General features: G+C 45.3%; 2 protein-coding genes across 3 annotated transcripts; one reads left to right on the top strand and one right to left on the bottom strand.

Annotated features, from left to right (window-relative positions):
• Positions 1-50,010: 50,010 nt before the first annotated feature.
• On the bottom strand, positions 50,011-77,239 carry SMDT1 (single-pass membrane protein with aspartate rich tail 1). Its single transcript, XM_077452567.1, has 3 exons — positions 77,026-77,239; positions 62,343-62,483; positions 50,011-50,179 (listed from the first exon to the last, which is right to left on the bottom strand). Exons 1-2 carry the CDS (start codon positions 77,176-77,178, stop codon positions 62,346-62,348), a joined length of 291 nt encoding a protein of 96 aa, XP_077308693.1. The 5' UTR covers positions 77,179-77,239; the 3' UTR covers positions 50,011-50,179; positions 62,343-62,345.
• A 94-nt stretch (positions 77,240-77,333) lies between these two features.
• CEBPG (CCAAT enhancer binding protein gamma) lies at positions 77,334-124,151 on the top strand. Of its 2 annotated transcripts, XM_077452566.1 has the most exons (3): positions 77,334-77,602; positions 90,615-90,726; positions 117,741-124,151. In XM_077452566.1, exon 3 carries the CDS (start codon positions 117,794-117,796, stop codon positions 118,208-118,210), a length of 417 nt encoding a protein of 138 aa, XP_077308692.1. In that variant the 5' UTR covers positions 77,334-77,602; positions 90,615-90,726; positions 117,741-117,793; the 3' UTR covers positions 118,211-124,151. The 2 variants fall into 2 exon arrangements, with proteins under 2 accessions (XP_077308692.1, XP_077308691.1); XM_077452565.1 differs by lacking the exon at positions 90,615-90,726 and having other exon boundaries at positions 77,342-77,602.
• Positions 124,152-144,179: the final 20,028 nt, after the last annotated feature.

Here is a 144,179-nt window from a genome sequence, read left to right as displayed (position 1 = left end):
TAAAAATGAAAGCATATTTACTCCTTCACTTAAATGGCAAAAGGGAGTACTTTTCCCACTAGAATTTATTTGGATGAATTATCCAAACAAACATTCTCAAATAGCTGTTTCACCACAAAAGGAAGACTAGCCAGGAGCTTCTGCATGGTGAAAGGAAGTTTATCCTCTGCCGACGTGCGTTCCCACACTCATGTGTTTAACTGTTTGTGTTAGCAACAATGCACACAGAACTGTGCATAGCTCATGGTATTCCCAGGTGGTCTCCCATACAGGTACTAATCAGGCCTGATCCCGCTTAGCCTCTGAGATCAGACGAGATCGGCACTTTAAGTGTGATGTGGCCGTAGGCATCTAAGCAGTTGTGCATTTAGCTAGTTTATAAGCAAGCACCTGCATGAGGACCTTGTGGAGGTTCTACAATAGACTCACAAAGCAATTATTGCAAACATAAAGCTGCCAGATCCTGGGCCTGCTGAGCAGGATACCTGAACACCTGTTAAACTGGTCTCACAATGATTAAGCAATTACTGTCAGCGCAGGCTACTTAATCTGCCAGAGAAAAAAGTGTTTTGGTTTTTTTAACAGGAATTCCAACATTTTATCCATTGGATGCCTAAGCATTTGAGCATTGTCTGCCGAACAAAAGATCTTATTCACAGAGGATATAGCAGTGTTAATTGCTGGTATACTCTACTTAGTGAATTTCCTTGACCATAGGATAAAGTGTAAAAAACCTTTTTAGGAGGAAAAAAAAATGTTTATCTGGGAGTAGGGATGAGCTTCGTGTTCGAGTCGAACATATGTTCGACTCGAACATCGGCTGTTCGCCCGTTCAGCGAATTCCGAACGTTATGGGCCATTCGCACCAAATTCGTGTGGCGCTCACGGCCCACAATGCACTGCGTCATCGCAGTGCATTGCTGGCTCATGATTGGCCAAGCATACACTGTGACCCCGCATGCTTGGCCAATTCACAGCGCCAGCAGCGAAGAGAGCCATGATTGGCCACAGGCAGGATGCCTGTGGCCAATCATAGCTCAGGCTGTGTAGTACACGCCCCACACTATATAAGGCCGCCAGCGCAGCGGCCTTGTGTAGTGTGTTGGCGTCTGAAGCAGTTAGTGGGTGTTCTGTGTACCTTCAACACAGTACACACCGATCGTTATCGGCCGATTTTCGATCTTGCTCTTCTGTAATGGTTGTTGTCTGCTTGCCCTGACCGCAGTATACACCGCTATATTCACCTCACCTATATAGCTAGTGATCTATCTTTTATAATAGAGCTTGCAGTCAGTAGTGTTAGGAGCTTGTGCGTGCTGTCTGCGTGCTCTGTACCCAGTACACACCGCTATATCCACCTACATAGCTCTTCTCTATTTGAGTGCACTTGCCATCTGCAGGAGTTATTGGAAGTTGTGTGTGCCTCCAGCACAGCACAGTATACATCTGTATATACCCCTTTATCTCTGGTGTTCTATAATAAAGGCATCTGCAGGAGTTAGTGGGTTTTTTGTGACTCCAGCACAATATACACCTGTATCTACCGTTTATTGCTGTTCTCTAAAAGAGCCATCTGCAGGGCTTAGTGGGTGTTGTGTGACTCCATTACAGTATACCCCTTTATCTCTGGTGTTCTATAATAAAGGCATCTGCAGGAGTTAGTGGGTGTTGTGTGCTTCCAGCACAATATACACTACCCAACTGCTGTTTTACCCAATTCCCTTCAGGCCATTACCATGTCTGGAAGGCCAGCAAGGAGAGGCAGACAGGCGCGAGCCGATAAAAGAGGGAAAGCAGGCTCTGTGTCTAGAGACAACAGTGCTGGTCATGGACGCGGTGCATTGTCATCAGCACATGGCCATGGGACACACTTGTCCTTTTCGGCAGCTGGACATGTTGAACCGCAACATGCCAACGACTTGGTAGAGTGGATGACCAAGCCCTCTTCATCCTCCTCATCCTCTCTCACCCAGTCTCAGGGTACTAGCAAAGCAGCTGCCAACGCATCGTCTTCCCTCCTCTCAATGTCATCATCAGTGACTCCTTTCCTAGACCCACCACGTCCTCCTGAGGAGTCTCCTGAACTCTTTGAGCACAGTGTTGGGTACATGCTCCAGGAGGATGCCCAGTGTTTTGTAGGCTCTGATGATGACAATCAGCTAGAGGAAGGCAGTAGCGTGAGCGCAGAGAGAGGGGATGCTCAAGAAGGACAGCAATCTGGCAGTCATGTTCCACAAGCTGCAGCATACTGCCAGGTTTGCTACAGCGATGAAGAGGGAGGGGATGATGAGGGCACTGACTCCACGTGGGTGCCTGGTAGGAGAGAGGAGGAGGAGGAGGAGGCACATGTCCAACGAGGCAGGATGCCCTCCGGGGGCCAGCTTAGGGGCAGCACACCGACTGAATCACACCGCAGAGCTCCGCCTGTGCAAGGCGCTGCCTCTGCGCGTTATTCTAAAAGTTCTTTGGTGTGGGCCTTTTTTGAGACAAGTGCATCAGATCGCACCGCTGCTATTTGCAACATATGTCTCAAGCGTATCTCGCGTGGCCAAAACATCAGCCGCTTGGGCACCACATGCTTGACCAGACATATGTTGACCTGCCATGCAGCTCGTTGGCAAGCGTACCTCAAAGACCCACACCAAAGAACAAAGCGGACCTCTCCTTGCTCCTCATCAGCTGGCATCTCCAACCCCACTAGACCTTCAGTCCTCTCTGAAACCTGCTCTGAGAGGAATGAAGGTGTAGAATTAGGTGTGTCACAGCCAAGTGCTTCCGGGAACTCTCCTAGCGGTACACCCACGTCCGATTATAGCAGGCAAATGTCCCTGCCCCAGCTGCTGGACCGGCAAAAGATGTTCACTCCCAGCCATCCACATGCCCAGCGGTTGAATGCTAGCTTGGCTAAATTGCTAGCACTTCAACTGCTGCCTTTTCAGTTGGTAGACTCGGCCCCCTTCCGTGAGTTTGTACAATGTGCGGTTCCTCAGTGGCAGGTCCCCAAACGCCACTTTTTCTCACAGAAGGCGATTCCGGCTCTCTACCGGCATGTGGAAGGCAATGTCCTTGCCTCGCTGGACAGGGCGGTCAGCGGTAAGGTGCATATTACCGCTGACTCATGGTCCAGCAGGCATGGACAGGGACGTTACCTGTCTTTCACGGCCCATTGGGTCACTCTTCTGGCAGCTGGGAAGGATGCAGGACAAGGTGCAGTAGTGTTGGAGGTTGTTCTGCCACCACGCCTCCAAAATGCTACTATTAGTTGTGACACACCTCTCTCCTCCACCCCCTCCTCTTCTTCTTCCTCCATGGCCTCTTCCAGTGCTCTGTCCTCAGAACCAGCGGTGCTCCGTAGGCGTTCCAGGGGCTACGCAAGTACGCAGGCAAAACGATGCCATGCCGTGCTTGCGCTGGTTTGTTTGGGGGACAGGAGCCACACTGGGGCGGATGTTTTGTCAGCTCTGCAGGGGCAGGCCGAGAGGTGGTTGACGCCACGCCAGCTTAAGCCAGGAATGGTGGTTTGTGACAATGGCACCAACCTCCTCTCCGCCCTCCGACAGGGACAACTGACCCATGTGCCCTGTGTAGCTCACGTCCTTAACCTGGTGGTGCAGCGGTTCTTGGGCAGGTACCCCGGCTTACAGGATGTCCTGAAGCAGGCCAGGAAAGTCTGTGTGCATTTCTGCCGATCATTTAATGCCTGTGCTCGGCTGGCTGAGCTCCAAAAGGAGTTGAACTTGCCCAAGATCCGCCTTATATGTGGCATGCCCACCAGGTGGAACTCAACGTTGGCCATGCTGCAGTGGCTGCACATGCAGCAGAGGGCCATCAATGAGTACCTGTGCGACTACGGCACCAGAACAGGGTCAGGGGAGCTCAGTTTTTTCTCACCACGCCAGTGGGGCATGATCAGGGATGCATGCACTGTCCTGTCACCGTTTGAGGAGGCCACAAGGATGGTGAGCAGTGACAGTGCATGCATCAGTGACACTGTACCTCTTGTCCACCTCTTGGAGCATACGCTGCGTGGAATAATGGACAGGGCACTTGAGGCAGAACAGAGGCAGGAAGAGGAGGACTTCCTTGCCTCTCAAGGCCCCCTTTATCCAGACAGTGTTCCTGCTGTGCCACCCATCACACAGGAAGAGGATGAGGAGGAGGAAGAGGAGGAGGAGGATGATTGTGTCAGCATGGAGGTGGAGGCTGGCACTCAGCATCAGCAGCAGCAGTCTTATAGGGATGATTTACAGTCCCAAGAAACACGTGGACTTGTACGTGGCTGGGAGGAGGTAGCTGCGGATCATGTTGCCCTTAGTGACCCAGAGGACTCCGGACCGAATGCCTCAGCTAACCTACGCTGCATGGCCTCCCTGATCCTGCAAAGCCTGCGGAAGGATCCTCGTATTCTTCGGATCAAGGAGAGGGACCATTACTGGCTGGCCACTCTCCTTGATCCATGGTACAAGGGTAAGGTTGCCGACCTTATCTTGCCATCGCAGAGGGAGCAGAGGATGAGACATCTCCGGGAGGCCTTGCAGAAAGGTCTGTGCAACGCGTTCCCAGAGACTGGGAGGTTACAAACTCCTAGTCCTGGACAACGTGTTGCTGAGGCATCGGTCAGAAGGAGCGGTGGAGAAGGTGGCCGTCTGACTGATGCTTTCAGACAATTTTTTAGTCCGCAGCCCCAAGGTATGATCGGTTCCAGCAACCATCGCCAGCGTCTGATTTACATGGTGCAGGAATACCTAGGGGCAAGGTCAGACTTGGACACCTTTCCCACCGAAAATCCTCTGGCTTACTGGGTCTTGAGGATGGATCACTGGCCAGAGCTTGCACAGTATGCAATTGAGCTACTGGCCTGTCCTGCGTCCAGCGTTCTTTCGGAACGCACCTTCAGTGCTGCTGGTGGCTGTTACCGATCACAGGGTGTGCCTGTCCACCGAATCAGTTGATCGACTGACCTTCATCAAGATGAATCAGTCTTGGATCACGCACAGCTACCAAGCACCTGAAGCTGATGTAACCGAATATTTTTTTTTTAAATATCACATCCCTTCAAGACTGCCTATGCTGATGCTGAGTGACTGTCCTGTTATGTTGATTGTCTATCCTCTTCCTCCTCCGCTGATATGTTGGAAGAACATTTCTGGTTCTGGGTGATGCCATCAGCCCAATTTTTCTGCCCCTGTTTAACAGGGGCGTTTAATTACAATTTTTGATGCAATGCTTTGCAGCAGGGCTAATTCCTGCAATAAAACTAGAATATATGGCGAGAGATTGCAGTGTGGTGGCACCAGCACCAGTGCCTAAAGCCCAATTTTTCTGCCCCTGTTTAACAGGGGCGTTTAATTACAATTTTTGATGCAATGCTTTGCAGCAGGGCTAATTCCTGCAATAAAACTAGAGTATATGGGAGAGGTTGCAGTGTGGTGGCCCCAGCACCAGTGCCTAAAGCCCAATTTTTCTGCCCCTGTTTAACAGGGGCGTTTAATTACAATTTTTGATGCAATGCTTTGCAGCAGGGCTAATTCCTGCAATAAAACTAGAGTATATGGGAGAGGTTGCAGTGTGGTGGCACCAGCACCAATGCCTAAAGCCCAATTTTTCGGCCCCTGTTTAACAGGGGCGTTTAATTACAATTTTTGATGCAATGCTTTGCAGCAGGGATAATTCCTGCAATAAAACTAGAGTATATGGGAGAGGTTGCAGTGTGGTGGCACCAGCACCAGTGCCTAAAGCCCAATTTTTCTGCCCCTGTTTAACAGGGGCGTTTAATTACAATTTTTTGATGCAATGCTTTGCAGCAAGGCTAATTCCTGCAATAAAACTAGAGTATATGGGAGAGGTTGCAGTGTCGTGGCACCAGCACCAGTGCCTAAGGCCCAATTTTTCTGCCCCTGTTTAACAGGGACATGTAATTACAATTCTTGATATAATATTTCACAGGAGGGCCCGTTCCTGTGCCCACCCAGAGTAACTGTGAGGACTTATAGTGTGGTGGCACCAGCACCACAACCACCAAAGGTCAATTTTTCTACCAAAATCGTTCACAGCAGGGCGCTCCAGCGCCCACCAAGAGATACTTTGAGGGCTTACAATGTTGTGGCAAAACCAACACCTTGTTCTGCCATTTCTGCAGAGCATATAGGGCAGGCCCCTACTTTCAAACATCCAACTTACAAACATCTCCTATTTGCAAACGGAAGGAGACAACAGCAAGTGAGATGAAATAAGATGGACGACAAAACAAATTATACAGGGGTGATAACCCTTCCCTATGTTTTCCAAAAAGCTTAAAAATTGTTTTTTTGACTGGAGCTACACTTTAAAAATGTACCAGTTGAAAATGACAAACAGATTCAACTTAACACAACAAACCTACACAGTCCCTGTCTTGTTTACACCGCCTGTATACTGCTGTTCTGAGTATATAGGGCCTGGGGGCCACACACATTTCCTTTTTTTAATATGGGTACAGGGTTCCCCTTCATATGCGTACAAGACCCAAAGGGGCTGGTAATGGGCAGGGAGGGCTACCCATGCCATTTTTCTCAATGATTTTCAACCATATTGCAGGAACCAGATATAACATTAAAACCGCAAGCAGTTTTCAATGATGTTATTTCTGTTTAATGTCATTTTGTGCAGGGACTGTTCTAAACACGGGAAACACGTGGCACTTCACAGGCTGAAGTAACTGATCAATTCACTCAATTATTATTATTATCAGTTATGTATTACTTTGTCTAGTCCCTATAATTTAGCTATCAATCAACACGCCAAGCACATGTTATCGTTAACATCACAATATTATCACCATTGGCTATGAAATCAATACACGGTCTAAGATCAATCAAATCTCATTTATTTCCCAAGGAAATAATAAAGCGTGCATAAAATATCAATAGAAGTTACAATAATACCTAGCATGCAATCAAAGTACAATATAAGCCTTATACTTATCGACCCTTGTGACTCGACCTCCTGATGGAATAGAGAGAGAGAGAGAGCGAGAGAGAGACCGAACTCTTGTTGCAACCCTTTTTGTTAAACATACCTCAGCCATACCACACCCTACTGCCAGTCCCATTTGCTTGGACCAATCAGTGTTCACATGACAGCCCTCCTAAAATTACTGACTGTCCTGCCATACTTAGCTTCTGTGGCCAGTATTGCAGTCGATGTGCCCTGGGCCGTCTTCGTCATCAATCTCTTTGAAGCTTTGTGCATACCAGGTGGGCTGAAGATAACTCCTTTGCTATGCAGATTCTGCCACATTCCTCTACACATTCTAAACATGTGTGTCATGCAAACATCAATATGGCTGAGTTCAGTTGTACCAACAGATGTGTAGAACTTTAGATATATAACGTTACTTCTTGTTCACTTCCAACACAGGCATACTACAGACACCCCCCAGGCACCATATTTAAAGGAATATTTCACTTTTTTTTTCACTTTAATCGTCATTAAAATCAGTGCTCCCGCCAAAACGGACATTTTTAAAAACATTTTAGGCATTGACCCATGTCCCCTGGGGCAGGAGCCAGGTCCCCAAACCCTTTTTAGGACAGTATCTTGCATATTAGCCATTAAAATTAGCACTTTTAATTTCGAACGTTCGAGTCCCATAGACTTCAATGGGGTTCTAAAGTTCGTTCGAATTTGGGGTCCGTTCGAAAGTTCTGGTGCGAACCGAACCGGGGGGTGTTCGGCTCATCCCTATCTGGGAGATCTTCTCAGTTACAAAAGCTTTTCCAACAGTAAATGTACAGGAAAAGGTAAGCACAGTTTGAGGAGGCTTTAGCTAACCCACTCAGTTAAGGGAGCATAAATGTGGAGCAGACAAGAAATTGCAACATCAATCTTAAGATTGAAACCAGTTGATTCTCCCACATTTAGAACATCAGAAGTGGAGTCATCAGCCTCACCGCGGTCCCCTGAGGGGATTCGTTTTCTCCTGCCTCTAGTTCCTCAGTTTGAGGGCCCTGGGCAATGGAAGAGAACCTGTGAGATTAAAGTCACTAAACTTTTTTTTTTTAACTCATCATGGCCAAGGGACAAGGGAAAAAAAATCTTTTGGTAAAATACACAGGGGCTGCAGTGTTGAAAGCAGTTGCAAACATTTCATGGCCCCGATGATCATTCTGACCAGCCACTCCCTTCTCAGGGGAGGATGCCATTTGTAGAGATCAGTAGACTTTCCTGAGCTTGAAGGGGACCCTTTTAGCCCCCCTTCTGACCTTAGTACCTCTGCTTTGTGCATCGGGCTATCAGAAGAAATCGCATCCACTGCTTGAGCAAAAGTCCAGCCACTGCTATTAATGCTCAGCCTCTTGCAAATAGTAAATGTGTTAAACAGAAAATGCCTGTGTCACCAAAACCTCTTTCATGCTCCCTTTGCTCTCATGTGACGATATTGCAGACAGCACAAATTGAGTTTTTTTTTTTTTAAACACACTCCCGCGTTGGAGGATGCCAACGCTCCACTAAGCCTAACCCCCACCCCGCATCATGCCCACCCTCCTTTCTCTTTCAAAAAGAGTTTTCCTGCGCAAGCATGGGCCTCTGATCAGACGGGATCGGCTTGTGAGTGAGGGAGGGATTGCGTGGAGGAGACCTGGAAGCCGTCCCGCATAGGGGCGGTGAAAGAAAATGGCATTGCTGATTGTTTTCAGTTCTCCCTTATACTCAGCCTCATGAAGAGGGGAATAGTTCAGCCCAGGTGGGGGTGTCTGGAGGAAGCAAAAACCCACCAAACTTATCGGAGATCTGCCTGTTGGCTGGAGAAAAAGAGTCTGCTGCTTCTGTAACACAGCGCGATCTCTGAGCAAAGCCTTAGAAGGGTATGTGCTCCATACAGCCCCCAGTGGTGACACATAGGCATAACAACATTTACTTTAACCACTTCAGCCCCGGAAGAATTTACCCCCTGCCTGATCAGAGCACTTTTTGCGATTCGGCACTGCGTCGCTTTAACTGACAATTGCGCAGTTGCGCGACGTGCCTCCCATACAAAATGTACATCTTTTTTTCACAAACAGAGCTTTCTATTGGTGGTATTTGATCACCCCTGCGTTTTTTATTTTTTGCGCTATAAACAAAAAAAGAGCGACAATTTTGAAAAAGAACGCATTATTTTTTACATTTTGCTATAAATATCCCACAAAAATATATAAAAAAACATTTTTTCCTCAGTTTAGGCCGATATGTATTCTTCTACATATTTTTGGTAAAAAAAAAAATCAAAAAAAATCACAATAAGCGTTTATTGATTGGTTTGCACAAATGTTATAGCGTTTACAAAATAAGGGATAGTTTTATGGCATTTTTATTCATTCTTTTTTTTTTTCTTACCAGTAATGGCAGCGAGCAGTGATTTTTATCGTGACTGTGACATTATGGCGGGCACATCAGACATTTTTGGGACAATTGTCATTTATACATCAATCAGTGCTATACAAATGCCCTGATTCCTGTGTAAATGACACTGGCAGTGAAGGGGTTAACCACTACGGGGCAGTGTATGGGTTAAGTGTGCCCTGGGGAGTGTTTCTAACTGTGGGGGACATGGTTACGTGTGATCCGTCACTGATCTCTGCTCCCGATCACAGGGAGCAGAGATCAGTGACACTGTCACTAGGCAGAATGGGGAGATGCTTGTTTACATTAGCATCTCCCAGAGGCTGGCCGCCACTTCAAGGGCAACGTACAGGTGTGTTAGTTTGCCTGTACAAGCCCTTCTGCCGATGTATATCGGCGTGAGGCGGTTGGCAATCGGTTAAAGGAGACAATTCATAAGAAAATGTAAAAACTTTCTTAGAAAAACTCCCTTTCCTTACCTTTCCCGCTGCAGGGTTTTCTGTGGTAAACCAATAGACCCAATCTTCACCCTTCACGGTGGGTTCCGTTAAGCCTTCAGAAGCTGGGAATCCTCGAGGAAACCCACAATCCTGGACCTGCAATAGCCTACCGGCAGTAAACTTTATGGCATTAATACCAAAAATTACTGTATTCCGGGGTCCAGCTCTCAAAAGAGAAGCATTCACAGGCATAAACCTTGTTTCTTCGGACACAAGGCCCGGGTACCATTAAATTCAGCCAGAAAGACACCTTGAATGGATCTATCTGCATAACTAGCCCCTCAACTCAGCACATCTTTACTCCGTGACCAACACCTAGACACTAGAGAAAAAACTGAGGTACTCCCAGTAGTGGGAGGGGTTGTATAGGGAGTGCACTTTTTGTCTTAGGGCGTGCCAGTATCCATCACCTGAAGGTGGCCTATTAACCCACATAGTAACTACTATGGCTCTGTGTCCCCTGATGTATGAAAAGAAAAGTTAATTTGGCAAGCTCCTCTCCCCCACCCTCAGTCCTGAGCTGTGCTTACTCCCGGTCTCCGCTGTTCCCGGATAACAGCAGCTGGGAGGCTGGGAGGGAGAGAGAAAGAGCAGTACATAGAAGGCACGGGGGAGCCAAGGAGGAGGCTGGAGGCGAGCGGGAGGGAGAGAGAGACTGGGACATAGAAGGTGCCGTGGTGGCATGGGGGAGGCTGGGAGGAGAGACAAGGACTGGCACTTAGAAGGCAGGGGTCAGTGGTGCAGGAACCTGTTTGTGGTCTACCTGTCACCTGCAGGCGGTTGACAGGTGGACCTTGATTGTTGGGTGGCCGACCCCAGTCTAGAGGATAACATGTGTAGTGGGCTATTGTGCAATGATTGGTGAACAGAATGTACCAAGGGGCTTGTTTAACAACAAGACATGGGTGGTTTAGGGGAGAGTATTGACCTCCAATTCCTCGTTGAGGTCTCTGGGTGTCCAGGGCCTTCCAGAAGACTAGGCCAGTGTTTTTTTAATATCTGTTCCAGTTTTTTCAATTTTGCATGAAACTGTGTGGTGAATCTAATAGGTTGTGATAGGGAAATACTATGAATTTACATCCTGGACACTTTAAGGCTGAGTTCACACATGGTTTGGTTTGCAGTCTGGAGTGTTTCTGTCAGTGGCGGGACGGGCACCGCCCCCTCTCTCCAGCCACTCCCTATATGTAAAATGGATAGATTCATGCATTGCATGAATCTATCCATGGCCACAGCCACCCCCTATTACAGCGGTGGGGGTGTATTTTTGAAGCGCCTGATTAGAGCCATAGGCTCTATTAGATTGCAAAAAAGGTGGACTCGTGGAGCAGAGCATTGCGCTACAAGCCCACCCAGGTTTGTTAGCAAAGCACATGGCAATCAGGGAGCGTGGGTCTAATACCCATCACCTGTTGGGCTGAAGGCACAGACATCCCTACCCTCGGATTGCGTAAGTTCCGGTCTGATGGCGGGTTTGCGGGGGGGGGGGAGTTATGGTAGACACAGAGGCTGCATATAATGAGCACAGATGCTGCATATGATGGGCGCAATGGCTGCATATGATGGGCACAGAAGCTGCATATAGTGGGCACAGAGGCTGCATATGATGGGCACAGAGCCTGCATTTTATGGCACAGTGAGGCTGCAATTGATGGTTTTTTTTTCTGTGTTTTTCAGAACTTTGCGGTTTGTTTGCACCCCCCCCCCCCCCCCCCAAAAAAAAATTTGGAGCACCAGCCACCACTGGTTTCTGTTTACCAGTTCAGGTGCAATTTAGGTGCGAATTTTGTTTTACTTAAATTCGCACCTGAACTGGAACCAAAAGCGCACAGGACCCTTTTCAAAACTGCACCGCGGCCGCCCCGCACACGTGTGAAGCTGTTCCATTGAAAGCTGGTCACATTCACGTTATGCAAATTGGATGCGGTTAAAAAAAGCATACAATTTGCATATATGTGAACCCAGCCTTACACCCGGTGGCCTCAATGAAGAATTAGAGGTTGATACCCTCCTTTAAGCTACCCATGTCTTGTTTTTTGACAAACAAGGCCCTCGGTACATTATGTCCACCAATCATTGCACAATAGCCCACTACACATACTGTATGTTATCATTTAGACCATGTTAGAGATTACATGTACATATCAACAGAAATTTTATTTGATTTCTTATATATCTTTCACACAGTTATATGTGCAAACTCCATATGGGACCTTTAAGGTCTATACCCAGATTTCCTAATTGTATTACATCATAATATAATAATATAAAAAATGCAGCGCTATCAACCATATATGAACATGATTCAAAAAGGAATGAACATTAATAATAATAGTAAATAAAAATAAAAAAAACATAAATAGTCAAATGAAAAAAAAGTCAATATGGAAAAAAGGTATTAGAAATGAAGTCTACTGTCCCAATCAAAACCAGCAAGTGAAGAGTGGAAAATGGAAATTAGAGATGCATAAAGGATAAAGCCGGCTTCCCCAGGTCCTCTGTTTAAAATATCGCCAATAAAAAAAGATGGCAGCTTACCAGAGAAAATTGGCCTCCAAATTAATGGAAAAGCCAAACAATGCAGTGGGGAAGATCTTTTCCCAGATATGTCCGCAAAGGTACTGTAGCTCGTGGTAACCCCCACATCTCAGTCTCACACAGGTGCATAGTTATATAAATGAAAAAGATTATAGCATGATGCTGTCTAGATGATTCATTAAATGTATAAAAAAACAGAGGTGTCCCTTTATGAAGCAGTGATCAGCGGCGATCCCGAGGGTAGCCGCTGATCACAGCCCATAACGTTTATGAAACAGAGATAATCTGGGGAGAAGTGTTTGAACATGTTCTCCCGCCGATTATCTCCACACCTGGAGAATCCTCATAGACTGATACAGTAACGGCCAGTTTATGAAGCTGTGATCTCAGCACTTCACTGGCGATCTGTGTCTGAATTCACACTCCCCAATTCACCAGCTCAGAGGTGGAGAATCGGGGAGTGAAGAGAGAATCTGGGGGGGAAAGAGGAAGATATTTAACTTATGCCTGGTTCATACCCAACACTGTAACCATGTCCTCCTGTCATATTTATGTGTGTGTGTGTGTGTGTGTGTGTGTGTGTGTGTACATATATAATGTAGGGGGGCTCTTTATTTTACTAACATTAACCACGCGCCTGTCAGTGTACTGAGCGGTGATAATTTATCACTGCTTAATAAACCGACATCTCTGTGTTTCAGTGAATTTCTGATGCTGTAATCTCGTAAAGTCTCACAAGATTCCAGTATCAGGGGCTGTTCTCCAGTGTTGGAAGGGTTTGTAGATCACTTCACTCCTCAGAAGGTGAAGCGATCTACTCCGCTTCATAAACAGGCACACAGAGGAGAAAGAATAGATTTCACTGCTTCATAAATGGACACCAGAGCACACTCACATGGCCATCTGTAAAAACTAGCTTGTGATCATAAAAATGCTGCAAAGATGGCCAAAGACAGTGTAACGAGTGGTCTTTGGCCATCGCTGCAGCAGTTATATGATCACACACTCGTTTTTGTAGATGACCATGTGAGTGTACTCTAAGGTCTTCTTTCATTTATATAACTATTCAAAGGGGGAAAAAGATGGGAAAACAGAAAAAGGGGAGACCCAGAAGAGAAACCTGCAATATCATCATCTCGAACCAGGAGGTCATTGAGCAGGATACATAGAAAAATAACTCCTACAGATTTATGTTATCCCCTTCCCGCCGACCGTACGCACATATGCGGCCAAGGATTAAAGGGGATTATACCGCGATAATGCATGCATCATCCCAGTACCGTTTTTTAGATCGGGAGGTCGGCTCTTCAGGGATAACAACCGATGTGGCTAGAAGCCGCTCGGCTGTTATCTCGGAGGAGAGGGAAAGGACGTTCCCCCCTCCTGCTGCTCTTCCCATCTCACCAGGAGACCTGGGCTACGATCCAGCCATTCCACCGGCTAGAGTGAGCCTGCAAGAAAGTTGGAAACGACTTCCTTCCAGTCTCCTTTGTGTAAACACGAAAGCGACATCACAAAGTCAATTCTGATTTACGTGGCTGCCAATGGTGCCAGTTTAAAAAAAATAAAAATTAGGGCTGTGGGAATTAAAGATTAATTCCTCGATTAATTTTTTTGATCGATCAAAATTCTTTTGATCAGTACTCACCTCTCCACCGGCTTCTGGGTCTTCAGGGAGTTGCGGCAGAGATCCTGTGATGTCGCAGACATCTACGTCACTGGACTCCTCCCCCGCCTTCCCCAAGTGCCTCCGCCTGCTAACGAAGGGAAGGGGGAGGACCCGCTGCTGCCCTACGGAACTAACATGATTGTCGGCTTTACATGCTGTGTTTTTATCATCTTTATGTGAGTAGTTTGTGTTTGAACACAAAAATGTAATCTTATACTTAAGCGGTGAGCATTTAGATCTTTTCTTTCTACCCATGACCTGGTGTCCTTGCTGAGATCTAAGGAGATGTGAGAGAAGTTTATGGTCCATGTTAACCCTTTTGATACCCGCTTGCATGACCACCTGTTTGCACAGGGGTCCATGCCATAAGGTGAGAGTGATTAGTTAGACCGGAAGGGGAGGGATTGCCACGCTACTGTGGAAAAAATTACTTACGTCAGTGCTACAGTTTGAATTTAAAATGTATTTGTGATAACTGTGAAGTTAAGTCATGGATTGTGGAAACTAACTAGTGTTGGGTGATTGTATATAGTGTATACCACATTTACCACTGACTAATGCAGGGTTGCAATGCAAGGAGATCAGCTAAAAGTAGCTGGATCTGTATGTGTGTTATAATTAATCTAAATTAGTAGATTAATCGATTTAAAAAAAAATTGATTAATCAAACACGAAAATTTTAATCAGTAACAGCCCTAAAAAAAAATACGGTATTCAGAATCTCCATTTTTGGCGATCTGAATACTTTGAAGTGCAAAGGAGGATAGACCCCCGATCCCTCCATAAAGATTACCTGTCACCACCTATTACTGTCACAAGGGATGTTTACATTCCTTGTGACAGCAATAAAAGTGATACTTTTTTTTTTTTTTAAGAAATAAAATAAATAGGAAAAAAATAAAATTGAAAGAGCCCCCGTCCCCGTGAACTTGCGCAGCTAAGAAAGACGCACACGTAAGTCACACCCGCATATGTAAACAGTGTTTTCAAATCACACATGTGAGGTAACGTCGCCATCAGAGCAAGAGCAAAAAATCTAGTACTAGACCTCCTCTGTAACTCTAACCTAGTAACCGTTATTTTTTTTTTTTAAAGCATCACCTATGGATATTTTTATGATCAATAGTTTGTCGCCATTCCATGTGTACGTGCAATTTCAAAGCACGACACGTTAGGTATCTATTTACTTGGCGTAACATCATCTTTCACATTATAAAAAAAAATTGAGCTGACTTTACGGTTTAGTATTTTTTTAATTCATGAAAGTGTCTTTTTTCTAATAAATTGAGTTTGAAAACCGCTGCGCAAATACAGTGTGACATAGAATATTGCAATGATCGCCATTTTATTCTAAAGATTCTCTGCTAAAAAGAGATATATATATATATAATGTTTGGGTGTTCTAAGTAACTTTTTAGCAAAAAATACGGATTTTAACTTGTAAGCAACAAATGTCAGAAAATGCATAGGCATGAAAGGGTTCAAATAAACTAGTCCATGGTTCCCATACCTTCCTAAATGGAGGCACTGAGTCTTGCCAGGTGCTCATTGGGATTTTTTTTTTTTTTTTTGCTATTGCTTATAGAGCGATGATCACTGTATAAGCAACAGTTTAACTGTCATAAATGGGTATCCCTATTATAGTTGTGATCTGTGATTTGCTACAGCTATCCCATGATACGCTGATACGCTGTGGACCGATCGCAACAGTAAGCAGTCATGACAGGTTGTTCATATCATGATCATGTGATCTCTATGACCAATCACAGCGATTGCATGGTTACTGTCACAGAAGGAGTGCGCTGCATGCCTCAAGGGTCGCACTGTGCACTCCAAACCTGTAAGAGGCACAATCACGTATATATACACGACTGAGCCTGCAGCCCGTGGTGGGGCGGCACGTGGTTAAACAGTTACCAAAAGAGTCCTGGGTGTAAGCCATCTGGATCTCTTGATTTGTTCACATTAGTGAGGTATGTGTGTTTGTGGGAAGGAGTACAACTATACTTAAAAAATGTGAACACAGGGATAGCATCCCGTATATAGTAGCAAAGAGGGAGAATGGGTGTTGGGACTTTAGATATCCCGTGTGCATAATAACATAGAAACAAATACTAATAACATACACTAGGTCTAAAATAATTTTGTCTTTATTTTACACAATATAAAAAGTATTTGTATTGGAAGTAAAGTCACTGTAGATCCGAGGGGGACATGCAAGGAAAATCAAAAACAAAATTTTAGCTTGCACATGATTGGATGATAAAATCAGCAGAGCTTCCCCTCGTTTCAGATCTACCCCTTAGATTTAGAGAGACTGCACTTGCAGTGCAAAGTGTATTTGCCTTTCGTAAATAACCCCCATTGTGTGTTATTAGTATCTGTTTCTATGTTATTGTGCACACGGGGGTATATCTAAAGTCCGTTCAACACCCATTCTCCCTCTGTTTACGTTAGATTCTGCACCTTTTTTTTTCAGTCAACCACAGTGAAAACATCACTATTACTGTTAAGACTATCATACCCATCTTTTCACCTGTACAAACTGAAGAGAAAATATGATTTAATACATTGGCCTTTATATTTTTTCATAACCTTTTTACTATTGATATTTTTGGAAAATAATGTTGGGTTTTATTTTGCTGTAGCAATGTGTTTCTTGTATTCTTTTTTTATCCGACATGAGTGATCCCTTGTATTTCTTGTATCTGGAATGCAGTGTCCCTTGTGATATATGTGATATAATTTATCAAACTTACTTTCAGATCACTCTTCCCATAGATCCATACCCAGGGATGCCATCAGAAATTTTGGGGCCCCTTACACAGCTTTAGGCCTGGGCCCCCCGGGGCCTGACCACCAACATTCCCCAGGGCCCCCCCCCCTCTACAATGTATCCCCTGTCCACACCCAGCATCACCCATCCCTCTCCACAATGTATCTCCGTCCATGCCTAGCATCACCCATCCCTCTCCAGGATGCTGGGCGTGGGTGGGGATACATTGTGGAGACTGGAAGGATGGATGGTGCTGGGTGTGGGAGGGGATGCATTGTGGAGACTGTAGGGATGTATGGTGCTGGGCGTGGGTAGGGATATATTGTGGAGACTGTAGGGATGGATGGTGCTGGGCATGGGTGGGGATGCATTGTGGAGACTGGAGAGATGGATGGTGCTGGGCATGGGTAGGGATACATTGTGGAGACTGTAGGGATGGATGGTGCTGGGCATGGGTAGGGATACATTGTGGAGAATGGAGGGATGGATGGTCCTGGGCGTGGGTAGGGATACATTGTGGAGAATGGAGGGATGGATGGTGCTGGGCATGGGTGGAGATACATTGTGGAGACTGGAGGGATGGATGGTGCTGGGTGGGAATGAAGATTGAGTTGCATTGTAAAAATGGATTAGGAGGACTATGTGTGGGGATGAGCGTTACATTGTGAAGAGGCTTTCCACAATGTAACTTTCATCTGCACCCAGTCGTCATCATCCATTTTCACAATGCAACTCAATGCCAGCTTGTCAGCATCAACCAGGTGTCCCATCCAAGGAGGAGCTCAAATAATGTCCAAATATACAGGCAGCACACATTATCTATCTTCACGCACCTGCTAGGGCTGGGTCAATGTTCACCTTCGACGAGCTGACCATCCCCCGCCCGGGTCCCGGCCAATCATATTACAAGGCAACCTAGCAGCAGCCAGCAGGCTCCGCCCCAGCAGGGAATTGAGAGGCACGAGTGATGGCCGTGTTCACCTGCTGCGGGGGATGCTCTGGCTTTTTTAATGACATGCTAATGACGCTAATGATGCTTTCTGCCTCTTGTATGCAGCCAGTGTGGCGGAGGGGGGTGTTTGTGATCCTCAAATTTCTCCTTCCAGCCAGCAGGGCGGGGGAGGGGAGGGGGTGCTACTGAAACTTTCTCCTCTCCTCCTCTATAGCGGCCGGGCACCACGCAGGCTATCACAGGTGAAAAGTTCATTTCAGGTGCTGATATAGGGGGAGCACCCCCTGGTTTGTCGGGCCCCTGGGGACGCTCGGGCCTCTTACATCAGTACTGCCTGTACCCCCCTGATGGCATCCCTGTCCATACCCCTCCACCACTTCGGACAATTTTATGCCTCTGAAATAGAGCGTATCCTCTTGATATCTACAGCCCAGTCCTGTGAGCTGTGAGCTGTCCAAACAGGTTTCTGATAATCCCACAAAGTCAGTGCTCTTCGACTAACAGAAGTTATAATTCATCTATTTTGGTTGCCAGGCTTCTTGAATCTGTGAACATACCTTTAAATTTAGTATTAGTTTTAAATATTTCATTACTACTCATTTTTGAGCAATAATTTAATTCCTCTACTCTTTTTGTATTGGACGCAGGTGATGCAGTTTCTCTGGCATCTAATTTGAGCCACTCTCCCAGCATCCCTCCACCCCCTCTATATCCTGGCACATTATAAAAGCATACAATGGGTTGTGGCTTTGCCCTCCACAAACTGATTGACTGGTTAACTATAAATCAAAGACAGACCTGGCTCTCAGCATTCTCCTTTGTGTCCTCACCTAATTAGAATTGTCACACAGTATCCCCTACCGTTTCTCGCACCAGCCAGGTTACTTCTCTCCTGGGTGAAAGTCCTTCCTGTACAGTCTCTAAATGAGCTATATGGTTGGAGCCCCATTCTGGTGGCCTGGGGGGAAGGGTTCAGCCTCCCCTGGGTGGCGCTGAGATTGGGATATGAGCATGCTTGGGCGCTGATATCATCACTGATGGCCAGGGATGCCAGTTTTAAATGGTGTTAAGGCATACCGTATATACTCGAGTATAAGCCGAGATTTTCAGCCTCTTTTTTGAGGCTGAAAGTGCCCCCCTCGGCTTATACTCGAGTCATCGCTGTCTGTCTGCCCGATCAGCGTGTCGAGCAGACAGACAGCGGCCATTCTAGGATTCAAAGGCCGCGCCTCCGTCTCCGCCTTCGCCTGTGATAGGCGGAACACTGAATTTCCCAGCAGTCTGTGTTCCGCCTATCACGGACGTCCTCTCATCCTCGTCCGTAGTATGAGGATGAGCGGACGTCCATGATAGGCGGACCACTGACTGCTGGGAAATTGAGTGTTCCGCCTATCACGGACATCCGATAGGCGGAACACTCAATTTCCCAGCAGTCAGTGGGAAATTGAGTGTTCCGCCTATCACCGACGGAGGCGCGGCTTTTGAATCCTAGAATGGCCACCGACGAAGAGCTGCGGGACGGGCCGGGACGCAGGCCGGGACGGGACGCAGGCCGGGACGGGACGCAGGCCGGGACGGACACAGGCTGGACGGACACAGGCTGGACGGACACAGGCAGGCTGGACACAGGTAGGCTGCACGGACACACACACACACACACACACACACACACACACACACACACACGGATGCATGCACACACAGGGATGGATGGACACACACGGATGCATGGACACACACACACACACACACACACACACACACACACACGGATGCATGCACACACACAGGGATGGATGGACACACACACACACGGATGCATGGACACACACACACACACACGGATGCATGGACACACACACACACACACGGATGCATGGACACACACACACACGGATGCATGGACACACACAGGGATGGACGACACACAGGGATGGACAGGCATGTCTCACCCTCGGCTTATACACGAGTCAATAATTTTTTCCAGTTTTTTGGGGGTAAATTGGGGACCTCGGCTTATATTCGGGTCGGCCTATACTCGAGTATATACGGTATTTGGGCAACATATGGTGGGGTTCTCTTCTCATGCGTGCTGGATGCTTATGCAGTTATTGTCTGCAGGTATAATTTCCTTTTTATGGCATTCACCTATGCCCTTCCAATCTCCTTTTCAAAGTTTGCTTTGGGGTCACTATGTCATGCTGTTTTTCATTTCAGGCTGCTGCTTCACTCTGTCTCTACAGGGTAATGCTGCCCAGTCAGACCACCCATTGCCTATAAGGTAAAGGGATTAGGTAAGTGGTGAAGATATGGAGAAAAAGAGAGCATCTAGTCCCAATACTATCATATTATCTACAGCTCTGTAAATACATCAAGACAAAGGGAGCCCACTTAATGTCAAGACAAGTCACCGTCTAAGAGCAGACATCCAGGCAATGTTCATCAAGATCATAATCTCACCTCTCAATCTCATTGCTCCCCATCTGCAAACATCACAGGTTACCAGCGCCAATAGTTACTGCCTTTGTAATGGAAAGGGATTGCCTGACAAGCTAGTATATCAAGTCTGCTGGAACAAGTGGCATACAGTCCTGCAAGGACCACAAGATGGAGGGAGGCCTCTAAAGTCCATGACAAGTCACCATTTAGGCACAGACAACCAGGAAATGTTGATCAAGGTCATCATCTCACCTCTCAGTATTGTTTCCAAACTACAGCCACCACAGGTTACCAGACCCAATTGGTCTTGCTGCGTTTGTGGTGGAAAGTCATTGCCTGACAAGCTAGTATGTCAAGTCCACTTGGAAGAAGCGGCGACCACTTGCTTACTGGGCACTTAAACACCCCTCCTACCCAGACCAATTTTCAGTTTTCGGTGCTCTCAGATTTTGAATGACAATTATTCAGTCATGCAGCACTGTACCCAAATGACATTTTTGTCCTTTTTTTTCCCACAAATAGAGCTTTCTTTGAGTGGTATTTGATCACCTCTGGGTTTTTTATTTTTTGCGCTATAAAAAAAGACCGAAAATGTAAAAAAAAAAAAAATACATTTTTCTTTGTTTCTGTGATAAAAAATTTCAAATTATTAATTTTTCTTCATAAATTTTGGCCACTATTTATACTACTACATATCTTTGGTAAAAATAACCCAAACTAGTGGATATTATTTGGTCTTTGTGAAAGTTAGAGAGTCTACAAGCTCTGGTGCGAATCACACAAAATTGATCACATCTGATGTACTGGTGATCTCATTTCTTGTGACCCGAACAAGCCAGGAAAGTAAAAATACCCCCCAAATGACACCTTTTTTTGAAAGTAGACATTCCAAGGTATTTAGTAAGAGGCATGTTGAGCTTTTTGATGTTGTCATTTTTTCCCACAATTCTTTGCAAAATGAAGATTTTTTATTTTATTTTAATTTCTTCCACAAAATTGTCATTGTAATAGGTTATTTCTCTCACGTGGCATGTGTATACCACAAATAATGCCCCAAAATAAATTCTGCTACTCCTCCTAAGTATTACGATGCCACATGTGTGGGACTTTTCCACAGCCTGGCCACATAGAGAGACCCAACATGCAGGGAGCGCCGTCACGTGTTCTAGGAGCATAAATTACACATCTAACTTGTCGACTACCTATTACACTTTTGAAGGCCCTGGAGCACCAGGACAATGACACGTGACACTGACGTGGCACTGATGACAGATGCACTGATATATGGCACTGATGACACGTGACACTGACAGATGGCACTAATATGTGGCACTGATGACAGATGGCACTTATACGTGGCAATAATACGTGGCACTGATGACAGATGGCACTAATACATGGCACTGATGACACATGACACTGATGACAGATGGCACTGATACCTGGCATTGATGACACATGACACTGATAACAGATCGCACGTGACACTGACAGGTGGCACTGATGACAGATGTCACTAATATGTGGCACTGGTGACACGTGGCACTGGGGACAGGTGGCACTGGGGACAGATGACACTGGGGACAGATGGCACTGATGACAGATGGCACTGATGACAGGTGACAGTGGGGGCAGATGGCACTGACAGGTGGCAGTGGGGACAGATAGGCACTTTATTTTCCTTTTTTATTTATTTTTTTTTTTACACTAACCGCTGTGAGATCTCACAACGGTTCATCTCTCCCTCCTCACACGCTGTCTGTGTGAGGAGGGAGAGCGGCGATGAGAGATGATCTCATGTTTACATACGAGATCATCTCTCATTGGGCAGGCTGTAAACGGCCGCTGTGATTGGCTGTTTACAGCGATCTGTGACTGGCTGTGTCTGGGGGACACGGCCAGCACAGAACTTCCCCGATGCGCGCCCGCGGCGGCGGGCAGAGGGGAAGTAAACAGGAGGACTCCAGGGACGGCCTCCCGGCAGATAGCGTCCGCACTGTAGCCGTCTTTTGGCTTTAGCGCAGGCGCGAAGCGGTTAATAAAGAATTGGCCAAAGATTGGATACATGAAGCCTCCATTTCACAGTCTTGTGGCTGAATTGCCTAGCACTTCCAACCAGAGCTAGCAGGTGGCGTCTAAATTGGAGAGCGTGTAGGACAACGAAGACATTAAAGGTGCCAAAGACTTTGACTTTTGCCCAATAGAGCCTTTAGCAAAGGCAGTTAAGGAGGCAATTGCCTGGGGTGAAGTGGAGGAAACTCTCCACAAGGTTAAAAAGTATGAGGGGGGTCGTCAAAAAGTTTCTGCACTTTTATATATTTAAGAAGTTAAAAAAAAAGTTAAAAAAATAATAAAAAATGCTGAAACTTTTTAAAGAACCCTCATACTTCCCAAGTATATCCAGTCTCATTTCACTTCATTGAAGGACTGGAGGAGTTAGTCCAGGTAGAATGGCAGGGGCCAGAGAAAAAGGCCTGTATAAACAAGTTTGTCAAAACTCTATTCCCTTAACCGGTTCCGGGCCATCACCGCAGTTTTACTGTGGCAGGTTGGCTCCCCTGGGCGAACAGCTGTAACTGTACGTCGGCCCTTTAAGACGCTGTAGGAGGCATGTGTCTGGAGCCGATGCGAGTACCTGGCGGGCGTGATAACCGCCGGGTAGCCGCAATTGCTCGTGACAGAGTGAGAACTGGCATCTGTGTGTTTGTCTGTGTGTGTATCCACACAAATTCCGGTTCTCTCAGGGGAGAGGAGAGACATTGTGTGTTCATACAAATTATGAACACCGATCTCTCTCCTTCCCTAGTCAGTCCTATCCCCCCCTACAGTTAGAACACACCTAGAGAACACAGTTAATACCTTGATCATCCCCTAGTGTTAACCCCTTCCCTGCCAGTGACATTTATAGTTGTAATCAGTGCATTTTTATAGCACTGATCGCTGTATAATTGTCAATGGTCTCAAAAATTTGTCAATCATGTCCAATTTGTCCACCACAATATCGCAGTCCCTATTAAAAAAAAAAAAAAAAAAAAATCGCAGTACTAGTACTAGTACAAAAAAAAATAATAAAAATGCCATAAATCTATCCCCCATTTGTAGACGCTATAACTTTTACGCAAACCAATCAATATTCGCTTATTGCGATTTTTGTTTACCAAAAATACGTAGAATACATATAGGCCTAAACTAAGGAAAACATTTTTTTTTTTTTAAATTAGGATATTATAGCAACAAAGTAAAAAAAGATATTGTATTTTTTTCAAAATTGTTACTCTTGTTTACAGTGCAAAAAATAAAAACCGCAGAGGTGATCAAATACCATCAAAAGAAAGCTCTATTTGAGGAAAAAAAAGGACATCAATTTTGTTTGAGTACATTCTCGCATGACCGTGCAATTGTCAGTTAAAGCGATGCAGTGCCATATCGCAAAAATGGCCTGGTCATTGAGCAGCCAAATCTTCTGGAGCTGAAGTGGTTAAAGAGCCATGGGTTAATCTGCTGTTGTTACCTCCGATGGGGTATGTATGAATAATGCGACAGGCAAGATATGTCACCTTGCAGTTACGTTCAAGAACACTTTAGTCCGAAAATTAGAGCTAGATCTGAAATGCTCTTATGTAGCATCTGCAGGTGTCTGCAGGTCAGCAATAACATTTGCAGCAGTAGGAAGAGCAATATCAAGGTGGACAGCTAATATTAAAGAATCCCTTCTGGAGAAAGTGGAGAGAGACAAGGTGATAACCGCTTTGTAAGAGCTGAAGTTGGTGGGAGACTCTGTGCCGGAGGCACAATCTCACCTTAACATCAAACTGGTGCCAGGTACTAGACAATGGCTCAATCTATTTGGGAGAAGCGTGTATACAGCCATCTCAAGAGTGATGAGTGGCAGGTCAGGGCTGGTATCATCTAACAAAAAACAGAAAAAATAATCTTTCCCACCTGTCTTGAGAGAACAGCAGAAGTCTTTATGGGTGCGCTCAACCGGGTGGTGCCTGTGGGAGCCACATTAAAGGTCTGCGTACACACCTGAATGGAAAATATTCAGGATCAGTGGGCCATAATGGCTATATTAATGTGACATTGGTGGAAGTTTAAGGGATGTCCATCTTCTGATCACTTCCAGCCAGCCAGACTACCGGATTTGATGGAAAACAAATTCTTGTCCAGTTTGTAGCCAATAAAAATAAAAAAAACAAGCAATCATAAAGGTTTCAAATGCCCAGAGGAGATGAGGATTCTGTTCACCTCTGTTCCTAATAAAACTAAAAATAAAATCTCAATCAGGCGATCTGTGGTCTGTGCTAAACTTTAAAAAAAAATCAACAAGCACATAAAGTTGGCGTTATTCAATCTAGAGAATCTCCAATCAATTCTATTATTGATAAATCTGGGAGACTGGATGCTCTCTGTAGGCCTACTTGTAGTATATGTTTGGAATGAAAGTATGGACTTTAGAGGTACCAATAGTAAAAATAAAAAGTTTTTATTAGTAACAATTCACATGTAATGATATAAAAAGACAAACTAAATCATTACTGCAGCATCCTACAGTTTGACGTTGACATCTCCAACTCTAGTCACTGACACAGGGTCATGGAATCTGGCAACCCTGACAGCATGGCTGGAATAGAATATTTTAATACTAGGTAAGCTCAACATTTTTCACGATAAACGCTTCTTGAGGAGCTTATTTACATTTTTCTGAATAAAGAAACAGCAATGAATATAAACATACAGCATGTGCATTTCATTTTCATTAGTTGTAAGCGATATATTATACTAAAGCTGTATCCAGAATCCAAAAAGAAGGATGTGCATGCAATGATAGGCCGGGGACAGATGTGGGGACACACCAGGTATCTTAAAGTGGAAGTAAACCCTTCTATCTTCAGTCAAGGAAGCTGCCATCTTGGCCTCTAATGATTTCTTCAACTGCCATTATGCTGCACATGTGATCAGTTATGAAACCAAGGAAAAAAGACTAATATTGGGTGGACTTTATATTCACATGAGTATTCAATCTAAAAAGTATTAGAAATATTTTATTATGCATGTGCCATATAAAGTCCACCCAATATTAGTCTTTTTTTCCTTATGTAACCCATATCGGAATGTTGGCACATTAATACTGGTGTGTTGGTAGTGTCACCCTACAATACATACTATCTCCTCTAGACACTTCCTCATTCTCAGTTATGAAACCAGTCATTGGATGGTTTGAAAGTTTGGTTGAGAGCACAACCAATGTGAAAGTTAGCATTTCCAGCATGCCGGGAATGTAAGTGTTTTTTTAAACTGGGTTTACTCCCGTGTTAACGGTACAAAAGATAATAAAATTCCACACCAAGGGCGATTTTCCTAAAAATATGTAGGATAGGACAGAGACTACCACCAAACATATTACTGCTAAATGCTGCCCCTTGAACATGCTTCCCAAGAGTGCACCAATAGTTGCAGAAGTAAACTTACCTATGACCAATGTCATTGGATATAATGCAAATGGTAGCTTCTCAGGATAAATGCATATACAGTGCCTTGAAAAAGTATTCATACCTCTTGAAATTTTCCACTTTGTCATGTTAAAACCAAAAACAAACGTATTTTATTGGTGTTTTATGTGATAGAGAGATAGACCAACAAAGTGGCACATAATTGTGACATTTAAGGAAAATGATAAATGGCATTTGTGTGTAGTGATGGCCGAACGGTTCGCCCGGCGGTCGTTTCGCGGCGAATTTCCGACATTCGCGGTCCGCACGTTCGAACGCCTTTTTCCGTCGTTCGCCGCGGCGGACTTACGTGTTTAATGTATACAAGAACTTTAACCTTTGGTGACACGTTTATCATGTGATACAGGACAGCCAATTGAGACATGACAGCACATGGACACTTGTACATTCCCCCTAACCTATAAATACACCCGATCCGGTGGCCATTTTACATTCTTTCTTCTGTTAAGATAGGGACAGGTTCCTGTGTGGAGTAGGGAGAGATAAACCACTAGCTATTTGGTACACAAAAGTTCTTTTCAGGACTGGTATAGGTGTTAGGTGTTGATAGGTTTGCTGTGCTGCTGATTCTTGCAGCAGCCTGAGTGTCTTTTGTTAGTTTAGAGAAAGGGAAAGGACGGTGTATGCTACAGGGACAGCCAGATTAGTCTTTCATCATCATCATCATCATCATCATCATTAGCTGTTACTATCAAGGTCCACAAAAGAGCTGTTCCAGTAACCACTAATCGTTCTCTTTTTTTGCCAATTTGTATAGGGACAGGAAGGAAGCAGTGTTGTCAGGCAGTGAGGGTAATTTTAAAGACTTGCTGTTATTATTAGTTCCACAAAGGTTCTTTTCAGGACTGGTATCAGTGGTACAGTAATAGGCTTGTACATGTATAATATTCTTTCTTCCAAATATAGAAAGGATATTATACTTGACTGCTGCCCTTCTGCTGCAGTCTGCTAAACATTCACAACTCACTTGTTCCACAAAAGTTCTTATAAGGACTGGTAACTTGGTATAGGGTGCTACGGTACATAGGCTTGAGTGCGGTACAGTCTGCTGTTCTGTAAGGACCGCTATCGGTCCACAATAGATAGGGTTGACGTGCACCACTGCTGACCGCTGCCCTATACTGCAGCAGTCCTTCAGCGGTATAGGGACTGACGTACAGTCTGCTAATCACTAACACACAACCTGCTTGTTCCACAAAAGTTCTTATAAGGACTGGTAACTTGGTATAGGGTGCTACGGTACATAGGCTTGAGTGCGGTACAGTCTGCTGTTCTGTAAGGACCGCTATCGGTCCACAATAGATAGGGTTGACGTGCACCACTGCTGACCGCTGCCCTATACTGCAGCAGTCCTTCAGCGGTATAGGGACTGACGTACAGTCTGCTAAACACTAATACACAACCTGCTTGGTCCACAAAAGTTCTTATAAGGACTGGTAACTTGGTATAGGGTGCTACGGTACATAGGCTTGAGTGCGGTACAGTCTGCTGTTCTGTAAGGACCGCTATCGGTCCACAATAGATAGGGTTGACGTGCACCACTGCTGACCGCTGCCCTATACTGCAGCAGTCCTTCAGCGGTATAGGGACTGACGTACAGTCTGCTAAACACTAATACACAACCTGCTTGGTCCACAAAAGTTCTTATAAGGACTGGTAACTTGGTATAGGGTGCTACGGTACATAGGCTTGAGTGCGGTACAGTCTGCTGTTCTGTAAGGACCGCTATCGGTCCACAATAGATAGGGTTGACGTGCACCACTGCTGACCGCTCACCTATACTGCAGCAGTCCTTCAGCGGTATAGGGACTGACGTACAGTCTGCTAATCACTAACACACAACCTGCTTGTTCCACAAAAGTTCTTATAAGGACTGGTAACTTGGTATAGGGTGCTACGGTACATAGGCTTGAGTGCGGTACAGTCTGCTGTTCTGTAAGGACCGCTATCGGTCCACAATAGATAGGGTTGACGTGCACCACTGCTGACCGCTGCCCTATACTGCAGCAGTCCTTCAGCGGTATAGGGACTGACGTACAGTCTGCTAAACACTAACACACAACCTGCTTGGTCCACAAAAGTTCTTATAAGGACTGGTAACTTGGTATAGGGTGCTACGGTACATAGGCTTGAGTGCGGTACAGTCTGCTGTTCTGTAAGGACCGCTATCGGTCCACAATAGATAGGGTTGACGTGCACCACTGCTGACCGCTGCCCTATACTGCAGCAGTCCTTCAGCGGTATAGGGACTGACGTACAGTCTGCTAAACACTAATACACAACCTGCTTGGTCCACAAAAGTTCTTATAAGGACTGGTAACTTGGTATAGGGTGCTACGGTACATAGGCTTGAGTGCGGTACAGTCTGCTGTTCTGTAAGGACCGCTATCGGTCCACAATAGATAGGGTTGACGTGCACCACTGCTGACCGCTCACCTATACTGCAGCAGTCCTTCAGCGGTATAGGGACTGACGTACAGTCTGCTAATCACTAACACACAACCTGCTTGTTCCACAAAAGTTCTTATAAGGACTGGTAACTTGGTATAGGGTGCTACGGTACATAGGCTTGAGTGCGGTACAGTCTGCTGTTCTGTAAGGACCGCTATCGGTCCACAATAGATAGGGTTGACGTGCACCACTGCTGACCGCTGCCCTATACTGCAGCAGTCCTTCAGCGGTATAGGGACTGACGTACAGTCTGCTAAACACTAATACACAACCTGCTTGGTCCACAAAAGTTCTTATAAGGACTGGTAACTTGGTATAGGGTGCTACGGTACATAGGCTTGAGTGCGGTACAGTCTGCTGTTCTGTAAGGACCGCTATCGGTCCACAATAGATAGGGTTGACGTGCACCACTGCTGACCGCTCACCTATACTGCAGCAGTCCTTCAGCGGTATAGGGACTGACGTACAGTCTGCTAATCACTAACACACAACCTGCTTGTTCCACAAAAGTTCTTATAAGGACTGGTAACTTGGTATAGGGTGCTACGGTACATAGGCTTGAGTGCGGTACAGTCTGCTGTTCTGTAAGGACCGCTATCGGTCCACAATAGATAGGGTTGACGTGCACCACTGCTGACCGCTGCCCTATACTGCAGCAGTCCTTCAGCGGTATAGGGACTGACGTACAGTCTGCTAAACACTAATACACAACCTGCTTGGTCCACAAAAGTTCTTATAAGGACTGGTAACTTGGTATAGGGTGCTACGGTACATAGGCTTGAGTGCGGTACAGTCTGCTGTTCTGTAAGGACCGCTATCGGTCCACAATAGATAGGGTTGACGTGCACCACTGCTGACCGCTGCCCTATACTGCAGCAGTCCTTCAGCGGTATAGGGACTGACGTACAGTCTGCTAAACACTAATACACAACCTGCTTGGTCCACAAAAGTTCTTATAAGGACTGGTAACTTGGTATAGGGTGCTACGGTACATAGGCTTGAGTGCGGTACAGTCTGCTGTTCTGTAAGGACCGCTATCGGTCCACAATAGATAGGGTTGACGTGCACCACTGCTGACCGCTGCCCTATACTGCAGCAGTCCTTCAGCGGTATAGGGACTGACGTACAGTCTGCTAAACACTAATACACAACCTGCTTGGTCCACAAAAGTTCTTATAAGGACTGGTAACTTGGTATAGGGTGCTACGGTACATAGGCTTGAGTGCGGTACAGTCTGCTGTTCTGTAAGGACCGCTATCGGTCCACAATAGATAGGGTTGACGTGCACCACTGCTGACCGCTCACCTATACTGCAGCAGTCCTTCAGCGGTATAGGGACTGACGTACAGTCTGCTAATCACTAACACACAACCTGCTTGTTCCACAAAAGTTCTTATAAGGACTGGTAACTTGGTATAGGGTGCTACGGTACATAGGCTTGAGTGCGGTACAGTCTGCTGTTCTGTAAGGACCGCTATCGGTCCACAATAGATAGGGTTGACGTGCACCACTGCTGACCGCTGCCCTATACTGCAGCAGTCCTTCAGCGGTATAGGGACTGACGTACAGTCTGCTAAACACTAATACACAACCTGCTTGGTCCACAAAAGTTCTTATAAGGACTGGTAACTTGGTATAGGGTGCTACGGTACATAGGCTTGAGTGCGGTACAGTCTGCTGTTCTGTAAGGACCGCTATCGGTCCACAATAGATAGGGTTGACGTGCACCACTGCTGACCGCTGCCCTATACTGCAGCAGTCCTTCAGCGGTATAGGGACTGACGTACAGTCTGCTAAACACTAATACACAACCTGCTTGGTCCACAAAAGTTCTTATAAGGACTGGTAACTTGGTATAGGGTGCTACGGTACATAGGCTTGAGTGCGGTACAGTCTGCTGTTCTGTAAGGACCGCTATCGGTCCACAATAGATAGGGTTGACGTGCACCACTGCTGACCGCTGCCCTATACTGCAGCAGTCCTTCAGCGGTATAGGGACTGACGTACAGTCTGCTAAACACTAATACACAACCTGCTTGGTCCACAAAAGTTCTTATAAGGACTGGTAACTTGGTATAGGGTGCTACGGTACATAGGCTTGAGTGCGGTACAGTCTGCTGTTCTGTAAGGACCGCTATCGGTCCACAATAGATAGGGTTGACGTGCACCACTGCTGACCGCTCACCTATACTGCAGCAGTCCTTCAGCGGTATAGGGACTGACGTACAGTCTGCTAATCACTAACACACAACCTGCTTGTTCCACAAAAGTTCTTATAAGGACTGGTAACTTGGTATAGGGTGCTACGGTACATAGGCTTGAGTGCGGTACAGTCTGCTGTTCTGTAAGGACCGCTATCGGTCCACAATAGATAGGGTTGACGTGCACCACTGCTGACCGCTGCCCTATACTGCAGCAGTCCTTCAGCGGTATAGGGACTGACGTACAGTCTGCTAAACACTAATACACAACCTGCTTGGTCCACAAAAGTTCTTATAAGGACTGGTAACTTGGTATAGGGTGCTACGGTACATAGGCTTGAGTGCGGTACAGTCTGCTGTTCTGTAAGGACCGCTATCGGTCCACAATAGATAGGGTTGACGTGCACCACTGCTGACCGCTGCCCTATACTGCAGCAGTCCTTCAGCGGTATAGGGACTGACGTACAGTCTGCTAAACACTAATACACAACCTGCTTGGTCCACAAAAGTTCTTATAAGGACTGGTAACTTGGTATAGGGTGCTACGGTACATAGGCTTGAGTGCGGTACAGTCTGCTGTTCTGTAAGGACCGCTATAGGTCCACAATAGATAGGGTTGACGTGCACCACTGCTGACCGCTCACCTATACTGCAGCAGTCCTTCAGCGGTATAGGGACTAAGAGTTTTGTCACAGGGTCATTTAAAAAATGACATGCAGAGGAAGAGGCAGGCCCTTCCGCAGGGGTGGTAGGGGTAGGGCAGGAGCAACAGGCTTGAGCCAAAGTGGGAAGTTGCAGAAGGTGCGTTCAATTACTTTAAAGGATGCACCAGACTTGGTTGAGTGGCTCGCTCAGCCTTACTCTTCTGCACCCTCCTCATCCTCTCGATCTGCACCCTCTTCTTCACTCTCTGCTATGTGCACCCCCAAAGACACTACCACCAACAACACGACCACCACCACCACCACCACATACCTTCCGCTTGAGTCACTGGAATTATTTTCCGATCCATATCAAGAGGACATTTCTGATGCGCAGCCACTCTTGGTATTGGATCAGGAAGAGGAGGTAGCAACAAGCGCTACTCAGCAGTCTGACGCCAGTACCCAGATCAGCCCAAGGAGGAGGTTGGTCCCCGGTGTTGCTGCCTACTCTACTTATAGCGGTGGGGAAGGTGACGTTGATGATGACGTGTCTAGTGATGTCACGTGGGTGCCCACAAGAGAGGAAGAGGAGGGGAGTTCAGAGGGAGATATGGACCAGCAGATAGGGAGGAGAAGCAGCAATGACTTACATTGCACAGCAGGGACAAAGCAGACTGCAAATGTATCAGGAGCGAGTCATCGACCATGTACGGTCACATCTGGCGCTCCCAGGACACCGGCACATGGCTCCGCAGTGTGGGCTTTTTTTAACGTGTCCGCTGCTGACAATAGCGTTGCCATCTGCAATCTTTGCAGTCAACGCGTTAGTCGCGGTAAGCCCAATACTCACCTAGGGACGACCGCCTTAAGAAGGCACATGAGCAGCCATCACCGAGCCCAGTGGGAGCAACGGAACACACAAAGCCACACTGCAGGCTCTCACCGTCCAGCCTCGTCTTCTACTTCTCCTTCTCCTCTCTCCTCACAATTGTCCTCCACTCCACCTTCCATCACGCCAAGCTCACATTTTTCTGCAAAAAGGCAGGCTTCCGTGGGCCTAATGTTTGAGCGTAAAAAAATGATGACGCCGGATAACCCTCTTGCCCAACGGTTGGCGGCTGGCTTGTCAGAACTCATAGCCCGCCAACTACTGCCATATAAACTGGTGGACTCGGAGGCCTTTCGCAAATTTGTGGCCATTGGAACACCACAATGGAAGGTCCCAGGAAGGAAGTATTTCTCAGAGAAGGGCATCCCAGAGCTATATGGCCATGTTCAGCGGCAAGTGAATGTATCTCTGGCACACAGTGTCGGTGCCAAGATACATCTGACCACAGACACGTGGTCTAGCAAACACGGGCAGGGAAGGTATATCAGTTTTACTGCCCACTGGGTGAACCTTCTGACGGCCGTCAAGCATGTAACCCGTGGCACCCGTGTAGATTTGGTTTTACCGCCACGGATTGCATGCAGGCCTGACTCTTCTTCTCCTCCTCCTACTCCATCCTCCTCCCTCTCCTCCTCAGCTGCCTCCTCCTTTTCCGCTGCTAGCGTCTCTTCCACTGCACCGCCCAAGCTCCCCAGAACCTATTCCACATGCCAGGTGAGACGTTGCCATGCCGTGCTGCGTCTGTTGTGCCTGGAAGCAAAGAGCCACACTGGCCCGGCACTCCTTTCAGCTTTGCGTTCACAGGCAGATGAGTGGCTAACACCGCTCAATTTGACAGTTGGTAAAGTGGTGTGTGACAACGGTGCCAATCTGCTTAGCGCATTGAAACAGGGCAAAATCACGCACGTGCCGTGCATGGCACACGTCTTAAACTTGGTCGTGCAGCGATTCCTTGTCAAATACCCTGGGGTCCAGGACATCTTGCGGCAGGCAAGGAAAATCTCGGCCCATTTCAGAAGATCTTACACGGCCATGGCTCGCCTTGCTGACATTCAGCGGCGACACCATCTGCCGGTCAGACGTCTTATTTGCGATTGCCCGACGCGATGGAACTCAACCTTCTATATGCTTGATAGGCTGCTCCAGCAGAAACGTGCAGTTAACGTCTACCTGTATGAACTCTGCGAAAGAAACGGTTCTGGGGAGCTGGGTTTTTTTTCACCGCGCCAGTGGCTGCTCATGCGCGACACATGCAGACTTCTGCGGCCATTTGAGGAGATCACCAAACTGGTCAGTCGCAGCCATGGCGCCATCAGTGACATGGTACCTTATGCCTTCTTTCTGGAGCGTGCATTGCGTCGTGTCATTGATCAGGCTGTGGAGGAGCAGGAGCGGGAAGATGAGGAAGTCGCAATGCTGGATGAATTCCCAGGGGGGGCTACTCTATCTGAGACAAGTCAACAACAGGAGTCTGATGAGGAGTCAGAGGAGGATGGTGCCGGGGCGGATGAGCAGGAGCAAGAAGAGCATGCTTTAAACCTTTCTGGGATCCCTGTTGTGCGAGGATGGGGAGAGGAGAATGAAGAGGACGACATTATCCTGGATGATGAGCAGGAGCCAGGCCACCACACCGCTTCCACTTTAGTGCAAATGGGGGCCTTCATGCTCCAGTGTTTTAATAGGGACCCCCGTATAAAAAGCATGAGGGTCAAGGACCAGTACTGGGTGGCAACGTACTTAGACCCCCGGTACAAACACAAAATGGCGGAAATGTTACCGCCGTCGCAGAGGGCTGTCAGAATGCAGCACTTCCAGGCCTTGCTTCGAGAAATGCTGCATTCTGCTTTTGCGTGCGCTGGCAGAGGAGCAATTCCCACTCCCAGAGAAGGATTTGCGGGTACCAATCCAACAGCGCCTGCAAGAAGAGGCCGGTTTGAAGATGTGTTGGTGACTTCGGATATGAGGTCATTCTTTCAGCCGACCCATCGACAGGTGTCATCCGGATCCAGCATCAGGGAACGCCTAGACCGTCAGGTGTCCGACTACATTGGGTTAACGGCCGATGTGGACGCTCTGAGGAGTGATGAACCCCTAGACTACTGGGTGGGCAGGCTTGACCTCTGGCCAGAGCTTGCCCAATTTGCAATCGAACTGTTGGCTTGCCCCTCATCCAGTGTCCTGTCCGAAAGGACGTTCAGCGCAGCAGGGGGGATTGTGACCGATAAGCGTACTCGCCTAGCTCACCACAGTGTTAACTACCTCACATTTCTAAAAATGAATGAGGCATGGATCTCGGAGGAATTCAACACATGTGATCAGTAGACCATGTATATGTCTATAAACAATTTTTGGAATCAAGCACACAGACCTTCTTAATTCATTTGGCTCACTTCCCTGACCCAAAAAAGCACACCGTACTATATGCCCCTACCCTCCTCTTTGAAGAGGTTGAGCGGTGTCATATTTCTACTGGGGCTGCTTATTATGAGGGGTTCCCACCATCCCTGTGCTGTGCTGACTTCCTCCTGGGTGTTCTTATTATGAGGGGCTCCCACCATCCCTGTGCTGTGCTGACTTCCTCCTGGGGGTTCTTATTATGAGGGGATCACACCATCCCTGTGCTGTGCTGACTTCCTCCTGGGGCTGCTTACGGTGCTGCTGTCAGCGCTGTATGTCACGGAGCTGCTGTCAGCGCTGTATGTCACGGAGCTGCTGTCAGCGCTGTATGTCACGGAGCTGCTGTCAGCGCTGTATGTCACGGAGCTGCTGTCAGCGCTGTATGTCACGGAGCTGCTGTCAGCGCTGTATGTCACGGAGCTGCTGTCAGCGCTGTATGTCACGGAGCTGCTGTCAGCGCTGTATGTCACGGAGCTGCTGTCAGCGCTGTATGTCACGGAGCTGCTGTCAGCGCTGTATGTCACGGTGCTGCTGTCAGCGCTGTATGTCACGGAGCTGCTGTCAGCGCTGTATGTCACGGAGCTGCTGTCAGTGCTGTATGTCACGGAGCTGCTGTCAGCGCTGTATGTCACGGAGCTGCTGTCAGCGCTGTATGTCACGGAGCTGCTGTCAGCGCTGTATGTCACGGTGCTGCTGTCAGCGCTGTATGTCACGGAGCTGCTGTCAGCGCTGTATGTCACGGAGCTGCTGTCAGCGCTGTATGTCACGGAGCTGCTGTCAGCGCTGTATGTCACGGAGCTGCTGTCAGCGCTGTATGTCACGGAGCTGCTGTCAGCGCTGTATGTCACGGTGCTGATGTCAGTGCTCTGTATTACGGTGCTGCTGTCAGTGCTCTGTATCTCCTGCACCCTCTTGTTTGCCTACCCTGGTCCCTGACCTTCCCTCTCCTCCATTGCCTTCATTAGCTCCATAGTCCTGAATTGTCAGAACAATTTCCCAAATAAAAAAAAAATGCTTGTAGTTATCGATCCCAAATTCACCTCATACATGTATTATGCTATTGTCCAGGTGGTGGGACTACGTGCTACCCCCTAATAATTACCCCGTGGCCGCAAATTCGACCTAAAGGTTTGCGAAATTCGCCTCCCATTGAAGTCAATGGAGCCCGCGGCGAACGGTCGTTTTCGCGAACGTTTGTGTCCGTTCGCGTTTCGCGTTCGCGAAACGTCCCGTCGGAAGTTCGTCCATCACTATTTGTGTGCATTTGTATTCAGCCCACCAAGTCAATACTTTGTAGACCTACCTTTTGCTGCAATTACAGCTGCAAGTTATTCTGGGTATGTCTTTACCAGCTTTGCACATCCAGAGAGTGACATTTTTGCCCATTCTTCTTTGCAAAATAGCTCAAGCTCTGTCAGATTGGATGGACAGAGTTTGTGAACAGCAATTTTCAAGTCTTGCCACAAAGTCTCAATTGGATATAGGTCTGGACTTTGACTGGGCCATTCTAACACATGAATATGCTTTGATCTAAACCAGGGATATCCAATTAGCTGACCTCCAACTGTTGCAGAACTACAAGTCCCTATGAGGCATAGCAAGACCGACAGCCACAAGCATGACACCCAGAGGCAGAGCCACGATGGGACTTGTAGTTTTAGAACAGCTGGAGGTTCGCTAATTGCATATCCCGGAATTCTAAACCATTCCATTGTAGCTCTGGCTGTATGTTGAGGATCATTGTCCTGCTGGAAGGTGAACCTCCATCCCAGTCTCAAGTATTTTGCAAACTAACTAGTTTTCTTCTAAGATTGCACTATATTTGGCTCCATCAATCTGTCCATAAATTCTGACCAACTTCCCTGCCCCTGCTGAAGAAAAGCATCCCCACAACATGATGCTGCCACCACCATGTTTCACAGCGGGGATGGTGTGTGATGTGATGTGCAGTGTTCATTTTCTGCCACACATAGCGTTTTGCTTTTAGGCAAAAAAGTGAAATTTTGGTCTCACCTGACAAGAGCACCTTCTTCCACACGTTTGCTGTGTCCCCCACATGGCTTCTCGCAAACTGCAAACAGGACTTCTTATGGTTTTCTTTCAACAATGGCTTTTTTCTTGACACTCTTCCATAAAGGCCAGATTTGTGGAGCGCACGACTAAATAGTTGTCCTATGAACAGATTCTCACACCTGAGCTGTGGATCTCTGCAGCTCCTCCCGAGTTAATATGGGCCTCTTGACTGCTTCTCCAATTATTGCTCTCCTTGCCTGGCTTGTCAGTTTAGGTGGACAGCCATGTCTTGGTAGGTTTGCAGTTGTGCTATACTCCATTTTTGGATGATAGATTGAACATTGCTCCGTGAGATGTTTACAGCTTGAGATTTTTGATTTTTTTTTTCACTTAACCCTGCTTTAAAACTTCTCCATAACTTTATCCCTGACCTGTCTGGGTGTGTTTATTGGCCTGTCTGATGCTGTTTGTTCACTATGGTTCTCTAACAAACCTCTGAGGGCTTCACAGATCAGCTGTATTTACAGTGGTGTGAAAAAGTGTTTGCCCCCTTCCTCATTTCCTGTTCCTTTGCATGTTTGTCACACTTAAGTGTTTCGGAACATCAAACCAATTTAAACAATAGTCAAGGACAACACAAGTAAACACAAAATGCAATTTGTAAATGAAGGTGTTTATTATTAAAGGTGAAAAAAAATCCAAACCATCATGGCCCTGTGTGAAAAAGTGATTGCCCCCTAAACCTAATAACTGGTTGGGCCACCCTTAGCAGCAACAACTGCAACCAAGCGTTTGCGATAACGTGCAATGAGGCTTTTACAGCGTCCTGGAGGAATTTTGGCCCACTCATCTTTGCAGAATTGTCCTAATTCAGTTACATTAGAGGGTTTTCGAGCATGAACGGCCTTTTTAAGGTCATACCACAACATCTCAATAGGATTCAGGTCAGGACTTTGGCTAGGCCACTCCAAAGTCTTCATTTTGTTTTTCTTCAGCCATTCGGTGGTGGACTTGCTGGTGTGTTTAGGATCATTGTCCTGCTGCAGAACCCAAGTTCGTTTCAGCTTGAGTACACGAACAGATGGTCGGACATTCTCCTTCAGGATCTCTTGGTAGACAGCAGAATTCATAGCTCCTTTTATCACGGCAAGTCTTCCAGGTCCTGAAGCAGCAAAACAGCCCCAGACCATCACACTACCACCACCATATTTTACTGTTGGTATAATGTTCTTTTTATGAAATGCAGTGTTCCTTCTACGCCAGATATACTTGGACACACACCTTCCAAAGAGTTCCACTTTTGTCTCATCGGTCCACAGAATGTTGTCCCAAAAGTCTTGGGGATCATCAAGATGTGTTGTGGAGAAATTGAGATGAGCTTTGATGTTCTTTTTGCTCAGCAGTGGTTTTCTCCTTGGAACTTTGCCATGCAGGCCATTTTTGTCCAGTCTTTTCCTGATGGTGGAGGCATGAACGCTGACCTTAACTGAGGCAAGTGAGGCCTGCAGTTCCTTGGACGTTGTTGTGGGGTCTTTTGTGACCTCTTGGATGAGTCGTCGCTGTGCTCATGGGGTAATTTTGGGCGGCCGGCCACTCCTGGGAAGGTTCACCACTGTTCCATGTCTTCGCCATTTGTGGATAATGGCTCTCCCTGTGGTTCGCTGGATTCCCAAAGCTTTGGAAATGGCTTTATAACCCTTTCCAGACTGATAGATCTCAATTACTTTCTTTCTCAATTGTTCCTGAATTTCTTTGGGTCTCGGCATGATGTGTAGCTTTTAAGGATCTTCTGGTGGACCTTACTGTGTCAAGCAGCTCCTATTTAAGTGATGCCTTGATTGTGAACAGGTGTGGCAATAATCAGGCCTGGGTGTGGCTAGAGAAATTGAACTCAGGTGTGGACAACCACAGTTATAGTATGTTTTAACAAGGGGGACAATCACTTTTTCACACAGGGCCATGATGGTTTAGATTTTTTTTCACCTTTAATAATAAACACCTTCATTTACAAATTGCATTTTGTGTTTACTTGTGTTGTCCTTGACTATTGTTTAAATTGGTTTGATGTTCCGAAACACTTAAGTGTGACAAACATGCAAAGGAACAGGAAATGAGGAAGGGGGCAAACACTTTTTCACACCACTGTATACTGAGATTAAATTACACACAGGTGGACCCTATTTACTAATTAGGGGACTTCTGAAGGCAATTGGTTCCACTAGATTTTAGTTTACATATCAGAATAAAAGGGGCTGAATACAAATGACCGCCACACTTTTCTGATATTTATTTGTAAAAAATTTGGAGAACCATTTCCAAATTTTCCTTCCACTTCACAATACCACTTTGTGTTTGTCTATCACATAAAATCACAATAAAACAAAATTTACGTTTTTGGTTGTAACATGACAAAATATGGAAAATTTCAAGGTGTACAAATACCTTTTCAAGGCACTGAAGATAAAAATTTAAAAAAAAGGGGGGGGGGTGTGCAAGGGGCTTATTGGTCAGCAGGATCATCGGGTTGGATATGCAGCTACAAGAGTATAAAATATACCAATATATGTATGAAACAATTGTCATATGAACATTCACCAGTAGTCAGTCTCATGCAATAACACAAGGGAGAGGGGGACTTTAATCTCACCGCTCTTGGTAGGGTTGAATTATATTAGAGCTGCAACTAACGATTAATTTGTCTGTCGACTAATCTATCGATTATTTCTTCGATTAGTCAACGACTATCCGATTATTTTTTTTATTTTTTAATGAATCTAGTTTTTTTTTTTTGATTAGCTAATTCATCCTTTGGATAACCTTGAGAGTATTGTATGGCAGAGTATTGTATGGCAGAGTATTGGCGGGCATTGCAGGGCAGAGTATTGGCGGGCATTGCATTGCAGGGCAGAGTATTGGCGGGCATTGCAGGGCAGAGTATTGGCGGGCATGGCATTGCAGGGCAGGGCAGAGTATAGTATAGCATAGTATTGCAGGGCAGGGCAGAGTATAGTATAGCATAGTATTGCAGGGCAGGGCAGAGTATAGTATAGCATAGTATTGCAGGGCAGGGCAGAGTATAGTATAGCATAGTATTGCAGGGCAGAGTATAGCAGGGTATAGCAGAGCAGGGCAGAGTATAGCAGGGCATAGCAGGGCAGGGCATGGCAGAGCAGGGCAGAGCAGAGCAGAGCAGAGCATGGCAGGGCAGAGCAGAGTATGGCAGGGCAGGGCAGGGTAGGGTATGGCAGGGCAGAGTATGGCATGGCATGGCAGAGTATGGCATGGCATAGTATAGCATGGCATGGCAGAGTATAGCATGGCATGGTAGGGAAGGGCAGAGTAGAGCATGGCATGGTAGGGAAGGGCAGAGTAGAGCATGGCATGGTAGGGAAGGGCAGAGTATTGCATTGGCAGGGTATGGAGGGATGGCTGCATCCATCCGACCTCTCCCCTCCACTGCACATATCAGTACAGAGAGGGGAGAGAGAAACCGGCGTCATGTCATGACGCCGGTTTGTTTACAAGTGATCGCTCCATCGGAGCGATCACATTGTAAACACCTGGGTGTAGAAAGATGGCCGCCGCTTCGGAGCTAGGCCGAAGCCGCGGCCTCTCCTAAGGCCGAGACCGCGGAGCGCTCCGCGGATCGCGGCATGTGCGCACGGATCGGTGATGATCCGTTGCACCCCTAGGGACGGCGGCACGGAGGGGGAGAAGAGAGGGGGACGGCGGCACAGAAGGGGAGAAGAGATGGGGACGGCGAAGAGCGGTAAATGCTAAGCACTGCCCCCACTGTGACGCATCGACGCCCTGCACGCACGTCGACGTATTTTCTTAGTCGACGTAGTCGATTACGTCGACGCGTCGTGGCAGCTCTAAATTATATAGTTAAGTACAATGGTGTTGATGGAAGATTGGTCAATCATGAAACAACATCTGTACCAAAGTTATAACGAATCACCAGGATATCCCAAAACCTTTACCAAGACAGATCCAATAGACAAGTTCTCAATTAAGCAGTCTACAAATGAAATAGGAGAAAGCGGAAATCACATAAAAGCATCTCCTACATAATCCAATAGGCCAGTGACGGCAAACCTTGGCACCCCAGATGTTTTGGAACTACATTTCCCAAGATGCTCATACACTCTTAAGTGTAGTTGAGCATCATGGGAAATGTAGTTCAAAAACATCTGGGGTGCCAAGGTTCGCCGTCACTGCAATAGGCATTCTAAACCTGTGGTACATATCTCCATAGGCTGTTATTAGATCTTTACAAGCACTTTACATACACTCGTGCTCCCCAATTGCCGTTACACTTACTAGATTCAAATTCCCACACAGGGTGTGACCTGTATTCACAGCTCCACAGGCTGTTAGTAGATCTTTACAATCCAGATGTCTCCATACGCCTCAGCTCATGCCTCGCTCCCCAACCAAGGGAGACACACCTCCCCATTGCTCTCAGTGGTTGGGGAGTGAGGCATGAGCTGAGGCATATGGAGACATCTGGATTGTAAAGATCTACTAACAGCCTGTGGAGCTGTGAATACAGGTCACACCCTGTGTGGGAATTTGAATCTAGTAAGTGTAACGGCAATTGGGGAGCACGAGTGTATATCAGCACCGCTCAATTGTGTGAGGTTTAAAGCTAGTTTCACCCACTGAATGTACTGCGGCAGCTGGCACTTGTCACTATTGGATGTTTTTCCACTGTACTTTATTTATGGATAAGAGTATTCACATTTTGAATTGTCACTTAATTTGCGAAAAATGTACCTATATATGCCTGCCTTTACATGCACATGTATTTTAATGGTGTCTTAGTCCATAGGGTCCAATATTGAGTTGGCCCACCCTTTGCCACTATAAAACTCTTCTGGGAAGGCTGTCCACAAGGTTTAGGAGTGTGTCTATGGGAATGTTTAACCATTCTTCCAGAATCGCATTTGTGGGGTCAGGCATGGATGTTGGATGAGAAGGTGCAAATCCAGCCTAAAAATGTTTGTCTGTTAACTCATTTAATTTGTAGTTTTGCAGCTGAAGTATAAAGCACAGTAACCTTGACTGTTAATTGTCATGATCTATGTTTAAAAACGCTGTCCTGTGTACATCTCGCAAAATGTATGCCCTTCAGAAAAACAGTTTAATGGGAAATGCTGTTGTGTGGAGGTATTATTTATTTGAAAGCCCAGATCCTGAGCAACAAGCCATATGTAGACACTAGTGAAGAAGTAGGAGGAGGTGAGCAAGAACAGGATTTAGAGATTGGTAGATTTACAGCCAGAAGAATAGGGAGGGAGACAAAGATGTAGGAAGCTACATGTATAAAACTAAAAATTTCCCTAGCTGGTTTAGCTCACACACTTTCAAACCAGAGATCCACTTCTATGCTTCACAGTAGGAATGGTGTAAAATTTCTCTTCATCAGCCTTGTTGACTGCTCTCCAAATAGTATTTATCTTTCTGACCCTAACATTCAGTTTTGGCTATATCAGGGCAAAGGATTTTGTTCCAGAAATTTTGAGGCATGTCTTTTGCTGTTTACTGTAAGCAGGCTTCTATCATGGGCATATTAACTTTTTGCAAATGCTAAAGAACAAAGCAGGCTAAAAAATAAAAAAGTAATTTAAATTATTTGCCTATACAGGTCAGTGTGAATTCCCAGCACACTTCAGCTGTGCCGTAATGACTGACTCCCTAATGCACGCATGGGACAATATCACCTTCCACTGGCAAATTAAAAGGTTGAAAACCTAGCACAAAAGGGACATTAACAGTGGGTGGTAAGGTACGTAACAATTGCAACACTGTAAAGGTGGGGGGAGTATATTCAGCAGTTTATTTCTGCTTTAAAGCAAACAAAGCTCAATCACTTAAAATGCAAGCATTTTTATAGAATGCCTTGTTACTGGTAATTTGTTTTATTGTGTGTACTCTTAACTATGCATATCACTTGTTTCATAACTATACTGTATCAACAACATGTATACATAGTATAATGAATTAAAAAAAAGGGGGAACAAAAATGCAATAAATAAACCTAACAAGTGAAAAAAAAAAAAAAAAAAAAAAAAAAAGCCCCATACAGACATAGACAAAAGAAAAAAAAAAAAAATATAGGATTTTTAAAAACAGCTTACCTGTAAAATCCTTTTCTTTGATGTACATCAGGGGACACAGAGCCATAGTAATAACTATGTGGGTTATATCGGGGTATCAGGTGCTGGACACTTCCCCCATATAACCCCTCCCATTAGTGGGAGTCCTCAGTTTTGTAGCAAAGCAATCAGAGTGTATAAGAAGGAAGGGACATGTGTCCCCTGCTGTACATCAGAGAAAAGGATTTTACAGGTAAGCAGTTTAAAAAAAAAAAAAAATCCTATTTTTTCTTTTCTTACATCAGGGGACACAGAGCCATAGTAATAACTATGTGGGATGTCCCATAGCAATGGCAACGGAAGGGGGAGACAGACCCCAAAAAAAATAAATAAAAAAAAATAAAAATAAATAAAAAACACCAGGGAGGCCAGAGGACTCGTACTGCAACCTGCAGGTGTATGCTGTGCCCAAGGGCAATATCCTCATGACCTTTAATATCACAAAAAAAAAAAAAAAAAAAAAAAAAATAACCAGATAAACGTCTGAACCGAAGACCAAGTTGCAGTCTTACAGATCTGAGCCATAGAGGCCTGATGATGTACCACCAAGAGGCACTAATCTCCCTGGATGAGTGTGCTCTTAATCTGAGAAGGAAGAATTTTCTTCTTTAAAAAGGTGAAGCTTGAACAATCACTTGACAAATCCATTTGGAAAATAGTGGATCTTGACGCTGCCTGTCCACATCTTGGACCCTCTGGCAGTACAACAAAACCTGTGTTTTGCGAACCTGAGCAGTCACCTTTAGATTCTGATCGCTCTTACTACATCAAGAGACTGTAGCGTTTTCTCTTCTCCAGATTAAGGCTTCTGGGGAGAAAGAAGGAAGAATAATATCTTGGTTTAAATGAAAACCTGTTACCACTTCTGGTAAGAATTCAGGATGAGGACATAGAAGCACCTCATCTTTATGCATGATGAAAATATGGCTCTTAAAAGACAGAGGCGCTAGTTCCAATACTCTTCTAGTAGAAGAAATGGCAAGCAAAAAAGATTCTGTCAAAGAACCAAGAGAATTTCTCGCAAGGTTCAAATGGCTGATTTAACAGAGCCGATAAGACCAATCTTAAATCCTAAGGATTTAGAGGGGCCGTGATAGGGGGAATAAACTGCGTTACCCCCTGAATAAGCTACGCACCAAGAGTGGGAAGCAACAGGCCATAGGAAAAGACATTGACATGGCCTGGATCTGGCTCTTGATAAAAGTCAAGGCCAGTTTCATTTCAGATCCCATATGCAGGAATCAGGAATCCTGCCTATTGACATACTTTCTGGGGGTGCCAACCCCTGGATCCATACCAAGAAATCTATGCCTTCCAGATTCTATAGTAAGTGATTCTGGAAGCTGGATTCCTGGGCTTAGTCAAAGTAGACACTACTGAAAGATCACCCACGATTTTTATAGAGTGGGAGTCGACAGTCAAACCTGTTAAACTCCTTGTCTGTAAAGTAGGATGAAATACCGGACCTTGTGCAAGAAGTTCTGGCTATAATGGCAGAGTCCAAAGGACTCCTACTGCCATTTTTATGAGCTCAATAAATTAAGATCTTCTGGGACCCGGCTGGGGCCACCAGAATCACCTCCCTCTGTTCCTGCTTAATCCTGCGGCGAAGTCGCAGAAGTAGCAGAGCTGGAGGAAATGCATAGATCAGTGAAAACTGATCCCCTGGGAAGACGAATGAGTCTGTTCCACCTGCTAGCGGACCCCTTGTTTGACATAAAGTTGTCGGTCTTATTAATTAATCTGGACGCAAATAGGTCCATGTCCGGAGTACCCCATCTGACATACTGCTAGATGTTGAGGTGAAGAGATCATTCTCCCGGAAATAATTGTTGGCATCTCAAGTAGTATGCCTGATATATTAAAATTGCCGATAGCCAAGGAGCGTTGTGTTCCACCAAAGCTAGAACATTATTCACCTAATTTTTGGGCTGCACGACTTCTCGTGCCTCCCCTGGTGATCAATGTAAGCCACCGCCATGGCTCTGTTAGACTGAATCCTGTCAGGACAGTCCCGTAATCTGACCGCCAAGATTCTATGGGCAGATGTACTGCCTGAAACGTCCAACAAAGTTGATAGGCAAGGTCCTCTAACCTGGACCATCCCCCCCCAAATAGAAACTTCTTCCAGGGCTGCTGCCCAGCCTAGAATGCTGGCATCTGTTAACACCTTACAGGATAAAGATTTTCCCTCCTGCTGGATAACCACCAATTTAGGCTCTGACCTATGTCGGGAGCCAAGCGTATTGGAAACAAACAAGGCCCGAATCCTCTTTATTCAAGACCGACAGGATGGTGTCTTGAAGCAGTCTGAATAAAACTGCGCATAAGGGAAAGTCCCCTGAAGGAGGCCACCATTTCCCCTAAAAATCTCCTGCAGCCAAATGAAGGAATTTTCCCTTTATCCTGATAAGTTTAATTAGTCCTACAATGGAACCGATTCACATCTGGGGTAAGAATACCTTCTTCTATATGGTATCTATAATCAGCTCCCAAGTACCGTAACCTCCTTGATTGTTTTAAAGGAGAATCTTCCTAGGCTGAGAATCCAACCTAGAGATTTCAGATATCTACAGCTGAGATCAGACTCTGTTTTTAGACCTGAGACTGAAAGATCTATTAAAAGTAGATCCTTTTAATAGGCTAGGACCGTTATTGCCTTGAGCCCTTAACCTGGCTAAAGAAAGTGCCAAAATCTTTCAGAACACTCGTAGTGCTATGGCTAAGGAAGATGGCAGTGCCACGATTGAAATTTTTTTTTTATATTTTAAACCGCAGAAATTTCTGTTAAGCAGGAAACTTTGGCACATGGAGATATGCAGCTCCCCTCCTTGCAGGACGGACACAGCTGATCGAATTATTAAAGGATCGGATGTTCAAGTGCCGATTCAAATCTGAGATCTAGAATGGGTCTTACCTCTCTGTTTGGCTTTGGGATCTTAAAAGGTTTGAGCCAAAAAAACCCTGTTCCACTAAGGGAATCTCTGATATCACCGGCTGAGATAACAGCTGGATCCAGAGGCCAGTAAGAGAGACTTCTCTTCTTTCCCTTTCTTTTTTTTTTTCTGGAACCTTAGGAGCATTCTTTGAGGGGACAGACACTCTTGCATAAAGACTGCCGCATCAGCAGCCCCAAGGACTTCACAGGCAGCACCCAAACAGGACCTGAACCCCGGACCCTCAGATTGAAAGCAGACTGGGCCATCCGGGCTTTTGAAACTCTAGATGTAACCTAGAGAAGAAAGAGAAAAAAAAATCAAAAAAAAAAAAAAAAAAAAAAAAACGACAAACACCTGACTTGTGCGCTACTCCCTCCCTGTTAGGATCCTCTGAAGAGGAAAAATAAGTATCTTCCAATATTCGGGAAGATCTACCTGATCCCCAGCCTCCTGCACCTCAACAAAAGGGCCCTGAGGACTAGATGGGAATCTGCTATGTTTAGTCCTACTATGGAGAGACATCATAGCAATAATCTTTTAAATGGTAGAAGAAAAAACCTGTTTGTATGAAATACAGAGACAGAAGTGTTCTAACCTTGACGGCTTATCTGACTTGCCGTATTTTTTTTTTTACCTCTCAGGTGAGGAAGACATTCTTGGTCCCTTTGTCACTCATAGCTTACAGTATAAAGCAGAGGCAGTACAAGCAAAATAATTTTACACTTGCTAAGCTACAGTACAAACGCTATTAGTCCTAGCTATACAGTACAATGTTAACAAAAGGGAGATGCCTGTGTCACCAAACCTGACCAGCAACCACTCTGCTCGGTCCCTCCACCGCCAGACTGCAGCTTTTCCTGTATAGCTTAAATTACTTCCTCCACGTGTGGCCGGTATCTGACGTTGTTTAGCCATGCCCCCCCATGCGAAAGCACCCCCCCTCCTCTTTCAACAGTGAAGTGCGTGAGCCCAGCATCATGGCGTCCAGCGACGGGGGGGGTAAAAAGGCTGCGACTTGCCCCAAAATTTTTTGGGGAAAAAAAAAAAAAAAAGGCGGCAGCTGGCTGGCATTCAAGGAGTCAAAAACTGCCAATCTGGGGGGCCCAGGAAGTGATCAGAACCCCCCTTCATACCAGAGGGTCTGAGCTGGCTTGAACGGAGAGGAGAGTGAAAGCTTCTGTTGTTTCCAGCATCAGAATGGTGAGTACTCAATACAGCCTCCAGTGGTGACACAGACATGACATCACATGGAAGGAGAGATTCCTTGCAGAAAATCTCCCCGTACCTTTCCTCGCAGCAGGGTTTTATCAGGTAGGCTCCAAGACCTTGAAAGGAAACCTTCAGGAACCGGGGAACACTCAGGTAATCCCGCAATCCTGCACCTGCCAGTAAAATTTTATTGGCCTCACTACCAAAAAGTACTGGGTCCCAGGGCCCAGCTTTAAAAGCATTCGCAAGCAATACCCTGTGTCTTTGGATGACGAGGCCCAGATACCATTCATTTAGTCCATTACGGAGACTTCAGAACGGATCCGGTCAAGATGGCTGGCTCTCAAAGGATTACTGCCCGTGGAACTCAGTACAACACATCCTTATTTAAATGAAAAAAAGTTTGGAAGAACCAAACAGCTAGGTGGGACTTTATATGAAGCGCAAGGTGGGTAGAGCCAAGCACGACCATCCCCGATAATTTGAACCAAACAGAAAAGACAGACAAGTGGGACTTTATATGAGGCATGCACCCTGGAGATAACACGGTGATAGTGAATGACAGGTACCTAAAGTAATATATATAAAAAAAATAAAAAACGCTGCATATAAACATCACATGACATCAATTGGCACTAGAAGGTTTAATTGTAAAAAAATAAAAAAATAAAAAAAAAACACAACAAGATCATAGTTCATATTATAAAAACCCAAATTCATCAGACAGGGGTCTCTAATATTGTAAAAGATGTACCGTATATACTCGAGTATAAGCCGAGATTTTCAGCCTCTTTTTTGAGGCTGAAAGTGCCCCCCTCGGCTTATACTCGAGTCATCGCTGTCTGCCCGCTCGATCAGCGTGTCGAGCAGACAGACAGCGGCCATTCTGATTCAAAAGCCGCGCCTCCGGCTCCGCCTTCGCCTGTGATAGGCGGAACACTGAATTTCCCAGCAGCCTGTGTTCCGCCTATCACGGACGTCGTATCATCCTCGTACTACGGACGAGGATGATACGACGTCTGTGATAGGCGGAACACAGGCTGCTGGGAAATTCAGTGTTCCGCCTATCACAGGCGAAGGAGGAGGCGCGGCTTTTGAATTTTACAATGGCCGCCGACGAAGAGGGCACGGGACGGAGGCAAGGCAAGGCACGGCACGGGACGGGACGGGACGGGACGGGACGAAGGCAAGGCAAGGCACGACACGGGACGGAGGCTCGGGACAAAGGCTCGGGACACAGGTAGGCTGGACACACACACACACACACACACGGATGGATGGATGGATGGATGGATACACACACACACACAGGGATGGATGGATGGATGGAGACACACACACACAGGGATGGATGGATGGAGACACACACACACAGGGATGGATGGATGGATGGATGGAGACACACACACACAGGGATGGATGGATGGATGGATGGAGACACACACAGGGATGGATGGATGGATGGATGGACACACACAGGGATGGACGGACACACAGGGACGGACGGACACACAGGGATGGACGGACACACACACAGGGATGGACAGGCATGTCTCACCCTCGGCTTATACACGAGTCAATAAGTTTGCCAGTTTTTTTGGGGGTAAATTGGGGGCCTCGGCTTATATTCGGGTCGGCCTATACTCGAGTATATACGGTAATCAACATTATCCATTCATACTGTAAATGCTGTACACAAATTCATTCAGGGCAGATCTCTATGACAACTAATTATATTCCAAATTCAGTTACATATAAACCAATTGATATATAGAATCATGTACTGTTATAATTGTAAACATAGGGAGGCAACTATTTGGCTCACAATCCCATAGTAGAACAAATTGGTTCATATTGTAAACCTTTGTAAGTAATCACATTCACCACGACGTGTCTCCATAGTAAATAGTTCAAATCATAGTTGGTTGGTACAGCTCAGCTGATATATAGAATAAATAGAAGATGACAATATAATGTAGAAGGGAGAGCATCTATTGGCTCGACGCGTTTCATGGCGACTGCCACTCTTCAGGAGCAGGTATGAAGTGGGTGTCCATAAATATTAAGAAACAATGCGTTGGACAATATAAAAATATATATATATTTATATTGTCCAACGCATTGTTTCTTTTTATCTGACAGCAGGCTAATGCTGACTAATGTCACAGAACCAGTCTGAAAAGATAGCAACCATATGGTAGGGATCCGCACCGATGCCTGGACTGGCCTCTCAGCAAGTTGCTGAGAACCTGAGCCAGCTGCTTCCCCCCCGCCACAGTACTCAGTGAGCACGCAAAGGGCAAGGCAGAGAGGAGAGCTAGTGACTGTCACCAGATATCTGCTCACTGAAGGCTGAGAACAAAGTGATCAGCAGTCTCTGATCACTCAGTTCTCCGTCTTAGAGCTGTCAAGGGACAGATGCAGCATTGGATCGATGCTGCATCCACCTAGGTGAGAATAAATGTGCTGTTCATTTTTGGCACACCGGAGCCAGGATAGTTCAAATGAGATTCCCTAACCCTTGATACCAATTTTAGGCCCTTATGGCTAACCTTAACTGGTTTCTGACCGGCTCACGTCTATATACAGGGCAGAATGGCTCCCCTGCGCAAAACCCCTTACAGGGTTCCTTTAAGAGCCGCCAGGGGGCGCACACCGCCGGACCTGATGCGCGTGGCGGGCAGTTGCCACCAGCCAAGCACAAACGAGTGCCAGCACGGGGTGTGTGTTATGTGTTATATGTTTGATTATATATATATATATATATATATATATCACACACACACACACACACACACACACACACACACACACACCCCTGTGCTGTCAGAGGAGACATGTTCGTTCCTACTATGTAGGAACAGCGATAGGTCTCCTCTCTTACTCAATCCTATCCCCAGTTAGAACACACATTTAACACCTTGATCGCCCCAGTGTTAACCCATTACTTACCAGTGTCATTTACAAAGTAATCAGTGCATTTTTATAGCACTGATTGCTGTAAAAAAGTCAATGTCCCAAAAGTGCCTGATCGGTCTGTCGCAATAGCACCACAAAATCCCAGATCACCACCCTTACTAGGAAGAAAAAAAAAGAAAAGGATGCAAATTTTGTTTGGGTACAGCATTGCATAACCGTGTAATTACCAGTTAAAGCGACGCAGTGCCAAAATTGTAAAAAGTGCTCTGGCCAGGAAGGGGTAAAACATTCCAGGGCCAAAGTGAAGTGGTTAAACATCTCAACTCAGTCACCCCTTCTGATAAAACAACCATTATTCTGAGAACTACAAAAAAGTCAATTTGGTAATCCACACCATTTCATGAAAGAAAAAAAAAAAAAAAAAAAAAAAGAAGACATTACATTTGAATTAAAATTTAATATACATCATTTTTGAAATCCCACATTACTGAACCACACAGGCAATGATCCCTTTATATAAACATGCAGTGAATCAGAGGAACAGCATCCCAAGGTAATAGTGTTGATAGGGCACCAATGAGGATATGGCTTCCAGCAGGCATGTATCTGCAAAGAAAAAGCACATAAACTGAACAACATTTTTAAAATTTATAAAAAGGAAAGGAAGATTTTTTTTTTTTTTTTTTAAAGATTTTATATATAGATATATCTCTTAATCCAGAAGTATCTGCACTATTCTAGAATTATACAATGTCTCAAAACAAACTGTAAAAAGTAAGGCACATGTGCATTATAAAAAAATATAACTAAATAAACCACACACAACCAACTGCATATAAGTCCCCCCCCCCCCCCCCCCCCAAGAGTCTCAGGACAGCACCTGACAGAGTGGCTCCACTCACTAGGAAACCAACTCCACCCAATTTTAAAAAGGAGGCTTCTCCCCACAGCTAGTCCGTTGTAGCAAAGTACCCCCAGCCCAAGCTGGAACACAATCAGATTATGGTTAGTCACAGCACATATAAAAACAAGAAAAGGGAGGGTCGTTGTCCTGAAAGACTCTTGGAAAACAAGTTACCGGTAAGTCTAACTTGACTTTTCCCTAAACGTCTTTCAGGACAGTACCCGAGAAGATAGACTTACCAATAGGAAGGACGGCCTGCAGGACCTTTCTGCCAAATGCCTGAACAACAACTGACAGAAGATCCAGTCTGTAATGACAGACAAACGTTAGAGAACGTGTCCACATAGCCACCTTACAAATTTGATCTGGGGTGGCACCAGCTTTTTCTGCCCATATAGTGGCCAGAGCTCTAGTAGAGTGTGCTCGTATTCCCGGCAGGGGAGACAAACCCATCTGGGAATAAGCTTCCGAAATAGCTGATTTTAGCCATCTAGCAATTGACCCCTTTGATGTTTGCAAGAAAAAATAAAAAAAAAAAAGAAAAAATAAACGAACACATAAACAGTCCGAAGACCTAAAGTCCCTTGTTACGTCCAAATAATGTAATACAATTCTTCTTACATCCAAGTTATGGAATAAATGCTTTTTTTTTCCCAAAAGAAAAAAAAAAAAAGTTGGGAGGATGATTTCCTGTGACCCGTTACGAACTGACACTACTTTTGGCAAAAACCCCAGATCTGCTTTAAAGTGGTTGTATACACCAATTTGTTTTTACCTACTGTAAGCCTATAATAAGGCTTACCTGTAGGTAAAATGAACAATCTCCTAATCCTGTACGGTTTAGGATATATTCCCTTTGCATGCAGCCACCGTCAGCTGCACATGCACTCTGAACGCCCGACAGACTCTGCTGCACCTTGCCGGGAAGAAATCAACCATGCGCATTCGTGGCTCCGGCACTCACAGCGCTGGAGCCACAAACCCGGAAGAAATGCAGAGGGCAAGAAGTCAGCTCCCTTGGTGTGGCCCGGGCTGCAATATGGGGGCTAGATACGCGGGTATACAACCGCGTTAAGTACAATACTGTCTGGGTAAACTAACAAAAAAAAGATCGTTTACTGATAGCGCGTGTAGTTTACCGATTCTTCTTCTGGACGGAACTGCAAGAGTTAAATTCCTTAACGAGATCTTCGTTCCTTAACAGCTGCTTCTCAGATACCAGGTGGTGAGGATTAATCTGGCTATAACTGGGTGGTATACTGGGCCTTGAAGTAATGAGTCCTGTCTGAGAGGAACCTGCCAGAATGGTTTGACTGTCATTTGTAGAATGGAGGAAAACCAGGCACTTTTCAGTCAGAACGGAGTGATCAGAATTACTGACACGTTTTCCTTTTGCATTTTCTTTAATACCAGTGGAATTAGCTAAGGGGGGGGGGGGGGGGGGGGGGCATAGCCCAGATGAAAGTTGCAGGGATGTGCTGAAAATATTTTGGATTTAAGCTCCATTCTGCTGCCTGAGTTTTTCATCTACTGAAGAAGTTTTCTACTTCGTTTAGCGTGCCTTTGCTGACAGGGAGAGTAAATGATTTCAGCCCACTCAAGGATTTCCCACTCAAGGATGACAGCAATAGAGGAGCCTTGCTCTTTGTGCCCAGTTTGTTCAGGTATGCCATGGTAGTGGCACTGTCTGATAGAATCTGCACATGGGACCCCTGGAGGTTTGGAGAGAAGGTAGTCAATGCTAGGACAACTGCTTTCAACTCCCTCCAGTTTGAGGACCTTCCCATTTTAGATCAGGACCAAATTCCCTATGCTATATTTTGATCCCAGTGGACCCCCCATCCCCAACTGCTGGCATCTGTCCTGACTTTTCTGTAGGGGGAAGACCATAGTAAGCCCTTTGACAAAGCTGACTGACTTCACCAACAAAGGGTGCTCTTGACCCTGGTGGAGAGCTTTACTTTTGTGTCTAAGGTTTTTGGGTTGTGATCCCAAACCTTTAAGCGAAAACTCTGGAGGGGCCAAAATGGAGCCTCACCCATTGAATGGCCGGCATTGTTAAAGTAATGCCGCGTACACACGGGCGGACTGTATGGCCTACTTAGTCCGTCGAAACACATTTCAGCGGACAGTCTGCTCGTGTGTGGGCTTCAGCGGACTTTTTCAGCGTGCAGTCTGGCGTACTAAGTATTTCGGATTTTTCGAAATTCTGTCCGTCATACTTTGGTTTCAGCGGACAATCCGCTCGTGAGTAGGCTAGTTCGACGGACTAAGAATGGCGCATGCTCAGAAAGGATTTACACGGCGGAAGGGTGCATTGCTGTGTATTGGACTTCCTATTTCTAGTCCCGTCGTACGTGCTGTACACGTCATCGCGCAAGCTTTCGACGGACTGTTTGTGCATCCGTGTGTGGTCAAGTCCGTTCATTCGAAAGTATGGACGGACTGTCCGTCGGATTGTATGACGGACTAAGTAGGCCATACAGTCCGCCCGTGTGTACGTGGCTTTAAGGTTACCAGGGCTGACATAACCTTCCAGATCAATATCTCCTGGGTTTGTAGCCTGGCTACTATGCTCATGACTTTTTTCCTCCAGAAGAAAACAAAACCACCTTTGTTCTACAGAATCTATTTGATAACCTAGAAACTGAACTTGCCGAGCTGGATTGAAATTAGATTTTTGAAGGTTCACAACCGAGCCCAAGGCTTCAAAAAGACTGTGGGCCTTGGCCAGGTCTACCTGCAATTTTTCTCTGGAAGGGGCAAAGAGGAGGTTGCCCAGATAAGGGATTACTGCAATTCCTTGGACGGAGAGGAGCAAGAGCTTCCGCCATTTTTGTAAAAATTGTGGAGCAGATGAAAGACCAAAAAGGGAGGGCCCTGAATCATAGATGCAGCACCTCCTTACCCATATTTATTGCCAGCCTGAGGTACTTTTGAGACTGAGAGGCTATAGGCACATGCAGGTAGGCATCTCTTAAGGTCGATTGATGCCATGAAACATCCCTTGATTAATAGATTTCTAAACTAAAAGATGGAGTTCATGTGGAATCTCCTGTAGCGGATCAACCTGTTTAAGTTGAGAATGAGACGAAATCTTCCCGCTGGTTTCTTTATCAGGAAAATATGGGAATAGAAACCCCGATAACATTCCTCTGGAGATACCTGAATCACAACTCCTTGTTGCATCAGATCTCCTAACAGGCCTTTGTCGTCTCCCTTTTCTGTCATGCTTGCCCAGAGAGGAAGGACTTTCTGAAGCTTCCCTCCCACTGGCAATGACGAGTCATTGCGATTTATTGTTTGGCGCAGGAGGATGGAAAAGGGACATTCCCGCTGCTTTCGCCCCTTTGTACCGACCAATTCCTTCTCTTCTCTTGGGGCCCATTGCCGATTTAGGTTGAAAAAGCCACTTGTAGTAGCCACAGCCGGTTTGAGGCTGCCAATGGATTGCCAAGCTTTAAGCTGTTGATCCACTCTTGTCCATGGGATCTTTTAATTATTTCCATGTGTTTGAATGCCAAGTCGGTCGATCTGAAAACTTGGGAAAATACAGCGTCCAATGTTGTTGTTCCAAAGCGCCTCTGGGTCTTAAGCGCTCTTGGGAGAAAAGCTCCTCCTCCAGTAGCATCTAGCTCTTTAACTGAGGCAATTAAATCGCCGCATACAGAAGAAGCTTCTTCCTTAACTAAGGAGTCAATGCAAATTTGACACAAAATCTTCTTCCAACCCTCAGGTGGCTTAGTTTTACACAAGGGACATCTCTTGATTGGTGGATCAGAGCTTTTAGCACGCAAAAAAATAAAAAAAAATAAATAAAAAAATTAAAAAAAGGAGAGCCACCACAGTATACAGGGTAGAACCCCCTTATGTGGGGCTTGCTGGTGCCTGTCCCACTAGCCGCTGCCACAGAGTCCATCATGGTGTGGTGTTTGTGGCTTAGAACGCTGGTTCTGGAGTCCATCAGCGCCGCTTTCTAGGCCAGAACCGGAATATAGGCACCACTCCTCCCCTCTCCCCCTACACAATTTCTGGCGGAAATTACGCTGCGCCTGTTCCCCAGTGCCACCCCTTGCCGGATACCTCATTTCCGGCTGGCAGAGTCTCTAATCTGCCAAACATGCTGAGGAACCCCGTGAATAGCTTTCGCCGCCTAGGAGCTGCCCCAGAAACAGTCAAACTCTCTCTGAGCTGAAGAGGAAGCAGGGGCCCACTTACCAGCTACCCTTGGAGGGGCGGACTCCCTGGAGGCAAAAAAGTTATGGTGGTGTAAGCAGCCTGGCCTCAGGACAGCCACTAAGAGACCACGACTCCCATTAGGTGTTCCTGTACCGGAGTAAACACAAAAACTGAGCTGTGGGGAGAAGCCTCCTTTTAAAATTTGGTGGATTTGGAGTTTCCTGGTGGATAGAGCAACGCTCTCAGGTCCTATCCTAAAAGACGTTTAGGGAAAGCCCATTAAACAATTACAGCATTAACACAAATGTATTAATGCACATTAAGATGCCTTGTATTAAAAGGCAGCCCATTCATTTGAACTGGCTTAACGTACCAATAGGTTCATTTAGCATTTTTGGCAGCGTGTCATAAGCAAGCATATTGTACTGAGTTACGTTCATCAGCAAGGTGCGTTGGAATGCCATTCAAAGGAATGGCACAGCAGAGCACCAAACAGCATAATGCACTTTATTGCAATAATGTGAATCTAGCCTAAGACCTTTCACACTGTGCCACCCATAGCGTTGGCGGTAAAACGTGGCTATTTTTAGCGGCGTTTTACCATCAGATTTGCGGCACCTTTTGCCTGCTAGCAGGGTGCGTTTAACGACTGCTAGCAGCCGAAAAAGGGTTATAGCCACCCACAATAGCTGTGTTTTGCCGGCGCTATAGCCGCGCTGCCCCATTGATTTTAATAGGCAGAAGCAGTAAATACTTTGCTCCTTCACCGCTCCAAAGAAGCTGCTGGCAGGAATTTTCCCGACACCCTGCCAGCGCACCGCTCCAGTGTGAAAGCCCTCGGGCTTTCACACTGGAGACAGTGGAGCAGCTGTTTGAGGGTGGATTGCAGGTGCTATTTTTAAACGCTATAGGGCCTGCAAAACACCCTCTCACTATGAAAGGTGCTATGTAGTATTAAAATGCAGAGGTTAACTTCACAATACATTTTTCTTTTTTCCATTTATTCATTTAGCAGGGTGCTTTTTGGGTCAAATTGTGCTTTTTTTGGTTCAATATACTTCAATGGAGAAGCTGCAGAAAAGCATGTAATGCATTTTTTTGCAGCAATTAGTGTTTTAATCTGCAACAAATTGGCAAAAAATAAAAAAAACGCAAATTGCAGCAAAATCATGTGCGCAACAGTCAAAGCGCACGCAAAAAAACACAAGCAGAAACAAAAACGCAAACTGCATGGGTATGTACCAAGCCTTATGCTGGACATTTTCAGACTAAAAATCTTTGTACATTTGCTGAAAGAGTGTTGAAATTTTCACTTGTTTTTAACATTACATTAATTCTAAAAACAATGTCTGGGAAAAAAAAAAAAAAAAAAAAAACAGGTCTGAAAATTCCTTCGACCAAGACGTTTTCTATTTCCAAATTTTCCGTCACTGTGGTTGAAAATGAAAGTCGATTTGACCCCACTAACGAATAGAAAAATCGAACATTATTAAAATGACATTTGGAGGGAAGTTTTTTTATTTTTTTATTAAACAATTTGATCCAAGTCCGATGATATTTACCAGATTCACCCTTTAACAGTATATAGCCTCTAATAGTACATCTCTTTTGTCTGTTATTCTCAGAGTGGATTAGAGATTTTGCTCCCCAACCATATAGTTGGTTATTTATATTTACCACTGCATAGAGATATTTAAGAATAAATTGCTTTTTTTTTATATAATTTACATATTAAATTACACACTTTTTAACCACTTTGTGCCCATGCCAATTCTGACATTTCTCTTACATGTAGAATTCATAATTTTTTTGCTAGAAAATTACTTAGAACCCCCAAACATATTTTTTTTTTAGCAAAGACCCTAGAGAATAAAATGGCAGTTGTTGCAACTTTTTATCTCGCACGGTATTTGCGCAGCAATTTTTCAAACACTTTTTTTTTTGCATGAAAAAACACACAATAAAGTTAGCCCAATTTTTTTGCATAATGTGAAAGATGAAGATACGCCAAGTAAATAGATACCCAACATGGCACGCTTCAAAATTGCACGCGCTCGTGGAATGGCGCCAAACTTTGGTATTTAAAAATCCCCATAGGCAACACTTTCAATTTTTTTTACTGGTTACATGTTTTGAGTTACAGAGGTCGTCTAGGGCTAGAATTATTGCTCTAACGTTCGCGGCGATACCTCACGTGTGGTTTGCACACCATTTTCATATGTGGGCGGGACTTACGTATGCGTTCGCTTCTGCGTACGAGCTCACGGGGACAGGGGTGATTTACATTTTTTTAGTTTGACACTTAAATATCAAATTTGATTACTTTTATTATTTTTATGTAATGTAAATATCCCTTGTAAAAGGAATATGGCATGATCGGACTTCTTTACAGTGAGATATGGGGTCAATAAGACCCCACATCTCACCTCCAGGGAAGCCTAAAATAATAAAAAAAAAAAAAAAAAAAATAAGATTACGGCTTACCAGCCGAGGCGGCGCCGTTATTTGAATGCAGAGGCTGAGCATGACGTCATAACATCGCGCCCGGCCTCCGAACGATCAGAGACTCCGGCGACCATCTGGTCCACCGGAAATCTCTATGATCACCATCCGGGGGCCAGCGGATCCTGTGTCTGACTCACCGATGGAAGCGGTGAGTCGGTAGAACCACCGGAGGGTGGCAGGATGGGGACGTCCCCTCCCGCAAGAACGATCAAGCAGCGGAACAGCCGCTATGATCGTTCTTATGGTGCAGGGAATCGCCGGCTGAAAATGGTGATTACTGAATGATGTCTGTAGCCTCAGGCATCATTCAGATATACCACCGGAAAGTCAAGGACGTCCCAGGACGTCCACCCAGCACAAAGTGGTTAAGGATATTAACTGATTGATCAAAACAATCGGCCAACTAATAGATTATAAAAATAATCGTTGGTTGCAGCCCTAGTGCTGATTATATATCCTGAAAGCATATCTCCGTTTCCTCTTCCCAGTCGTCATAAGAAAGCTCAGGCATGGACAGCAGCCATTTTCGATGAGTTCTGGAAAGGATCTGCCCCCACCAACTGAAGGCGACCATGGGTGGTCATCAGCAACTTGGTAATTTCCGGAAACAATAAGAAGTCCTCTATAGGAGATTCCGTGAGGTCAATGGTTAATGACCCAAACTGTGCCTGAATAGCATGTCGTAGTAAAAGATATTTTTTTAAAAATAACTTATTTATTTTCAAGGCCATATTTATGTCTAATGCCCTGCACACACGGTCGGACATTCCAACCACAAAAATCAGTCAGATTTTTTTCCGACGGATTTTGTCCGATACTTGTGTTGCATACACACAGTCGGACAAAGTAATTGTAATTTAATCTGAGCATGCGTAGCACTTTGTCCGTCGGAATTCTCTACAAACGATCGGAAAAAGTCTGATTGGATTTTGTTGTCGGAAAATTTTAGATCCAGCTCTCAATCTTTTTCCGTCTGCATTTCTGACGGAAAAAGTAAGATAGAGCTCACACACGATCGGATTTTGCGACAACATAATCCGATCAGACCTTTTCTGCCAGAAAGTCTGTGTGTACAGGGCATAAGTGTGTCAAAGGGTACCAGGGTATTATCCTCAACTATATGGGAGAGAGAGAGATTAGTAACTCCAAAAATAAATAAATAAATAGACCCCACCATGGTGAGTCCAGGTTACTAAAGAGCTCAGGGAGATTAGGATTCTTCCACAAGGGGGTCTGTGGTGATATACCCAATGGCGACTGTCAGAATTTTTACCCCCTCCCCCAGCAAAACTATGTAGAAAAGTTCTCTTCACAGCAGCTTGGGCCAGCTCAGTAAATGAGGGCCAGTTGCTATCCCACAGGAGAGGTGTATGGTCGACCAAACTTTCGCTTAACAGAGCCTCGGGATATCCTAAGGGATTACAAAAGGACAAGGGGAGAAAAACAAATAAGCTTTTCAAGCTTAGAGGGCGGACATCCATCAGGCAGGTGGCTTGGCGGGGTGAGGTAATGATTCCCAACAAGATAGGGCATCTTGAGGGGATTGGAAGAAGTGGACCCTCCCTTGATGGGTGACCCGGAGGGTAGCAGGAACAGCATGGAATTTTGGATATCATGCTCCTGGAGTTTCTGCTTGACACGCTGACTTTTTGATTTCAGACCGTCGCAGAATAAGTCAGGAAACAGACACTGCAGGGTTGTTGATCCGGAGACTTCCCCTTCTTCCTGGCTGCCCCTAAAATGGAGTCACGATCCCTGTAGTTAAGGAGGCGAATCACCATCGTACGTGGAGGGTGACCCTCAGGTAGGGGACGTCCAGGGACTCGGTGGGCCCTCTTAATCACCAAGATAGGGGAGAGTTGATTGTGGCCAAATTCTTGTTAAAGCCAGCTTTCCAGGAAGGTTACAGGGTCAGATCCCTCCACCCGCTCCGGGAGACCAACCAGACACAGATTATTCATGCGGAGATGGTTCGAGGTCATCTACCTCATCTTCCAACATTGCAATCTTTCCCCCAATATTATTGTCGAATTTCTTCCTGTGCTTTGCCTATCATCTCTCCCCTCTGGAACCATCTACTGATCCGCAAGCAGTATATTTCTTGCTGATTGAAATGCCTTCTTTTTTATTTTTGCAGTGATGTTGACCTGTTTACTATCCAAGTTGCTGCCAAAAGACTCAAAGGATTTGTTAAAATGATACTAATGGTATTTTTTTTTTTCCAAATTAAAAAAAAAAAAAAAAAAAAAAAAAAAAAAAAAAAAAAGAGAAAAAAAAGATAGATACTTACCTGCTGATCTCCTGTAGCATGTCCAGTTTCTCTGGTCATTTCCTGTACCAAGTACAGGCGATGGTCAGAGACTGCAGTCTCTGACCATCTCTTGCAGTAGATGTGCAGTATGACGGAGGAGGAGGAGGGAGGAGGGAGGAGGGAGGAGGGAGGAGGAGGACGGACGACAACAGCACAAGAGACTGACATTATCAGAATCAAACAGAGCAAGACCCACCCTCAGAGTCTGAAGTAATAGATGGAGGAATCCAGCGTAAGAAACCTTCATTACCAACTAACAATGAAATTGAGTCGCTAAAAACTGAAATGGTAAGCATTCAAAAAAAATTATCTTGGTCATATCCTTGAAAGAGTAGAAGATGTGGAAAAGAAAAAAAAAAAACGGAAACTAATAGTATCAACATGGGGAAATTAGAAGCAGAAATGAAATCCCTGAAAAAAGCACAAGAACAAGCATATAAACTAGAGGACCAAGAAAATAGGGACAGAAGGAAAAAATTTATATATATATATATATATATATATATATATATATATATATATATATATATATATATATATATATATATATATATATATATATATATATATATATATTACGAGGTGTCCCAGAGACAAGAAGAAAAAAAAAATATCTGTAACCCCCTGATGGATAAGGAAATAAAATGGACCCAATAAAAATTGAGAGAGTCCATAGGATAAGAAGATCAAAAGAATTTACACATGAAAACCCATGAGATATTATAGTGCGATTTGAACATTGGGAAGACAAATTATCTATGGCGAAACTTGAGAGGAAAGTTGCCACTAAAATACGAAGGAAGCTCTATCCAAGTATATATCAGAATCTGTCAAAAGAAACCCTGAAAAGAAGAAGAGGAGATCTAAAACTTCTATTGGCGAGATTATGTGAAAATGACATCCAATATAATTGGGGTTTCCCCGCATGCTTAATTGGTAGGAAAAATGTATGCACAGCAAGATTGAGATTTACTGAGGATACCCCGGAATTCTGCAGGAAATTGGACATCCCTATAATGGAACATTATTCAGAAGAAAGGCCAAGATAATGACTCAGCATAAACGGTGTAATAATATTGACCTTGAAGGAAATTTTTTTGTTTTTTTTCTCATTCCTTTGAGAGTCTGAGGGGGGAATGACGACAAACTACAGTACCTAAAAATCTCAATAGGCGACGCTTTAAATTTGTTTTCCGGTTACAGAGGAGGTCTAGTGCTAGAATTATTGCTCTCGCTCTGATGATCGAGATACCTTACACGTGTGATTTGAACACCGTTTACATATGCTGGCGTGACTTCCGTATGCATTTGCTTTGCGAGCGCTTTTAAAAAAATAAATATATAAATATATATATATATATATATATATATATATATATATATATATATATATATATATATATATATATATATTTTTTTTTTTTTTTTTTTAATTAACCACTTCAGCCCTGGACCATTTTGCTAGCTAAAGACCAGGCCACTTTTTGTAATTCGGCACTGCGTCGTTTTAACTGACAATTGCGCGGTCATGTGACGTGGCTCCCAAACAAAATTGACATCCTTTTTTTTCCTTCAGTTTAGGCCGATACGTATTCTTCTACATATTGATTGGTTTGCGCAAAAGTTACAGCGTTTACAAAATAGGGGATAGTTTTATGACATTTTTATTAATAATTTTTTTTTTTTTTTTTTTTTACTAGTAATGGCGGCGATCAGTGATTTTTATTGTGACATTATGGCGGACACATCGGACATTTTTGGGACCATTGTCATTTATACAGCAATCACTGCTATACAAATGCAGTGATTCCAGTGTAAATGACACTGGCAGTGAAGGGGTTAACCAGGGGGTGGCAGTGTAGGGGTTAGGTGTTCCTAGGGGTGTGTTACTAACTGTGGGGGGCTGGGCTTTCTTTTAGTGAACACTGATCTCTGCTCCAATCACATGGAGCAGAGATCAGCATCACTTGTTGCTAGGCAGAACGGGGAAGATGCTGTTTACAACGGCATATCCCAGTTCAGCCGCCCCGTGAGACGAGCGGGTATGCGGGACCCACGACCGGACTCACAGGGGTCCAGACCGGCGCGCTTGTGATGGCAGGGCGGCATTTAAAATTGGACAAACCTGTATGCCAATATGCCTGCATGTGCCATTCTGCCGACTTACATCGGCGTGCACCGGTCGGGAAGTGGAAATTGTTTTTTTTTTTGTTTTATAATTTTGATCACTTTTATTGCTGTCACAAGGAATGTAAACATCCCTTGTGACAGTAATAGGTGGTGACAGGTACTCTTTATGGAGGGATTGAGGGTCTAAAAGACCCCCGATCCCTCCTTTACACTTCAAAGTATTCAGATCGCCATTTTCGCCTCCTCGTTTACAATTAGGAGACTGGAATGAAGCCGTTTACGGCTTCATTCTAGTCCCTGCCCAGCCGGCGGCGGCATCGGATCGTGCATCGGTGCTCCCGATTGAACGGGAGCACCGGTAAGAGCGGCGGGAGGGGGGGGCCGTCCCCTCCCGCTCCTCCGGCATAACAGCTGAGCGGCTTTTAGCCGCATCGGTTGTTATGGCTGGAAAGCCAATCGCCGGCTCTAAAAATCAGTACCGGGATGATGCCTGCAGGTGCGGGGGCATCATCCCGGTATAACCCCCGGAAGCCGAGTACGCAGATCTGCGTACGCTCGGCGGCAAGGGGTTAAAATAACTCTTGCCTGTTATTGTGCTATATTTTGGTTTAGCTGCATTTTAAAAAAAGGAGTAGTACAGCACATTTTTAGTGTAGCCCCAATGTATCTGGTGTGAATGGGCTCTTAAAGCTTCTCCTAAGCAAAACATTTGGGAGCTTATTAAATTCCAATGTAGTTACCTTTCAGTCGTCATCATCATCATCCTCTGGAACAAAAATGTCATGCTCCTCTAATACGGCAGCAAAATTTTTGCTGATTAGTGTTCCTACATATAGAAATGGGACCACCACAGCGAAGACTCTGATCAAGCCAAAACGTACCTAGGGAAAGAAAATTAAAATAAAATTTGATTACAAGAAACCAGACACTAACAGCTAGATTTTACAAAAAGAACACTATACACCAAACTCCTAAAATAATGCTTGAAAAGATGAACCTCTGCATATAAATATTTTCCCCAACATTTGAAATACAGTTGTACATCACTATAGAGCCATCACAAACATTTATGAACCAGTGTAATTTCTGGGATAAGCCCAGTGTACCACATCGAAAAACAAACTCCGTCAGAAAATTCACTTCTGTGGTTCAAGTGCCATTACAAATGTACCGATTCAAGGGTGGAGGTATAAGAAACACATTTTTACAATGAAGTTCATGTTTTTGTTTTATACTTGCAGTATAAAATTGTCAGCACTATTAGATGCACAGCACTTCTTTATTATGGACACCCAAAAAGGAGCATTGATTCATGCAAATACAATCTTTATCGAATAGGAATGGTACTTTGGCCCAACTCATTTCATACCTCACCACTGTCTAAAACGTTTAACCACCTTCAGACCGGACCATTTTGCTGGTAAATGACCAGAGGTCTTTTTACAATTTGGCACTGCGCTGCTTTAACTGGTAATTGCGCGGTCATGCAATGTTGTACCCAAACAAAATTTGCGTCCTTTTCTTCCCACAAATAGAGCTTTCTTTTGATGGTATTTGATTGCCTCTGCGATTTTTATTTTTTGCGATATAAACGTAAAAAGACCGCAAATTTTGAAAAAAAATGATATTTTCTACTTTTTGTTATTCGAAAAATCCAATAAACTCTATTTTAGTCATACATTTAGGCCAAAATGTATTCAGCCACGTCTTTGGTAAAAAGTTGTCACATCTACAAACTAAGGTACGTTTTCTGGAATTTACGCAGCTTTTAGTTTACGACTGCCCATCTCATTTCTTGAGGTGCTAAAATGGCAGGGCAGTACAAACCCCCCACCAAATGACCCCATTTTGGAAAGTAGACACCCTAAGGAAATTGATAAGTGGCATGTTGAGCCCATTGAATATTTTATTTTTTTGCCTCAAGCGATTGAATAATGACAAAAAAAAAATATTTTTTTTTTTTTTTTTTTACACAAAGTTGTCACTAAATGATATATTGCTCACACATGCTATGGGCATATGTGAAATGACACCCCAAAATAAATTCTGCTGCTTCTCCTGAGTACGGGGATACCACATATGTGGGACTTTTTGGGAGCCTAGCCGCGTACGGGGCCCCGAAAACCAAGCACCGCCTTCAGGCTTTCTAAGGGCGTAAATTTTTGATTTCACTTCTCACTACCTATTACAGTTTTGAAGGCCATAAAATGCCAAGATGGCACAAAACCCCCACAAATGACCCCATTTTAGAAAGTAGACACCCCAAGCTATTTGCTGAGAGGCATGTTGAGTCCATGGAATATTTTATATTTTGCCACAAGTTGCGGGAAAATTACAAACTTTTTTTTTTTTTTGACAAAGTTGTCACTAAATGATATATTGCTCACGCATGCCATGGGCATATGTGAAATGACACCCCAAAATAAATTCTGCTGCTTCTCCTGAGTACGGGGATACCACATATGTGGGACTTTTTGGGAGCCTAGCCGCGTACGGGGCCCCGAAAACCAAGCACCGCCTTCAGGCTTTCTAAGGGCGTTACAGTTTTGAAGGCCATAAAATGCTAAGATGGCACAAACCCCCCCCAAATGACCCCATTTTGGAAAGTAGACACCCCTAAATTTAGGGGTACACTAGTGAGACTAGGTAATAAATGGCGGGTGCCCTGAAACTATAAAAAAAATAACTAACCAACCAGCGTCACTTGTAACAGTTATATGGTGATCACTGGTGAAAGGGTTAACTAGGGGGCAATCAGGGGGCTTTATGCGGTAGTACATGGGGGTCCCTGGCGCTATAAAAAGCTGCGGCGAACCTAAATACCTACCTGCCTAACTAGCGTCACCTGTGACACTAATACAGTGATCAGAAAAACTATCGCTTATTAGGCTGGGTTCACACTGGAGCGATGTGGGAACGCCACGAATGCGCGGCGGGTTCCCGCATCACATGCCTCCCGGCGGCAGTTCACACTGCCCTATGCGAACTGCTGGGAGTGTCAGTGAAATGTTAATGACACCCCCAGATCAGTTCGCATATCGCAGTGCGATCTGCAAACTCGGATCGCATGGTGTGAACAACCATGCGATCCGATTCTGCTGCGGACCAAAAAAAGGGTCCCGTGCGAGTTTGCGGCGGGTGCGGCGGGTGCGACACGAATTCAGCCATACTATCTGTATGGCTGAACTCGAATCGCACAGAGATCGGATGTGATTTGCACTGCAGTGCGGTGCGAATCACATCCGTTCTCATAAACCGCTGCAATGTGAACCCAGCCTTAGTGACACTGGCGACGGGGGGTGATCACGGGGTTAAACCTTTATTGGGGGGGTTAGGGGGGTACCTTAGAACTAAAGGGGGCTAACCCTAACTGCCCTAACAGTTATTACAGTCACAAATGACACCCGCCGGGTGATCAGGGGGGTTAAACCTTTATTAGGTAATAAATGGCGGGTGCCCTGAAACTATAAAAAAATAACTAACCAACCAGCGTCACTTGTAACAGTTATATGGTGATCACTGGTGAAAGGGTTAACTAGGGGGCAATCAGGGGGCTTTATGCGGTAGTATATGGGGGTCCCTGGCGCTATAAAAAGCTGCAGCGAACCTAAATACCTACCTGCCTAACTAGCGTCACCTGTGACACTAATACAGCGATCAGAAAAATGATCGCTTATTAGGCTGGGTTCACACTGGAGCGATGCGGGAACGCCATGAATCCGCGGCGGGTTCCCGCATCGCATGCCTCCCGGCGGCAGTTCACACTGCCCTATGCGAACTGCTGGGAGTGTCAGTGAAATGTTAATGACACCCCCAGATCAGTTCGCATATCGCAGTGCGATCTGCAAACTCGGATCGCATGGTGTGAACACCCATGCGATCAGATTCTGCTGCAGGCCAAAAAAAGGGTCCCGTGCGAATTTGCGGTGGGTGCGGCGGGTGCGACACGAATTCAGCCATACTATCTGTATGGCTGAACTCGAATCGCACAGAGATCGGATGTGATTTGCACTGCAGTGCGAATCACATTCGTTCTCATAAACCGCTGCAATGTGAACCCAGCCTTAGTGACACTGGCGAGGGGGGGTGATCACGGGGTTAAACCTTTATTGGGGGGGTTAGGGGGGCACATTAGAACTAAAGGGGGCTAACCCTAACTGCCCTAACAGTTATTACAGTCACAAATGACACCAATGCAAAAAAAAAAAAATGCAATTGGTGTCACTGTGACTGGGGGGGGCAGGGGTAATTGGGGGGTGATCGGGGGGTAAAGGGGGGGTGTGAGTGTGCCTGGCATGTTCTACTGTGTAGTGTAGTGCTTGTGCAACTCACCGATGCTCTCTCCTCGGTGCCGGAACGAAAAATACCGACACGGAGGAGAGAATACATCACTTCCTCTCCTGTGTTTACATTACAGGAGAGGAAGTGATGTCACGGGACATTTTCATTCCTCGGGAGCGATCGCGAGGGGGTGGCCATGAATGAATGGCCGTCCCCTCGTCCGGGATCGCTCCCGAACGAATACCGACCGCCGCAGGCACCGGGCGGGGGCCCGATCGGGCCCCCGACCCGCGGGCAGGCAAGGACGTACATGTAAGCCCTTATGCCTGCCCGTGCCATTCTGTCGATGTACATCGTCGTGCGGCGGTCGGCAAGTGGTTAAATACCAACATGGGGACATATGCAAGGTGCAAATCGAAAAACCGACTATATAAATCAAAGCCTGTATTTGCATAAGGAGCTTTTCTTTTTTTTGGGGGGGGAACAACGACAAAAGTGTAGGGAGGTACCTCTGGCTATCTGCACTACCTGATTAAGGTGCGACTGAATAAATGGTAAACTGCTCACCTATGCTACATGCAATCAGAACACATGCTAAATACACGCTATATGGACACAAATACACATAGGAGATCACAGTAGGAATGAATCCAAAACATATATGTTTTCACACCGCAGTGACAGTGTTTCATGCAATAAATTATACACAATATAATAAAATCCAATTGTAGATAAACAATTTTGTGGAATTTGTGAAAATGCAAATCACCTCCGGTGCCCCTCTACCTTTTACACTATGCGCTCTCTTCCAATATTGACCTTCCACAAATTTACTAAGACGGGTGCACACAGAATCTGGTGCAGCTGTGCATAGTAACCAATCAGCTTCTAGGTCTTATTGTCAAGGCTTAATTGAACAGCAAACCCTAGTATCTGTATTCCATTTTGGTTTATTGTGTACATGGGACCAGGTACTTTAACCACTAAGACCCCTTTCACACCAGGGCGTTTTGCAGGCGCTAGCGGGGGTAAATGCGCCCCGCTAGCGGCCGAAATGCGCCACAAATCCGGCGGTAAAAATAGCGGCGTTTTACCGCCGACGCTATCGGCGGTGTGGTGTGAAAGGGGTCTTAAGGACCGCCTCACGCCGGCAGAATGGCACTACAGGTACGTTGCCCTTTAAGTGCCCAGCCGCAGGTCACGCATGTCGCCAGCATTGCACTCGCGACCCGGTCCTGAGCTCCGTGACCGTGGTCGCGGGACCCGATCACCGCCGGTGCCCTGCAATCGGGTCACAGAGCTGAAGAACGAGGAGAGGTAAGTGTAAACAAACCTCTCCTCGTGCTTCCTAGTGAGCCTGTCACTGATAGTCTGTTCCCTGTCATAGGGAAAGACGATCAGTGGCGTCACACGCCAAACCATGCCCCCCTACAGAAGGGGAAAAAAAAACCCCAAACACACCACTGATCACCCCCATTACTAGTAAAAAATATAAGCCATAAAACTATCCCCTATTTTGTAGACGCTATAACTTTTGCGCAAACCAAACGTTTATTGCCTTTTTATTTATTTTTTTATATATTTTTTGGGGGATAATATAGCAAAAAGTAAAAAAAGATATTGCATTTTTTTCAAAATTGGCACTCTATTTTTGTTTATAGCGCAAAAAATAAAAAAAACGCAGAGGTGATAAAATACCACCAAAAGAAAGCTCTATTTGTGGGGGGAAAAAGAGGGGGGGGGGTCGCCAATTTTGTTTGTGAGCCATGTCGCAGGACCGCACAATTGTCAGTTAAACGCAGTGCAGAATCGCAAAAAGGGGCTTGGTCCTTTAGCTGCAAAATGGTCCAGGGCTTAAGTGGTTAAGGATTACAAAAATGTACTGTAACATATTGCAGCTTACACGTCCGTAGATTTGGTAGCAGCATTCGTTTTCTAAATACAAGTTTCTGCGAGTACAGTAAATGACTGTGTCATCCGGTCAGAAAACTGTCCTTGTAACTGAAATCTCAATCAATGTTACCAGCTTCTGCAAAATACATAGCAAAGTCCATTGATGTACTGGAAAAGAGGAGGAGAGGAGGTGGCGTTTGTAGTCCTAATCTGTGAGAAAAGCCTAGGGCGACAATGCTGCTCCTCCATAGAAAGTGTAAATAGGTGAGCGTTAGGAAGCTTCGATACTTTGTATTAAACTTTTGTTTTTTAGTTTACTATATGAATCAGTGCGTAATCAGTGGTGGCAGCACTGTTGGCTACACATTGTGGATATTTACATGTTGGCCCTGAGCAGCGGCCAATAGGGTTAATGGGCAGATGTAAACGGCACAAACGTTACATGCATACTAACAATCTTTTAAATACAATTACGTCCGCAAGATCCAAGAAAAAAAAAAAAAAAAATGCACCTGCGTGCAAGCCCTTAGTTTAGTGGATTCTGGCCCATTTTTTATTTCCTCAACACGCAGGTTCAGTAGAAGATTTAGGTTCAACCTGCATATTATGTCATTACTCTGGCAGCCCTTTGTCACATCTGCCTAATCAAGCACATGCTATATGGACTTTTTTTTATATAATAAAAAGGGGAGAAGAGTTACTCTTACCGGTAACATCCTTTTCCAGAAGTCTCAGGACAGCCACCATAGAGAGGCTCCTCCCATCTCAGGAAACACTGCCTTATACAGCAAGATTTAAGCTTCACCGCTCTGCCAGCCCCTCACTTCAGGAGTACCCCCCCCCCCCCCCCCCGGCCAGCTGGGGAAATGCAAGAACCCGTCATACTAACCTTTATCTTATCTGACGGTCTCATGTGATGAGCTCTCAGGGATAGCCAACAATTTGGGTGGGTGCCGGTGCTGTCCTGAAAAACTGCTGGAAAAGGATATTACCGGTAACAATAACTGTTTGTCCCACGTTCATCTTTCAGGACAGCCACCATAAAAAGGATAAGTGAGCACCTTACCTTAGGGTGGGACTACTGCCTGCAGCACTTCATGCCCAAAGACCTGGTCTTCGGCCAATAACAGGTCCAACATGTAGTGCTTCACAAAAGGTGACAAAGCTGGACCACATTGCAGCTGTACAGATCTGCTCTAGATAAGCACCAGCCCACTCTGCTTGAGAAGTCGCCATTGCCCTGGTGGAGCGTGCCTTAATACCCTCCAGGGACTCCAACCCCTCCCAGACCATATAGCCCTGAATAATGGCCAACCTCAACCAACTGGCTATTGTATGTCCAGAGGCTATGGACTCTTTCCTAGCCCCGGAAAATAACACAAAAATGAACAAAATGAAAACTGTTGTCCACCAAGTACTGAAGGACGCACCTTCTAGTGTTCAATTGAAGAAAAAACTATTTTCCCATTACCTCACAGGACTCAAAACAGAGGGTAGGCAAAATAATTTCCTGGCCTCCATGAAACTTTGAGGCGACCTTTGGCAAAAAGGCCAGATCCATAAAAAAAAAAAAAAAAAAAACCTGGCTATCCATGGATCTGTTGCTAGTGGCTTTTCCAGGAATATGCTCAAGGTGGATACCTCTCCTTTCAAAGTGCTTAGGGCTAACCTCTTGTTCGCTACTGAGCTGCATACATCAAAGGAGCTCTCTGTGCACCAGCTATTGAAGCATCTCCACACCTTTAGGTGGATAGGTTGCAGAGGGGGGGGGAGGGAGATGCAAGCTAAGAGTCGCCAATAAACTATTCAAGAAACCCTTGGCCCTCAGCATTTCCTCCTCAGTAGCCAGGCTGCGAGATTAAACGGCTCCACCTGGGGACAACAGATCAGCCCCTGAGAAAGAAGATCCTTCTGGATAGGCAGAATCCAGGGAGATTCCACAGCCAGGTCCTTCAAGATGGAGAACCACGGCCTACAGGACCAGTGTGACGTAATTAAAATGAAAGTTGCGTTTTCCGACTGAGATTTTTTCAATACTGCTGGTATCAGTACAGGGGCGGGAAGACATAACATAACATAACACCTGTAGAACTGCCAGCCCTGAGCCAGTGCATCCACTCTGACCACCCAGTTCCATCTGCTCAGTGAGAAGAGGCCCTTTTGTGCTCTCCCTCAAAGTGAAGAGGTCCACACATGGCACCCCCTACTTTCGAGTGACCATTTCAGATGTCCTGGTTTAAATTCCAGTCACCCTCCCTGAGCATTTTATGCAGAAAAAGTCTGCTACCTGGTTCTGTTCCCCCTTCAAATGTATCACTGAGAGGGATAGAGCGTTGGCTTCGGCCCACTTGAGTGCCATGGCTATTGCTCTCAGCTCCCTCCAGTTCCAGGACTTTTGTGTTCTCTCTCACCCAGGTACCTTGCACCATGCGGGAATCTAGGTGCTCGCCCAACCTGTGCCAATCGCATCAGTCATGACAGTTCGAGAGACCGGTAAGGACCCACTCCAGGCCTTGTGACAGATTTGCCGCCTTTCTCCACCAAAGTGACTTCTTGATTTAACTTGGCACACATAGGTTGGACTTGATGGACTTGTGTCTTTTTTTGACCTCACCTAATATGCAAAATATCAGGGAGTCCAGGGACCCCTGACTGTGGTCCCAAGCCCCCAGAATGAACAGTTGCAAAGGGTGAAAGTGCAGCCCTGCTGGGAGCATGGATGTTAGCAAGCCCAAAGCTGACGTGGCTTGCCTTACTGAGACAGCTGCCATGGAGCAACAACATTGCCCTGTCCACCTTCTGGATATTCTCTAAGGGAAGGAAGACCTTCTGCTTTGTTGAATCCAACACAGTCCAAAAAGGTGACCTTTTGGGATGGAACAAAGTTGGATTTCTCCAGGTTTAAGAGCCACCCCAAGCTTTCTAGGGTGCCTCTTGTCACCTGCAGATCCTGGGAAAACTGCTCCAGGGAAGAGGCAAGAGGCAAACAGGAGTAGTTTGTCCAAGTATGTGACTACCAAGATGCCTCTGAGCCGCAGAAAAGCCAGGACCTCCACCATGACTTTGGTGAAAATGTGGGGGGGTAGGACAGACCAAAGGGGAGGGCCCTAAAATGTAGATGGAATGTCCCTTCTGGTTTTTACCACCAACCTGAGGAACTTATGGTAGCCTTCTGCGACAGGGATGTGCAGATAGGTGTCTTTCAAATCTATCGATGCTATGAAACAGTTCTGAGGAAGAAGTGCCTTCAACGAGTAGACGAGTCCATTCTGAACCTCCTGCAGGTTACCAAGACATTGAGGCTTCAGGTTCAGGATAAGCCTGAACTTTCCTGAAGGCTTGCGGACCACAAAGATGTGGGAATAGAAGCCTCTGCCAGTCTCTCCTGTTGGGACTCATTCCACCACCTCCTGTTCCTCCAACTCCTGTAGGGAGGATAGAAGAGCCGACAGCTTTTCTGCACACTTTGGCAGCTCAGTGACCAGAAGTCAGAGCGGGGAGGTTTTGAAAACCTCCAGCCGGTATCCTCTTAAGATCCCAAACACAAACTGGTTGGAGGTGATCATCTCCCACCGTGGGAGGAAGGCCCCCAATCTTCCTCCCACCATGGTTAATCCATCATTGGATCTTTTATGGGATGTTCAGGAGGGCGAAAAATCTTTAGTCTGCTGTCCATATTTCCTTTTAATGGGAAAGGCCTTTTTCTCGCCGGCCGTCCGATCCAAGACAGTCTTCAAACCTGGCCCAAACAAATCCCGTGAGTGGAATCCCACAGAGCTTGACCTTGTCCCTGGCACGTCTTAAAGCGGGGTTCCACCCTAAAGTGGAACTTCCGCTGATCGGAACCCTCCCCCCCCTCCGGTGTCACAATTGGCATCTTTCAGGGGAGAGGGGGGTGCAGATACCTGTCAAAGACAGGTATTTACACCCACTTCCGGCCATAGACTCCCACGGGAGTCTATGCCTCTTCCTGTCCCTGCGCGCTGTCTGCTGGGACACACACAGGTCCCAGAGACAGCGCGGACAATTCCTAGTGCTCTGCGCGATTCGCGCCTGCGCAGTAGGGAACTGAAGCCGATTCGCTTCACTTCCTGATTCCCTCACCTAGAATGGTGGCGGCAGCAGCCGAGAGCAGAGCGATCGATTGGCCTCTGCATCGCTGGACCCCGGGACAGGTGAGTGTCCATTTATTAAAAGTCAGCAGCTGCTGTATTTGTAGCTGCTAGCTTTTAATATTTTTTTCCGCAGTGCAGTCCCGCTTTAAGCTATAGGGCCATTCTTGCTGAATTAGTCAGGGGTGCAGATCTTGCGCACCGATTCAGCCTAGGCGGCTGCAATGTATGCCACCTCTTTAACCACTTCGGTACCACGCTATTGCCAAATGACGGCATTAGCGCGGACCTACATTTCCGGGACTACGTCTATTGACGTCGTCCCGTGTACGAGCGGCCTGCGCGCCCCCTGAGGGGCGCGCGCGGCGCGCTCTGTGATCGGCGAGTCCATGAGACTCGCCTGATCACCGATCCGTGAAAGGGGTCGATCCCGACCCCTTATCACGTGATCAGCTGTCAGCCAATGACAGCTGATCATGTGATAGAACGGAGCCGGTAATCGGCTATTCCTCCTCGCGCTGAAAAAAAAAAAGCCGATCACCGGCGGCCGTGATCGGGACATCAGTCCCGATCACGGCCAATAATCTAAGCGCTCACCTGCCCCCTGCCAATGCCCACCTGCCCCCTGCAGTGCCAGTTTAATAAAAGTTAGTGCCCCCCGTCAGTGCCACCCAGCAGTGCCCACAGTGCCACCCAGCAGTGCCACCCACAGAGTTGTGGGGCCCCTTGACTTTATCCGTGGCCTTGCTCTGAAATACAGATCCAAAAAGAGAGCAGCCATTAATGCCTGCACTGACCACCAGCGCTTAACGCACCAGGATTGCCCTCCCTAGGGTTGACCACCCCAAGGGTCCCAGATGCACGCCCCCATCCCCGCCAAGGGGAACAAACGCCCGTGGAGCTTCCGGGACAGGGCAAGGGAACACTCACCACCCCAGGGTTCCTCTTACCTTTGCGTGGCTGGTGCTGGAGTCTCCGGGAGCTGCTCATGAAGCCTCTGCTTCTGACATTTCCTGCTGAGGATCGGTGGTCTCTCCTCCCTCAGTGCATTGTCCCCACAGCAGAAACAAGGCTGCACCAGCCGCCCCACTTTCAGATCCCACAGCCCGAACCAGAAGCTGCGGGTCTGGCAGAAGAGCCCACCCCGAACTGACATCACCTGGCCCAGCTCCCAGAGCTCCATCACTGGCTGTAAAGTTCAGGGCGATTTTAGTGCACTTCAGCAATGCCTCCACCTGGGCAGAAGAAAGCGGAACCCCTAGACTTTCTACTTCCCTGAGAGAAGCTGGGGCACGCGCAAGATACAGTCATCCAGGTACCTTCCAGGCTCCCTAGCCTACCAGACGGGAGAGAGGGACTCATCTCTCTCCCCCCCGGCTGTTCAGCCCTGTCCCCTTAGTGGTGTCTCCCTGCCGAAGGAAATACCAGAACTGAGGGGCAGGCAGGACAGTGAGGCTTAAATCTTGCAGTATAAGGTGGTGTTTGCTGAGATGGGAGGAGCCACTCTATGGGGGCTGTCCTGAAAGACGAACAGGGGGGAAAAAAAAAATGAACTATGTAGTGTGCCCAAGCAATTAGTATATGATAGTAAAGCCTAAATGCCAGTTTTAATTCCTCAGTGGAAGATTCTGCCATTAGCTCTAAATTTAGCTCAATACAACATGTCCTGTTATAAAGGAAAGACAACTGGTCTGCGCTCTGTCAGGCCCCCCTTATCGCAATCTTTATCCAAACAGACTGACTGGGTACTCTGACAGCTGTGAGAGCACCTGTCTGGATACAATAGCCAGCAGGGGCAGTTCCTCTATCCGTGTTTTTCACGCACAGTACATGCAATGCACAAATGGTATGAGACAATGGACGCAACCAAAACAAACAGATCATACACAGACATCCCACACACTAAGTCAAAACACACACGTACGGTCAGAGCTCACATACTTTACGCTAATAAACTGGTGATAAGTGTCTGAAGGTGTGGGCTCAAAGTTATGCAAATAAAATGACATTTTGCCTAAATGTTGAAAGTTCACTTAAAGTGGTTGTAAGCCCTTACAAAGTGAACGGACAGGCCTCAGGTGATACATAGATTAGATAAATCTTCCTACACAAGTTGTACCCGTTTATCTGCATTTATGAGAAGTGCAGAATTTATAAAGCTTGTCTGAGGGGTCAGGAAAGGGGGGTAGAGAGCTGAAAGTGCACACTATAGAGCTCAGTGAAGAGAGTTGCAAGATCTCATTGGAGGGAAGAGACACACCCCCCTCCACACAGGAACAGAGCTCAGGCTGTCAATCTGCTGGAGCTCCCTCCCATGTAACCATTTTCTCTTGGTGTCAGGAAAACTTGTCAGAAGTGATTCATACTGATAAAGGAATGAAGTAGCAGACAGCTCTATATACATACTATAGAGCAGTGTTCCTCAACCTTTTTTCAGGTGCGGTACCCTTTAAAATTCTGCACACTATTCTAAAACTAAAAAAAAAAAAAAAAAAAAATAGTTTTACATATAACAGCAACATCCATACACATGGGTCAGCGAACATTAGAAGTGATTTATTTCTCCACTATTGCAAACTTGTACTAACTGGTATTCTAGCGTTTCACTTCACCCTCGGATTCTCTTTTTTTACTTGCTAACATGATCCCAGTGCTGATGGAGTGGGCAAGAGGAGGAGGCGTAAACAAGGATGCTATGCAAGCACCTGTCATTCTCCTTATCCAGTGATGTCATTGGTTGTCAGAGCGCCAGTGGCTTGACCCGCACAGTGCCCAGGGCTGTCAGGATGCCAGTGGCTTGACCCGCACAGTGCCCAGGGCTGTCAGGATGCCAGTGGCTTGACCCGCACAGTGCCCAGGGCTGTCAGGATGCCAGTGGCTTGACCCGCACAGTGCCCAGGGTTGTAATGCTGCAAAGAAAAAACCTGTGGTAATTTTTAGGCATTTTGTCAAGGCACTCCTGAAGAACCCAGGAGGCACACCACACAATCAACCCCCCCCCCCACTGAGAAAGCAGTATGGGGAGAAGTTCCCCATACTAGCTGTCGGTTTTTTTAAATCAATGCGGCCGTACAGGGCTCTGCCCACATGGCCATGCCATTCATTCACACAGTTCTGTGCATGAATGAACTTCAAGTATCGAACATGTCGGCTTGCAGTTCTCAATGAACTACCATGGCGCTTAATAGTTCATTAATTCTCCTGGTTAGTGCAGGGGTGTCCAAACTTTTTTCAAAAAGGGCCAGATTTGATGAAGTGAACATGAGTGAGGGCCGACCATTTTGCCTGACATTCTTTGAACCACCAAAATTTGGTCTAACCATGCTCGTTCGAGCAATAATACACTGCCCAACAAGAATTCTCTTGCTTTTGTCGCGTTGCAGTCGTTCCCGACACACAGGCGAAGGCTCTGCTCTTTAGGGGTAGCGTTTATTCTTAATGGTGCCCCTCCCATTGGAAAACGTGAGGTGCTTTTGGTGCAGTGCAATAAAAAAAAAAAAAAAAAAAAAAAAGCTTGGGGACTTCTTTCCCTGCATTTTTGTGGGTAGGGAAGCCCATTGAAAGGAACGGGCTGCCCTACATGCAGCCACACAGATATGAACCAAGGGCTTCTTCACATGTCAGGTTGGAGATGGTTAAGCTGTTTTTACCACCCCCAACTTCTCCCCCTTTAGCTGCAGAGGGAGCAGCTGGGGGTGTACACATGCTGTAGCTGAAGCTGGAGGTATACACAGGGTGAATGAGCCTGCACTTCAACTACCCCGCAACTGTGTGGATTGCACAGTTGCGGTATAGTGATGCTGCATTTACGGGCTTAAAACAGGTGCTGAGGCGGCAACATAATGCCTCTTTACCGCCTTTCAAATGCCTCTGAAAAGCGATCTGTGCATGGATTGCTTTTAAGAGGGCAGCCAGGACTGCTGCTATCACACACACACACACACACACACACACACACACACACACACACACACACACACACACACACACACACACACGCCCTACAAAAGCAGTTCAGATGGTACAAGAATGGGGGGAGGGTCCGGATTAAAAGTAACATGCACACACATACAGACACATGAATATACATATATACAGTCACATGCGCACATGTCAATAAAGCCCTTTTAAAACAAAACTAGCTTTTAGCCCAGTACTGTACCTTTCCAGCTTCCTCATTCAGCCGGGTACTGCACTGTAGGGAGAAGCAGAGAGCACAGCACCCTCCCCTGCACTTTACTTTCATGTTTGAAGCTGATAGAGCTCCTCACAGTGCTGATGTACAGCTCAGCAGGGGATCGGGCACATCTGACAGCCCTGATCCCGCAGCACACTGGTTGAGAAAGGCTGGTTTAGATAGCCAGAAGGGCCGTTTAAAACCGGACCGTGGGCCGGACTTTGGACATGCCTGGGTTAGTGTATCTGCCTGCCTGTATGGGATGTACAGGCACACAGATACACTGACAGGTCTGCAGGAGACCTGCATGGCACCAGCGAACTGCTGATCCCTGGTGCAATGCTTTAAAGGCTCCCTACAATCGTTCAGACGCAGAGAGGGCCGACATCTTCTCCCATCCTTTCTTCTGGGATTGTGGCCTCCGGCGCTGGGAGTGGCCGGAGCCACGATGACATTGATCCTGCGCATGCGACGGAGCCCTTGGTTCTGGCAAGACGTTCGGATGTTCCGGCATGGCAAGCCAGACCTTCAGAGCAAATGTGCTGCTGACGTCAGTGGCAGCAGTCCAGAATGTAACGGTCAAACCATTAAATGGCTGTTGTTGTACCTGATCACATGTGCAGCATCATGGCAGTTGCAGATCAGAGGCCAAGATGGCAGCTTCCTTGGCTGAAAGCAATAGGAGAGATTAGTGCTGTTTTAAATGAGACGAAAGGGGTGAATTTGGAGTGATCTGTTTAAATACAGGCCGCTGTGTGTTGGGTGTGAAGGGGTCCTCTCCAGGAGACAGGTCTGGGTCTCCAGCATTGTAGAAGAAGGTTCCAGAAGAGGAGGGCTGGTACACGGAAGGAGCCATAAGAGTGTAGTGAGGCTGGAGAGATTGCAGTGTATGATGACCTTCCATAATCCTTACCATACACATCCCATCACTGAGCCCCTCCCCCTCCTATACGGACTCACTTTCCCCGGTTTGGGATGAATGGCTCCGGTGCTTGTTGTGACAGCGGTCCGGCGGGCCACACCAATCACTGTGGAAGGTTTCCCTGGCGCCCTCAGAAGTCCTCCTGCCCTGGCCGCGAGCCGTGCAGTGTAAAGCCCGACGCTGGCCGCCATTACTATACTCCAGAGCCGAGCAGCCGCTTCAGGTGACAGCGGAAACCCGGTGTGACATCACACCCACCTGACCAAACCTCTCCTCGCCGCATCACGTGACCTGCCCGGAAAGCCCGTCCACTCACACACTTTCTCCATTACGTAAGCGTCGGAGCGCCCTCTACCGCCCACAGTGCGGCCTCTCGCCAACCTGCGGCTCCACCAAATCGCCTTTTAATTGGCTGCCCGAGCTGTCACTTAGACGATTGCATCATGCTGCTTTTTCGGGGAAAGACCCGTATGATTTCGCAACCATCCTTTGTGCGGTGAGCTCACTGTCAGCGAAGCGACTGGCGGAGAACGAAAAGGGCCATCCGTGGAGGTGATCGCGGGGGGGAGGGAGAGGACTTCCTTCCCCGGACAGCGGAGGGCTCGTCTTTATCAGGTATTGGGGTTTAGGCGGAGGGTGTACTGGGGGGGCACATGGATAGAGGAGTGTGGGCGGAAGTTCTCCGATCTTCCTGGAAACTTCCAAATCTTAAGACTTCCAGCTGTTCCTTGATAATGTAAGGGTTAATTCCTCACCAATAGGGTATGACGTCATGGCTGAACAATTACAGCAAGAGTTTGTAAAGCGTTCAGCGCTCTTCCCACATCTGCCGTCTGTGGCCAATTCCGACCTGCTACAATCGTTGTGGACGGTGTCCTGTTCCTGGTCGTAGAACAGAAGCGCTCATCTAAAAACATCGCAGAAATCAACTTGTAGAATCAGCCAAAGTGGGGTACACACGATGAGAAATGCCATCCGAGGAACGATCGTGCGATTCTCTCTAGTGTGTACACAACTTACCACATCCGATACAGACTTTCCAAACCAACATTTCCGAAGGGACAAACTCCAGCATTTTTCTTGCACGTGAACAGAAGGAATGATTTTCGTTTAATATGTAATGTTTTTGTACGAGAAAAATCAGATGCGAAACACGGCGCGTGATCAGAAACGATAAACAACAACAAAACTGTTGTCGTTTGAGAATTTTCGTACAATTAGTACCATCCTTGGTTTCGACCTGCTGTGAAACATGGAGGAAAAACTGACAATCGTTTGTCTGAATTTCTTATAGTGTGTACTGGGCTTCACTCTTCTTCTGGCTCCCCTTAGGCATTGGTGACGTAACCCTGGCCTCACAGGTGCCCCCTGGGAAGGCTACATTACTAGTGCCTTTCAGGGAAACCTTGCCAGATGTTGCACCTGATTTGGGGCTGCCTACCAAGAATGAGCTCAGGTTGGTTAGGACTCGTGTCTAAACGAGCACAAAGCCGTCCTTACTGCCTATTTGTGAATAACACGTCAGGTCTTGTACAGTGTATGTGTGCGATCTGGTGTCATAAGAGGGCCGGTGTGCCATCAGAATCGGCGACCCGTCAGATTAGGTAACAGAAGTGACGTTCTGTCAGCTGCGCATTCTTCCCCCGTTACCAGGTTTGCGCATATGACAGAACACCTGCAGTCAGAAGAAGGCAGTGGACATCTTTCTACACCCAGCTATGTCTTGAATTTCACAGTAATTTTAACAATAAAGTGAGCTGATAGAAATAAATATAGTATATTGACATCTGTGATGGTGTTTGGATGTGTCATTTTGAAAGAAGCTGGAAGCCAGCAATAGGAAGGTGGCGGAGGCCATGTTGGTACACCTTGCACTGCTCAGCGCTAAACCTTTAGGCCCCTTTCACACTTGTAGGACACCACAGTCGTATGACTGTGGATCCAACTTTGCCCTGCGACTTGAAGTCCGACATGCTTCCGACTTCAATTAACAGAGATCCAACTTTGATCCCCGACAATACCAGGCACTGTCTGGTATGAATCTTTAGGGGAAACTCCACACACGATGTAAAAAAAACGGCATGGGTTCCCCCTCCAAGAGCATACCAGGCTCTTTGGTCTGGTATGAATTTTAAGGGGAACCCCCAAACCGAAAAAACTGTGTGGGGTCCCCCCAAAATCCATACCAGACCCTTATCTCTGCGCCCCCCCCACCCCAAAGCACCTTGTCCCTATGTTGATGAAGACAAGGGCCTCTTCTCGACAACCCTGGCCATTGGTTATCCGGGTCTATGGGCGGGGTGCTTATCGGGACCCCTAAATACTGGCCGCCCTACCCTATGTGAATGAGTATGGGGTACATTGTACCCCTACCCATTCACCTAAAAATAAGTTTCAAAAATAAAAACATAGTACACATGTTTTTAAAGTAATTTATTAGGCAGCTCCGGGGTCTCTTCTGACTTCTTCTCCCCTCTCCATCTCTTCACCCTCTTCTGGCAATGTCTTCTGCCTCTACCAGTCCTTCTTCCCTCTCCGGGTCTACTCCGCTCTCCGCTGATGTCCTCTAGCCTCTCAGGCTCTTCTCCCTCTGTCCGCTGTCTTCTGCCTCTGCTGGGTCTTCTCTGCTGTCTTCTCGCTCTTTTGCCCGGTCTTGTCCTCTGTCTTCTCCATCTGTTCTTCTTTCAATGTTGACATGATGCTCTCTCCCGCTCTAATGGTGGGTGCGTGGTGTGCCACTACTTATATTGGCATGGAGCGGGGTCACCGGGTAACGTCGCCGGAGGCCCGCCCCTATGACATCACCAATCGTAGCATGATGGGTGGTGACATCATGATGGGCGCACCTCCGGTGACCCGCCCCATGCCAATATAAGTAGTGGCACACCGCTCACACAGCATTTAGAGCAGGAGAGAGTGTTGAGTCAACATCGGAAGAAGAACAGAGGTAGAAGACAGAGAAGACCCGGCAAAAGAACGAGAAGATAGTGAAGAAGACAGGGAGAAGAACCGGAGAGGGTTGGAAGACATCAGTGGAGAGTGGAGAAGAACCAGCAGAGGCAGAAGACATCAGTGGAGGGGACAGAAGACATCGCCAGAAGAGGGAGATGAGCCAGAGAGGGGAGAAGAAGTCGGAAGAGTTTTTTTGGCATGGGGGGTTCCTCTTACAATTCATAAGGGCCTGGTATGTTCTTGGAGAGGAAACCCATGCCAGTTTTCTTTTACATTTTGCTTGGAGTTCCCCTTCAAGATCATCAGAGCACAAGTCGCATGCCAAAGTCGGATCAGTTAAGACTGCAATCCTACTTCAGTGATATTCGATGGCCTGAAGTAGGGCCGAAGACCGAAGTAGTGCAGGGACTACTTTGAAGTCATACCAATATGAATGGTAGTTATTTGAAATCATGGAACGACTTGTCCTAGACTTGGGACTGCAAAGTCATACAAGTGTGAAAAGGGCCTTAGGCTTTACAAATTACACATCCAAACAGTATCACACATGTCAATATACTATATTTATATACACTCACTTTTATTGCTAAAATTACTGTGAAATTTAAGACGTAAGTGGGTGTAGTAAGATGTCGCTGCCTTCTTCTGACTGCAGGCGTTTGTGTCAGATGAGCAAACCTGGTAGCGGTGGACACATGCGCAGCTGATGAAACGTCGCTTCCGTTACCTAATCTGATGGGTAGTCCATTCTGACAGAACACTGGCACAGAACAAGGAAGAAGAAGCTGACCATGGAGGATGTGGAGCACAGGCGGGAAGGACTTGTGGGAAAGGGTTGGATTAGAGTAAACAAAGATGCGTGTTCCTAAGTATTTGTTTGGATATATAAATTTATTTAGCCCTCATTCACACTTGAGCATTTTTCAGCTTTTTTCTCTATGCCTGACATCACTTGACTATGCTCAACATGCAGAATCCAATTTTTTCCACGTGTCCTTGTTCGCACTCAGTTGCCCCACGCCGGTTCACGTGTGTTTTGTGGGCTCTATTATCTATTAGAACGTGCGATTTGATGGAAGCACATCTGTGCTTTTATTATAACACAAGTTCTAAAGGAGTTTAGTGTTGGTATTGCTTATAAGGCGCAAAAGACACTTTGCACAAATGTGAACCAGCCCTTATGCTCAAAAAATTAGATGAACTTTTGTATGTGTATTAAGACGTTTACAGCCTCCATGAGTTCAACAGAAGCACATGTGAATGCGTGATACGTGCGTGTTTGCACCTCATGAACTCCTCTCCTCCCAGCTTGGGAATTGATAAATACAAGAATGCTTAAGAAACCCCATTCAATTCACCAGAAATATGCTCTGCTCAGGCGTGAGTGCGAGTATTTGGATCCTTTGTTAAAGTGGAATCCTATCTTTTTACAGCCAAGGAAACTGCCATCTTAAACGCTGTCTGATCGGCAGGTGCCATAGTGCTGCACATGTGAATGGCTATGACACCAGCCATTTGATGGTGGAGAGAACACACAATTTTGAGAGTTACTTTTCTTTAAAAACAAAAAGAAGGAGAGAGAAGTGCTACCACCTAAGCGTAGCATTTATTAACCACTTAAGGACCGCCCCACAGCAGATATACTGCTACAGGGCGGCCCTCCTGTGCAGAATCACATATACACTATATTGTCTAAAGTATTAGGACACCCGGCTTTACACGCACATAAACTTTAATGGCATCTCAGTCTGTGGGGTTCAATAAAAGGGCCCACCCTTTGCAAATATAAGGCCTCATGCACACTAGATGTTTTTGGACATTTTTAAAGCAGGTGTTTTTGGCTTCAGACGTTTTTTCTACAGTCAATAAACTCCCCATCATGTTATCCTATGTGTCCATGCACACATAGGCTGTTATCAGCAGTTTTTTGGTTTTAGTCCTCATGCACGAGACGCTGGTGCAAACTCTGCTGAACATGTTTTTAAAAGCTGAAACCGGCGTGTAGAAACGCCCATTTTGCCGTGATTTTTACCGCAATTTAGCGGCATTTTATCGCATTTGAGTCTAGAAGCGTTTAGTTAAGATAACATCATAGACCCTCCCCAAGCTCAGAAAACAGTATTAACTATTTCAGCCATTTTGTGAGACCAAAGTGAGTAGCAGCAGCAGTGTACTTGTATTTAGCGCGTCACCTGCCACAAGTTTGGGGATTGTCCACTTGCCATGTCACCTGCCACAAGTTGTGGATTGTCCACTTGCCACGTCACCTGCCACAAGTTGTGGATTGTCCACTTGCCACGTCACCTACCACAAGTTGTGGATTGTCCACTTGCCACGTCACCTGCCACAAGTTGTGGATTGTTCACTTGCCACGTCACCTGCCACAAGTTGTGGATTGTTCACTTGCCACGTCACCTGCCACAAGTTGTGGATTGTCCACTTGCCACGTCACCTGCCACAAGTTGTGGATTGTCCACTTGCCACGTCATCTGCCACAAGTTGTGGATTGTTCGCTTGCCACGTCACCTGCCACGCCAACTGCCACAAGTTGTGGATTGTCCACCTGCCACGTCTCTTGACACAATTTGTGGATTGTCCACTTGCCACATCACCTGCCATGTCACCTGCCACAAGTTGTGGATTGTCCACTCGCCACAAGTTGTGGATTTTCCACTCGCCACGTCGCTTGCCACAAGTTGTGGATTGTCCACTTGCAATTGTTTAAAATATTTTTTTAATGGTTCTTCATCATTTGCCATCATTTTTGAGATTTTTACTGTAAAAAAAAGGGCACCTTTAAAAACGCTTATAAACGTGGCCTCTGAAACGTGGAAACCGTTTGCGTCTGAACCCATTTTTTTGCTTATGGCAAAACGAGGTTAAACGCAACTGCATAAAAATGGCAAAAAACGAGACTGTGTACATGGACACATAGGATAACATTGAATGAGTTCAGGGGCAGTTGAAAAAAGTGTCCAACTGCCTTTGAACACTCGTTTAACAGCGTCTCGTGTGCATGGGGCCTTAAAAAACAAAACGAGTGGGTTCTGAGAGGAGTTTTTCAGCTATAAAAACAGTCTAACGTCAAAAAACCCTCAAAAACGTAGATAAAAGCTCAAAAACGCGGCTCGCCAGTGTTTTTTTTTTTTTTTTTTGATCCATTGAAAAAAAAACATTTTTCTCAAAAAAAAAAATACGCTATTGCAAAAAACGCTGAAAAACTCACTGCAAAGCTACTGGTGTTTTTATAACGTTATTTTAATGTCCAGTGTGCAATGAGGCCTGACCGTTTCAACACTTCTGGGAAGGCTGTCAAGGTTTAGGAGTGTGTCTATGGGAATGTTTGACCATTTTTCCAGATTTGTGAGGTCAGGCACTGATGTTGAACAAGAAGGCATGACTTGCGGTCTCCGCTCTAATTCATCCTAAAGGTGTTCTATTGGGTTGAGGTCAGGACCCTGTGCAGGCCAATCAAGTTCCTATACCCCAAACTCACTCATCCATGTCTTTAAAAACCTTGCTCTGTGCACTGGTGCTCAGTCATGTTGGAACAGGAAGTGCCTAAACTGTTCCCACAAAGTTGGGAGCATGAAATTGTCCAAAATGTCTTGGTATGCTGATGCCTTAAAAGAGAAGTATGGGTTTGGGGTTTTTTTCCTCCATAATACCTACCTAGGTGAATGCAGCATCGGTCCGATGTTGCATCTGTCCCTTGGCGCCTCTAAACTGAGAAGCAAACGATCGAACATAGCTGATGGCTCGGTTCTCAAAACTCAAAACCTGAGCAGAGAGCTTCTCCCTGTCAATCAGCAGCTACTCCGCTCTGCTCCTCCATGCTTACTGGAGTGCTAAGCTGTGGAGGGGCAGGGAGCCGCCCTCTCAGGGTCTCGCTGAGACATGTGTCAGTCCAGGCACCTGGCGGATCCAGACTTCTATTGTAGCGATGACGGGGTGCCTGGACAGATTCCTGTGACGTCAGCAAAGAGTGGACTTCAGTCTGCTGAAAACGGGTCACAGGAGTGCAATTGGTTTTGCAGTCCTGTGACCCGTTTTCAGCAGAGAAGCCCAGCGAAACTCCTTTAAGTAGTGATGCACCAAAATGTTGGTGTCTGGAAAAAAAAAACTGCCAAAAATGGTGTTTTCGGTATGTTGCAGAAAGAAAAAAAGCCTGTAATTGCGCAGATAATCGTGCATGTGCAGTAGCGTTGCATGATCACCCAATGGTCAGTTAAAGTAACACGGTGCTGTATTGCAAAAAATGGCCTGGTCATGAAGGGGGTAAATCTTCCAGAGGTCAAGTGGTTAAAACATATTTATGAAATGGGAAAATATGCATTCACATTCAGAAGATAATAAAAAGCGTATTGATAAGTCTCCAGCAGGTAGAACCTTCCAGGTAGTCCATGGGGAGCAAGCCCTCTCTCTCCAGGTTGATGTGATGTAAGGTGCTTGGAACCAGGAAGTAAACCAGGGAAACACCAGGAAGAGTAGACAGAAGCAGCAGACTGTGTATATCACTTGGATGAGAACCACTGCGGACAGCAAGGAAGTGTTGTAGGCCCACAATAATGTCTTTTGATGGCCCTTGGATATGTCATAAATATGTTTTAACAAATGCTACACGTAGGTAGTGGTGCTTTTCTCTCCTTATTTTTGTTTTTACATTGTTTGCTGGTGGGAGCCTCCCAAGATCCTGCTTGGAAGAAAGACTGCTGCCATAGTGTGAACATCATGCCACAGTGTTTTTATATAAGTTTTTTTAAGGACTAAGACTCTCTTTTTATGTTGTTTGTCATGCCTATTTTTGGCAGTTGCACTAGTGCCCTCCTTTTCTTGCATCAAGGTAAGTTTAGGGTTTTATTGCCCTTTATAAAAAAAAAACAACAACTTTTTTTAGTGACAGTTATGCCCCTTTCACATATGTGGACCGTTTTTCTGTTTTTCATTCATCCAGTGATGGATGAAAAAGGGACATCAATGCATCTCTATGGATGATGATCATCCATTTACATCCACTTCCATCAACATCGGTTATTTGGAATGGATCAAAGCCCTATTTTTTTTCCCCATAAAAAAAAAATATATATAAATTGACAAATTGTCTGTTTTTTGCATGAAAAAATGTCTCCTTGGCTCGCTCGTGGTTAAGGACTCTACCTGGCAAAACAGGCAAAAAAATTATGTATTTAAAATACATTAATAATTTAGTTTATTTCACATGAAATGAAGCTTGGTTATGTAGCATGAGGCTGTATATTCTGCAATAATTACATATTTGCTAAACTCATTTAATAAATCCAAGCTCTGCGAGCTGAGATAACATGCACTGCATTGATGCATTCACACAATTTCACAGTAACCATGAGATAAAACAAAGTCCAGGAATATTCCTTTATCCCATTCTATGTACACTACAAACTGTATGATTGAATTGGTTCTGATATCGCTGTTTTACTAACCTGACAGTTTATTATTCTAGAGAATATAGACTTGGAGATCTGGTCCCCGACTAGAACTATCAAAAAAGGGTGAGGGAGCTAGCGGACTACTACGGTACATGTTGAGAATGTAGTAAAGACAATATTATAGACCGTTATATAAAAAACATATATCAATTTATTAATACAATAAATTAATTTGACAAAAACGAAAAAATGGGACAGGTGGTGAGGTATTTCTACTAGTTTTGCTATATCTTAGCTTCTTCGGGAAGTACATACATCTGTAAAAGAATATAGGCATGAACAATGATAACAAAAGACAAAAACTCACAAGTTTTATTCCAAAGTATAAAAAACAAATAATAAGGGGGAGAAATGAATATAACTCATACATCACAGATTCTTACCCCACTCAGTGTACCATCAAAGTGCATAGGACACCCAGGAGAGCCCCCCCGGCGATTGGGGGAGATGTTCAGTACACAGGCCGGTGTCTGTATAGAGAATAATAATGTATAGACTCCTCTTAAAACTGACACCGGCCTGTCTACTGAACATCTTCCCCAATCGCCGGGGGAGGCTCTCCTGGGTGTCTGAAAATAAAATATATATATGTATATGTATGTGTTTGGAGGTTCTAAGTCTTTTTCTAGCAAAAAAAAACTGTCTTTCATTTGTAAACAACAAGTTTGAAAAATAGGCCTGGTCCCTAAATGGTTAAATCAAATCCACCCTGGACTAAGATGGCAGCTTCCTTGGCTGAAAACAGTAGGAGGGGATAGTTTCCCTTTAAATCAATTGGTTTAGTTCTGATTTTCCTTAGACAGCTCAATTGAAGGCATTCTTTGAAAGATTACCATTGGATGCCTCTTATTCTGGTGGCAGCCTCAGGCTCCATGCACACAAGTGTTTTTAACCACTACAGCCCCGGACCAATAAACACCTTAAGGACCAGAGGTCTTTTTCCAATTTCGCACTGCGCTGCTTTAACTGGTAATTGCGCGATCATGCAATATTGAACCCAAACGAAATTTGCGTCCTTTTCTTCCCACAAATAGAGCTTTCTTTTGATGGTATTTGATTGCCTCTGCGATTTTTATTTTTTGCGATATAAATGGAAAAAGAGCGAAAATTTTGAAAAAAAATGATATTTTCTTCTTTTTGTTATAAGAAAAATCGAATAAACTAAATTTTAGTCATACATTGAGGGCAAAATTTATTCAGCCACATGTCTTTAGTAAAAAAAAAATGTCAATAAGCGTATATTTTTTGGTTTGCGCAAAAGCTATAGCGTCTACAAACTAGAGTACATTTTCTGGAATTTACACAGCTTTTATTTTATGACTGCCTATCTCATTTCTTGAGGTGCTAAAATGGCAGGGCAGTACAAACCCCCCCCCCCCCCCAATGACCCCATTTTGGAAAGTAGACACCCCAAGGAAATTGCTGATGGGTATGTTGAGCCCATTGAATATTTATTTTTTTTGTCCTAAGGGATTGAATAATGACAAAAAAAAAAAATTTTTTACAAAAAGTTGTCACTAAATTATATATTGCTCACACATGCCATGGTTATATGTGGAATATATTCCGCTACTTCTCCCGAGTATGGGGATACCACGTGTGTGGGACTTTTTGGGAGTCTAGTCGCGCACGGCACCCCGAAAACCAATCACCACCTTCAGGATTCTAAGGGTGCAAATTTTTGATTTCACTCCTCACTACCTATCACAGTTTCGAAGGCCATAAAATGCCAAAATAGCACAAAACCCCCCAAAATGACCCAATTTTGGAAAGTAGACACCCCAAGCTATTTACTGAGAGGCATGTTGAGTCCATGGAATATTTTTTATTTTTTGCCACAAGTTGCGGGAATATTACAAACTTTTTTTTTTTTTTTTGCACAAAGTTGTCACTAAATGATATATTGCTCACACATGCTATGGGCATAAGTCAAATTACACCCCAAAATAAATTGTGCTGCTTCTCCCGAGTACGGGGATACCACATGTGGGGGACTTTTTGGGAGCCTAGCCACGTACGGGACCCCGAAAACCAAGCACTGCCTTCCGGATTTAAATATAAAATGCTACCAAAAAACTGTTAGCGATCGCAGGGATCAGGCCTGACTCTGCGATCGCTGCAGTTATGTGTTTAGTGTTTTGTAAGTGACAGTGATCGATCGATACTGCACTTGGGTGGGCTGGGCAGAGGGGCAAAACGCAGGTGCCAGCAGGTATCTGGGCTGATCCCGCTAACAATGCGTTTTTTTGGAACCCTGAACTGCTGGGGACGCTAGTATAGATCTGATCAGATTCTATACCACTACGGGAGGTTTATGCTTTGCGTGTGGGTGTTAGCGGTACTGGCACTAACCTAGCGCTGCCTGGGGCGAAGCAGACCCTGACCCTAAAACCTAATTGATATCACCCGCCGGGTGATCAGGGGGTTAAACCTTTATTGGGTAATAAATGGTGGGTGCCCTGATGCTATAAAAAGCAAACTAACCAGAGTCACCCGTAACACTTATACGGTGATCAGTGGTGAAAGGGTTAACTAGGGGCAATCAGGGGGTTCAAATTTTTATTAGGTAGTATATGGGGGTCCCTGGCACTATATAAAAACCTGACGGGGAACCGAAATAACTAACTGGCTAACCAGCGTCACCAGTGACACTTATACTGTGATCGCTGGTGAAAGGGTTAACTAGGGGCAATCAGGGGGTTAAAACCATTAATGGGTAGTATATCGGGGTACCTAGCGCTATAAAAACCTGGCGGTGAACCTAAAAAAAAAACTAGCTACCTAGCGACACTAATGCAGCGATCAGAAAAATGATCGCTTAGTGACACTGGCAAAAGGGGGTGAAAGGGTTAACTAGGGGCAATCAGGGGGTTAAAACCATTATTGGGTAGTATATCGGGGTACCTAGCGCTATAAAAACCTGGCGGTGAACCTAAAAAAATAACTAGCTACCTAGCGACACTAATGCAGCGATCAGAAAAATGATCGCTTAGTAACTCTAGGGGCAATCAGGGGGTTAAATCTTTATTGGGGGTGATAGGGGGCTACCCTGGACCTAACACTAACTGCCCTGACAGTTTTAACTGTTACAACTGACACTGAATGCAGTGATCAGTAAAGAAATGATCAATGCAATCAGTGACACTGTGACGGGGGGGGGGGGGGGGGGGGGTTGTGTGCCTGTGTGTACCGACATGTCAGTGTAGTGTTGGTGCACACTTACTTTTAGTCTTCTCCTCGTAGTCCGGTCAAAAAGACCGCCCCGTGGAGAATGACATCACTTCCTCCTTCCTGTGTAAACAATACACAGTGGGAGGAAGCTTCTCATTGGCCAGGAGCGATCCAGAGGGGGTGGCCAGAAACCAACGGCCATCCCCTCATCACGGATCGCTCCTGGAGCGAACCGGACCGCCGTATCCAGTGGGAGGGGGTCCGATTGGACCCCCCACCCGCTGGAAGGCAGGCACGTACATGTACGTGCTTGTGCCTGCCTGTGCCATTGTGATGACATACAATGGCAATACGGCGGTCCTTAAGTGGTTAAGCTCCTAGAAGCTGTTATTAGCTTTTTTTCTGCTCCTAGAAGCTAAATCCTATGTGTCCATGCACACTTCTTTAGGTTAAAGCTCCATGCACACTGGAGCTCATAAACTGCAGTTTATTGGAGTTTTGGGCGTTTTTTTTAAAAGCCCATAAACTCCACTCTATGTTAGCCTATGTGTCCATGCACATATGGAAGTTTTTTAGCTTTAATGAGCAGTGGAGTTTTATGGGCTTTTTTCTGAACGCCAGAAATTTGCGTTCAAAATGCCGCCCAAAAAAACGGCAAACGCTGATAAACGCTCATAAACACACGTTAATTACTGTGTTTCTTTTGTTTGTTGGCATGACTGGGGCTTTATAGTTATGTATCCTTGATTTGCGGTCAATTCGGTCCATGACCGCGATCGGATTCATTGACTTATGGGGTACTGTGTTTCTTTCGTTTGTTGGCATGACTGGGGCTTTATAGTTATGTATCCTTGATTTGCGGTCAATTCGGTCCATGACCGCGATCGGATTCATTGACTTATGGGGGTGTCCTTCTTCCCTCACATTCCCCCTTTCTTTCTTTTATTACCCCCTTGCAAAATCTTAGAGTTTTTTTTTTTTTTTTTAGATGCTTTGGCGCTGGCTTGCAACCGGTGTAATTATGGCATTATGGAGGAGCATACGGACGCCCAAGGGCACCTTTGCCCGGTTGGATATTTCCCTTCCAAACGATTTGTCCAACTTTTGGCAGCATCGGCTGCGTATTAGCTTGGGGAGTTTTACATCTATGGGTTGTGTGAGCATATAATATCTAGTGCCACACTCTATACATACGCTGGTCTCTTTCCAGCGTGATATTGAATGCCGGTGAGTACACTGGAGCATTATGGGAAATGTAGTTTCCCATTCCACTCTCTTCCCTCGCGCATGCGCATTGCTGCCCTATACGTCCGCATCGAGCCGGTGACGTCAGACGCCGGCTCGATGGACGGTGGCTTTATAGCAGGACACTATTATACCCGGCTCAGTCACGGAGGAGCCGTGCTAGGAGAGTGTCTACGCATCTGTATGGTTAGTAAAATCTTATTGATGGATGCCTTTGCTGGGATTTCTATATTTTGCACCTACTAATTTGCCATATTTTCCTCATATATATTATAGACACCCTGTAAGCAGGCTGAAAAGCTTGTGGGTACGCTACCCTTTGTAGCCCAGTTTACCTCCAATGGGCTTTTGGATATCCCTAGTGATCTAACATTAAGTAGTGGATTACAGGAAAGAATTTTCATCCCTTTATTAAGCATGTAAGTTGACAGACTATAATTATTTTCCTTGTTAAATGAATAGGACGATTAAATTATTGCGCTTCTTGGATATGATAAAATAAATATATAAGTGGTACTAATATGTAGATTTTCTAATGTCCTCAAAAAATACTTTTCACAAAATTCTCTTCAAAAAAGCATAAAGGTTCACTATTAATTAATACCACTATAGTGAATAATTTGATAGATACTTCTCTCTTTCTTCCACTGTATACATTTATACTGCTAAGGATAGAAAAGATGGAAATGGGTTGGGTTAAATATGGAATTTATCTGTAAAGATAGTTATAATTGATAAGTTAATGAACTCGTCATCCATAAAATAAATTCTTTTTATTAATTTGTCCTGAATAGCCATTGTCTGTGCCCTCCTTGCTATATTATTTGGTTGCTGGGCCCGCTGCCGTTGCATCTTTTATTCCATCTGGACGACTTCTTTGGTGATAGATGGGTTGGTGAAGTGGGGGTAAGCATACCTTTTTACTTAAAGCCCTACTCATGCCTCCTTGATAATATGTTTGAGTATATATATAGAGTCATGTAAACTGCTCTAAAATTGGACTTTGTAACTAAACTTGTGTTTTTCTTATGTGATTTTGTTATTTTGGTAGTTTGTATATCCTCTGATGAAGCAATAAGCGAAACATGTCAGGATAAGCAAATTACAACTACCTCAACTGAACCATTATCTGGATCGCAAGTTGTATATAACATCTTTGTATGATTATAAAGGCTGCTTTCTCTATTTGTTTTTATGGGTTATGGGATTGTTGTTATAAAATATTTAAAAACTTTTTATATACATATATCTTTTTTTTCTGAATACTGCACCCTTAATGTCCCACTTTTCTGCTTTGGATTTCGCTTTTCCAAAAATTTTTTTTTAGATATTACACGTTAATTAGTGTTTGGCATTCTATTTTTTCAATGCATTGTGGGAGTTTGGAATGCACTGTGGGATATTTGGAGTGTCCTCTGTGTATTTTTATTAAAAACTCCCATAAACGCTAACGCGCATAAACGCTAGTACAAAACTCTGTTAAAAGCAGGTTTATCAACCAGCGTTTTCTGCCAGCAATCTGGCATCCAGAAAAAGCTTTTTTGAGCTTCAGTGTACATGGAGCCTATTGGCGTGTTTGAGCTTCAGCATCAAGGAGCAGGGGAAAAAAAGTTTTTGTTGAGTTTCCTGGAGTGTTTTTTCCATCTGCAGATTTTTGTCTTCAGATTTACTAAAACCATGTAGTGCAAGGACCTGCCTGATTGCAAACACATTGAAACTCCTAAGGTTTGACCTCATATTATATATTATATATATTATATATATATATATATATATATATATATATATATATATATATATATATATATATATATATATATATATATATATATATATATATATATATAATATATATTATATCAGCAGAAAATCTGATAGTGTGTATGGGACTTAGTAGTGTTTTTTGAGCTTTTTTTGTTATTTGTTTTTTTTTTTTCCTTTTTACAGCAAAAATGCCAATAAAATCCTAATGCTCCTAAAACGCTGCTAAAACACTACTACAAAATCTTTTAACAGCATTTTTTATCCAGTGACTTTGTTCCAGCATTTTATTTTTTTTTAGCTTAAAAAAACGCTAGTGTGCATGGAGCCTCCAAACGTTTTTTTTTTTTACTTATACTCTTGATGATAACCATAAACAGGAAAGTTAGAGAAGATGAATCTACCTAACAGGGACACAGACAGTGCGAAAAATCTGAAAACTGTTCTAAATATTTACTTGTCACAATAAACAGCCCACGTAGAAAACTTGTGTAGCTGATTTTATAAACATCGTGCAGTGTGCCTGAATGCTTACACAACATGTTTGTATTTGTATTCCTATTAGCCAAAAGACTGTTTTTCAGCAAATTGCTAATTTGTTTATGTTAAAGTGGAAGCTTAATTATATCCAAGGGTGTGGATTTAAAAAATAAATAAAAATACTTGTCCAAGGGACTAAATCGGAGTCCCAATCTACTTATCCTGTTAAAAAAAAAAAAAAATAATAATAATAATATTTTTTTTTCTCAGGATGGAGACTGTGAAGGGTTGATGTTTTTGTATTGGGCAGAAATGCTTTTAGGAATGTCTGGGGCTTTGAAAAACGAGAGACTTTATGGTGACCTAAGCTTTAAATTTTGTTGTTTGTATTTTTTGCTGGAATTTTTTTTTTAGAAACCCCAGACATTATATATTATTTTTAAAGCAGAGGCCCTAGAGAATAAATTGGCGGTCATGGCAATTTTTGTGTGCAGTGGTTTTTCAAACATTTTAATGCAAAAAAACGCAAAATATATAACCTGATTTGGTAAAATACAATAGACGATGTTACGCTGAGTAAATAGATATGTGAAAGTTTAAAAGCCTTTACAGGTTACCACTTTATATTTACACAGGTGGTCTGTTGCTAGACTTACGCCCATAATCCGACTTTCGCAGTCATACCTCACATGTGGGCCTATCACCACATGCATGCAGGATCGACGCATGCATTCACCTTTGAGCATGGGGGGACAGGGGTACTTTAAAAAAAAAAAATGTATTATTATTTTTTATTTTTACCTTGTCTATAATAAACACATATATAATTTTTTTTTCTATATGTCACTTTTATTGCTGTCACAAGGAAAGTGAACATCACTTGTGACAGTAATAGGCAATGATGGCACTCTTTATGGTGAGATCTGGGGTCAATAAGACCCCAGATCCCTCCTCTGCCCTTAAAAGCATTTGATCATACCAAGATCAGCGTGATCAACTGCTTTCCATTTTTAAAAATTGAGCCAGGGAAACTGGAAGTGATGTTTGCTCATCACTTCCTGTTTCCTATGTCATAGAGGTGGATAGAGTGGCCCTGGTCTTTGCCTCTATGTTTTAGCCGGTGGAAGTGGGAGGAGGGGCTAATTAGCCACTGATTGCTTTTGCCCACAGCAGGGCTAAAAGTAAAAAAAAAATACTTCTTTCCAGTGCCCAGAACTGCATGTTACCAGGCATCGGGTGATAGGAATTTAACTTCCCTGTATATCTATTCTTAAAAATGGTCCCCCATCCCATGTTTTCTGCCTAACCTGTATCGAAAAAGAACTGCATACATCCCTATATTTAAAGCGGAGTTTCGCCTAAAAAAAAATAAAAATAAAAAATTAAAGTCAGCAGCTACAAATACTGCAGCTGCTTTCTTTTAAAATTGGGACACTTACCTGTCCAGGGCACCCTTAATGTCCTCACCCAAAGCTGACCCATCCCTCAGCTCCGGGTGGAGGCGCCGGCATCTTAAATAAGGGGATCAGGAAGTGAAGCCTTGCGGCCTTACAGCCTGGCTCCCTACTGCACATGTGCGTGTCTCTCTGCGTCTTCTGTGTGGTCCCTGCTGTCTTCTGGGACTTGTGTGTCTCCCAGAAGACAGCCGGGGGGGACAGAGGAGGGGTCGGACATGCTGTAGATCTGCAGATACTGCGGCGATCTTTTGCTGGAAGTGGGAGCAAATACCTGGATTAGACGGGTATCTGCGTGCCCCCCCCCCCCCCAAAAGGTGCCAAATGTGACAGCGGGGGGGGGGCCCGATTCCCCAAAAGTTCAATTTCTGGGTGGAACTCCGTTTTTAATCTTCTCCAGTCCAGTTGCGTGATCCTGCAGTTCCTGATGTCAGAAAACAGCTGCTGCAGGGAAGAGGAGGGAGCACCAACAATGGCTGGGCTGTGGAAGCCTATTGGTGTTTTTACTGCTCTTGGAATTCAGAGCCAATGTTGAGTGCTCCCTTACATAGAGCGGAAGGATCACGTGACCAGACTGGATTGAAAATGGGTACGTTTACAGATCTTTTTAAGAATAGTTTTGGTTGGGGTTTTCTTCCATTTTAAAAATCAAACCTGAGAGTACAACCAATTCATTATAATAAACGTGAAAATATAAAAGGTTGCACTCTCATAAACAAAGAAAAATCTTATCAAAAAATGATAACAAACCCATCCTCTGTGTGTCTCCTGACCTCCAAGATGGATGGATGGATCTGACAGCTCCCGTCTCAGCGTCCCCACACCGCTCACTGATCACTGTGCTTCACTCAGGTGTGTGTGCAGGATAAGGGAACACAGAAAGAAGGCTCACCGTATAGTATTTAAAAACGGGGTTTATTTAAGCTAAAATATGCACTTGCAACAGAGATAATAATATTAGGCAGTAGAGAGGGGATGGAAATCACCAACAAATATGAATGCTCATCCTGTCACAGCTCCCGTCTCTTTCCAGCATGTTTCCCCTTAACAGGCTATGTCTGGGAATGGAGGATCGTAGCCGGGTTAAGGGGAAACGTGTTGGAAAGAGACAGGAGCTGTGATATGATGAGCATCCAGATTTGTTGGCGATTTCCATCCTTTTTCTACTGCCTAATATTATTATCTCTGTTAAGTGCATATTTTAGCTTAACCACTTCAGCCCCGGAAGAATTTACCCCCTTCCTGATCAGAGCACTTTTTGCGATTCGGCACTGCGTCGCTTTAACTGACAATTGCGCAGTCATGCGATGTGGCTCCCAAACAAAATTGACGTCCTTTTTTCCCCCACAAATAGAGCTTTCTTTTGGTGGTATTTGATCACCTCTGCGGTTTTTACTTTTTGCGCTATAAACCAAAAAGGCAACAATTTTGAAAAAAAGCATTATTTTTTACTTTTTGCTATAATATCCCCAAAAAATACTTGAAATTTTTTTTCCCCCTCATCTGATACGTATTCTTCTACATATTTTTGGTAAAAAAAAAATCGCGAGAAGCGTTTATTGATTGGTTTGTGCAAAAGTTATAGCGTCTACAAAATAGGGGATAGTTTTATGGCATTTTTATTATTTTCTTTTTTTACTAGTGATGGCGGCGATCAGCGATTTTATTTATTTATTTATTTATTTATTTTTTTATCGTGACTGCGACATTATGGCGGACACATCAGACAATTTTGACACATTTTTGGGACCATTGGCATTAATACAGCGATCAATGCTAAAAAAAAATTGCCTTGCTGTAAAAATGTCACTGGCAGTGAAAGGGGTTAATCACTAGGTGGCGTTGTAGGGGTTAAGTGTGTCCTAGGGAGTGATTCTAACTGTGGGGGGGGCGGCTGTGTGTGACACGACACTGATCAGCGCTCCCGATTACAGGGAGAGCTGATTAGTGACACTGTCACTAGGCAGAAAGGGAAGATGCTTGTTTACATTAGCGTTTCCCCATTCTTCCTCACCGTGAGATGATCGCTGGTATGCCCGCGGGCCCATGGTCACGGAGCTCCCAGCGGGCGTGCGCGCACCCGCAAGCCACCTTGCAAAGGGCAACGTACAGGTACGCTAATCTGCCCGTACGTGCCCTTAAATAAACCCCGTTTTTACATACTATGGGATGAGCCTTCTTTCTGTGTTCCCGTATCCTGCACACACACCTGAGTAAAGCACAGTGATCCCCCTGTGTGAGGAAAGCTGTGCTGGGACGCTGTGGAATATACGTTCAGTGTGGGGACGCTGAGCTGTCAGATCCATCCATCCATCCATCTTGAAGGTCGGGAGACACACTGAGGATGTAGCCAGGCATCGGGCATTTACTTACCTCATGCGTTTGATGATCTCTTATAATCTAGAGATCATCAGGAGTTGGTAAGAGGCCAATTTACTTTGCATTTAGATTGTTATACTTTATTATCACTGGGAATGGTGGATAGCACATCCAGTTGGAATACCAATGGAATCATTTCTGATACACATGGAAACTTGTTTATTGAACTCTTTATCTATCACCAATACACTGTTTGTTATCATTTTTTTCTTTGTTTATGAGACAGCGCAACCTTTTATATTTTCACGTTTTTTTTTCATTATCTCCTTGCATCTAAAGTGTGGTAAAAGTGCAGCAGGCTACACTTATAATTAGAGCGAGATTTTCACATATTTCAATTCATTGCAATGCCTAGGCCACCCTTTCACAACCCCAAGCTTCTTCTAAAAAAAAAAAAAAAAACTTTTAAAATCCAGTTTATTTTTTTTTTCCACTGACTCCTTCAGAGAGATGAACATCATTTCCTGTGCTGGTGACCCCACAATAAGTGAGGGGAGGCTTAATAATGGGTTATAGCACAGCAACAACAAAAAACTTAACCCTTCCATCAACGCTCAAAAATGAAGTAACTAGGATAAAATGACTAGTTCTCTTGAAAGCTCACCACTGCTTGTTTTCATCTGTTGGAACCCTGAAAATACGCAATGCTGCCATTTATCAGGTAGAATCAATTAATACAATATCCAAGCTTTACTGCTGGTAATGCTATTCAAGGATGAAACCTGTGCTTGTGGCTGGGATATGCAGTCCCTCAATACTTTTAACATTGCTAGATATAAGGCAGCAACTCGGTGGAGTAAAACGTTGAAAATCTTTATTGGCTACAAATGTATATCTAGTATAATAGTAATGAGTAAGTGTCGGTTCACACTACAGAGACCTGAAAGTCCGCACAACTTTGCCAGGCAACTGCAAGGCAACTTTCAAAGCAACTTCAGGGAATTTCTGTGTAATCTTTCTGTAATGTCAGATCCAAATCACATCAATTAAGATAAGGATCCGACTTGGAGGCAACTTCCATTGAAATCTCTGGGTACAAGTCAGCTAGAAGTCGCCTTGAAGTAGTACAGGAACCTTTTCTGAAGTCAGAGCGACTTTAGTTGTGTACATTAAGACAGCTCTCATTCACTTCATTTCTTATGTCCAGCGACTTGGGGCGACTTGAGGTCTGACAAGTCAGATCCCAAAAAGAAAAAAAGGTGTACTATAACAGTAAACCTAGGTTGAACTTTAACCACTTGACCACTGGGCACCTAAACACCCTTAATAACCAGACCAACTTTCAGCTTTCGGTGCTCTCACAATTTGAATGACAATTACTCAGTCATACAACACTGGACCTATATGAAATTTTTTGTCCTTTTTTCACACAAATAGAGCTTTCTTTTGGTGGTATTTAATCACCGCTCTGTTTTTTATTTTTTGTGCTATAAAAGAAAAAATACAGAAAATTCTGTAAAAAAATGAATTTTTCTTTGTTTCTGTTATAAAATTTAGCAGATTAGTAATTTTTTCTACTACTACATATCTTTGGTAAAAATAAGTAACAATTGGTGGATATTATTTGGTCTTTGTGAAAGTTAGAGTCCACAAGCTATGGTACCAATATCTGAAAATTGATCACACCTGAAGGACTGACGGCCTATTTCAATTCTTGAGACCCTAACATGCCAGAAAAGTACAAATACTCCCCAAATGACCCCTTTTTGGAAAGAAGACATTCCAAGGTATTTAGTAAGAGGCATGATGAGTTTTTTGAAGTTGTCATTTTTTCCCACAATTCTTTGCAAAATCAAGATTTTTTTTTTTACTTTTTTTTTTTTTTTCACAAAATTGTCATATTATCAGTTTATTTCTCACACACAGCATATGCATACTACAAATTACACCCCAAAAACACATTCTGCTATTACTCCCGAGTATGGCAATACCACATGTGTGAGACTTTTACACAGTGTGGCCACATACAGAGGCCCAACATGCAGGGAGCGCCATCAGGCCTTCTGGAGCACCCAGGACAATTCTGACATTTCTCTCCTACATGTAAAAATCATCATTTATTTGCTAGAAAATTACATAGAATCCCAAAACATTATATATATATATATATATTTTTTTTAGCAAACACCCTGGAGAATACAATGGTGGTCGTTGCAACTTTTTATCTCGAACGGTATTTGCGCAGCAATTTTTTGAATGCTTTTTTGGAAAAAAAACTGTTTTGTGCTTAAAAAAAAAACACAGTAAAGTTAGCCCAATTTTTGCATAATGTGAAAGATGAAGTTACGCTGAGTAAGTAGATACCTAACATGTCACTCTTCAAAATTGCACATGCTCGTGGAATGGTGCCAAACGTCGCTACTTAAAAATCCCCATAGGCGACGCTTTAAATTTTTTTTTACTGGTTATATATTTTGAGTTACAGAGGAGGTCTAGGGCTAGAATTATTGCTCTCGCTCTAACGTTCGCAGCTATACCTCACATGTGTAGTTTGAACACCGTTTTCATATGTGGGCGGGACTTACGTATGCGTTCGCTACTGCATGCGAGCACATGGAGACAGGGGCGCTTTAAAAAAAATTGTTATTGTTCATTTTACTTTATTTTAGTTTGACATTTTTTTCCCCAAAAATACATTTTTTGATCACTTTTATTCCTATTACAAGGAATGTAAACATCCCTTGTAATAGGAACATGGCATGACAGGTCCTCTTTACAGTGAGATATGGGGTCAATAAGACCCCACATCTCACCTCTAAGCTGGGAAGCCTGAAATAAAAAAAAATAAAAAAGATTCTAGCTTTGATCGTATTGGCGAGTCGGTAGAAGCACCGGAGGGCGGCGGAAGGGGGGGATGTCTATGGCTGGGTATTGCAGGGTATCACCGACTATGGCTGGGTATTGCAGGGTATCTCTGAGTATGGCAATTTATGGCAGGGTATTGCAGAGTATTGGCAGGGTATTGCAAAGTATTGGCTGGAATTTTACTGCAGAGTATTGGCGGGTGTTGCAGACTGTTGGCGGGTGTTGCAGACTGTTGGCGGGTGTTGCAGAGTATTGCAGAGTATGTGCGGGTATTGCAGAGTATGTGCGGGTATTGCAGAGTATTGCAGAGAATTGAGGGGTTAAATTTTGGTGAGCAGCGATGTGGGCACTGCAGATGCAGCCCACAGCGCTGCTGACACCGATCTCTTCCCCCTCCGCTGTACAGAGAGGGGGAGGGAGGAATCGGCGTCCTAACATGACGCCGGTTTGTTTACAAGTGATCATTCCATCATTTGATGGAGCGATCACGTGGTAAACGTGATCCGTGATGCAGGACCCGGCGGTCACGGATGCTCTCGAGTGCGCGCCCCAGGGGGAATATGACGGCCTCCCAGAGTTAAACAACCACCCTGTAGCCATCATTCGGCTATGGGCCAGTTGTTAAGTGGTTAAAGGCATAAGAAGCAACGAAGAGGTATGAAAATAAACACAATTTATTGAAAAATACACAACATGAATAGAACAGTACAGAAAAATTTAAAATCATGTATACTAATACATAATGTGCAGTGAGCCCTTGTGTATCACCTTTTTGTCTCGTTTATTCCCTCAGTTTACGGATGTGGCTATGTGAGTGTGCTTCTTTTCTGTTTATTACTACTATTTAGGTTGATACACAAGGGCTCACTGCACATTATGTATTAGCATACATGATTTTTTTATTTTTCTGTTCTATTCATGTTGTGTATTTTTCAATAAATAGTGTTTATTTTCATACCTCTTTGTTGTTTCCTGTGCCTTTTAAAGAGGAAGTAAACTCTCCCACTCTGATGCTTCTTTTCATTTAGTCCATTATAATAAATAATTATCAGACTATAGCCACTGTAATCCAGCCCAAATCGCATATTACTTACTGTTTAAAGAAACTTCAAAAAACTTGTTTCCAGGGGTTAGGCCAGGGGTCTCAAACTGGTGGCCCTCCAGCTGTTGCAAAACTACAAATCCCATCATGCCTCTGCCTGTGGGAGTCATGCTTGTAACTGTCAGCCTTGCAATGCCTCATGGAACTTGTAGTTTTGCAACAGCTGGAGGGCCGCCAGTTTGAGACCCCTGGGTTAGGCAGTGTCATCTTAAGTATTGTTTTCTGAGTCCACAGTGGAGTGTATTTCTGCCCTTACATTGAGCACTTCCTGTACTGTTAACCAAGCCTCTTTCTCAATCCAACTGTTCTATGGCAACCCTGCTTCCCTGTTCATAGCTGACTTGTTTTATTTCATAGTATTTACTTGTGCCAATTGTCTAATGTTTGCCTTTGTCAGTCTTAACAGCTTCAACTGATAAGACTGCAGTAATGGCCAGGTTTACACTGCATGTGATGTCACATGGGGTGTAGGCGCAAGCTCTGAGTGATTATGCAGCCTCCTGGGATATCAGTGTTGTGCCGTAGGAAGTCCTGATAACAGAAAGACAAGCACATAGAGAGTGTGCCAAAAATCAGGGGAGATCTGGGCATGCTCAGTGACGTCATTCTAAAGAACAAAAAGGATTACAACAATACTAAGCAAGTAAGAAGATATCTACAAGCCGTGTTCATTAGGGTTTTTTATGCTGATTTACATGGGACAAAGTTGTGGGGGAGAGTTTACAACCACTTTATAGTCCGACCTAGGTTTACTGTTTATAGTATACTTTTTTTTTTTTTTTCTTGTATATTCTCTCAGTTTATGGATGTGAGTGCGCTTCTTTTCTGTTTAAGTCGGATCCTAAGTCGCTGTAGCGTGGACCGGCTCTAAGGCCACAGCAGATGAAATGCCTTGGTTGTTATACTGGATGTACTTGTGTAGCCAATAAAAATGTAACCGTTTTGAGTCCACTGAGTGTCCTCTTAGGATGCAGAGCACAGGGCTAAATGAAACACAGTGATGGTGATTATCAGTGAGTAAGGGGTGGCCTTTCAAAAGAACCTGTCCCTTCACCCTGAATAGGCAAAGTTACAGACTCCTTTTAAAAAGTTATCATAAGCATAGCAATTTTTTTTTTTTTTTTGCTGTCAGATTTCCCCTCACTTCCTGTCATGGGGACAAACTTTTCATCAGACAGGAAATGAAGGACTCAACCGGAACCTCCAGTGTCAGTAAAATTGACAGTAATTCTAAACTGTCTTTACTCTTTTGAAAAATAATCAATACGTTTTGGCTGTAGTACTTTAAAGCTGAACTTTACCCAAAAGGGGAAGTTCTGCTCCTCCTCTTCTATATTTGGATTTTGGGGGGGGGGGGGGGGTACCTAGTTTTGGCAGGTACCCATTGCCACTTCTCTAGGCGATCCGAGCAGAGTCCCAGGCGGCTGCAGAACCAGGGCCAGATTAAGAACATGGCAATCCAGGTCCTCTTTATGGAGATATCTGGGGTCTAAAAGGCCCCACATCTCTCCTCTATGCTGAAAAGCCTGAGATCAAAATAAAAAAAAGTCGATCTCATGCTTTCCAGCAAAAGAAAAAAAAAAGGTAGTGTTTACATCTGCTGGCGCTTCTGGCAATAGAGCTGGCCGGGGACCATCTGGTCCCCGACCAGCTCTATGGTAAACCGCTGGCAGATTCATTCTCCGGCTTCCTGATCACATGGGGAGGGGAAGTTGAACAGCCAATATGATGGCTTTTACATCGCAGGGAATTTCAGACTGAAAAAAGGTATCTGAATGATATCGGTAGTTGCAGTCATCATCCAGATATCACCACTTCAAGTCCCTGATGTCAGATGACATCAACCCGGTGGAAGTGGTTAAAATGCAATTCCAGCTACTTTATTATTGAGGTGCAATTAAAATTTGGTTTGGTATATTTAGAGCAGGTCTTGGATCTGTTGTGCACACTGAGGATGGATGGGGGAAGGGTTTTAAAGTCCTGTTAGCTTGTGCCTGTACAAGGTGAGACCAGTCAGACCAGTTATCTGTCAGTTGTCAATGTTCAGTAGATTTGTTTGCTTCAAATGCTTTTACTGATTACCTAATTTCCAATTTCTTCTTGGCGAGTCTACCCCACAATTTACCAGCCACCCCCTTCTATTTAGATCTTTTTTCTATTTTCCTCATTCCCTTCTTTTTTAATTCCTTATAACATACTTCATTGTCAATACGCTCCTAAAACTGAACTCCAGGCAGATTAAATAAAATTGTATATATTATATATATATATATATATATATATATAATATTATCCTAAATCTAGGTTGATATTGGCCTCAGCCATACCTTGAACACTCACATTAGTGTGGTGCTGTTCCTTTGCTGGCCAATCACCAGGCTGCAGGTGATGGTGCTAGGAGAGACGGAGGAGGGTTGAGACCACTGTGTCCCTCAACTCAATGAAGTGTCACATTCCTAGCTGTGCTGTCTTGTCTTGCATATTTACATAATAGTTGAGGTTGAAAAAAAAGCCAGTATTACATTGTATATCCCTGTATGTTGCGGTCGTTCAGGTGCTTATCTAATAGTTTTTTGAAACTATCAATGCCCCCCGCTGAAACCACCGCCTGTGGAAGGGAATTCCACATCCTTGCCGCTCTTACAGTAAAGAATCCTCTACGTAGTTTAAGGTTAAACCTCTTTTCTTCTCATTTTAATGAATGGCCACGAGTCTTGTTTCATCTAATAGGACCCCCAGGTCCTTTTTCCATCCTAGATTCCCCTAGAGCAGGGCTCGACAAACCCCAGACGACAGGTCGCCAGTGCGACCAGAAATTGCAACCTGGCGCCTAAGCTGCCACCAGCCCACTCACTATTGATGCCCTAGACATTCATCACATTAACAGTGACTGCCGTCCTCCTCACTCCTCCACACTCAGCGGCGCCGCGCTAAGTGTGTGAAACTGACAAGCAAGAGAGAGGAGGATCTGTCAGATTTCAGCTTGATGTCGGGGTGGGCGGGGCGGGACCCGGCCGGAGTGGGCGGGACCCAGCAGCTATCAAACACCAGCCAATGGGATCTGGGCGGGCTGCTACGTGTATGTGGCCCCGCCCCTTAAGCAGCCCAATCGTTGGCTGGTGTTTGATATCTGCTGAGTCCCGCCCACCCCGGCCAGGTCCCGTCCACCCCGACATCAAGCTCAAATCTGACAGATCCGCCGCTCTGTTACTTGTCAGTTTCACACCCCAGCTGGGTCCCGCCCATTCCGACATTAAGCTCAATTCTGACAGCTCCTCTGTTACATTTCAGTAACAGAGTGCTCCGTGTGAAACCTACCAGTGCCACTGCCAATCAGTGCCACCTGCCCGGCCAACCAGTGCCACCGCCTGCCAGTGCCACTGCCAATCAGTGCCACCTGCCAGGGCTGCTTGTCACCGCCAATCAGTGCCACCTGCCACTGCCAACCAGTGCCACCACCAATCAGTGCCACCTGCCAGTGTCGGTGCCACCTGCTAGTGCCAACCAGTGCCACCTGCCAGTGCCACCGCCAATCAGTGCCACCTGCTAGTGCTAACCAGTGCCACCTCCAATCAATACCACCTGCAACCACCAACCAGTGCCACCTGCCAGTAACAATCAGTGCCACCTGCCACTACCAACCAGTGCCACCGCCAATCAGTGCAATCTACCAGTGCCACCTGCCAGTGACAATCAGTGCCACATGCCACTACCAACCAGTGCCACCTGCTACCACCAACCAGTGCCACCTGCCAGTGCTGAGTGTCACTGCCAATCAGTGCCACCGCCAATCAATGCCACCTACCAGTGCCACCGCCAATCAGTGCCACCTGCCACTGCCAACCAGTGCCATCTGCCACCACTAATCAGTGCAACCTGCCAGTGCCACCTGCCACCACCAACCAGTGCCGCCGCCAATCAGTGCCAACCAGTGCCACCGTTAATCAGTGCCATCTGCCAGTGACAACTAGTGTCACCGCCAACCAGGGCCACGTGCCAGTGCCACCTGCCAGTGCCAACCAGTGCCACCTGCCAGTTCCAAACCAGTGCCACCTGCCAGTTCCAAACCAGTGTTGCCTGCCAATGCCAACCAGTGCCACCTGCCTAGGCCAACCAGTTCTATCTGTTGCCAGCCTTACTCTTTCTGGTCAGCCCATAACCCTGATGTAACAGCGTTACATTGGAGTTATTGACTGGGTGCTGCGTTGTGAGTTGGGGATGGGGTAAAAATTACTGACCTTACCCGGGAGCTGACAATCCATACCACTCTAAAAAAAAAAACTGGCTCCTAACTTTTTTAACTGGCTCCTAAATTCAAAGCAAATTTGTCAACCCCTGCCCTAGAGGGTCTCAGTTCTGGGCCCCAGTCCTCAGGAAGAATGTACTGGAAATGGAGCGAGTAAAAAGAAGGGCAACAAAGCTAATAAAGGGTCTGGAGGATATTAGTTATGAGGAAAGGTTGCAAGCAGTGAACTTATTCTCTCTGGAGAAGAGACGCTTCAGAGGGGATATGATTTCAATATACAAATACCGTACTGGTGACCCCACAATAGGGATAAAACTTTTTTTGAGGAAGGGAGTTTAACCAGACTTGTGGCCACTCATTAAAATTAGAAGAAAAGAGGTTTAACCTTAACGTAGAGGGTTCTTTACTGTAAGAACGGCAAGGATGTGGAATTCCCTTACACAGGTGGTGGTTTCAGCGGGGGGCAGCGATAGTTTAAAAAACTATTAGATAAGCACCTGAACGACCGCAACATACAGGGATATACAATGTAATACTGACATATAATCACATACATAGGTTGGACTTAATGGACTTGTGTCTTTTTTCAACCTTGCCTACTATTTAACATTGCTAATATGGATGCAGGGATCTGGGAGGTTTGTTCAACACGCTTAAAATGTTACTAAATCCACAACCGTAAAACCGACCTGTGTATGCAGTAAAGCATGCTTGTTATTAAGGATGAGATCAGGCGTGTTCGCTACCCGCACATGCAGAGCCTGCCAGGAAGTTGGCACTGCACAGCGCTAATCACAGGCAGTGAGACATTTCTCGATCTCTGCAGCCGCGGATCGGGAAAATGTCTCACTGCCTGCGATTAGCGCTGTGCAGTACAGACTAACTGGCGGGCTCTGTACATGCGGGTAGCGAACATGCCTGAGCTCATCTTTACTTGTTATACTCCCTGTGGAACCTAAGGAGTTTGCTCCTGTCTTCTCCGATCCTCCCCTTCTTCCACAGTCCCTAATACATCTTCTGATAGAATAGAGTCTCAGGGGCACTCTGCACATTCTCAGTTTGGTGTGTATAGCTAGAGAGTTTTTTTGTTTTTTTTTGGGGGGGGGGGGGGAAGGTGCATGTGATCAGCACAGGGCCAATCACCACTGTCCAGTCAGAGGGTCGGGTGTCATGCAGCCTCACAGGACAGTCAGAGGAGAATGAAAACTCCTACAAGCTTTAACCAATGCTTGGCCAGACACTGATAGAAGTCACAAAACTGCTATATACTGCTGATGAGAAAAGGTATTTAGCAGTTTATATCTACAAATTACTAACTGCATTTCCATGTTCGTAGGAGACCAGATATACTGAATGCAGGTTCTGGGTTTAGTAACATTTTAAGCTCCACTGGAAATGTTTCTTAGTTGTTGCTAAACACTAACTAGGTATTGTCCCAGCTCATATATTCTTCACTTGAGTATGTCCAATCAATATTGTTTGAAAGTGCTTTCCAAGTATCTTATTCTGGTATATTTGAAAATGAAAGTAGAACCATGGTTATAGTTGCATATGTGATGTAGGCTGTCAGAACCAGCATCCCGGCATATCTGTTTTACCACAGGGGAACATTTTGTAAATAATATTTGATCCTGCTAGTAGAACCACTGGAGAGCCACTACCTTTTTTATATTCAAAAGTTTTTATTCAAGTTTCCAAAGTTTACATATCGGGGTCTCAGCTCATGAGCACACACAGACACACACACAGACACACACACTAATGTCCTCTGTCCCCCATAGCAGTGTCCTCTGCCCCCTTTCACAGCAACCTTCCCCTGCCCCACAGTAGTGTGTTCTGCCCACCCCCAACATGGCAGTGTCTTCTGCCCTCTTCACATCTCCCCCCCCCTCCCCCCACAGTAGTTTCCTCTGCCCCTTTGCCCCCCCACCCCCCCCCCCCCCCCAACCAGTAGCATTGTCCTCTGCCCCTTTCACATCAAGCTTCCTTCCCTAGTAGTGCCCTCTGCCCCTTTTACAACACATACAGCAGTGTCAATGTCTGTATAGAAGCGGATGTGGGTGTTAGTAGAGTAGTGGATTCATTCTCCTACCTATAGAGGTGTACACAGAGCAGAAGCAGGAAACATCACAACCCTGGACAGAGGGCAGGAGCCGGAGGTGCCAGAGTTAACTTTCCATGTTAACAAGTTGGTAATTGATTGCTATGACCACTTAGCAACCAATCATCTGCCAGCTCCCGTCCTCTGTTCTGAGATGCACTGTGATGAAGGACGACCCCGGCGGAGAAGGCTGCAAGGAAAGACTGGTGCGGGGGTCAGCGAAACAGAGGAGTATTCACGACCTACCCATCACCCACCCGCAGGCGACAGATTGCAATCAATGGGTTGCCGAATGCCGACCCTCGCCGTAGATTAGGAGTCGGTTAAAACTGAGGATACTGTTTGGCACAGCCAATAGTCCCATCTGTGAATAACTGCCAATAGAGCTGCCCTGTAGATTGACATTGCACTGCTCTATATACAGAAGCTGAGAGAAATGATGGAAAAGGCCCTGCTCAATCCTTCCCTCTCCCTCCTGCACGGTGTAGTAGGCTGCATTTACTATTAAAAGAGGTACATTTTAAGACATTTAACATATTAGCTTGCCTTAAAAATGCCTTTAATGTAAAAACATAATGGGGGAAATTGTGTGACCTATAAATACTGTGAAAGCCATGCACATTATAGCTATACAGGTAGAGATGAGAAATATTTGCCTTGTAATTACTGAAGCAGGTGTCGCAACAAAGATTTTTTCCCATAACACCTGTTATTGTCAACAGCTAAATTTGGTCTTAAGGGACTTTATTTTTGTATATCAACTTAAATGGAATTGCTGTAGCCTAGCACTATACATGTTAGATGGGAAAACTTGGATTTATGGATTCTAATATGGTTTAAAAAAAATGCTTATAAAATGTACTGCAGCTTTAAAATATTCAGATCAGAGTTGTGAATATATATATATCTACAGTATGTAACAAAAGTTAGTACACCCCTCACATTTATGTAAATATTTTATATCTTTTCATGTGACAACACTGAAAAAAATTACACTTTGCTACAATGTAAAGTAGTGGGTGTACAGCTTGTAGTAGACCCCTTTCACACTGCCAACTAGTTTTAGCGGCGTGCTTTTCACCCCCGCTAGTGGCCGAATGATGGGTTAAATGCACCTGAAAAGCACCACTGCCGAAGTTCTTTGCAGGTGCTTTGGCAGCGGTGCCCATTAATTTCAATGGGCAGGGGTGGTGGGGGCGCGGTGTATACACTGCTTCAAAGATGCTGCTTGCAGGACTTTTTCTAACGCCCTGCAAGTGCACTGTTCCATTGTGAAAGCACTCGGGCTTTTTCAGGCAATTTACAGGCGTTATTTTTAGCCCTATAGCGCCTGAAAAACGCCTTCAGTGTCAAAGTCTGTTTAAATTTGCTGTTCCCTCAAAATTACTTAACATACAGCCATTAATGTCTAAACCGCTGGCAATAAAAGTGAGTACACCCCTAAGTGAAAATGTCCAAATTGGTCTCAATTAGCCATTTTTCCTCCCCGGTGTCATGTGACTTATTAGTGTTTCAGGTCTCGGGTGTGAATGGGGAGCAGGTGTGTTAAATTTGGTGTTATCGCTCACTCTCTCATACTGGTCACTGGAAGTTCAACATGGCACCTCTGATGATCTGAAAAAAAAGAATTGTTTCTCTATATAAAGATGGCCTAGGCTATAAGAAGATTGCCAAGACCCTGAAACTGAGCTGTAGCATGGTGGCCAAGTCCATACAGTGGTTTAACAGGTTAGGTTCCCTCAGAACAGGCCTCACCATGGTCGACCAAAGAAGTTGAGTGCATATGCCCAGTATCATACTCAGAGGTTGTCTTTGGGAAATAGACGATTGAATGCTGCCAGCATTGTTTCAGAGGTCGAAGGGGTGGGTGGTCAGCCTGTCAGTGCTCAGACCGTACATAGCACACTGCATCAAATTGGTCTGAACAAAACGCACTTTTTGTTGTGAAGTGTTTAAAAATATATTGTGTTACTGCAGATAGAAAGATAACATTTTATTCTATAATTTGTCCTGTTTAAAATGACACTAAAATTATGATTCTGGTATAAGGTATTAAAAATTTATTCACAAATTAAATAAGTTTTTTTTTTTCTTTTAATTTTGCACCTTTTAAAATGTGCAACTTATAAATATTTGTTAAAGGTTTAAATACTGCTTTATTTTTATTTTTTTTTGACCGCTGAAGCACCCGACCTCTGTGTACAAAACCATTTTGGCTTTGGTTAATCAAAGCCAGCATAGTTGTTTACTGGGGGGGGGGGTTCTGGCAAACAGGCAGGGAGACTGGATGTTCTACACACTTCCTGTGTACAATGATGTTATTCTTTTGGGTGTGTGTGTGTGTGTGTGTGTGTGTGTGTGTGTGTGTGTGTGTGGCATACCCAAAGTCTTCAGCTAGTTAACCTTTCCAGATAACTTCCAGCATTGAAAAAAGCTAAACACAGTAGTGCCAGTGTAAAACCTTTGCTGCCTAAAGTGTTTGTTACCTCAGTATTTCATATTCCTGATATGTGCTTGTATGTAAATGTACCTTGTTATCTTAGTATTGCTTCCTTTGTGTGAAATACCTGGTGTTCCGGCCAGTCCCTCTGTTTTCCTATTAAAACTGACCATACTAAGCAGGAGAACACAGTGTGGTGAGTTCTCTAGCTATGCTGCGTGCTCTCCTCCAATGAAAAAACTTGACATGCCCCCCTGCACAGCCTATCACTGGGAAGCTCAGTGTACTGCTGCTTCTCCTTCCCCCAGCTGAGAACAAAGGGAATGTGGTCACTTATAAAAAAAAAAGGGGGGAGTATTTAAAATGTTTTTTTACATCTGTCCCCAAATTTTTTGCCTTTCATTTGTTTTAAAAAGAATGGGTTGTTTTACAAGGTGATCACTTTACAATCACTTTAGGTTTAGGCCGCGTACACACGGGCGGACTGTTCGCCCAACTTAGTTTGTCAAACAATCCGACAAACAGTCCGCTCAAAATTTGCATGAGCGGACTTGACCACACACGATGAACGAACAGTCCGCTGAAAGCGTGCGCGATGACGTGAACGGCACGTACGACGGGACGAGAAATTCGACGTCCAATACACTGCAATGCAACCTTCGCCGTGTAAATCCTTTCTGAGCATGCGCGAAACTTAGTTTGTCGAACAAGCCTACACACGAGCGGACTGTCCGCTGAAACCAAGTTTCAGCGGACTGTCTTACGGAAATTCCGAAAAACTTTGTTCGTCAGACTGTCCGCTGAAACTGTCCGCTGAAGCCCACACACGAGCGGACTGTCCGCTGAAACACTGTTCAGCGGACAAAGTTGGGCGAACAGTCCGCCCGTGTGTACGCGGCCTTAGAGTCTAGCTTAATAAAAAGGCTGGCCATACATCACACATTTATGGGATTCCCACACCGTTAGCTGAATTTTCCTCAAAACTGAGAATTGAGTTCAGTGGTCTGGATGGAGTTTTATGTGAAGGACCTGGACCGACTTCCAGCACCCAGCACCTAGTGCAGTGATCATAGAGATTGGAGTGTGATCCAATACAGAATGCAAACTGTCCCAGCCGATTGCACAATTTACAGGCCCTATTGGTGGACTAAAAAGTAATGAAGGTAAGAGTAGGTCTGACATCTTGGATGAACTAGGGCTACCCACAACTTTGGTCTACTATAGCCCATCATTTCCATGAGCACTGATTTCACTCAGGGAATGACTGTATTCTTCCCCCAGCCACAACAGCCCAATCCAAACTTTTTTTTTTTTTTTCTTTTTTCTTCCTTTTTCTTTTTGAGATTTTTGTCCACCGCCTTACCCAAATTTTTAATTTTTTTTTGGCCCTCAAAGAAATGGGCGGTTGTGACCCATGACGCATGACCTTACGAAGCAGGGCCCCCCATTGCTACCCAGGAACTATTAGTCCAGGAGGTCTATTACCGTGACCATCTGAGGATTACGCTCTTACTCAATGGGCCTATGCGTAGACTGTTTCATCCAAGACAGGGCGTGGCCCTCGGCCCGTCCCAAGGTTTTTGTTTTTTGGTTTCACGGGTTCATATGTTTTTAATGCCTGACTTAGACGGTACTAGCTGCAGGTTGCCTGTGGGGGGTTTGTGTTTTTTTTTTTTTCCCTCCCTCTTTGGAACAAGAGATTTACCGTCTAACCACAGCAATTTTTCAGGCCTTAGCTTATGGGTTCTCTGTTCCTTATGTCAGAATTACTTTTCTTTCTGTTTACTCTTACTGATGTTCATTTTATTGTTTATGCAGTTATGCCACTGTTGTCATGTTCTTTGACATTTGCAATAATTGTTAATGTTAAGTCAGGTGGTTTCCGACGGACCACCGCTCCCCCATGTGTTGGTTCTTGGCTCGGACTCCTGCTCGAGCCAACTCCCAACCGCGTAGTGGGTTTTATGTCCCACGACCGATAGAAAACTTGATGTGTAATAATTATTGGTACCTAGCATTGCATGTCTCTACTTTCCATGCTATAATGATGCTCTCTATCCCTTTCCTACCCCCCTCTTTACTTCTTTCCTTTTTCCCTCTCTCCTTCGGCCGCACGGGGTGTGCACTTCGGCTCCAGGTAAGCGATTTTCTGCTACTCTATCAATGACGATTAAGTGGTTGTCCCTGAATGTTCAGGAAATGAACTCCCCCCACAAGAGAGTTAAAGTTTTTAAGTTTCTTCGCAGACAACACGTTGATATTGCTTGCTTACAGGAGACACATTTTTCTGAGACCTCTCATCCTAAGTACTTTGATGCTCAATTTCCTCAGGTTTTTTTGGCTAATACCCCAACCAAACAACGCGGGGTTCTCGTGTCGTTCCGCAAGTCAGCTCCATTTAGATGCGCTAAACAGATAGCTGATCCTGACAGCAGATATTTACTGCTTCAAGGCACTATCCATGACACGGAAGTGACCATACTGACGTACTACGCCCCCAATGTGAGCCCAGGACCCTTTCTGACCCATGTCTGCGCGCTGCTGGCCTCCCACGGCAAGGGCACCCTTCTACTGGCAGGAGACTCCAACCTAATTCTTAACCCTAAATTAGACAAACACCCGCCGGAGAAAAACGGCCTGACGTCAAGCACCAAATTATTCACCCGAGCCCTACAATCCCATGACCTAGTTGACCTATGGAGGGAATGCCATCCGCAGGGCAGAGACTACACCCATTATTCCCACCCCCACCAAGTGCATTCAAGGATTGACCACATGTTTATGCTTAGACGACACGTACCACTGGTGGTAGCGGCCTCAGTCCTGGCCATACCGTGGTCTGACCACGACCCTGTCTTGATTGTCTGCCACTCTATCCTGGATAGACCCCGACTTTCTCCTTGGGTCATGAACAACTCGCTCCTTACTCATGTAGAAACTACAGAGGAAATTATTAAGGCCTCTGAGGATTACTTTCGGGAAAACCTGGGCTCAGTGACCTCGCCGCTGGTCCTCTGGGAGGCTTATAAAGCAGTTTTGCGTGGACGTATAATTGGCCTAGCCTCGGCCCGTAAGAAAACTAGAGAGAGAAAACAAAAGGAGCTGGAGTCCCGACTGGCAGAGATATCCAAGAGGTTTAAACAGTTTCCTACCCCGGGCAACCGCAAACTACTGGAACGAACCAGATCTGAGCTTGACTTGTGCCTAACTGATGGGGCTGAGCGGGTACTCCGCTGGTCCTGTCAGCGATGGTACCAGAGAGCAAATAAACCGACTCGCATGATGGCCAACAGACTCCGAATATTTGCCCCCAAAATAACCCCAATCACGCTGAGAGATCGCAACAATGTCCTTTCCGGGAACCCGAAGCATGTTCTAGAAGAGTTTGGGTTTCGCCTAGCGAAGCTGTATACGGCATCAGAGGGGGCTTCCACTCAAGGAACGGCGGACTTTCTCACGGGTCTTTCGCTCCCATCCTTGACCGGGGCCCATGTCGCCCTTATGGATAGGGACATTCAACCCTCAGAGGTTCTACAAGCTATAAAAGAACTTAGGGTAGGCAAGCGACCCGGGCCGGACGGCTATGCCGTGCTATATTACAGGAAACTGGCACCAGTTGTGACGCCCCATCTGGTGGCTATGTACAACTCGGTAAAGAGAGGCTGTCCTCTTACCCCGGATCTTCTGGCGGCAAACGTAGTTATGATTCTGAAACCGGACCGAGATCACTCATCTTGGGCCAATTTCAGGCCTATCTCACTTATCAATATCGATATGAAGCTCCTGACAAAAATCTTGGCGACACACCTAAACTCGTTTCTCCCTCGTCTGATAAAAATCAGGTCGGTTTTGTGCCCCAGAGACAGGCTGGCGACGCAATCCGCCGTATAGTGCAACTACAACACCTAGCTCACACTCGCTCCCTTGAATCTATGCTTCTCTCCCTCGACATGACTAAAGCCTTTGATACCTTGTCATGGCCCTATCTTATGTCGGTTCTGCGGCAGTTCTCCTCATAAGATCTCCTTGTTTGCCGACGACATTCTCCTTTCTGTCACTTCCCCTAGAACCACTCTGCCCAATTTACACGCCCTGCTACGGACGTTTGCATCACTCTCGGGGCTTCAGATCAACCCGTCCAAATCGAAGGCATTGTCGACCAACCTGTCCCAGGAGCTACTGAGGGACTTGCAATCGGCCTTTCCCTATCAATGGGTCTCCTCTCTACCTTATTTGGGAATTCGCATCACCTCCACATACCAGGCCCTATATCAGGCCAACTACCCACCCCTGTTCAAGCAGTTATCAGATATGCTGACATCGTGGTCATCTTTACCCCTCTCTTGGTTCGGGAGGATATCAGCCATCAGAATGGCATATCTCCCGAAGCTACTATATTACTTTAGGGTCCTCCCAATTCCGGTTCCTTTGCATATCCTCAATATTCATCAGCGTAGGGTCCTACAATTTATCTGGGGGTCGTATCGCCCCCTCGTATCAACAGACAAATCATGTTTGCTAAAAGAGCGAATGGAGGCCTTGCGGTCCCAAATCTACGAGACTACTGTACAGCAGCCGCCATAGCACCCCTCTCTCACCTCCACGAGACGTATCGGCTCCCATTGTGGGCGGCGATCGACCTACTCGAAGTGGACCCCATCCCCATTTCCTCCTTACCCTGACTCCCGCCAAAACACCGCCCCACGATTACGGGGCCCTGCATGATCCACACTTTGAGAGTTTGGGACTCAGTGAAGTTTTCTGCAGGGTTGGCTTCTCCCCATCTCCCGCTGCTGCGACTCCTTCGTTGCCCTCTTTTCCCCCGGGTCTTGATAATTCTGCGCAATTCAATTGGTGGACCCGGAATGGCTTCGTAGATGTTCATTCACTACTTGCACCCACTAGAATACTACCATTTGCAGCCTTGCGCTCGTCTCACGATATACCCTTAAGGGAGTATTTTGGATATCTTCAGATTCATCACTTCCTCCAAATCCTTACCAAATCCCAGGACACCCCTTACAGATTGTCTCCGTTCGAAAGCATCTGCAGATCCAGGCCTCACTCTCCTGGTCTGATATCGTTAATATACTCAGTCTTGATCGCCAAGAGGAAACCCACGGTGCGATCCTATCACCTGCAGTGGGAGAAGGATCTGGGGAAGAAGTTGGATCCGGAAGATTGGCAGGCAATGACCCTAACCCTGTCAAAATGCTCATGCAACGTCACGATCCTAGAGAACGCCTATAAGATCCTATACCGGTGGTATTACACCCCGACACGTTTAGCCCGCTTCGTTCCCACCTGCTCCTCTGTTTCAGGGGGTGCGACCAGGAGGGCACAATGGCCCATATTTGGTGGACGTGCCCGAAGGTGTGCAGACTATGGGTCAGGGTTTACGCGTTGCTTCGCAGCCTACTTTGGGTGAACCTAAAAAAGGATCCATTCGAGGCTCTTCTCGGCAAAGCAATACCAGACCTACTACGCCCAGAACGACAGTTGGTGCAGCATCTCTTTACCGCAACTAAGCTGACAATAGTGCGGGCATGGAGAACCCCGGCCCTTAGCTTTGAGGCAGTCAAAAAACGTCTGAATGATGTCATGGTCAATGAAAAACTGTCCTCTGTTCTCTCTGACACTCATACCAAATTTCTTAGTGTCTGGCAACCCTGGATAGAGTACCACCATTCTCCCAGATTCGATGTCACCTTGCTGTCGTTGTAGGGGCCCAGTGGTGCGCACCCCGTGGGACCATCCTCCTCCTCTTCAATCCCCCCCTCCACTTTCTGACCTCCCTCTCTTCTCTCCAGACCCTTCTATTCCCCCTACTCTTGTCTCTTCACCTTTCCCCTCTTTCCTTCCCTCCCTTTTTTTTTTTTCCATCTTTCCACTTCATCAGATATGATTACTATAGGCTTCGGGCAAACTCCAGGCCAGGTCTGTGTTACATCTATGTGAAACCTAGGGTCTCTCCTGATCCAGTGAATGTGTACACGGTTAGAAGAAAATCTGCTTGAATTATACTTAACTGAAACTACCTGTACCGAAATCCAACTGTAAAGCCTATTGTATTGACTCATAAACTTGTTACTTCACAATAAAAATCTTTGTAAAAGAAGGTGAGAGTAGGTCTGATGTGGAGTAGAATCTCTATATAATGTATAATCTCTATGATAGTTATGTAGTGAGTGCTGCATCCACCTAGGTAAGTATGATGGGTTTAAAAAAAACAAAACCCTACTTCTCTTTTAACCCTTTTATGATCCGAGGTCATGGTGATGCCTTGGTGTTCAGACCCAATTAGCAATGAAAGCGCGTGTGGCTTTTAAGTGGTACACGCTTTTTATTATAGGCTGACAAATTCATTAAATTATTATTTTAATAACAGATTCTAACAGTTACTCTATGTAAATGGCTGTGCAAATTAACAGTGTATCTTAAAGGTGGCAGTGTTCACGTTATCAATCGACATTGACTATTTTTATAAGAAATAATTTTCTCCCACAAAAAAAGGACTTTAACCACTTCAGTACAGGGCACTTTTACCACCTTCCTGCCCATGACAATTTTCATCTTTCAGCACTGTTGCACTTTGACAATTGCGCAGTCATGCAACACTGTATCCAAACGACATTTTTAGAATTTTGTTCACACAACTAGACCTTTTATTTTGGTAGTATTTAATCACCACTGTTTTTTTGCAAAATATAAACGAGAGAAAAAAAAAAACATTTTGGGGGGAAAAAAATGCATGCAAATAAATAATTGTTCTTCATAAATTTAGCCCAAAATGTATTCTGCTACATTTTCTTGCTGAAAATAACCTAAATCAGTATATATTATTTAGTCTGTAAGAAAGTTAGAGTCTACAAACAATGGTATATACAGCGAGTAAAATAAGTGTTGAACACTTTATATATACAGGAGGCATCTTGAAGTGGTCATTACCAACAAAGGATTTTGTATGAAGTATTAACCACTCCGCGCCCGCGCCATAGCCAAAAGACGGATGCTAACTGCCAGGAGGGTGTCCCTGCACGTTCTCCTGTTTACTTCCCCTCTGCGTGCTGCCACGAGCACGCATCGGGGAAGTTCTGTGTTGGGCGTGTCCCTCGGACAGATCGAGTGCTAAATGGCCGCTAGGGATTGGCCATTTAGCACTCGATCGCAGTGTCCAATGAGAGGTGATCTCATATGTAAACATGAGATCATCTCTCATCGCCGGCTCTCCCTCCTCACACAGAGACAGCGTGTGAGGAGGGAGAGATGAACCGCTGCAGCCAGTGAGTAAGAACACACACACACAAGCGCACCGGTCCCCAGTGCCACCTATTAGTGCCACCTAACAATGCCACTTGTCCCCAGTGCCACCTATCAGTGTCATTTGTCCCCAGTACCACCTGTCCCCAGTGCCATGTGCCACCTGTCTCCAGTGTCACATGTGCCCAGTGCCACCTCTCAGTGCCACCTGTCAGTGTCATGTGTCATCAGTGCCACATATCAGTGCCATCTGTCATCCAGTGTCAGGTGTCATCAGTGCCACGGATTAGTGCCATCTGTCATCAGTGCCACGTATTAGTGCCATCTGCCATCAGTGTCACGTGCCATCAGTGCCACGTGAGTGCCACATGTCATTGTCCTGGTGCTCCAGAGCCTTCAAAAGTGTAATAGGTAGTCAACAAGTTAGATGTGTAATTTATTCTCAGAACACGTGATGGTGCTCCCTGCATTTTGGGCCTGTCTTAGTGGCCAGGCTGTGAAAAAGTCCCACACATGTGGTATCGTAATACTCAGGAGGAGTAGCAGAATATATTTTTGGGTGTCATTTGTGGTATACACATGCCATGTGAGAGAAATAACCTATTACAATGACAATTTTGTGGGGGAAAAAATAAATAAATAAAATCTTCATTTTGCAAAGAATTGTGGGAAAAATAGACAACACCAAAAACCACACTATGCCTCTTACTAAATACCTTGGAATGTCTACTTTCCAAAAAGGGGTCATTTGGGGGGTATTTGTACTTTACTGGCTTGTTCGGGTCACCAAGAAATGAGATCACCAGTACATCAGATGTGATCAATTTTGTGTGATTCGCACCACAGCTTGTAGACTCTAACTTTCACAAAGACCAAATAATATCCACTAATTTGGGTTATTTTTTACCAAAGATATGTAGCGGTCTAAATTGTGGTCAAAATTCATGAAAAAAATTTATAATTTGCAAAATTTTATCACAGAAACAAAGAAAAAATATTATTATTTTTCACAATTTTCTGCTTTTTTTCATTTATAGACCAAAAAATAAAAAGCCCAGAGGTGATCAAATACCACCAAATGAAAGCTCTATTTGTATGAAAAAAAGGACAAAAAAAATAATTTGGGTACAGTGTTACATGACTGAGTAATTGTCTTTCAAAGTGTGAGAGCACCGAAAGCTGAAAATTGGTTTGGGCAAGAGGGGAGTTTAAGTGCCCAGTAGGCAAGTGGTTAAATACATTTCAGTTGGCATTCAATACTTTTTCCCTGTGTCATTTCATTATATGAGACATAACTTAATTTCTGTACTTATTTATTTTAGTTTCTTTGTATGGATTGAATGGGTTGCTACTGACACGTGGTGAACATTTCATGTCAATAGCACCTTTAGAAAAATATTTACCTAGAAAAATGGTGACGTGTTCCATACTTATTTTACCCACTGTATATCTCAAAATTGATCAATCCTGATGTACTGATCACCTATCTCATTTCTTGAGGCCCTAAAATGCAGGGACAGTACAAATACCCCCCAAATTACCCCTTTTTGGAAAAAAGACAGTTCGAGGTCTTTAGTAAAAGGCATGTTTGTCATAACTCTTTGGAAAATTAAGAAATGTAAAAAAAAAATATTTTTACATCCTGTCAACCTTGCAGTACAACGTCATCATATAACTGGTGTTATAAAATTAATTGGTGTTCAAACACTACCAAAAAAAAGCTGTGTAATATCAGTTAAATTAACAAAATTTAAATTATCGCAAAAAAATAGCCTGGTCATAAAGGGGGTTGAATATTCTGGAGGTCAAGTGGTTAAGAAATAAATTATGTTTTTGAATTTTTTTGTTATATTAAAGATTTATAAAACTTTTTTTCTTTTTTTCTTTTACAGCTTATTAGTCAGGTCAACCCTATTGCATTCATCGATAGCAAGAATTAATTAAAATGAATATATCGCCACGTTCAATAGCTGATGGCCTTGGAGATAGCGATCCAGGCAGCCCAGCCTCTCCACAGCTTGTGCCGCTGAACCCAGGAGGAGGAGGTAAAGCCACTCCTCCCAGTAAAAACAGCAAGAAAGGACAGCGGTCGGACCGTAACAGTGATGAATACCGTCTGCGCAGAGAGCGGAACAATATGGCAGTGAAAAAGAGTCGGTTAAAGAGCAAACAGAAAGCTCAAGACACATTGCAAAGAGTCAACCAGTTGAAAGAAGAAAATGAAAGATTGGAGGCAAAAATCAAGCTACTCACCAAAGAGTTGAGCGTACTGAAGGACTTGTTTCTAGAGCATGCACACAGCCTGGCAGAAAATGTACAGCCTACTAGCTCCACATCAGAGCAGGACAGTGATTCAAAATAACTCTAAACACTTTTGATCTATTGCTGCAGGTGAAGGACAAGGCAACACTGTCGCCATTTTATGTACTTATGAACTTTGCAAAAGAAAATGTTGGCAACAGTAACTGTGTGTTCTGTTAGATATTTTTGCAGTTTTACAGAAATGCAGGTGTCAGTTTATGGTCCCTGTATGAAAAGCCTTGGTTCAAGACTATCCTATGGCACTTAAAGAAAACCTTTTACTAAGAGCATGGAGGCTAGCCTTCACTTTACTTATGAAAACACTAGTTTTCTGACATCTTTGCTTATCCAGTAGATTCAGTATATTCTAGATTAGGCTTTGTCAACGTTTTTACCCTGGAGAAGCCATTTCAATAATTTCTTAATTTCAGGTTCTTGGGGAATCCCTGTTCAAATACAATACATTTTAAACATGTATGCATGTTGCTCACTTGGGGTAGAGCTTCTGGGAGAATCCAAGATGAAAAAGGATGTGGAGGTCCAAGAAGATCAGACTCGGCAATAGTATGCAATGCCAAGCTACAGCAAGCAAGGCTATCAGACTATTATAATGGATTAAAAAGGGTATTTACTCAAACTCATAAAGCTAATTCTACCACTTTGCAAAAACCTGGTTCGGCCACATCTTGAGTATGCCATCCCCTCTTGGTCACTAGTCCTCAAGAAGGAGGTGCTTAAACTGGAGAGAGTCCAGAAAAAGCTGCCAGGCTAATAAGTGGGCAAGAGAACCTTTTATTAAAAAGAACTACAAAATTAAACCTAATTTCCCAGAAGAAGAGATGCTTAAGAGGGGATATGATTGCAATGTACAAATCCTTTAAATAGTGATTAGTGTTTGGAGGACACTATGTAACCTAAAGAAGACACGCAGCTACACAATGAGGTTGGATGAGAGGTGGTTAAATATTGTGCTATGTAAAGGGGTTTTTTGCTGTTAGGAAATGAGCGATGTAGAACTCCTTGCCACAGTTGATGTCAGATAAATTCAAAAAACTTTTAAATGTGTTTCTTAGTGAACACAATCTACAGGGATTTGGAAAGTGATAGTGACATAAAAACACACACACTCAAGTTGAACTAGATAGACTGATGTCTTCAACCGTACCAACTATGTATTTTCCACTCATGGTATATTAAAGTGATCAAGAAGTTGAAGAACCTTATGGATAAAATAATAAGTAATGTGGTGTAACCACCATATTTGACACCCAGATCATTTTGTTACCAATTATTTTCAAGAATATACTTGAATAATAACTGAAGAAAAGAAAGGAAAAGCGTAATTGTTGAGTCCTCTAACATTAGAAGTCAGTGTAGAAGTGACCTCCTTACATTAGTGGTTAGTTGAAAATTGCCTCCTTGCATTGGGGGTCAATGTATGTGGGAAATCAATGAACCATTGCCTAAGAAACCCCGAGCAACCTCAGGAGGAACGCTGGTTGAAAAACGCTGTGCTAAATCATTGACCTGAAAGTCTTATGCAGATTATGAGTTTTGACTTCTGTATGACTTTCTTAGATTGCATGCTTTTGCAGGTCAATATCTTAAAGAAGAATTTTAGTTATGTCTGATTTTGCATGGTTACATTTGTCTACAAAGTGTTCTCTGATTGAAAGCATTCTCTAAATGGCAAGCAGGCTACCTCCTGTGTTCACAATGAACCAGGGCAGATGCTCGGCACAGGACCCCGAAGCTAGTGTAGATCACTAGTAGTAGTGATGTCCATTTTGTTTTTTTACAGCTTTTAGAGGGATGTCACATGTATGATATATGCATTGTAAGATTGGCCAAAGCTGGAACAATGTAACTATGTGAAAATATTCATACTTGGAATTGTTCTTTAAAGTATTGCCAGAGACAGACAGGAAGCATATATGTCCAAAATGAAGTCAGCAGTGGCAGCCTATGCACTTCTTTCAGTACAGGTTTTCAATAAAATGTACTAAATATAGCTAGCTTGAATTTCTAACAGAGTCCCGACTTAGACAAGTGTGTTAAAGTAGACATCCAGTGATATTCAATATATTCTAGATTACTACGGTAAATCATGAAGCATATGGTGTGGGCAATGAAAGGTAATTTTAAAGCTTATACAATTTTTTGTGTTTAGTAGTACAAACTTTGTGAAAAGCAAATGCTTGGAAAAGTTCAAATTCAAAAAAAAAAAAAGAAAAAAAAAATGGAAAGCGATACTATTTTATTTTCCTACCATAGAAACATAGGCCTCAAAAACCTGATTGGTTGCTTTGAAAAACAGACACTTTTAATTTTTCTGGATTTAAATATGAGCACATAAAATTGCTCTATTCAACATGTGATGCTTCTACACATTTCATCAAAAGCTTAATATTAGGTGGAGACCATCGCTATCACATACATATGAAGTCAATAGAATTATACCTGAAAGGAGTTGTAAAGGCAGAAGGTTTACTATCTTAATGCATTCTATGCATTAACATAAAAAACATTCTGTGTAGCAGCCTCCCCAGCACCCTCCAGTTACTTACCTGAGCGCCTTCTCTCTGGAGATGTCCACGATCCTCTCAGCCATCCAGTACACTCCTAATTGTCTGAGACAGTGCAGCGGCGCTATTGTCTCCCGCGGCTGTCAATCAAAGAGAGTAAGCCAATCGGGAGTGAGTGGGCAGGGCCCTCAGCTCATAAAGAATCGATTGCTTGTTTGTTTTTGCAAGCAGATTTATCACTGTGCGTTAGTCACCTAATTTTTACACCAACTTCTTTTCAACCACTTCCAGTTGTGATGTTCTCCAGTTGGTCTTGTTGCCGACCCTCTCACCATTGTCATCACGTCTGCAGCCTGATCAGTGTAGGACTAGCAGCATCGTCATTAGGATCTTTGTAGATTAACAACACATGCTTCCAGATTATATTTAAGCACCGCTGACTTTTTAGCCATGGAGTCCTTAACTTTTAATTTACCATTTGCTGATAATTTAAATACACTATATTACCAACAGTATTGGGACGCCTGCCTTTACATGCACATGAAATTTAATGGCATCCCAGTATTAGTCCGTAGGGTTCAGTATTGAATTAGCCCACCTTTTGCAGCTATAACAGCTGCAACTCTTCTGGGAAGGTCATCCACAAGGTTTAGGAGTGTATCTATGGGAATGTTTGACCATTCTTCCAGAAGCGTACTTGTGAGGTCAGGCACTGATGTTGGATGAGAAGGCCTGCCTTATCTCCACTCTAATTCATCCCAAAGTTGTTCTTTCAGGTTGAGATCAGGACTCTGTGCAGGCCAGTCAAGTTCATCCACCCCAAACTCGATCATCCATGTCTTTATGGACCTTGTTTGTGCACAAAATTGGGAGCATGAAATTGTCCAAAATGTCTTGGTATGCTGACGCCTTAAGAGTTCCCTTCACTGCAACTAAGGGCCCAACCCTTGAAAAACAACCCCACACCATAATCCCCCCCCCCCCCCTCCACCAAATGATTTGGACCTGTGCAGAAAGCAAGGTCCATAAAGATGAGAGTTTGGGGTGGAGGAACTTGACTGACCTACACAGAGTCCTGACCTAAACCCAATAGAACACCTTTGGGATGAATTCGAGTGGAGACTGCGAATCAGGCCTTCTCTTCCATCATCAGTGCCTGACCTCACAAACGGGCTTCTGGAAGAATGGTCAAACATTCCCATAGACACACTCCTAAACCTTGTGGACAGCCTTCCCAGAAGAGTTGAAGCTGTTACAGCTGCTAAGGGTGGGCCAACGCAATATTGAACCCTACGAACTAAGACTGGGATGCCATTAAAGTTCATGTGCGTTTTAAAGGCAGGTGTCCCAATACTTTTGGTAATATAGTGTATATACTACTACTACTTATGTTGTCCAAGTAGAGAGTGAGGGATTGTGAGTGTTCAGATGCAGGTAGGAAAAAAAAAAAACAATCTAGCTTCATCTAAAGTTTGTATTTGGTCTGTAATTCTCACCTAGCTCTAGAAGTACTCTTTCCTTTTATTAAATGTAATGACCTCAGGTAAAATGAATGTTATGTTGTGTAAGTAATTAATCATAAGGTGTGGCATCTATTAAATGCAGCATTTCATATTGTACTGAAAATAGATTCTGGACAATTTTCCATTGCTCTACAATTTTATTACATTTCTTACTTCAGAATTTTTGCTCTAGTTGAATGTTTCCTGAGGAATAAGTAAATGGTATTGAAAGAAAAAACTCTTTTCTGTTGTATTTGCAATAAAATGTTGACTTTTATATGAATTAACAAAGCTCAGTCCTTGGTGGAATTTTGCCCAGATAACCACAAGCTTTCTGATATTTGAGTGAAGATACCATCCCTACGCATACAGTATCTCACAAAAGTGAGTACACCCTCACATTTTTGTAAATATTTTAGTAAATCTTTTCATGTGACAACACAGCTATAATGTCTAAACCGCTGGCAACAAAAGTGAGTACACCCCTAAGTGAAAATGTCCACATTATCAACATTGTATGTGGCCATCATTATTTTCGAGCACTGCCTTAACCCTCTTGGACATGGACATTGGACATGGAGTTCACCAGAGCTTCACAGGTTGTCACTGGAGTTGTCTTCCACTCCTCCATGAGGACATCACTGAGCTGGTGGATATTAGAGACCTTGCGCTTCTCCACCTTCCATTTGAGGATGTTTGGGGTTGTTTTCATGTTGGAGTACTGCCCTGCGGCCCAGTCTCTGAAAGGAGGGAATCGTGCTCTGCTTCAGTATGTCACAGTACATGTTGGCATTCATGATTTCTTCAATGAATTGTAGCTCCCCAGTGCCGACAGCACTCATGCAGCCCCAGACCATGACACTCCCACCACCATGTTTGACTGTAGGCAAGATACATTTGTCTTTGTACTCCTCACGCTTGACACCATCTGAACCAAATAAGTTTATCTTGGTCTCATCAGACCACAGGTCATGTCTTTTAGTCGGCTTGTCTTCAGCAAACTGCCGGCTTTCTCGTGCATCATCTTTAGAAGAGGCTTCCTTCTGGGATGGATGACAGCCATGCAGACCAATTTAATGTAGTGTGTGGCGTATGGTCTGAGCACTGACAGGCTGACCCCCCCACCCCACCCCTTCAACCTCTGCAGCAATGTTGGCAGCACTCATACGTCTATTTACCAAACACAAACTTTGACTATGACGCTGAGCACGTGCACACAACTTCTTTGGTCGACCATGGGGAGGTCTGTTCTGTATTGTCTTGGCCACCTTGCTGCAGCTCAGTTTCAGGGTCTTGGCAATCTTATAGCCTAGACCATCTTTATGTAAAGCAACGATTCTTTTTTTTTCAGATCCTCAGAGAGTTCTTTGCCATGAGGTGCCACCTTGAACTTCCAGTGACCACTATGAGAAAGTGATAGCGATAACGCCAAATTTAACACATCTGGTCCCCATACCTTGTAACACTAATGAGCTACATGACACCAGGGAGGGAAAATGGCTAATTGGGCGCAATTTGGACATTTTTACTTGGGGGTGTACTCACTTTTGTTGCCAGTGGCTTAGACAATTAACGGCTGTGTGTTGAGTAATTTTGACAGGAAATTTTCACTGTTTTATACAAGCTGTACACAACACTACTTTATATTGTAGCAAAGTGTCATTTCTTCAGTGTTGTCGTATGAAAAGAATAAGTGAGGGGTGTACTAACTTTTGGGAGATACAGCCCATACACCGCTGCTATTACAGCATCCACAAGGAGGCGATTTTTAAAATTAAAATCAACAACTACAGAGCCTCTACCGCTACACCACCTCTGATGGGTTTATCAGGAAGCAACCATCCTCGCTCCTCCGTGGACAAGTGACCTTGAATACCTCTCCCTTCACTGTATAGACATGCCTGACCATTATCAACCTTTGTGAGTAGCCATTTGGCTGTGTGTTTTTATCATATTAAATGCAATTTTATACATACTGCACTTAGTTTGGTGCACTTCTTTCTTTTTTTTTTTTTGCATTAACTTTTGGGAGATACTGTATATACAGTCATAGGCTTTGCTTGGCATTTGTCCTGGCCCCAACATCTGGATTCAGATCATTTTTAGAAGTGACTTTGCTGAGCTTGGCTACCAAATGCCTCCTTTTTGTTTTTAATATAAAATGTAAATGAGAATAAAAATAAGCTGTTTTTTAACTGCATGCCGACCAGCGCACCACGATGTACATCGGCATGGTTGGGCAAATGGGCGTACCTGTACATCCCCTTTAAGACATGGCTTAGTGGGCCCACGCATGCCGCGTACTCCGTGAGCATGCCTGCAGACTCGATGTCCGCCGGGGGCCCACAATTGTGATACGGATCGACAGAACGGGAGATGTAAATAAGGCATTTTCCTGTTCTGCCTAGCACCATGACGGGTCTACTGCTCCCTGTCATCAGGAGCAGTGATCTCTGTCATGTTGTAGTGAGCCCACCCCCCCACAGTTAGAATCATTCCCTAGGACACACTTAACCCCTTGTTCACCCCCCCTAGTGTTTAACCTCTTCCCTGGCAGTGTCATTTACACAGTAATCAGTGCATTTTTATAGCACTGGTCCCAAAATTGTGTCTGCCGCAATGTCGCAGTCACAATAGAAATTGCAGATCACCGCCATTACTAAAAAAAATTAATAATAAAAACGCCATAAATCTATCCCCTATTTTGTAGATGTGAAAACTTTTGCTCAAACCAATCAATATACGCTTATTGCAAATTTGTTTTTTTACCAAAAATATGTAGAAAAAATACATAGCCTAAACCGAGAAAGAAAGAAATTTGTTTTTTTTCTTACGTTCATTGACGGACACAGCTCCTTTAATTCTTGACCTTAGGGTTATCACGCCACTTCAGGACAAGACTAGGCAGAACATGTAACACATGTAAAAACAGCAAGACTGCAGAGCACCGCCTGGGGGCGGTCCCTCTGGCTATGGCCCCTCACCTTGCTTCCTGCAGCTCAGATTCCTTTCTGCCTAGTGTAGGAGAAGGACCTGGCTCCTTGAGGGGGCCATTGGTCCTGGGATTTTTTTCTACAATTTTTGATCCTGTGATCTATCAACAGCTGGGCTGGGTGACAAGTCTGGATAATATAGATCCTTGTAGACTCCCCAGCCTGGCCATCGTAAGTAGTCCCTAGCTACGCGCTGGGTTGGCCACGACATGCCCCTTCTGCTCCAGGGGCGGTCGGTGAGCTATATGCTCTGGGGCTCGTCTGCAGTCCGTGTCATAGTGTGCCGTGGAAAACAGCCACCCCGTACTGCTCAGGTGATGGGTCTGTGGTGGAATGCGTCCAACAATCCTGACAAGAAGGGTAAGTATGGCTCTCCCTGCCTCGGCAGGATAGAGCAGCTGGGCATTCCCTGGGAGGTCGACTAGGGGGTCTCACTCTCCCTTTCCTCTCTCTCCCTATACTTCATACCCCCCCCCCCCCCCCGCTGGGGCCGCTGTGTGACTGGGTATGAGGTGCGGTGTATGTACCTAGACGTCCTTCAGGGGCTCAGAGTTTTGGCAGGGCTGTGCTGGCTGTTGGGGTCCGTTTTAGTTTTTCTGCCCCTTTTTACTGCGCTGTGAGGTGCCTGAGTAAATTTACCTCAGGAGAGGCCGCTGTTATTTTTGCTGAGTCTGCGGACATTTTCCTGTAGTCTTATGCAGTGTATGGCTGTTGGCCATTTTCTAGTAGGTTCGGCAGCCATTTTCTTGGTGATTTTTGTACTAAGGTCGTCCCGGTGGCCATTTTCTTGTAGCCTCAGTGCATTTTTACCTCTAGTGCTGGGTCTGTGTACCTCAGAACAGTGCGGTTCTGCACTCTGAGCACTTTGTGACTGAAACAGGGCAGATGTCAGAAACCATGAACCAGACCGAGACAGAAGTACAATTAATTCACGCTTGTTTATTAATAGAAAGTAAAAAGGTAAATGGAATAAGCGTAGTCAAAGCATAGCCAGAGTCCAGTAACCTGATCGAGTAGTCAGCCAGGCCAGAGTTCAGTAACCAAATCGGGTAATCAGTCAGGCCATAAGTCATGGATCCAAGTAGCGGAATAGCATGCAGGATAAGGTGCCAGAAGGGATGTCAGCAAGCCAGTCTTTAAACAGGAAGGCAGGAGATGGTTTCTTGTGATGTGGCCAAGGCGAAGGCAGATATGAAGTAAGTTAGAAAGCTTTAAGTAGGCAGGTCAGAGGAGCAGGATCAGGAACAGCTGGGTAACTGGAGAGAGATGAGAGCTGGCAATTAGCTGACAGCTGAGCAGCCAGCCCAGAGAAAGAAGGGCTAAGCCAGCCCTAACAGCAGAGCGGTCAGCAGCAGCACAGCGCAGCACTTGGTCAGGGTGGTGAGTCCTGCGGAGGGGCCTCTCAGTCTGTGAGCAGCTAGGAGGGTGGGATTTGTGTACCTTGCCTTAAGTCCCTAAGTTGTGACAGGCGAGTGAGGATCAGCATGGCATCAGAAGCTGGCGCTTCTTCCTCGGACATCCCTGCTATTGCAACCGGCTAACCTGCAAAAAATGCGATGCCTATGGGTGCTTTGTTGGCGGTCCTGGAGACCATTGTTGCCAGGGTGGAAGTGGCGTGTGGGCACAAGGGGGTAAAAAATGCCTCCTGCCCCCCCCCCATCTTCTGGGGAGAGCTCTGATTCAGACTCTGGTCCCAAGGTGACTGGTGGCCCCTGTTCTCACGTGTCAGAGGATTCGGACCAGGACCGTTTGGACAGTGAGAATGACTCTGACTCTGTGTCTGGGTTAGCGCAGGAAAAAGCGCTAGTAGGAGCACTTATCACTGCGGTGCGGGATACTCTGAAAATACAGGATGCAGCAGGAAGCTCTGCTGAGGTGGCGGCCCCTTTTGGGTCCTGCAAACTGTCCCGCACGCCTAAGGTGTTTCCGTATTTGACTTATTTTGATAAGTTCATCTACAAGGAATGGGGAAGTCCAAAGCGGGCCTTTTCAGTCCCAAGAAGAATGGCGGTGCATTACCCCTTTGAGGAGAGCCTTCTGAAAAAATGGAAGTCTCCTCCGGTCGTTGATTCTGGTAGAAGGGACTCTTGCCTTCAAGGACCCTGTCGACAGTAGGGCCGAAGCAGCGGCCCGGTCCATGTTTACGGGAGTGGGGTCAGCGTTACGACCTGTGCTGGCCATCGCCTTGGTGTCGAAGATGCTGACGGAATGGGCAAAGCTGTTGCACCGTGAATTGGAGAAGCAACAGTTTCCCCCGGTCTGCGTAGAGCTGGCAGACCAGTCTGTGCATGGCCTTAAGTATGTCTGTGATGCGGCCCTGGATACAGTCCCCCCTGCTCTCTAGAGCATCAGTATCAGCAGTGGTACGACGGGGCCTGATTTGGCTGAAATGCTGGTCTGCAGACCAGGCATCTAAAAAAGCTCTGGCGGATTTCCCCTTCCAAGGTGGGAGGCTTTTTGGAGCTTCGCTGGATGACCTTATTAAAAATGTTACCAGCGGGAAGATCACATTGCTCCCACAGTCCAGGCAGGGTAAGGAGCCTTGCCGTAGGTAAGGGCCCTCTTTTTCCGCTCAAACAGTTTTTTTGCCCTCCTGTGTCGGCAGGTACTCGTTCCCAGTCCAACAAGGTGCCTGCTGAAGGACAAAAGCGTCCCTGGTTTTGCAAGCCAAACAAGTCTGCGAACAAAAATGTTACCGCATGAAGGTTTGCCCCCGCCCAACTCTCGGGTGGGGGGTCGCCTACAGGAGTTTGCAGCCCGGTGGACCTCTCTACTGTCCGACCAGTGGGTTTGCAAACTGGTTTCATCGGGATACAAAATAGTTTTTCTTGTCCACCAAACAGATTTTTTCCCTCCAACCTAACTCTACTCCCAGCTTCTCGGGAAGCCCTGTTCGGGGCAGTACAGGACCTGCTACTGCACGGGGAGATAGTACCTGTACCGACACTGGAAAAAGGTTTCAGGGATTCTACTCCAATCTGTTTATAGTCCTCAAAAAGGAAGGGGTATGTCCAATCCTGGACTTGAAGGCCCTCAACAGCTTTGTGAAAGTGCAAAGGTTCAGGATGGAATCAGTTCACTCCATGGTCACTGCACTCTATCCGGGGGGGGCTTCCTGTCATCCCTGGATATCCAGGACATGTATTTACATGTTCCCATATGCATCAGGCATCAGAGGTTTCTGTGATTTGCAGTCGGGGAAGAGCACTATTAGTTTGTGACTCTCCCTTTTGGCCTGGCTTCAGCACCCAGAGTCTTTACCAAAGTGTTAGCTCCAATTCTGGCCTGTTAAGGCAACGTGGGATCGAAATCGTGGGTTACCTAGACGACTTCCTCCTGAGAGCAGCTTCCACCTCAGAATTAAGGGAAGATGTAGCGATCACCATGCAGACTCTCCGGGAGTTTGGTTGGGTGCTGAACCTAAAGAAGTTGGTGTTAGTGCCGACTCAACGTTTGGAGTACCTGGGCTTGCTGTTGGCGAGAGTTTCTCTCCCTTCAGACAAGCTTCAGGCTCTTCAAGCTGCGGTGAAGTTGTTGATGAACCGCAGTTGGTTGTCGCTGTGCTTCTGCATGTGCATTCTGGACCTAATGGTAGCCACTTTTGAGGCGGTACCCTACACTCAATTTCACATTTGAGTCTTGCAGAAGGAGATTTTGTCAAAATGGAACAAATCTCCATTATCCATGGATTGTGTCAGAAACCATGAAACAGACTGAGACAGAAGTACAATCAAATCACACTTGTTTTTTAATAAAAATAAAAAGGTAAATAGAAAAAAGCGTAGTCAAGCATAGCCAGAGTCCTGTAGCCAGATCGGGTAGTCAGCCAGTCCAAAGTTCATTAACCAGATCGGGTAATCAGCCAGTCCAGAAGTCAGGGATCCAAGGAGAGCAACCGCAAGCAGGATAAGAAGCCAGGTGGGATGTCAGCAAGCCAGTCTTGAAGCAAACAGCAGGAGATGGTTCCCTGTGATGTGACCAACGCGAAGGCAAATGAAAAAGTGAGCAGGAAGGCTTTAAATAGGCAGGTCAGATGAGCATCATCGGAAACAGCTGATAACTGTGGAAAGAGAAGAGAGCTGGCAATTAGCCGACAGCTGAGCGGGCAGCCCAGAGGAGGAAGGCATAACCCAGCCCTGATAGTACCCCCACCCCCTCTCACTCGGAGGACCACCGGGCTTGAGGGGAAACCGTCTATGGAACTCGTGGAGGAGAACAGGGGCATGTACATCAGAGGATGAAACCCAGGAGCGTCTCTCCGGACCGTACCCCTTCCAATGCACCAGGTACTGTATGCGCCCACGGAACCTACGGGAGTCAACAATGGATTGTACCTCATACTCCTCATGGTTCTCAACCAGAATAGGGTGAGGACGTGGCACCGAGGTGGTAAATCGGTTACAGATCAACGGTTTCAATAAGGAGACATGAAACACATTTGAGATGCGCATACTAGGAGGAAGGTCCAACGCATAAGCTACTGGGTTAATCCTGTGAAGGATACGGAACGGCCCAATAAACCGAGGTGCAAACTTCACTGAGGGAACATGAAGCCGGAGGTTGCGAGATGACAGCCAGACCCTGTCCCCAACCTGGTAGGAAGGCGCAGGCAGACGTCTGCGGTCAGCATGGAGTCTGTACTTATCATTAGCATGACGCAAAGCCTCCTGGACTTGTACCCAAGTGGAACGAAGACCATGGAGATGCTCCTCTAACGCAGGAATACTCTGCGGAACAAACGATTCAGGCAACATGGAAGCTTGGAAACCAAAATTCGCCATAGATGGAGACAATCGGGAGACAGAATTCAAGGCACTGTTGTGAGCAAACTCTGCCCAAGGTAATAGGTCAGACCAGTTGTTATGATGGTCAGAAATATAGCAATGTAGGAATTGCTCCAAGGACTGATTGGCTCGTTCTGCGGCCCGATTAGACTGCGGGTGATACGCAGAAGAGAATGCAAGCTGGATTCCCAACTGTGCACAAAAGACTCATCAGAACCGGGAGACAAACTGACTGCCCCTATCTGAGACAATCACCTTGGGTAGCCCATGTAAGCGAAAGATCTCCCGAGCAAAAATGGAAGCCAGTTCCTTAGAGGTGGGCAACTTCTTAAGTGGAATACAATGACACATCTTTGAGAACCGGTCAACCACCATAAGGATAACAGTTTTGCCTTGGGAGTTGTGCAATTCCAAAATGAAATCCATAGACAGGTGAGTCCAGGACCTTTCTCCATTGGGTATGGGTTGTAGGAGGCCCACTGGAAGGTGTCATGGAGTCTTACTCTGAGCACACACGGGACAGGCAGCTACGAAGGCAATTACATCAGCCCGTAGACTAGGCCACCAGAATTGTTGGGAGATGGCCCAAATGAGTTGATTCTTCCCAGGGTGGCCAGCTGCCTTGGGAGAATGGTAAGTCTGGAGCACTGCAGTACGGAGACTCTCTGGGACAAAGCAGCGGTTACAAGGTTTATCAGGAGGAGCATGGACCTGAGCAGCAAGAATTTTGTCACCCAAAGGAGAAGTAAGACTGGTGTGAACCGTAGCCATGATGGATCAGGAGGAATCATAGGAACTGACTCCGACTTGGAAGTGGAGGAAAATTGTCGTGACAAGGCATCAGCCCTTACATTCTTAGTACCGGGTAAGAATGAGACAATGTAATTAAAGCTTGACAAGAAAAGAGCCCATCACGCCCTTCTGGGAGAGAGTCGCTTAGCCTCAAACAAGAATGTAAGATTCTTATGGTCAGTAAGAATAAGAACGGGCACAGTGGTACCTTCAAGGAGATGTCTCCCATTCTTTCAGGGCTAAAATGGTCGCCAACAGCTCTCTGTCACCAATCTCATAATTGCACTCAGCAGGTGACAATTTCTTGGAAAAGGAGCCACACGGATGCATAGCGCTCTTAGAGTTAGGACGTTGAGACAGAAGGGTGCCAACTCCAGTCTCAGAAGCATCAACTTCTAGGATAAAAGGCAACATAGGATCAGGATGTGTCAACACAGGAGCAGAAACAAAGGCAGCCTTGAGAGTCTCAAAGGCCTTAAAGGACTCTGGAGACCAACTCTGTGGGTTACCATCCTTTCTGGTTATATCAGTCAGAGGCTTGAACAGAGACGAGAAGTTATGAATAAACTTCCGATAGTAGTTGGCAAAGCCCAGGGAACGCTGCAGAGGACGTAAACCCACGGGTCGAGGCCACTGTAAGACTGCTGACAGTTTCTCTAGGTCCATTGAAAAACCAGCAGTGGAAATGAGGAATGTAACCTGTTCATGATGGAACTCGCACTTCTCCAGTTTTTCACGACAGACGTGTGCTGGCTCTCCAGGGAAAATATGAGGATATCACACAATTGCAACAAATCTCGGAGGACATCGTTAATAAATTCCTGGAAAACTGCCGGTGCGTTACAAAGGCCAAAAGGCATTACCAGGTATTCATAAGGGCCTGTTCTGGTATTAAACGCAGTTTTCCACTCGTCGCCCTCCTTAATGCGCACGAGATTGTATGCTCCCCCCAGGTCAAGCTTTGTGAAAACCGTTGCTCCCTTGAGGCAGGTAAAATAACTCCGTAATCAATGGAATCGGGTAGGCATTCTTAATCGTGACACCATTGAGACCCCTATAATCTATACAAGATCTCAGTTCACCGCTCTTCTTTTTCACAAAGAAGAAACCAGCACCAGCAGGAGACGAGGACTTGCGGATGAAACCTCGAGAAAGTGCTTCAGCAACATACTCCTCCATGGCCTTATCCTCCAAGACCGACAAAGGGTAAACCCGGCCATGAGGAGGTATGGCACCAGGTTGAAGGTCAATTGCGCACTCATAAGGCCCGTGTGGAGGCAAACTTACAGGAGGCTTCCGCAAGCGCTCCTTAAGTCTTTCTCTGAGTCTGGAGTCAATGAGCAAGGCAAACAAGATCAAGTTCTCCAGCTCAGTGGGTATATCTCGGGCTGCTATCTCATCCTTGATGGAATCTGAGAGACCATGAGAAAAAGCAGCCACGAGGGACTCTTTGTTCCAAGCAACCTTTGCTGCCAGAGTACGCAATTCAATGGCGTAGTCGGCAACAGTTCTCGTACTCTGATAGACATGAGGCACTTGGCAGCAGAAGCGGAGTGTGTGGGGACGTCAAAAACCCTTTTAAAGGAGACAACGAACTGAGGGTAACTCAAGCCAACAGGTTTTTGCATCTCCCATAGAGGGTTAGCCCAGGCCAAGGCTCTCTCAGAAAGCAACCTACTTTGATTCTGTCCGTGGGAAACGCCTGGGGCAGCATCTCGAAGTATATCTCAACCTGATTGAGAAACCCTCTGCATTGAACTGGATCGTCCCCAAATCGATGGGGAAGCGGAGCAGAACCAGACATACCTCTTATAGAGGTAATACTCAAGGCGGGTGCCTGCACAAAGACTGGCTCAGCAGCAGGGACAGCCTGCGACTCAGGTTGTACCGGAGCAGACACCGTGGGGGATTCCAGGTGAGCCATGCGATTCAGGAGCATTTGTAACACCAAGGCAAACTGATCCATGCAATGATCTTGCTCATCCAATCTGGAAAAAATATTACCAACAAGTGGATTGACTGTATCTTCTGAATTCGTGGCCTTCGCGTACTGTCAGAAACCATGAAACAGACTGAGACAGAAGTACAATCAAATCACACTTGTTTATTAATAAAAACAAAAAGGCAAATAGAAAAAAGCGTAGTCAAGCATAGCCAGAGTCCAGTGGCCAGATCAGGTAGTCAGCCAGTCCAAAGTTCATTAACCAGATCAGGTAATCAGTAAATATTCAATGGACTCCTGCGCTTAAATGGGATTTGTGAGGAATGCTCTTATTTAGTGGATGCCGCAAGCACTTTCATGAGACACCAGCTCATGTATATAGACTAAAAGAAAAAATGGTGGTGCTGCGCTTCCAAAAAAATGGGACCTTACACGAAAATGTTATAGAGATAATTATTCAGATGGAGATATGTCAGATGGTATACAGTGCCTTGCGAAAGTATTCGGCCCCCTTGAACTTTTCAACCTTTTGCCACATTTCAGGCTTCAAACATAAAGATATAACATTTTTATTTTTTGTGAAGAGTCACCAACAAGTGGGACACAATTGTGAAGTGGAACGAAATCTATTGGATTTTTTAAACTTTTTAAACTAATAAAAAAAGAAAAGTGGGGCATGCAAAATTATTCGGCCCCCTTGCGTTAATACTTTGTAGAGCCACCTTTTGCTGCGATTACAGCTGCAAGTCGCTTGATGTATGTCTCTATCAGTTTTGCACATCGAGAGACTGAAATTCTTGCCCATTCTTCCTTGCAAAACAGCTCAAGCTCAGTGAGGTTGGATGGAGAGCGTTTGTGAACAGCAGTTTTCAGCTCTTTCCACAGATTCTCGATTGGATTCAGGTCTGGACTTTGACTTGGCCATTCTAACACCTGCATATGTTTATTTGTGAACCATTCCTTTGTAGATTTTGCTGTATGTTTGGGACCATTGTCTTGTTGGAAGATAAATCTCCGTCCCAGTTTCAGGTCTTTTGCAGACTCCAACAGGTTTTCATCCAGAATGGTCCTGTATTTGGCTGCATCCATCTTCCTCTCAATTTTAACCATCTTCCCTGTCCCTGCTGAAGAAAAGCAGGCCCAAACCATGATGCTGCCACCACCATGTTTGACAGTGGGGATGGTGTGTTGAGGGTGATGAGCTGTGTTGCTTTTACGCCAAACATATCGTTTTGCATTGTGGGCAAAACGTTCGATTTTGATTTCATCTGACCAGAGCACCTTCTTCCACATGTTTGGTAGGTCTCCCAGGTGGCTTGTGGCAAACTTTAGACAAGACTTTTTATGGATATCTTTGAGAAATGGCTTTCTTCTTGCCACTCTTCCATAAAGGCCAGATTTGTACAGTGTACGACTGATTGTTGTCCTATGGACAGACTCTCCCACCTCAGCTGTAGTTCTCTGCAGTTCATCCAGAGTGATCATGGGCCTCTTGGCTGCATCTCTGATCAGTCTTCTCCTTGTCTGAGCTGAAAGTTTAGAGGGACGGCCAGGTCTTGGTAGATTTGCAGTGGTCTTCCATTTCAAAATGATCGCTTGCACAGTGCTCCTTGGGATGTTTAAAGCTTGGGAAATCTTTTTGTATCCAAATCCGGCTTTAAACTTCTCCACGACAGTATTACGGACCTGCCTGGTGTGTTCCTTCGTCTTCATAATGCTCTCTGCGCTTTCAACAGAACCCTGAGACTATCACAGAGCAGGTGCATTTATACAGAGACTTGATTACACACAGGTGGATTCTATTTATCACCATCAGTCATTTAGGACAACATTGGATCATTCAGAGATCCTCGCTGAACTTCTGGAGTGAGTTTGCTGCACTGAAAGTAAAGGGGCCGAATAATTTTGCACGGACCACTTTTCAGTTTTTTATTTGCTAAAAAAGTTTAAATTATCCAATAGATTTCGTTCCACTTCACAATTGTGTCCCACTTGTTGGTGATTCTTCACAAAAAATTAAAATTTTATATCTTTATGTTTGAAGCCTGAAATGTGGCAAAAGGTTGAAAAGTTCAAGGGGGCCGAATACTTTCGCAAGGCACTGTATATTCAAACTAGTATGGTAAAGTAGTAAGGGAGAACTCTTATCCTAATGTAGAAATTCTTCTATCAATAGTGCCTGCAACAGTGTGTACACAATAATAACTGTCACAATCCCAAGTGCAACTTATATCTCTATGATATAAAAATAGTGCTAAGTGCAAAAACATATACAGTGGTCTAACTATAAATCAGACTTCTGTGACAGAAAGTGCTGAGTGCATCATAGCAAAACCAAAGTGACTGAAATATAAACAGTTACTGGCTACATAAGCACAAACTAGTGACAATAATAAAGTGCAAAAAATGCAAAACTACAGTGCAAAAAATGCAAGCAAGCAAAAATAAAGTGCAAAAAAATGCAAGCAAAGTGCTTAGTGTAACACAAAATATTAATAAAAAACATATAATAATCGAGCTATAGAACAAAACTCCATAAACAGAAAGTGCTGAGTGCAAAAAATTTGACTATATCCAGCTGTTAATGACGTGAACACAGTCCCGTGATGATGTCACATAAACATCTAAAGTGATTCTGTGCTGAGAGATGTCTCAGAGGTTCTTCCTCCACATAAGTGATTCCACGCATAAGTGTGCACACTGGGTAATTACCTTCCCGCTATATAAAATATAGCGTATATGCAGCCTCCTCTTGGATATACCAGGAGTCCCAGGAAAGGGGGGGCCTCAGGGGGTCACTCTCAGATCTCCGTCACAATATACTCCAGCAAGATGTTCCAATATAGCTCAGAGAATAAGTATAAGAGCAACCATAGTGTAGTATGTTTTTTAAAAATCACTACTTTATTAAAAGGTTAAAATTACTCACAAACAAAATGGGGTAAATAGGTAGCATTAGCAGCAAAACAGTTCAAATCGACCCCTTTGGTGCGAGCGTCACTTCCGGTCTCCGTATCCTACGCGTTACATCACTTCCAGTGACTTCAATTTCTCCCTTACTACTTTACCATACTAGTTTGAATATATACCATCTGACATATCTCCATCTGAATAATTAGCTCTATAACATTTTCGTGTAAGATCCCATTTTTTTGGAAGAGCAGCACCACCATTTTTTCTTTCAGATCAGGTAATCAGCCAGTCCAGAAGTCAGGGATCCAAGGAGAGCAACCGCAAGCAGGATAAGAAGCCAGGTGGGATGTCAGCAAGCCAGTCTTGAAACAAACAGCAGGAGATGGTTCCCTGTGATGTGACCAACATAAAGGCAAATTAAAAAGTGAGCAGGAAGGCTTTAAATAGGCAGGTCAGACGAGCATCATCGGGAACAGCTGGTAACTGTGGAAAGAGAAGAGAGCTGGCAATTAGCCGACAGCTGACCGACCAGCCCAGAGGAGGAAGGGCTAAGCCAGCCCTGACAGCATTGTCAAATTCGGGTGAGCCAGTTAGTCGGCCCAGGCCCTTTGGTCACGGGAAGAATCCCAACTGCCGATCAACGTGCTAGAGCTTCGGGCGATCAGACTTTGCCTCTCCACATGGTCAATGAGGCTACAAGGGTGTCCAATCAGGATCCAGTCAGACAATGCTACGGCGGTGGCGTATGTCAACCATCAAGGAGGAACAAGGAGCTCAGCTGCAGCACGGGAGGTCGCTCACATCTTCCAGTGAGCAGAGCGACATGTGCTGGCCCTGTCAGCCATATATATCCGGGACGTAGAAAACTGTCAGGCGGACTACCTAAGTCGTCAGATGCTGGACCCAGGGCAATGGTTGTTGCATCTGGAGGTATTCAGGCTCCTTTTCCTAAGGTGGGGCACACCAGAAGTGGGCCTCTTGGCTCAATCAGAAGGTGCAGAGGTTTGCGTCCAGGACAAGAGACCCCTGGATGGACTTGTCAGACGCGTTGTTGACGCATTATCGGCTGATTTATGCCTTTCTACCACGTCTGCTGCGCAGAGTGGAGACCGAGGGGATTCCAGTAATTCTAATTGCCGCAGATTGGCCTTGGCATCCTTAGTACGCCGACCTAGTACCACTGGTGGTGGATGTTCCTTGGCAGCTACCGCTGCAAGAGGACCTTTTATCACAAGGTCCGATATTGCTTTACCGTCGCTGGTTTTAATGCCATGGCTGTTGAAAACCAGGTGCTAAAGGACCGAGGTCTGTCAGATTCGATAATTTCCACTATGCTGAGGGCACAGGAGTCTTCTTCTTAAAAGATTTACCATGGTACATGGAAGGCTTACATCCCCATGTGTGGGGAGATGGGGTGGCGTCCGCGCACTTATTCAGTTTCCAGGATCCTGCAATGGATGAGAAACTTGCCTTAAGCGCCATCAAGGGACAGATATCAGCCTTGGCTGTCTTTTTCCAATACCCCTTGGCAACTCACTCATTGGTGATTACCTTTGTGCACGGGTAGTCCCTCCGGTTCGACCACCGCTACCTCCGTGGGATCTGAATCTGCTGCTATCGGCACTTCAGAAACCATTGTTTGAGAACATTAGGGAGATTCCCTTCTTAACACTCTCTCAGAAAGTAGTTTTTTTAGTGGCTATTACATCTGCCAGGGGGGTTTCTGAGTTAGCGGCCTTGTCATGCAAGTCTCCCTACCTGGTCATCCACAAGGATAAGGCGGTGCTACGTCCGCAGTCCTCTTTCCTTCCAAAGGTGGTTTAGGCATTCCATCTAAATGAGGACTAGTGATGGACGAACTTCCGACGGGACGTTTCGCGAACGCGGAACGCGAACGCGGCCGATAGTTCGCGAACCGGAACGTTCGGGGCGGGCCCCATTGACTTCAATGGGAGGCGAACTTCGCAAACCTACAGGTCAAATTTGCAGCCACAAAATAAATAATAGCTGTGCAAACATAGTCCCACCACATGGCCAATGACATAACACATGTATGAGGTGAATCTGGGATCGACAACTACAAGCATTTTTTTTTTATATGTGAAATTGTTGTGACAATTCAGGACTGTGGAGCGCATGAAGGCAATGGAGGAGAGGGAAGGTCAGGGACCAGGGTAGGCAAAGAAGAGGGTGCAGGAGATGATCACCAGCAGCGTGACATACAGCAATGACACCTGCACCATGATAGAGTCATCTGACAGCAGCACCGTGATAGAGAGCACTGACATCAGCAGCGTGACATACAGCAATTACACCTGCACCGTGATAGAGTGATCTGACAACAGCACCGTGATAGAGAGCACTGACATCAGCAGCATGACATAAAGCACTCACACCAGCACCGTGATAGAGAGCACTGACATCAGCAGCGTGACATAAAGCACTCACACCAGCACCGTGATATACAGCACTGACAGCAGCACCGTGATAGAGAGCACTGACATCAGCAGCGTGACATAAAGCACTCACACCAGCACCGTGATATACAGCACTGACAGCAGCACCGTGATAGAGAGCACTGACATCAGCAGCGTGACATAAAGCACTCACACCAGCAGCGTGATATACAGCACTGACAGCAGCACCGTGATAGAGAGCACTGACATCAGCAGCGTGACATAATGCACTCACACCAGCACCGTGATATATAGCACTGACAGCAGCACCGTGACAGAGAGCACTGACATCAGCACTGTGATATACAGCACTGACACCTGCACCGTAAGCAGCCCCAGGAGGAAGTCAGCATAGCACAGGGATGGTGGGAGCCCCTCATAATGAGCATAGCACAGGGATGGTGGGAGCCCCTCATAATAAGCAGCCCCAGGAGGATGTCAGTATAGCACAGGGATGGTGGGAGCCCCTCATAATAAGCAGCCCCAGGAGGATGTCAGCATAGCACAGGGATGGTGGGAGCCCCTCATAATAAGCAGCCCCAGGAGTAAGTCAGCACAGCACAGGGATGGTGGGAGCCCTTCATAATGAGCATAGCACAGGGATGGTGGGAGCACCTCAAAATATGCACAGCAGAGGTACAGCCCCAGGAGGAAGTCAGCACAGCACAGGGATGGTGGGAGCCCCTCATAATATGCACAGCAGAGGTACAGCCCCAGGAGGATGTCAGTACAGCACAGGGATGGTGGGAGCCCCTCATAATAAGCAGCCCCAGTAGAAATATGACACCGCTCAACCTCTTCAAAGAGGAGGGTACGGGCATATAGTACGGTGTGCTTTTTTTGGACAAGGAAGTGAGCCAAATGAAGAAAGAAGGTCTGTGTGCTCGATTAAAAAAATTGTTTATAGACATATACATGGTCTACTGGTCACATGTGTTGAATTCCTCCGAGATCCATGCCTCATTAATTTTTAGAAATGTGAGGTAGTTAACACTGTCGTGAGCTAGGCGAGTACGCTTATCGGTCACGATCCCCCCTGCTGCACTGAACGTCCTTTCGGACAGGACACTGGACGAGGGGCAAGCCAACAGTTCGATTGCAAATTGGGCAAGCTCTGGCCAGAGGTCAAGCCTGCCCACCCAGTAGTCCAGGGGTTCATCACTCCTCAGAGCGTCCACATCGGCCGTTAACCCGATGTAGTCGGACACCTGACGCTCTAGGCGTTCCCTGATGCTGGATCCGGATGACACCTGCCGATGGGTCGGCTGAAAGAATGACCTCATATCCGAAGTCACCAACACATCTTCAAACTGGCCTCTTCTTGCAGGCGCTGTTGGATTGGTACCCGCAACTCCTTCTCTGGGAGTGGGAATTGCTCCTCTGCCAGCGCACGCAAAAGCAGAATGCAGCATTTCTCGAAGCAAGGCCTGGAAGTGCTGCATTCTGACAGCCCTCTGTGACGGCGGTAACATTTCCGCCATTTTGTGTTTGTACCGGGGGTCTAAGTACGTGCCACCCAGTACTGGTCCTTGACCCTTATGCTTTTTATACGGGGGTCCCTATTAAAACACTGGAGCATGAAGGCCCCCATTTGCACTAAAGTGGAAGCGGTGTGGTGGCCTGGCTCCTGCTCATCATCCAGGATAATGTCGTCCTCTTCATTCTCCTCTCCCCATCCACGCACAACAGGGATCCCAGAAAGGTTTAAAGCATGCTCTACTTGCTCCTCCTCATCCGCCCTGGCACCATCCTCCTCTGACTCCTCTTCAGACTCCTGTTGTTCACTTGTCTCAGATAGAGTAGCCCCCCCTGGAAATTCATCCAGCATTGCGACTTCCTCATCTTCCCGCTCCTGCTCCTCCACAGTTTGATCAATGACACGACGCAATGCACGCTCCATAAAGAAGGCATAAGGTACCATGTCACTGATGGCGCCATGGCTGCGACTGACCAGTTTGGTGATTTCCTCAAATGGGTGCAGAAGTCTGCATGCGTCGCGCATGAGCAGCCACTGGCGCGGTGAAAAAAAACCCAGCTCCCCAGAACCGGTTCTGCCGCAGAGTCCATACAGGTAGACGTTAACTGCACGTTTCTGCTGGAGCAGCCTATCAAGCATATAGAAGGTTGAGTTCCATCGCGTCGGGCAATCGCAAATAAGACGTCTGACCGGCAGATTGTGTCGCCGCTGAATGTCATCAAGGCGAGCCATGGCCGTGTAAGATCTTCTGAAATGGGCCGAGATTTTTCTTGCCTGCCGCAAGATGTCCTGGACCCCAGGGTATTTGACAAGGAATCGCTGCACGACCAAGTTTAAGACGTGTGCCATGCATGGCACGTGCGTGATTTTGCCCTGTTTCAATGCACTAAGCAGATTGGCACCGTAAAAGTGGCAGCGGAAAAGGAGGAGTCAGCTGAGGAGGAGAGGGAGGAGGATGGAGTAGGAGGAGGAGGAAAAGAAGAGTCAGCCCTGCATGCAATCCGTGGCGGTAAAACCAAATCTACACGGGTGCCACGGGTTACATGCTTGACGGCCGTCAGAAGGTTCACCCAGTGGGCAGTAAAAGTGATATACCTTCCCTGCCCGTGTTTGCTAGACCACGTGTCTGTGGTCAGATGTATCTTGGCACCGACACTGTGTGCCAGAGATACATTCACTTGCCGCTGAACATGGCCATATAGCTCTGGGATGCCCTTCTCTGAGAAATACTTCCTTCCTGGGACCTTCCATTGTGGTGTTGCAATGGCCACAAATTTGCAAAAGGCCTCCGAGTCCACCAGTTTATATGGCAGTAGTTGGTGGGCTATGAGTTCTGACAAGCCAGCCGTCAACCGTTGGGCAAGAGGGTTATCCGGCGCCATCATTTTTTTACGTTCGAACATTAGGCCCACGGAAGCCTGCCTTTTTGCAGAAAAACGTGAGCTTGGCGTGATGGAAGGTGGAGTGGAGGACAATTATGAGGAGAGAGGAGAAGGAGAAGTAGAAGACGAGGCTGGACGGTGAGAGCCTGCAGTGTGGCTTTGTGTGTTCCGTTGCTCCCACTCGGCTCGGTGATGGCTACTCATGTGCCTTCTTAAGGCGGTCGTCCCTAGGTGAGTGTTGGGCTTACCGCGACTAATGCGTTGACTGCAAAGATTGCAGATGGCAACGCTATTGTCAGCAGCGGACACGTTAAAAAAAGCCCACACTGCGGAGCCATGTCCTGGGAGCGCCAGATGTGACCTTACATGGTCGATGACTCGCTCCTGATACATTTGCAGTCTGCTTTGTCCCTCCTGTGCAATGTAAGTTATTCCTGCTTCTCCTCCCTATCTGCTGGTCCATATCTCCCTCTGAACTCCCCTCCTCTTCCTCTCTTGTGGGCACCCACGTGACATCACTAGACACGTCATCATCAACGTCACCTTCCCCACCGCTATAAGTAGAGATCTCGGAGTAGGCAGCAACACCGGGGACCAACCTCCTCCTTGGGCTGATCTGGGTACTGTCGTCAGACTGCTTAGTAGCGGTTGTTGCTGCCTCCTCTTCCTGATCCAATACCAAGAGTGGCTGTGCATCAGAAATGTCTTGATATGGATCGGAAAATAATTCCTGTGACTCAAGCGGAAGGTATGTGGTGGTGGTGGTGGTGGTGGTGGTGTTGTTGGTGGTAGTGTCTTTGGGGGTGCACATAGCAGAGAGTGAAGAAGAGGGTGCAGATCGAGAGGATGAGGAGGGTGCAGAAGAGTAAGGCTGAGCGAGCCACTCAACCAAGTCTGGTGCGTCCTTTAAAGTAATTGAACGCACCTTCTGCAACTTCCCACTTTGGCTCAAGCCTGTTGCTCCTACCCTTCCCCTACCACCCCTGCAGAAGGGCCTGCCTCTTTCTCTGCCTGTCATTTTTTAAATGACCCTGTGACAAAACTCTCAGTCCCTATACCGATGAAGGACTGCTGCAGTATAGGGCAGCGGTCAGCAGTAGTGCACCTCAACCCTATGTATTGTGGACCGATACCAGTCCTTATAGAATGGCAGACTGTACCTCACTCAACCCTATGTACTGTAGTACCCTATACCTTACCAGTCCTTATAAGGACCTTTGTGGACCAAGTAGGTTGTGTGTGAGTGATTAGCAGACTGTACGTCAGTCCCTATACCGATGAAGGACTGCTGCAGTATAGGGCAGCGGTCAGCAGTAGTGCACCTCAACTCTATGTATTGTGGACCTATACCAGTCCTTATAGAATGGCAGACTGTACCTCACTCAACCCTATGTACTGTAGCACCCTAGACAGACCAAGTTACCAGTCCATATAAGGACTTTTGTGGACCAAGTAGGTTGTGTGTGAGTGATTAGCAGACTGTACGTCAGTCCCTATACCGATGAAGGACTGCTGCAGTATAGGGCAGCGGTCAGCAGTAGTGCACCTCAACCCTATGTACTGTGGACCTATACCAGTCCTTATAGAATGGCAGACTGTACCTCACTCAACCTTATGTACTGTAGCACCCTAGACAGACCAAGTTACCAGTCCTTATAAGGAGCTTTGTGGAACAAGTGGGTTGTGAATGATTAGCAGACTGCAGCAGAAGGGCAGCAGTCAAGTATAATATTCTTTCTATATTTGGAAGAAAGAATATTATACGTGTACAAGCCTATTACCATACCACTGATACCAGTCCTGAAAAGAACCTTTGTGGAACTAATAGTAACAGCTACTGATTAAACTGACCCTCACTGCCTCACACACTGCTTCCTGCCTGTCTCTATATAAACTGACAAAACAGAGGCTACTGGAACAGTAATTGAAATAGCACTTTTGTGGACCTGATAGTAACAGCTAATGACTAAACTGGCTGTCCCTGCAGCACACACCGTCCTGTCCCTTTCTCTAAACTGACAACAGACACTCAGGCTGCTGCAACAATCACTAGCACAGCACTGCCTATCCTGAACTACACCTAACACCTATACCAGTCCTGAAAAGAACACGGAAGTCCACCAGGCGAACGGCGCCAATAGTCCGCTGAACGGGCGGACCGCGAACAGCCGAAATTTGCCGCGAAACGACCGCCGGGCGAACCGTTCGGCCATCACTAATGAGGACATTGTGTTGCCTTCCTTATGTCCTAAGCCGACACACCCAAAAGAGGTTGCCTACATTCCCTGCATGTGGTCCGGACTTAACAGGTGTATCTGTCTGCTATGGCTCCCTTCCAAAAGTCAGACTCTGTTTGTCTTTGTGGCTGGTCCGAAAAAAGGTCTGGCAGTCTCGTCGTCAACCATTTCTCAGTGGATCAGGCCTATTCTTTAGAGGGGTGGGTGCCCCCTTTTCCTGTCACGGCTCATTCCACCAGAGGAATTGGGACCTCCTGGGATTTCCAACATCAAGCGTCTGTCTCCCAGGTGTGTTCGTCCGTTCACGCTTTCACTAAATTCTACAAAGTTGACGTAAAGGCATCTTCGGATGCTTGCTTTGGCTGCAAGGTTTTGCAGGTAGCTATATAAGGTTGCAATTTACACTTTCTTTAAGTTACTAGTTTATTGTAAACGCATCTTTTGATGCACAAGTTGGCCACTGGTTTTGATGATGGCGACCCCTCTGTTGAGGTGTTCTCTTTGTGGGTTAAGTTATGTTTTGCTGTTTCCACCTCTCGGTTTTTGACACTGCTTGGGGACGTCCCTAAGGTCAAGAATTAAAGGAGCTGTGTCAGTTAATGAACGAAAGAGAAAATGGGATTTTTTTATTCACCGTAAAATCCTTTTCTCTGAAGTTCATTGACGGACACAGCACCCACCCCTTCTATTTATGTTTGTACTGCTTTTTGACGAACTGAGCTGCAGGAAGCAGGGCGAGGGGTTATAGCCAGAGAGACTGCCCCCTGGGCAGTACTGTGCAGTCCTGTTTTTACATTTTTTTTATGTTTCCACCTAGTCCCCTCCTGAAGTGGCATGATAAGGTCAAGAATTAAAGGAGCTGTGTCCGTCAATGAACTTCAGAGAAAAGGATTTTACGGTGACTACAAAAATCCAATTTTTTAAAATATATTTTTTGGTGATATTTATTAAAGCAAAAAGTTACAAAAAAAGCTTTTTTTAAAAAAATTTACACTTTTGTTTGTTTGTTTATAGTGCAAAAAAACAA

This window comes from Lithobates pipiens, unplaced genomic scaffold (assembly GCF_037356315.1).
Source record: "Lithobates pipiens isolate NorthernLeopardFrog02 unplaced genomic scaffold, aLitPip1_a1.2 Scaffold_23, whole genome shotgun sequence".
In the NCBI taxonomy this organism is placed as follows: Eukaryota; Metazoa; Chordata; class Amphibia; order Anura; family Ranidae; genus Lithobates; species Lithobates pipiens.
This window is presented reverse-complemented; position numbering and strand designations above follow the sequence as displayed.

Coding starts and splice junctions, on each gene's coding strand:
- SMDT1 (XM_077452567.1), bottom strand. CDS start 77,178: ATGGCGGCCAGCGTCGGGCTTTACACTGCACGGCTCGCGGCCAGGGCA. Junction 62,484..77,025: donor TTCATCCCAAACCGGGGAAA/GTGAGTCCGTAT, acceptor TTCTTTCCCTAG/GTACGTTTTGGCTTGATCAG.
- CEBPG (XM_077452566.1), top strand. CDS start 117,794: ATGAATATATCGCCACGTTCAATAGCTGATGGCCTTGGAGATAGCGAT.